This window comes from Talpa occidentalis, unplaced genomic scaffold, assembly GCF_014898055.3.
Source record: "Talpa occidentalis isolate TD23 unplaced genomic scaffold, MPIMG_talOcc4v2.1 talOcc4.6, whole genome shotgun sequence".
NCBI classification, from domain to species: Eukaryota; Metazoa; Chordata; class Mammalia; order Eulipotyphla; family Talpidae; genus Talpa; species Talpa occidentalis.
Genome location: NW_023604972.1, coordinates 23,283,825 through 23,428,003, shown reverse-complemented (window position 1 = coordinate 23,428,003; position 144,179 = coordinate 23,283,825). Strand labels below are relative to the sequence as shown.

Genomic DNA, 144,179 nt, shown 5'->3' with positions numbered 1-144,179 from the left:
GTACCCAGGCTTTTGATTTGTGGTGTTCAGAAAAAGGCATTCTTGTAAACCATAGAAAACTGATAAAAGCAGTCTGCAGTGGCCTCCTACTGTCCCTGCAGGACCTCCTTCCCACTCATCTGTGGGTTCTCTATGATTTTTGAACAATGAACCTTGGTGAGAGTGTTTATTACTAACTTTTTCACTTCTAGGCTTCTGGGTTGCCAGAGATACCATAATTTTCTCCTCCACAGTGGGGAATAATAGTTTAAGGTCCCCTTTATGTCCAGTTATAATTTCCCTTCTCTTTGAGAGGACCTGCTGGGGCCTTCAGTCAGGGCATCCTTCTCAGCCCACAGGGAGGTGCAAATGTCTGAGGCTGAACCAATCAGAGTAGTGAGGGACCCAAGGGATGGAAGTGTGATTCATAGTCTTTCCTCAGATTTACACATAGATACATGAAAAAGGAGGTCTCTTATTTGTTGGTATTGCTAAACTAGGGTGATACTAGTACAGATCTGTTTGTATTAGTCTTTGACTGCATGAAAAAAACTCATCTTTAGTAATAGAGCATTATATCAACAGCCAGAGAGAAACTGAACTGTGAGACAGTCTGAGAAAATTCTGATGGTTCCAAATCATGTGACCTTATTCCTATTACTATTCCCAGTAATCCCATAGTTACCTCAGGTTTCTTCTCGGCTCTGTGAACCAATGAGTTCCTTATTTGCTGAAGCTGGTTTGAATTAAGCTTTTCTCACAGCATTCTCATAATACATGGTCAGTTGCCAAAGCTAATCTATAACATAAATATTTATTAATGCCCGATGCTCATAGATTCACACTAATTAAGATGTCCTCATCTGGTTTAACATGTGCATTTTTGTAAGGGTCATCTAGAACTTAATGCTCTGATGCAAAGGAGTCTTTTCAGTGGAGGGAACAAGTCAAGGCATTCGAGAGAGAGAGAGAGAGAGAGAGAGAGAGAGAGAGAGAGAGAGAGAGAGAGAGAGGAAGAGAAAGAGGGAAGGAAGGAGGAGAGGAAAACTGACTGGGGCATCTGGACTTGCTGTAGCCTTTCAAGTCATTTGTGGTTATGAAGCAGAATCCTGCAGCCTCTGCTGCCTGTAGATCCCCTTTGTGGTAGTTGGAGCTATGACTGTCAAGAGTTTATTTTAGTGACAGAACCTAGACTTCTCACTTCGGGTCCTCCCGCCCTTCACTCCACTGCAACAAGGCATGGTTAGGCTCCTTTCTAGGAAATTCACCACTAAATAACAATTGCCACCAATACCGCCACACTTCAGGGAAGGACAGTTTGCAACTAATTACTTCCCATGAAAATACCCAAACATAATTTTGTTCATTATTAAAATTTTCCAATAATAGATTTATCTTCCCCATTAAGTAATACATTATTCTCCTACAAAACACACAGCGAACTAGAATTACTAGGCACTGCTTATATTAAATTGTTGCTTAATAAATTAAAACTCCTATGGTTATGAATAAACTAGGTCATCTGCACATTTGGTAAATTAGTCGTTTCTTGTAGTTATTCTCTCCTGGTCAGAGCAGAATAGAGGGGGAGAGGAAAAATGACTATTATTATTATTTTATTGTTTTCAAGCAAAGTACTGTTCTCTGCACTATAGTTTGTAATAAACCACTCAGTCTAATACAGTAGAATCAATATTGCTGAGTATCAATCAATAAGGATGAATTTTAGACTATAGTCTGTAAACTTTTAAAGTCACATTAGAAGCTGTAGCTACTTAAGACATGATGAACAACCAATTAGTATTTGAAAACTCTTGATGCAACAAGTATCGTCCAAAATATTTATCAATAACTGACTCAAAAAAATTTCACTGTTTCAACTTTTAGGCAGGTTGAGAAGTTTTTCATTCTGATTTTAGAATAGATCATGTTCTTCTCTGTTATCTTTTCTGTTTGAGATGATTAATAGATTTTCCATAGTCATATCCAGCAGATGCTATTAGAGAATCAGCTGCAAGGACTCCTCAAGTTACAAACTGCTTACTTACAGAATAGTATAATGCAAACAGATTGCTGTACTCTTGAGTGTGGTTTTGGTTTTGTTTTGAATCTGCCTACTCAAAGGTCACTAGGGACAGCAACCAAGCCTCACTAAGACGATTGCCCCACCTTCTGGCAACACCACAGAGTTGTTTGAACTCAGCTGCCTCGTTTCTTTTGAAGATTGAACACGTTGAGTCTCTCTCTCCTCCCTATCTCCCCTCTTGCCTGTTTTTAAAAAATTATTATTGGGCCTCCCCAGTGGCGCAGCGGGTTGAGCGCCGTGCTGTGAAGCTGTCTGCAGCCTCGGCAGCGCGGGTTCGATTCCCGGCAGCCCAGGGAGGTTGCCACACCGTACGAGGCAGACCTCTCCTGCCTCGCCGGCTGCTGAGGTCCCTCTGCCTGTTCTGCTTCCTGCTCTGTCTCTGGTGAATTCTCTCACCCTCCCGCGTCTCTGACTGTACCCCAGTTCTTGTATAAACAAATAAATCTTAAAAAAAATTGTTATTTCTATTGAGCTAATTTTCCGCCTCCTGAATATGTAGATATTCTCTTTCTCCTGATTTTATTTATTTTTTAAAAAAAATGTTTATTGATTTACCATTGGTTTACAATACTGTCTCAGCAGCACAACTTCAACACCTTGATAATGAAGCAGTACAAAAACAGTGCTCCAATGTGCCACAAGTGGGTGGCTATCTCACCCCAGATAATGTTCAGGAGATCCACACAAGTGCCTCTCATGGAAGATGAGGTGGCACCCACAGCAGCAGCCTGAAGTATGAGCCAGACACTGGACCAGACAGCACCAAGAGGTGATGCTGCAAAACCAGAGGCTGTGGTCATCTTTTTGAGGCTCTGGGCCCAGCCCACGATGCTCATTGCAGCCATTGTCAGAGGCAGGGCTGGAGACAGGTGCAGCAGCAGTCTCTGTGAAGGCCTAGGCGGGGTGTCTAAGTCCATGAAGTCCATGAAATTCACTAAGGTCTGGTGAATCCATGAGGTCGACTGCTCTACGTGTCTCTCTCTTTAGAGGCTGGCAGCAGAATCCTTCTTTAAAAGTTGTCTGATAAATGCTTTGTCTTAGAAGGGCAGAAGAATTCTCTTCTTCAATTTGGTCCAACAAATCTCTTGGGAAGCTGGCTGCACACTGACTCAAGCTGGTGGTTACTCTGCCTAATATCCCCACAAGTCCCCCTCCCTATAAACTTGATTGGGCCATTTAGCACCAGTCAGCTCATTTTCCATTTTTCAATCCGAATAATTAATTCATGAAGTGAGCTTGCATTAAGCTCGCACCTGATTGGTCCATTTTTGAATCCCAGTGTCAACTATAAAAGGGTTGAAAAGCCAGCCCTGCCAGGTCAAGGAAGGCTTATGAGCCTGTTGGCTCTAGAGAGCTATTGCTGGAGCTGACCTTGCAGGGGCTAGGAGAGTGGGGATCATCCAATGGGAATGGACTGAAGCTGCCTTGCCTCAGCCCCAACAAAGCTGCCTTGCCCCATGGCACTAAGTGGTTGTGGGAATCTAGCAACAATATGTGTCTGTATCACACCATACCTACTACCACCACACCCATCATAGTCCTAGTGTTATTTGTCACTATCAAATTGACCCCCTCTATCCATTCCTCCCAATGTCTTTCCCCCCGCCCTGTAACCAACAAATTCTTCTCAGAGTAGCCATTTCTAGTAACCAATCACAAACTCTGCCCAAGGAATGTACTTCCTTATTCACGCTTTATAAACTGATGTGTAACAGTTGAGAGTTGAGAGTTGAGGGTCTTAACCACTTTTTGATTTTGCTTGAAGTTTCCCTTTTTATAGCTTGTTTCTTGCTCATAAAATATGCATATAAAGACTGAATTTTATTTTTAACACTGCTTTACATTAAATATCATCTCACTCAGGGGGTCTAGAAACAATTGAGACTGCAAGCAACTAAAGGTAGCCATAATACGTTTTTTTTCCATAAATGGCAAAAGATTAACACATTCCTTTTTATTTTATTTTCTTTAGACCTCAATGGAAATCAAGCAAACAAAATGTTAAAGAAAAATGACAGTCTTGACTAAGTTTATTCTCTTGGGACTGACAGCTGGAGATGAGTTGTCCCTTGTCCTTTCGGTCATATTTCTAGTTATCTACCTTATCACAGTAATAGGCAATGTAAGCATGATTTCGTTAATGAGAAGTGACTCAAGGAAACAAAAGAAAACAAAACGAAAGGAAAATAGCAAACAAAGAAGTGATTCAAGCAGCTTCCTGGTTGGTGAACACACAGAGATATGGGGAGAAAGACAAACCAGAACCAGGCATGGAAGCTCCATGCTCTTCCCCCATGCCTTGCCCTAAGTGTCTCTTGCCATCTGGCTGTTAGTGAGTTAGATCCTTTTATGATTAAGTGTTAATTTCAAAAGTCTAAAATAAAGTGGCTAAAAACTCCAGTGCACCTCTTCCTCAATCACCTCCCCTTTGTAGATCTTGTTATTCTACCAATGTCACTACTCAAATGCTGGTTCATTTCTTATCCAAGAAAAAAAATGATTTTCTTCATTGGTTACTTTTTTATAATTCCACTTTTTCATGTCCTGGTAATCACAAATTATTATGTACTTACAGTGATGTCTAACAACCACTACTCAGCCATCTGTAAGCTCTGGTTATATGGTAGCAAAATGTCCAGCTGTGTCTGTCTCTTTCTGGTTGCTACAACCACCTTTGCAATACACCTTTGTAAAGGGTCTGATGGTCTATCATGATTGTTTCATCTGTACTTTAGACCCAATGAGATCAACCACTGTTAATATATGGCCCTGCCTCTCTTAGTTCTCTCTTGCTCAGACACCTATGTCAAGAAGCTGCCATGTTTGTGGAACCACCCTGTTTTGAGTCTTGACTGTTAAACAGAGGATTAAACAAAAGTACTGGAATTGTAGACTTGATCTCAACTTTTTTTGAGGTGTGTAATGAAGGAAGTCATTACAGTATTAGTGGCAGGAATTCTTAGTTGCAACTATGAAGAATTTTCCTTGTGAGAAGTTTCTCTGCATTGCATGCTCCTATTACTTGGGCATTATCATCTTTCTAACCGGGATTGATTTTTGCCATCAGGAAAACTGGACTATAATTTGAATGCATCGTTTACTCTCCACATTAATGTTTTTAAAATAATTGATTCTTTTCCGTCATTAGGGGAAATGGTGCCTAGAAAACAACATGATGTTTACCCAGCACCCTAAAATACTTCCTTGGGCTGATTTTTTCCAGACCTCTTTCCTTTTCATTTGCTGAAGATTGAACTTCTTTCTCCTTAGTGAAGGGAGTGGTCTTACTCTTAATTGATACTGATTGGTCATTTCTTTTTGTTGGAAGTCAAATATTCTTTCTTGCTCATTATGATCCCACTTTTTATTTGTTTTTATATTCTTGGTTAATTAAGGCATGTGGTGAACTGGTTTGAGCAGAAGATTTTTTGGATAGTGAGGTGCAATATTCCCAGGACCACCCTCTCACAATCCCATTAAATGGGGTTCCCTCTTTCTTTTCTTACCTCTACTTAACTCATTCCTTTGACTAAAACTGACCCTGAAAGCTGGAAAAACTGCTTTTCATTGGCCACTTTCTCCAATAATTAGTGAATTTTTAATAATACCACAATCTTGCAAGGCCAAGCAGTCAGTGATTGTTAAAGGGAAATAATCATCTTGTAATTCAGACTGGTAGGAAACAGTCATTTCTAATTACTTGTCATAAGAGGAGACAATGCAATTAAAGATTCTGGCATAGACTAGAGACTCCACACAGTCACTCTCTCCATTGATTCATATTTTTGACTGCCTGAAAAGGCAAAGTCAGCCAGATTGACCATACACTCATCCAAAGTGGCTTTTACACAATGGGAAATATTTTATAGTTGTTTCGGGTTTTTGGTGGTTGTGGAGAACATGTTATTAAAAGCCAAGGTCCTCAGGTCTAGAGGAGTTATCAAGGATCGTTTCTGAATGAGATCTAGGCACACATAAACACACAGTAGAGTTGCTTCAGCATCTCAATAAAAGTCCTTTTTGACTTTTATGGTGAGCTGCTCATGATACAAGGATAACTTTGTTGCTCTATCCAAAAGGCAGATTTTAGTCCTCACCCCACTTGACCTTGATAGCAAAGACAATGTTAGGTGTTCACTAAATTCTATTTTATTTTCCTATTCCTGGAAATATAGGAGGACTGCGTTTTTTGGATTCCCCCAGTTAGTTTGAAACCTACATCTGGCCAAGACCTCTATGGGAAAGTGGTGGGTGTTACTTCTGTGCTGAAACACAGAAGAACATGTGTGAGCCCTCCATGCTCTTGCCCTATTATCATTGTTGAGACTGTAGGGGAATAATATTTGACACCTCAAAATATGTTTCAGGATTATTTCATGAGAGGGTTTCTGGAAGCTGGGTGTGCCATCTCCATTTGTCAGAGTGTCTATCTCCACGAAATAACCAATGGGAAGTCCAGATCTCTATAACTTTCATCAATGCACAAGGCAGCAACTTAAATATGAACAGTCATACCTGGGTTTACTGTCTCTTCCCTAGTAACTCCCCATAACTGACCTCCTTGCTGCCCCCAGCATCCTTTGTCTTTAGCTGATGTTATTTAGGGAGGTGATTCAGCTATTTCAGCGAGTTACTCAGTCTTACTGGGTTTCTTCCATGGAAACTGGAAGTATACATGTTCTTATTAAATGTCTTTTTGGCTTTTTCTGTCATCAATCTGTCTGATGTTAATTGGATTATTTGCCAGCCTAGAGGGGAAGTGTGAATCTTTCTCTCTCCCCAACTGGGTCTTTAAGAGGACAGAGACAAAAGATAGAACCAGCCGGGGGCCCTCGGTTCTCTGCTCAGGGTGTGTTCCCTTAGACTGCTGTAGCAGAGTGTGAAGGAGAACAAAACTTGTAGTATAAATCCATTGTGATTTTGGGGATTATTATGTCATTGCAGCCTCACCTTGCTTATTCTAACTTAAGATTTCTTTGGAGACATTTGACTAACTTTCCTTGGAATATGTGATTTAAAGCACACTCAATTCTCCTACTCTCTTGACTTTATCTTAGGCTTCTTTTACGTTTCTGCTTCCATTTCCAGTCTTTAAATTTTGAAGTTTCTTTGTTTTCTACCCTGAGCTCACCTTTCATTCTATTCCGTCTTCTTGTATCTATTATCAGATGAGGACTCTCAAATCCATATCTCCTGAATTATGGATCCCTATACCTGCCTATATACCTGCTGACATCTCATGTGCATTCAAACTTACTCTATTCAAATTTCAACCTAAAATTTCTCTTTCCCTCAAACCTGCTCCTCCTCCAGTTTATTTTACTCCTCAGTAAAATGTTTCAATATATTGTAGCTATTCTCCAAAGATGGCCCCCACATACCATACCTCCCCATATTCATACTCTTATTTAGAACCTCCTGCATTGACTCTGCCTGGCATTGGCCGCTTTTGCACTTTGGAGAGCCTTGAATTCCTGCCTGAGGTGTCCACCTTCCCTTGTGCAGAGTTCCTATGGAGAGAGTGAGGTTCTGAGTCTACATGAAAAGAGATGAGAAGCCTAATTCTCTCAATGTCCCAGCTGAGCCAGGCACCCAGCCATCTTCAACAAAACCCCAGACATGTGTTTGAAGTCATCACAGATGCTCCAGCTCCAGCTACCATTGACTACAAACACATGAGAAACATAAGATCAGCAGAAGAACTATCTAGTTGAACACCATCAACAGAGAATCATAAGAAATAATAAAACAATTGTTTAGCTATTAAATTTTGAGTGGTATTTTGAGTGGTTATACAGCAATCTAGTAAATAGAAACACTGTATTTCCAGAAACCTGGAAATCATCTTTTAATTTCTCTCCCTTATCATATACATCTAGTGCCCAACCTCTTTGAGTCTATATCTTAAATATTTCTTGCAGTAACCTTTTTCTAGATGCCACTGTTCAGTTCAAATTATCATGAGTCCACTCTTTTGTATTGGATCCCTCCTGTAGCAAGAGGAATCATTTAAAATGTAAGTATAGTGATGACCATTGCCAGCTGCCTCTAAGGTACCCATAGATTTCTATTGTTTTTAGGATTAAGTTCACTCTTAATAATGCTTACAAATCTATGCAAACCTTGGCCCCTATTTGTATTCCAGTCTTATGTGATTCTACATTGCTAATATCCTGAATTATTTCAATTTCTCTAGGGTGTTATGTTGTTTCTTGACACCTTGCTCTTTCTACCTAAAATACTTTCCCCTGTGATCATTCCCCCCCGCCTTTTTTTCCCCACCTATTTTCAAATTCCTACTCATAGTCCAGGTCTCAGCTTGAATATAATTTCCTCCTGGAAGTCTTCTCTGATCCTCCAAGCCTGGATGAGTTGCCCCATATTATTCATTAATTTCATCAAATTTTTATTGAGCATCTACTATGACTTAAACACTGCGCCACCATTCCTTGAGAAGAGCACATATCATGATGTTGTTCTGTAACTGTCTAGTTATTCCTACCAACCTACAAGCTCTGCCATAAAAAGTACCAATTTTACTTGGTTCCACTTTGCACCCTCAGTGTTGAGCACACAGTAGATTCTCAATTCCCTGACTATTGGGACTATGTCTGAACTTAATATTTTCTGAATTTTTTTTAAAAAAGATTTATTTATTTATCCAAGAACTGGGTACAGTCAGAAGTGTGGGAGGGTGACAGAATTCACCAGAGCCAGAGCGGAGAGCAGAACAGGCAGAAGGACCAAAGTACACTGCTGAGGGGAGCAGCGGGTGCAGCAGGAGAGGTCTGCGTGCCATGTGGGACCCTCGCCGGCAGCCGGGGATCGAATCGGCGCTGCAGAGGCTGCGGGCAGCTTTGCAGCCCAGTGCTCAACTGCTGAGCCACCAGGGGAGGCCCTGAAATTTTTTTTGCATTGAGAATATTATTTTACAAGTAGCAACATAATCATAGAATAAGTCTATAATCATGCATTTGAGAAAGATCCAAAGAAAATGTGATTTACTTGATCTCTGATGAGATACCCAAACATCAGCCACAAGTGAGATTTATTTTTTCTTTTCCATGAGATATCAGTGATAGCTCAGATCCTTAAGAATAGGGAAGTACTTTGGCTTTCATTTATACTGACCTACTTAACTTTCTCTCCATCCTAAACATAATGAATTAGCTTGCTACTAAAGAGAAATGTATCTAATGTCTGTATTTGAACTTGGGGTAGTCATGATTCTATTGGGTCACTTGAATAAAAGAGCTTGAGTTTGTTTATTAGTTTTCTAGGGCTACCATGACAAAGTACTACAAATTGGGTGGCTTAATTAACAGAAATTTATCGTCTTATATTTTGGGCACTTTGAGATCAAGATGCCAACAGTATTGGTTTCTTTTCTTGTTGAATGTAAAAGAGAATTTGTTCCATGTCTTATCCCTAGGAGAGAAGCTAGGGGTGGTTTGCCTGTAATCTTTGGCATTCTTTGACTTGTAGAAGCTTCACCTCAATTTCTGCCTTTGCCTTCACAAGCTGTTCTCCTTGTAGACATGTGTCTGAGTTCAAATTTTCATTTTTTTATGAGGACAGAAGTCATATTGGATTAGGGGCCCAATTTACTTCAATATGACATCATCTTAACTAATTACATCTGCAATGACTATTTCCAAATAAGATCATATTCTTAGGAACTGGGAATTAGGGCCTTAAATATGAATTTTTTGGGGGAGAGGAAAACAATTTAACTTGTAATAGTATCAAAGTAGAGGGAATACCACAGGGCAAATGGACTGCAAAACTCGTGACTGGTATGTTTCCAGGGATGAGTTCTGGAGCGAGATAGAAATGAGGGATTTGCCTAAAGTTCGAAACTGATTCTGCAGATGACTGGGAACAAGTTTCTTTTAGAGCAAACCTAAGCCTTGGTTTTATGTCTGTCTATCCACCTGGAAACTTTGTGGCTGCCATGCCTCAAGTCCAGACCACATGGTTTGGATTCTTCTAACGGAGAACTGTTTCTGACACCTCCGGTTTATAGGAGATAGATTGGTGTCATTTGGTATGTTGGTTTTTGGTGCCTGCATGATGAACCAACTTATATTTTATTTTTACTTATTGGGCAGGTCTATTGCATTTACAAATCTAAAAAGTAAAATAGTCATTATGCCAAAATGTAAAAAAAGACTCAAAACCCCCAATAGCCAAATTCAACAACCTTCTGAGTTACAGAGCTCAACCCCCACATTCTCAAAATGCACAAAACTTGGGAAGCAAGTGAATAATTGTGTGACAGAATTTGCTGAAATTACCTATTTTTCTTGATCGTTCCATTCATCATTTTATAGAGAAATATGAACTACCTGCATTCAACATTGGAGACGTATTCTTCCTATAAATAGATGCAGAAATACATCTTTTAAAATATTCTCAGGAAGTTTTAAATGTTTTTGTGGATGCTTTGGAAATATTGAGATATATTCTTCCTGGTTGATGAAACATTACTCAGCTATGAGTTCTTCCTAAAACCAGATGGCTTATGCTTCAGCCTAGACCAGACTGGAGAAAATGGCAATTCCAGGCACCAGTCTAGAATTGGAGACATCCACATCATGCTTTATGTAAGAGAATTAGCAGAAACTCATCTCAGTGTGTCTTCAAAAGAGGAAACTAAGCAGACAGTCTTGTTAATTTAGCATATAGACTTGGAATACAGTACAACATCCATCATCTCATCAAAATTCAATTAAAACATGGGTTACTGGCCAGAGAAAAGGAGCCAATTTTCTCTCTCCCCCTCTCTCTCTCTCTCTCTTTTTTTTTTGGAAGCGTTCTTGGACCATCACTAAACCCTTAATGGTTCTTTCATTATGGGAGCCAATTTGAGTGGATAGTTTGAATGTTTGAATGACCCCTTATATATTAAGAATTAGACATTGTGCACTTATATAATTGCTATTAATTTAAAGCATGCTGGCGCTAGCAATGTAGGTAGGTAGGTATGAAGGTTATTTTAATGTCTTCTTTTTAAGGACTTTTGATCTAATTTTAAAACTCTGCATCCTACAGGATCTTTTCTTGTGTGGCAGAGAATGTATAGCAGCGATTATCCACTTAGCCCAGATCTATTCCACGATTGAAAAAAATGTTATTTGCTAACACATATCAGACTTCACACAGGGAAAAGGTAAGCCCACAGGTCTAGTAATAAGATTTGCAGTGTTAAATGCAATTGGGTCTCAAATTTTAAGCAGTTAAATGTCTTAATTTGTTCTTTTCTTTCTACCTTAATATAATGAGGATAAACTTTGACACACAGCAGTTCTGCAAAGAGAAGATTTCTCCTTGTTCATTGTTTCTCAAACCAATCTTCTCTCCTAAAATTTGATTTCCGAAGTGCCTCACAGTCCTTAAGCCAGGTGGCTGCATGAGCCCACTTGGAACATTCATAATCATCTGAAATGAAAGCACACGCTAGAAGCCAGACACACTTAAGACAATCAAATGCTGTTAGTCACCAAGTAGAAATAACTCTTTTAACCTCTTGCTAACTCTGCCCTTTAGCCCACTGACTCCAGCATTAGGTTGCTGAAGGGAAACACTGAGACTCTGAAATAAGTTGTATGAATCTCTCTGGGTTAAGTACTTATGTGTCCTTTTATCCACTGCAATTCATTCTCCTGGTGCTTTGTACCAAATATAAGGATATTGTCAATTGCAGGTTTTCCTTGTGGTTTCAAGAAAGGAAATTATCGTGTGCTTTTCAAAGGACACGGGAGAATCCTGTCTATCGAAGTCTTTCAGCCCAGCCTTAAATATTTGAATAGTAAATAATATAGTCTTTTTCCCATATCAGTTGGTACTTCATCTCAGGACAGCTTTGTTGAGGAAGTGATACGGATTGTAGAAAATCAAAGAAATACAGTGAAGGTTTGTGGGAGGACACTATGAATTTGGTGTTGACAGTTCGCTTTTTGTTTCTCCGCTTTTGTTATCTTAACAGATTTGTGCTGGGACTCGTGTGTTTCCCATTACTTGATTAGCCTGAGGAGTAACTGGGCTTTATTGTTGATGTAGTTTCCTTGTGATCAGGAGAATGAGACAATGAATTCAACTTCCGGGAGCTGTTATGGGGTGGTTGTAATCGTGCTTACTGAAAAAGAGCTATCAAATATCCTCCTTTTTGTTTTTGTTTCCCCTTAAATGGTAAAGTCAGGAGATTGGCACAGAGAAAGGATAAATAAGAACAAAGGTAAACCAATGACATTAAAGGCAGTGTAGGTGTTACTAGGGAAAAACTATGTAACTTGTTAAATATTGACTTTAAAACAAGTACAGCAACACTTTTAAAAATTGTATTATTTTTTGTGTAGATAATGTTGGCTCACAACACTGTATATGGCTCAGAGATATAGGTTCACACCTTTCCGATGCATGTGACCAACCACATACACCCCCAAGGCACCCATAATCCTCCCCTATTACTCATTGGGGCTGCTCCCTCTTGTTGCCTTGGCTCTTACCTCAAAGAAGCCTTGACTTTCTACCTTCATAGTTTCAGATGTAATTATTCCAGCTGGTTTTATTTCTGTCATTTTTGTGGTTGGACATCAAGAATTAAAACATGGCCTAAGAATTAAAAAAAAGTCTGCTTATTACTATGCATTGGAGCAAAGAAAGTTTGTTCAATAAATGGTGCTGGGAAAACTGGGTTGCTACATGCAAAAGAATGAAGCTTGACCACTACCTCACACCATACACAAAAATCAACTCAAAATGGATTAAAGAACTAGACATAAGACCTGAAACCATAAAATACATAGAAGGAAATATAGGTGAAACACTACATGATTTGCATATCAAAGACATCTTTACAGACACATCACCCAAAGCAGTGATAGTGAAGGCAAAGATCAACAGCTGGGACTACATCAAATTAAAGAGCTTCTGCACAGCAAAAGAGACAATAACAAAAACAAAGAGAAACCCCACCAACTGGGACAACATTTTTGCACCCAACACTAATGATAAAGGACTGATCACAAAAATCTGCAAAGAGCTGATGAGACTCAACAACAACAAAGAAAATACTCAGTCAAAAAATGGGCAGAAGGGCTAAAAAGAAACTTCTCTGAAGAGGAAATGCAAATGGCCAACAGACATATGAAAAAATGTTCAACATCACTTGTCATCAGGGAAATGCAAATCAAAACTACCATGAGATACCATCTCACACCAGTGAGAATGGCACATATTAAAAAAACTAGCAACAACAAATGTTGGCGAGGTTGTGGAGAAAAAGGAACTCTCCTGCACTGTTGGTGGGAATGCAAACTGGTCCAACCACTATGGAGAGCTGTGTGGAGATTTCTGGACCTACTGAACATAGAGCTTCCATATGATCCTGCAATTCCACTCCTAGGTATTTACCCAAAGGACACAGAAACATCAATTCCAAAGAACACCTGCACCCCTATGTTTATAGCAGCACTATTTACAATAGCTAAGCTATGGAAACAACCCAAATGCCCAAAAATAGATGACTGGATCAAGAAGATGTGGTACATATATACCATGGAATATTACTCAGCATTCAAAAAAGATAAACACATGCAATTTGCAGCAACCTGGATGGCGCTGGAAGGGATCATGCTCAGCGAAATAAGCCAAAAAGAAAAAGAAAAATACCGGATGGTCTCACTCATAGCAGGAATCTAGAAAACTTAAATAAGGGATCAGGAAAATGAATAACTATAAGAAAGTGAAAATCAAAATCAACAAAAAACTATGAACCAGAGACACTTTTTGGGGGGTGGGGGACGGGAGGGGAGGGATTGGGGTCAGAATGGGGCATGTGCAGTTGTATGGGGGAATATAAAAATAAAATTTATTATTAAAAAAAAAGTCTGCTTATTATCAAAGTATTTGTGTGATTTCCCATATGTGTGAATTTTTCAATTCATGAATCCTAAGTGTTCTGCAGAACCTAAGTGCCACAGGATGTTGATAAGAGTCTAGAATAGTTTCTTGGTGAAATCTGTTTAGAAAAGTGTGGGTTTAACAAATTTAAATGAACTGTTGCTGAGTTGCTCAGGTCTTCGGTATGCATTCTATATCTCCAAGAAAAAGAATGCATTGTACTTTCTATACATGCTTGATCAAATCATATTCTTGAAGAGCATGTCATACAAAACATCTGAGAAAAACACTTTGGAAAGTGCTCATTCATGTCAAATTACCATGTTTTCTGAGAACCTATTCTCTTTTGAAACAGAGCTACAGGGGACAGCTATCCAAGGATAGCACTAGTGGAGGACGGGCCGCTTTCTGCAGACTCTTCACCCATATACACAATTGCAAGACCCCCTCAGGCTCAGGGAAAAACAATAATGGGGTTTATTTAACAAACAGGAAACAAGGACTTCTCAAGGCCACAGGTAGTCCAAAAATCCTAAACCACAGGCTACCCGTCCAAGATGGTGCTGTCCCATCAGTGAGGGCATGGAGTTGGTGGCCAGAATCAAACTCACCGCAGCTGGAGGTGCTCACAGGCGGGGTTGCTGAGATAATACTGCAGTGACCCACAGCCATGGTCTGAAGGTTGGGATGGACACCCGATCAGACAGCAGTGAAAGCAGCAGCACCAGGAGGTGATGCTGGATAATTAATAGCTCTCAGGGGTGACCTGGACACAAATTGTTTGTCACCTGTCAATAGCACTGGACAGTGGTGCTGGTTACCTGGTCACTAACGTTACAACTCCTTGTAAGTTGTTGGCCCACACCAACAACAAACAGTTCTTTACAATTTACGGGTGATGCCAGAGGCAGGCCCTGGGCCTCTGGGAATCTCTTTGACTTCTCTGTGAAGCTTTTCAGCTTTTCTTCTTCCTTTGGAGGTTGGCTACTGGATGCGTCTTAGAGCATCCAGCTCAAGTGCTGAGTCTAAGTGAGTCCAGTGAGTCCAAGCAAACAAACATAACAGAGCAAGTCCAGACCATCTCAAGTGAATCCAAGAGAATCTGGTCTCAGCAAATCTCAGAGAGTGCAGGGTGCAGTGCTCCAAGCTGGCATCCGCACTACCACCACCTCCTCTTCTTATAGGATCCCCCCATTAACAAATCTGATTGGACCAGTTTCAATCCTATGGCTGATTGAACAATTTACCAATCAGCTCATAGCTTGCACCTGATCTGTCCATTCCACCATTCAGGCACTCAGATCCGAGGGCCTCTCTACTGCCTGCAGCTAGAGGAGCCACAGCACTGGAGCTGGCCCCATTGGGCCCCAGGGCCTGCATGCCCTGGAGTGGCGAGGTAGGGGAACTACTGCCATCTGTCATCACCACTGGCTCTGCCAGCAGCCTGAGCCTCAGTGGGGCCACTGGTGGCAGGTAGTAAAATGCCCACCACCCACTGCCGCTTGTATTGCAAGCCAGCAGTGCTCATGGGCTACGCACCTGAGCCCCAAGGTGGGGGGTCTCTGATTCCTCTTTGTCAGCTTCTGTTATTTGATGTTCCTAGAGTTCAATTCCATGGCAAAATTGAGTAAAGTTTTGCCTTTTTTTTTTTTTTTACCTCAAGGAACAGGAAAATAGAGGCCCCAAACCTATTTTCTCAAGGACAGCAGATCTGATTCAAAATCAAAAGGCTGATTCATCTTATTGTTGAGGATATTTGCTTTAAACTTGAACTGGATCCTTCTTCCCATCTTAAAGCACCCCCTGCTGTGTAAATGTGAGGCCCTATTATACTTGAAAAGTACTAACACTGGATTTAGAAAAATGATATAAGTTTTACTGAAGTATTTTTTGCAACATCATTTTAAAGCTTGGGCGAATGCTTCAAGTGTGACGACAAATAAAGAGGAGACTACGCGATATCAGCTGCAAGTTCATATTAAGATCTCAGACTGTCCCACAGAAAAAGAACTTTTATTATCCACGATCAGGGGGCTGCAGCTGAACAACTCACCGGTCACGTCTGGAGCAGCGTGGCTGCCAAGAGCAGGCCCTGTGAGGACTGAATACCCAAATGAATTCTCTTTATTCAAGCCTAGACTACATAGAATTTTGGTAATAGAATAAATCCTAATAAACGGTCTTATCTGGTGTGTATATAGAAGAGGACTTCTTTCTATATGTGGTAATGTTCTTATTTTTTCATATTATAAAAGCAATAGATTTTCAGTGTGGCAAAACACACAAAGGCATGCAGACAGACTAAAAACCATCAGAAATCCCATTAATCAGTAATAACTGGACCTCCCTGGTGGCTTAGCGGTTAAGTCTCAGGGCTATCACGCTATCACCACCACTGTCTCTGGTGAATCCTCTCGTCCCCTCACCTCCGGCCTACATCCCAGTTCATCTGTACATAAATAAATAAATCTTTAAAAATATCAGAAATAGGGCCTCCCCGGTGGTGCAGCGGTTGAGCGCTGGGTTGCGAAGCTGCCCTCAGCCCCTGCAGCGCCGGTTCGATCCCCAGCTGCTCCCCGGCCATGGGAGGAGGGTCCCACATGGCTCGCAGACCTCTCCTGCCGCCTGCTGCTCCCCTCAGCAGTGTACTTTGGTCCTTCTGCCTGCTCTGCTCCCCGCTCTGGCTCTGGTGAATTCTCTCGCCCTCCCGCGCTTCTGACTGTACCCAGTGCTTGTATAAATAAATAAATAAATCTTTAAAAAAAAATCAGAAATAACTTATCCATATTTTGTTTTGTTTATTTCAATATTTAATTTCTTTTTGAGTTGGGGTATATTTTGTGGGATGTGTTGAGGCCTTATAGCATTTGTGGTCAAATGCTGTTAGTTAGGATTTATGCTAGGGGCAGATTCTCTTCTCAGAAGAGCTATGCTGGTGAACTGTCCAGTCACGCAGAGAAGTGAAGCAAGGTTTTTTCATACTGTAGCCTGAATATTGGTACCTACTATTACAGCTTGCACTCCACTACTCCTGATTCTAACACATGGAAATCCCAATGCTAATAGAAACATTTTCTATATATGTCCCATTTTAAATATATTATCCAAATTAAGCCTCACAACAACTCCATGTTGTTTTTATCCCACGTGGCAGAGAGAAAACCAAGGCACAGAGAAGATAAGTAACTTGCCCAATGCCATAAGTAGTAAGAGGTGGAACTGGGATTTGAACCTGGACAGTCCAACTCAGAGTGTTTCTTTAGATAGAGAAGTTAACGGAGATTTTTAATAAGATAAAGGTTGTTTTCATTGTGGGCTCATTGTTGCCGGAAGAAATCATTGTGATGTTAGCTGACTTGATTCTGATTTCTCTAGCATGTTCAGACACTAGGGCGCTCTCCAAGGGACAGGGGGAAAGGTGGGGATTGAGGGGGTTAGAGGAGGAGAAAATAATGGAGTCAGGGAGAGGGAGAAAGAAAAGGGGGAGCTGATTCTAGTTGAGAGGAGTGTTTCTCAAGCAGTGTTTGAGCTAGGGGGCTGGTGTGAGCAATGGATTTTAAGAGCAATGATAAATGAATTTGAGATTTTCTCTCTCCTCCCCCACCCTATTTTCCTTTTTTTTTTTAATCTTTTTAAATTTTTTTAATCTTTTATTTTTTTTTAACTTTTTTATTTTTATTTTTTTTTTTTTAAGGTTTATTTACACAAGCACTGGGTACAGTCAGAAGCGCAGGAGGGTGAGAAAATTCACCAGAGCCAGAGCAGGGAGCAGAGCAGGCAGAGTGATGAAATACACTGCTGAGGGGAGCAGCAGGTGGCAGGAGAGGTCTGCGCGCCATGTGGGACCCTCACGGGAAGTCGGGGATGGAACCGGCGCTGTAGAGGCTGTGGGCAGCCCCACAGCCCAACGCTCAACCACTGTGCCACCAGGGGAGGCCCTATTTTCCTTTCTTGATGTATGATTTAGCTGAACTGTCCTCAAACCATGTTTAAGTTTATTAAACCACAAGAGTCCTTTGTTAGCTGATTGCTGAAGAACAAAGGATTGATGAGTTTCTTCCAGGTCTGGAAGGAATGATGACATAGGTAAAAGTGACAAAAAAAGAAACCTGGGGCAACAGTTGGGTACGAAAGGTGGAAAACAAAAACCAGAACATTCTGGAGATCATCAGAAATAGCTGCAAAGGGAAACAGACTTCCTATAGTGCTGTAGGATGGGCATAGATTTATATTTGCGTTTTATGGGGAAACTCAATTCTGTAAGACTTGAAAACTAGGGACACTCGGGTTATATATATAACACAAAACATGTGATATATAATTTATTCACATATATACACTCTATTTTACTTATAAAACTTAACTCATATTATATATTCTGGCATTTTATGGAATATTTTATTGTGGCTATTTTAATAACAAAATATTTTTGAAAATTCAGTTTTTAATGACAGAATGCCATTATAAGGATGAAGCATAATTTTTAGAACTATTTCTGAGTTGTTATCTAGGATGTTCTCTGATTTTTTGTATATGTAAATAACAATGGGAGACAGGCTGTCCTTTGTCATCATTTATTGTATATCATAACAATAGAGTAAGACACGAAAAAAAATGAGGACATAATCAAAAGAGACAATAATCATCTTTTTTGTAGATCATGACTGACTACAAAGAAAATCCAAGAGAAATGATAATATATTAGAACTAATAAGAAATCTAGTAAAGTTGCTTGGTGCAAGATTAATATAAAAACAAGTCAGTGGTATTTTTTACACTAGCAATACCAATTAGAAATTTATAATCTATATATTCATGTTTGATCAAAATCCCAAGATGCGTTTTAGGTATTATCCTCAAGTCCTAAAGAATAAAGGTCCATAAACAGCCTAGACAATTTTGGGGAAGAGGGAAAGCTTACCTTCCCTGTTATCAAGACTTACTATAAACATATTGTAATTAAAACAAATATTGATATATAGGGATAGATGACTAGACGAATGATAGGTAATAACTGGTCAGAAATAGACTCAGACATATACAAAATATCTCTTATAGAAGTGACATTACAAATCAGCAAGGGGAGAATGAATTATTTAATAAATGGTTCTGAGAAAGTAGACTAATCAGAAGATAGGTGTCTACTTCATGTGAAAAATCTAATTGTGAAATTCAAAACTTAAAAAAAATAATTAAGAGAGTAGGTAGCCGAATGCCAGTATGAAATTAAAGTAGGGAAGAATTTCTTAATGAGACATAAAAAGCATAAAATATAAACAAATATTTACTATGTTAAAATTAAAATTTGACTACTGAAAGACACCTTAATGTTAAAAAGATCAGCCATAAGTTGAGAGAAAATTTGCAATGCATGTGATTGATAAAATATTAGGGTTTGGAATATTTACAAAAATCCGTAAAAAGCAATAAAAAGAAAAGCAATTCAATAGCAAAATAGTCAAATTCAAGGAAGACAGCCAATTCACAGAAGTGATGCTAGGATGTCCAAAAAAGACAAGAAATAGGCCCAAGTTTTGGATACAATGTAGAGAAATAGAACCTTTCATACATTGTTGTCAGATTATTTGAAACCATCACTTTAGAAAGTAGTTTGGCAATATCTAGTAGGGATGGAGATTTATGACAAAGCAGAATATATAAATAAATGATAAAAAATTAAAAGATAATAAAGTTGATACTTTCCAACTGCCTTCCTTGACAGCATCTCCCTACTCCAACCCCTAATTGTGAATTCATTTGTATTATTCCTTTGTTTTGCTTGACTCTTTGTATTACATAGCCACAGAAATTACAATGCTTAGTTTTCTACTATTGTATTTGGACTTGATATAAATGATATCTTGCTGTGTGTGTACTCTTCAGTGTCCTGCTAATTTAATCTAGTGTTATTGTTTCTGAAATTTATCCAAATGTATGTGTGCACTCTGTAGTTCACTCATTTTTCACTGTTAAAATGGGATACCATAATTTATGTCTAAGTAGCACTGTGAAGGACACAGTTGTTTGAGTCTCCTGGAGTGCATGTGTGAGAGTTTCTGGGGCATCTTTAGAGTTCAGCAAAGGGTATTTATGTTTCAGAAGTGAAGTTACTGTGTCAAGGGATAGGAGCTTCATCAGCATTGCAATAAATTGCAGAATTGTTTACCAACATATATTGTTATAACAGTGTATGTTTCCATTGCTCCACATCCTTCCTAACACATGTTGTCAAAGCTGTAAATATTTATCATGCTGGCAGGTATAAAATGGCATCTTAGAATAACTTTAATTTGCATTTTCTTCCTAATAAAGTTGGATATATACCTTTTTTTAGTTATTTAACTTTTCATGGAATAGCTATTCATATCTTTTATCCATTTTTCTATTGTCCTATTTGCAATTTTGATACTTTGATACTTTGGAGTTCTTTATGTAGTTCTGCTACTAATTCTTTGTTGATTACACGTATAACAAATACCTCCTACTGGCTTGTGACTTTTGAAAAAAACATTTTTCCCCTTTGTTCAGTGGTTATTTGTTTTTAAATGTTTTATTGACGTGACATTGTATTATAACACTGTATAGGTTTTAGGTGTGCATTATTATAATTCAAATCTGTATATGCCACATTAAGTTCACTTAAAGTCCAGTTCTACCCTTCAAACAATTGATCTTTTTTATCCCATTGCCACCACCTTACTCCTTCCTTCTGGTGCTCCCTAAAAACTTATTTTAGTTTTATTTAATTCATTCTTTTGAGAGACTTCTTTTTTGTGATGACGTTTCAAATTCCTAATGTAATTGAATGACTTTCTATGTTTCCAAGTTGGAGGGGCCTATTGGTATTTAAACTTGCATTTCTTTGATCACTACTAGTAAGTTTGAACATTTTTTCATGTTTATTAGCTATTTATATTTTTTGCCAATTTTTTTTACCCTTTGCCTATTTTCTATTGATTTTTAAAGTAGTTCATATGTAATCTTTTTTATATTTGTTGGGAATATTTCCTCCACTTTTTAATTACTTTAAACTTTTGCTTAAAATTCCCTCTTGTATTTAAAAATATTTTAACTGTCATTCTTTCTTTTCCTGTTTTGCTTTGTTAGTTTTTTCCCTCAAGTTGTTTTTCACTTTAATTCATCTGGGATTGACTGTATTGTGAGGAGGTGTATTAGCCAACTGCTCTTCCTTTACTGATTTGTGACACCGTTATTATACATGAACAATTAAGTTCATTTTTATGTTTCTCTGGATCTATTTCTGGACCATCTACTTTTGTAATTAATTACAATTAATTTATCAATTCTTGCTCAAGTTATGTACATTGTTTATTGTTATCTCTATAGTAAATTTTGCTACTTAATAAATTCCTTGATTATTTCTTCTATTCAAACCTTCCTGGTTCATCTTAGAATAGGCATTCTCCATTTGTCTAGCCAACTATCCCATTTGTTTCCCAAGTGTTATTATATAAAACCACACTGATTTTCAAAGCCTTAAAACACATGAATTAATGGTGTTAGAAATAATAATGTTAGAAATCATGATAAGTATCATCACAACTTTTCCTGGGTTTAGAAGTGTTGATGATTCTGGATCATAGCATTGTAATGACTGCTCATTCATAGAAAGTTGCTGTGTAGTGCTTGTAAAAACAGTGGACCGGGGCTTCCTACAGTTATACTGTGTTCATTTTCAGCCAAGGTGTTTTCTAAACCCACAGAGCCTGTTGGAATAACTCTCAATCTCCTTGATGAACAATAAGGGAAATGAGGACAAAGTCATTATTCCTGCTGAAAAAATCAAATACTGATAATGTAGCCATGAGTCTGTTTGCGGTGAAGTAACACTGTGCTATATGAATCAGTGTGGTGTGTCCTCAGTGTCCTCTGGTGCTTCCTTTGTTCAGGCTTTGGATGTTGAGTTAAAGAAAGTGGAGGTCCAGTTGTGAAATAAAAGTTGAGTTGGACAAATGTGTAATCTACCAGGCGAGGCTGTTCTTTCTGGAGATGAGACTTGGGCAGGAGGGAGGGAAGATTTGGAGTGGGTATATGTTGAGACCTCTGTGGGGCTCTAGCCATATGTTGAGACCTCTGTGGTGGGTATGGAGAGGTTTCTCAGCCTTCACCCCAGCAAATACCAACTGTCCAAGTCTCCATGACTAGGGACAGCTCTTGTTCCTCAGAGAGAGAAAAGCCAAGGAGCAAACAATGGAATACTAAGTTCATTTGAGTGTTTTACTTATAAGTCTAAGTTTAGTATAGAGTGTTGTAGTCTCTGAGTGCAGATCAATCTGCCAAAGTCCCTATGATCAGGCGTCTTCCTCGTTGGTCTCCTATCAGGGCCCAGATGTAAGAGTCAAGCACAGTTGAAAAGGAACTTAATTTGATCATCTACAACTGGGGACAGTTGGCAAAATAATACTGTAAAGTCTTATTATTAGTCAGAAGTCACTAATCCCTTTTATACCTGTATTTCTTAGCAATACAAAGGGGAGGCATACATCTATCTTCTCATGTCATAAATGCTACTCGATAAATAAAATGCTCCAAAAGTATACTTGATAAAATGATGCTAAATTTAGAAAAATTTTACATTATATATCTGTGGACTTTCTTTTCCTTTTGAGTCACTCAAAAGCAAGAACAAAACAATTCAGGGAAGGAATGGCTTGGGGAAACACTGACAGGTGCCATCAAAATGGCAATCTTTGATGACCATAAACAGGTGATGCTACCCCAAAATGCTATAAATATGAGCAATACCATCTGCTGATTAATGGCTCAGGGCACTCTGGAAAGCAAATATTTTGCATGGCCATATCTTAATATATTTAGCAAATGAAAAGACTTACAGCAAAGTAAGTTAATAGAAGCTGATAGTAGAGCAAAGAAAGATATATCAGGTTGCAAACTGGTAGTCAAAGAAGAAAATTGCATCTCCAGATGTGTTTTGTGTAGCCTCACAATTTTGGCTTGGCACTGCATTGGAAAATATTTTGAATTCTTGAAATTCAAATATCTGGAGATTTCATATGAAAACACTTGGTTGGAGACAAATAACTGACTACTTCTTTAATCACAACTGTTCTTTTTTCATTTTCCATAGTCCACACTGCTCTCTATTATCCTCTTCTGGCTCTCATTTATAATGCTTGACTTGTGTCTCCAGTCATAGGACTTTGTAATCCCTGATTTAGATAATAATGCCAAAGGACAGGGAAGGATCTTTTGTGTCTAGGCTAAGACCAGGAAGAAAGTCTTGTGTTGTAGAAAGTTAATAGAATGAAAGCTAGCTCAACATATCTGAGATAAAATGTAGTCCTCTTAATGAAGATACTCTTTATAGACTACATGCTAGAATAACAATCTTTGTTTTGAAATGCTTTCTAGTTGAATGGACTTTCATTTAAATAACAATGGATATATGAAATTACTCTGATAGTTACTACCACTGTTGAGAAAGGAAAAGAATCCACTTTTCCATGAAAACAGGAACAGCAACTAACTGTTACTAAACTTTACAAGAAGCAGAATACAGCTTGGGATTGCAATTAGAAAATTGCATTTCAAAGTGATGGAAACTTTCAAGGAATTTGCTTGCTATATACCACCACTGACAAATTAGGAAAACAATGCAAAGCAAGATACCTAGATTGACATATAGACATATGAATTTTAGAATATTAACAGTATCAATAGGATGCCACCATTTCTCAGTATATTCCCTGGTTCAACAATCAAGAAAAAGGCCCTCTGTGGAACAATGTGTATGTATACAGAGAGAGAGCACTGAGGCAACACTGGGGCAAGTAGCAGGACACATGGACTTTAAGGGCTTGGTTTGCTTTTCCATTAGCCAGACCTGGAAGTTGGCCAGCTTCTGGTTGTTTCAAATGATTTCCATTGGCATTTATTTGCATGGTCTCTCTTAATTTACTGTGTCTCATGTCAAAGAGTTTAAATCCTTCCATAGAGGGTAATTCCTCTGTAAATCCCACAACCAGCTGGAAAGTTTGATTTGTGTTAAATATTTGACCTCAAAAAGGAGTCACTATGCATATGCAAATTTGCACCACTGCTGTCATTTGGCTACCTAACCCTGGACAAAAAATGCAAGGAAGAAAACCAACTCCCACTCCTCCAGAAAAAAATCAATGGAATACAAAGTTGATTTGAGTATTTTATTTATAAATGTACATTTACTATAAAAGCTGTTGCATTTTAGACAACTTTTTATTTTTATTTTTTAATTTTTTTTTTACTATTTATCAGAGGCATTTTAGAATAAATATTTAAAATGAAGGTTAGTGTAACTGATGTAGAACATTGGCCCACCCAGAACAGTAACAGCTTTTGGACGACTCACATATGAGGTGGATCATTTCAGCTCGTTAAGTCTTACACTGTGTATAGATAACTATAATATGTATTGCATTAATAACTACATAGAAAGAATGAAATGTCATGAAAGTTTACTAGTGAAAACAAAGAGTTATCTGTTTTTTTCTTAAGAGAAGGGACTAGCTTTTGGAGGATGAGAAAAAAAATCAGATATACTTCCTCAGGAACAATAAATCACTCACTTGCCTCATCTGTTTTTTAAACAAACACATTTACATTGTAGCTCAACAGAGCAGAACATTTTTTTTCCCTGGGATCTCAAAGATTATTTGAAAAGAAATAGATCATACTCATTATGCTGCATTGGAAAAAACAAAATCTAGTCTGCCTGAGCTGCCATGTAACAGACTCCAAATGAAATATAAATCAAATATAAATAGAAACAGTTGGCAATTAGAATTTAGAAAACGTTGGAGATTATTCTGTGCTGGTGACTATTGTTCATTATGGGAAAGCACATTTTGCAGTTGGAGAATGGGGCTTTATCTTTCTTGACTTGATTCTAGCTTCAATACATGTACAATGAGTCTCACTAAGAAATATGTATAAATGGGTTTGTGAAACCAGAAGAGAATGTGCAATATTCATATAATCCTTACATAACGGATGGAGTTCCACATGTAAAAAGGATTCTATAAAAATCGGTTATGAATGATCATATTGTACATGTTTTGTGCATTATTTGTGGTAAAGTACTCTGCTAATATCATGCAAAGTGTAAACATCCACATTATCAAAATATTTAATAAAACATGCAGGTGGTTAATCAAAATATTGGACTTAATCTGTACATTTTCAAAACTTTTTTCTTTTTCTTTTAATTTTTTTTCTATTTTTTCTTTTTCTTTTTTTAATTTTTTTTTCCTGTAAAACAGCAAACATCTCCATGAGAAGTTTTGGGAACTTGGAAGTGACTTCATCTCTCTTCGATGTACTGCATCCATAATTCATCACTATGTGCAACAGCTTTGCATTTTCTAAGGCACAATTTTTAATGAAATGATGTATAAATTTCAGTCTAACATCAGCTCATCCAAATGACAAAATGGTCAAATACCTCCAGTGGCTGAGGAAATTTCTGCACTGACATGGAACCTGCATGCAGAGAACCGTCTAGCATGTAAATAAATAATTGCTAGCCATACTCAATAAGTCACAGAAAAAAAAATTATTGCTTACATAACAGAAAAACATCTACTTGATCTCCTTTTATGACTACATTAACCTAGTAGGAGTATATCCATAATCTACATTCACAAAATGTCATCTTCACTTATTTGCCATTGTTTTAAGGCAGAATAAATAGTCCCCTTTGCCCAGTCTTAAAGAAAACAGCCTGGAGATCTAACATGTGAGCTTGTTAGTAACGTGATTCCTCTCTTGGCCAGCTGACACTCATCACACAGGTAAAAAGCATACCAGTTCTCCACGGAGTTCCTCTTTAAACTTTGCCACGAGCAAGGTCCAGAATTCTTGAAAGTAAAGGGTTGATGATGGAGGACCAGGGAGGAGAGCATATGTCCATGGGAGAGGATGGGTTGAACGTGAGCTGTAAGTTCTTGCTGACCCCACATCAGTGGCTTATCACATCATATGTCATTTGGATTCTATTAGGATGGACTTAATGCTTTTCCTTAGATGTGCTTCAGGCCCTCAAGGAGAACCTGCAGGCAAGGGTGAGCAGCCGTCACACCAACGATGGGCTTATCTCCAGGAGAGCTTCCACAGGCTTCCTATTAATGTCTTACTGAATCTACTGCCTGAAGAGAAGCAAGCAACCGAGACCTCGTGGTGATCATGGACCCACCACTCTTTTGAAGATTAAACTTCCTCACAGATTTTGGTAATAACTTTGGAAATGATGATTGACATAATTCCCTCTGATTTCTTCCTACCCTTAAGCAATGTCCCAGAGTGTAAGCCTGGCTGATATTGCCAAGGTTCTCTTTATTTGACGGACTGGCCTCTATTAATGACATAAATTCCAAGGTACACCAAATCTAATACTAATGGTGCAATAATTTATTGGTATGACTTCTACCTCAAAAGGTAAGTAACACAAATGTTTCAGGATTACAGTATCTATTATCTTTGCATTAAAAACAAGTTATAGCTCAGCGCTATATGACGTGATTTTAGTTTCTGAAATGCATTCACTGTATGCTCCTGTCTGACAAGACCGCATGTCTTAAATTGGCATATTTTGCACTTTCTGCAGCTCAATTCTGTAAACATAAAGTGTTTCTTTTCTAGAAATACTAAAACAAAAACAGGTTTATTGCATCTTTTATCTCATTAATTCCCAAAGAAGAGAATAACAAATTTTAATCCATAAGCCTGTTTCACCTCACTAAGAACCTTTTTTGAATTAGTCAGGATCATTACAATTCAGTATCTTTTGTATATACTGTGCAAATGCAAAAAAAAAACAAAAACAAAAACAAACAAAAAAACCAACCAAAAACCCCAAGCAGGTAAAACACAAACACTGTGCTACAAAATGACAAATACCAACTTTTAGAATAGCCTTTCAGAAATTAGATGAATGCTGAGAAGTCCCCTGAACTTGGGATTTTGTTAAAGGAACACCAGGGACATTCTCAAGAAAGAAATGGTGAGTGATTTGGAAGCTTGAAAATATCACAATGTTGTGGGTTGGCCAGCACCTGTGACAAAGAAAAGAAATATTTAGTTGAAGTAGGCAATGCCCCTTGCTTCAGATGTTAAACATTTCCCAAATTAGCAGTGACCTCTGCCCGTGTCTTTTCCTTCTAGGAGGTCAAAACTGTTTCTTAAAGTGCTACTTAGAATGTGGTCAGAGATGAGCAGGATTGACATCACCAGGGCCAGTTAGCAATGCAGACCTTAACCAGGGGTCCCAGTGATTCATATGCCCTGTAAAGTTTGGTCATCCTAAAGCAAATGACCTCCATCAGGCTTTCTACCTTGTCTTCTGGGGCTAAAAAGGAAGAAAAAAACCTCTCTTCTTCCAATTTCTTTAGGTTTTGGTTTCTTTAAGAAAATATTACAACAGGAGAAATTTGACATATGGTCCAGAAATAGGGTCACTAGATTTAGCAGATGAAAGTGCAGAACACTCAGTAATATTTGAATTTCAGATAAAAAGTTGTTTAAGATATATCGCATGTGATAGTTGGACTATACTCTTACTAAATCATGAGCATGCAAAATCTGGGACATATACATACTAAAAAAAATCAGTGATTTGAAATTCTAATTTAAGAGGAAAAAAATTAATCAGGTATCTTGTATTTTATCTGGTACCCCATCTAGGAGGGATGGTTTGGGTTCCACAATTCCTGCTGAAATCTTTAGAGTTGCTCCTTCGTTTTGGATACTTGAGTTGTGAGGAGGCAATTACAACGGTGGAAAAGACCCTGGGGATTTTGTGTTAAATGCCTTTCACCAGAGTGAGTGATAGAACAGACACAAAGACACAGTCATCCAACACCCAAGCACAAATGGCACAAGTTAAACATGTGATGGCTTGATTTGTGACAAGTAATTTGTTTTGTACTTCCATTCCCATTTACATATGAACTTAAAAACTGTTTACATTGCTTTTAGGAATTGCATTTTAATATGCTGTTATGCTATTTTTCCCCTCCTGGAGAAAAATTTCATTTAAATGTGACTAGTTACTTGAAGAAAATAGGATTATATATTCAGGTTTTATTATTCCACACAATGAAATTATTTTGTTTCACTTAGAATGCCTGTGATGTAAACCAGCCCTCACATCTATCCATCTCCCCTCTTCTCAACTCAAAGCAAAATCAAATAAAATATAAAGGAAGAAAAATTATTTTTATCCATTTCTTTCCATTCTGATTCTTATTACATCTGGAGTATACCTAACCAATTCAAGTGTATTTATCCCTCTTGAGCTAATGATTACCCCCTCTACCTGTACACTACTCCTAAGGTATATATTTTTTTCTTATGACATCAAGAAAGAAGTGAGCAATATTCTTAGTGAACTGGTCATTTACCCTGTCATGTCTCGCCTTAATTAGAGTTTAGCCTAAAATGACATTAATATTTATCTGGAAAAATAAAGATGGAGAAGAGTTAGGAAACTTTGGAAAAAACAATTAAGAGACAGTGGGCATTATTACTCAATATGAAACCATATTGTGAAGCTTTAATAATAAAACCAATATTGTAGAATACATTAATAAAACATAATAAAATTTCCAGAAATGGGCCCAAATATAAATGGGGACTTAATTTATGAGAAAGCTGGCATTTCGAATTAGTGGGGAAAAGAAGGATTATTCATTGATAGTCACATAATTCACTAATTGGGAACAAATAAAGTTGGATACCTATCTCATTTTTTATGCCAAAATACATCCCTGATGATCACATAATTACATGTGAAAAAGAAAACAAAAAACAATTCTAGGAGAAATCTCAGCTAAACTTACTTATGCCCTTGGAATCATGAAAGTTTTTTTAAGTAGGACACAAAACCAAGAATCCAAAAAGGAAAAAACAAAGCATTTTAATTACCTAAAATAGAAATCTTTCCTATGAAAAAATCCACAAAGTGGAAAACCAATGATAACTGCAATAAGCAGCAAGTATAAAACAAAGGGAACATTTCATTGATTTACAGAACTCATACAAATTAAAAGCTAACAGAACAGTGGACCCAGGATAGAGAAGCACACTGAAATATAAATATAAATGGTGAATAACTATATGAAGAGATGTTAAACTCATTTATAATTAAGACATACAGATCAAAGCAATCCTTCTCTCACCCCATTCCCTGTCCGCACCTCCCCTCCCCTTGCCTGCACCTACTAGAGTGGACACTTTTAAAGTTTGATGATATCCAGAGCTGCCATCGGCATGGAGAGAGATAGAGGCTCTCTCATACACTTTGCAGAGAGACTGCACTGTTCTAGAAGATAATTAAGCAAGTAGTCTGAAAATTTAAAGAACACATGCCTTTTAACTCAACCATGCCACTGTTCAGAGGCTACTCTGGAAATGCTTATAAATGTTCATCAAGAGACACATATATGAGGATGTTCTTTTGCGCATTTGAAAAATAATATTAAAAAACTGTAAACAACCCAAGTGTCCATTCATAGAGAATTCGTTTTAAATGAATTAGTATAAAATGCATTTGCAAGTGGCTGTTTAAAAACCATTAAGAAATGAGGAGAAAGTATATGTTACATGGGAAAATTGCTAAGATAGAGCATTAGAGATATAACAGCTACAAAAATAAGTACAGAACACCACATCTATGTGATTACCTTTGTGAAATAAAAACCAACATAGAGGCAGGTAGGTGCAGCACACACATATTCATCACTTGTGTGTGTGTTCATAGATAAATATGCATTCTGCCCCTCTCCCTAAGAAATTATTAGAGAGTGATTATAATGCTTAACTTTCCAGATTATCATTTGGTATCTTTCTGCTCAATCCTATTTTTCTAAACATATCATTTATAACTTTTATTTATTCTTTTGAATATTTGTAGAGATTAGTCAGAAAATAAGCCTCTTTGCTTCCTCCTTAATATTTTAGTATTCTAAAAATAATCCTTGTAAAATAAATAATAACCCACGTAAAATATAGCATTAAATATAGGAAATAAAGAAAAAAATCCCTATTTTTAAGTCTCCCTCCAGATCACTTTGTTATTTTTAAAAAAGATTTTATTTATTTTTGCATAGAAGAACTGGGGTTCAGGCCAGAGGTGCATGGGGGTGGTGGTGAGAGGATTCACCAGAGACAGAGTGGGGAGCAGAACAGGCGGGTCTACTGAAATACACTGCTGAGGTGAGCAGTGGGAGAGACAGGAGTGGTCTGCTCTGCCAGATGTGGGTTAGTCCCTGGCAGGGGATAGAACTCAGGTCCTTGTGGTGGGCCTTGGTGGTGGTAGTGGTGAGACTTAACCCCTAGGCTTTCAGGGAGGCTCCCACTTTGTTATTTTTTATCTTATGAGACTGTTACACTAACTATTATTCTTGCCTTTAGATTTGGAATTAAAATCAGTTAACACCCTATATATTTGTACACATAAGAGAAAAATTCCTGATCTGGATCTGAAAATCTAATTTATAAAAACAAGTGACAATGAATCACCCAACCTCCCAAATTAAAATAAAAATTTGGATGAAAATTACCCAGAGGTGGATTCAGGTTTGTTTTCTGTTGGCATCCTTTAAGCACTTTAAATTAGGATAGAAACCCAGATGTAAGCACTTTTCAAATCTGACTCAACAGTCCCTCAACTTAACAGTGCCCTCTTCTGGCTCCAAGATTCTTATTCAACTAATTCATTGAGACTGAGAAATAAGTATAATTTATAGATGATAGAAAAAAGCACTTTGAAACCTGGGGGGGAATGGGTTTAGTTTTCCTTCCTGGTGTAAAAATTGAAAGAAATGAATAAAGATCCAGTTTAAATACATATGCTTACTATATATTATGTATTTGTGTATGCACACATATATATTTATGGTATACCTGGTATATTATTTATACCATACTTTATATATAATACATAGTAGGAAATCAATACCAATATTATATATACACACAAGTATAAAATTCTTGGTATAAACACTCCAGTTTGAAGGCAGCAATTCTAAATTGGAATTGTTTTGACCCAAGTTAAATGCTTATCATAGATCAAAATCACCTGGGTTTGATGCAACCTTTATCCTGTCATTTTACTAAAATACTCTTATACTTATTTAAATTTATTAAATCTATAGCCATAAAACAATTTAATTTCAATTTTTGCTGTTAGTCTTTAGTCTTGCAGAATTAGAGATCCATGTTTAAAAAACTGTTAGAACATTACTTCACTTTCTTTGAGAAATAACAAAATATTCTTGAATCCCAAACCATATCAGTAAAGTCCCTTTAAAAAAAGTTATGCCTGATGAATTTGTATAGAAAGGTCTCCTGCTGTGTAGGTTTTACACCAGTAGGACAACACTTGTGTATGGAAAGTCAGGAAGCATCCCAGGCTACCCAAGCAATGGCTAGTTTCAGATTTTAACAGCAGTTGGGCAACAGCACCCTCTGGTGCCCTCAAAACTAACATGACTAATGCAGGAGACCCACAAAGGATGGGAAGGCAGGGTGCTCCTGGGAACTTCAAGGTCATGAGGTATTCTGGAAGGGGGCAGGGATTCACACAGGAGGGTAACCCATCACTTAATGGGAACAAAACCACGAAACCCCTACATTCGTAGGGAGTGTAGATACTGAGGAGTCAGTGGGTACTGAGTTTGATAATAGTGGAGAACCAATCTTCACACGTCAACCAACTCCCAATGGTGCTGGTCTTCTAAAGAGATGTCTCAACAACGCATAGTTTTTTCACAGACCTTGTATCTTCTTTCTATCTCATCAAAATATTGTGAGTTTAGACAATGTTTCTGACCTGATCTGCAGTGTTTACCTGCTGATGTATTAAAGTACTTCTGGATATAAAGAATTTGACCACACTTTAGCGGCAACTTCCAAAAAGGAAAGAAGTGGTAAATAAGGGGTAACTTCATTATTATTCCTTTTACTTAAATGTAAATACATTTTTTCCTTGCTTTTGGAGTGTCACCTAATATGGAGATACAACTGAATTTCTAAATTAGATATGATGATCAGGCATATCATTGGATTCATTCGTTCATTCATTCATTTCCCCTAGTACTTACTTCTGGATCGCATGTAGCAATCATTACAGTTTAGAAGACCGTTTCGAATCCTAACATCTGTCCCACTCACTGCATCTCCCAGCTGTCCTTTACAAATTCCACACTATAAGGTAAAGAGAACAGAAGTCATAAGATGCATAAGGGATTCTTTCTTTATAGTGCTTAGATACTGTTCATTGGAATAGTACAATAATCATTTCAACAACCTCCAAATTTGTTGAGCATCTATTATGTGTTAGATGTGGCACCAAGAATTGATTTACAGCAACAATATATGTTCAGCATTTTATCCTAATTTCTTGCATTTTACAGAAGATACTGGATTAGAGAGGTTAACTGACCTGTCCAAGGTTGTGAAGCTGGTAAGTGGAGTCATGATGATAATCCAAACCTACACTGCTAATCTCCCTAACACATTGTTTCTCAAACTGGAGGCGCAATTGTGTTAATGGCATTAGAGAAACACATGGCCAGCACATTTCCAATTGAAATTTGTTTGTGAATAATCTTTATATGCTCTCCAGGAATGTTGGATAATTTACCAGATCAGAATTACCAAGAAATAGCTATTCCATTTTCTATATTCATGTTAAAAGCACTGATACCCAGGGAGGGAGGGAGGAGCACGAACTGAGGTGATGCTATATGGGTGCAATGGTGAAGGGGGCTCTATGGGGACTGCGCCTGAGGGGGTGGGGGGAAGCAAGTATTGTTTAAAAATGAACAATGATGTAAAAAATAAAAAAAATAATTAAAAAACAAAGTAGAAACAAAAAAAAAAGAAAGAAAAAAGAAAAGAAAGGCACTGATACCCAGAGTAACACATTCAGTGGGAATGGGGACCCTTTAGCCACGTCAGCCTATGCAGAGACTGGGATATGCTGTACTGGTTGTATCAGAGAAGGTGGTGTTCACAAAGGAATAAAAGGAAAATGTGGGCATAATTGAACTTATAAATTTTATATAAATCAGGTATACCTGATGAGCTCATCTACCAATTGTCAGGTGATCTGGAACTAGAATCTAGGTCTCCTCATTTTCAGTTTATCCATTAATTCACTTATCAAAAAATGTTTATTGACACTTTATCTGCTAGGTACAGAGGAAGAACTAGTGGTGAGCCAGACAGATATGGTCCTGCTATGATGGAGTTGATATTTTCTTAGAGGAGATAACAATTCAATAATGAGTGCTAGGAATCACGAGAGATTCCTTAAGGATGGATAAGGACCTATAACAAAGGCAGGTGAGAGTCTAGGAGAGCAGGAAGCTTCTCAGAGGGAATGATATTCAAGCTGGGATTACAGACATATTCATTCAGTGACCTATATTCTGCAACTAGTTATTGCCACTTAATTGACAGAAAATCTTCCTTGAGGTCAAAGACTAAAAACCTTAACATTAAATCATAGGAGACTGAGAAACATCGAAGAGGTTACATGTCAAATAAATTCACATAGTCCTAAAAGTTCAGCTTCTGCTAGAGTAGGTGCTCTTTAGCAACAAAAATTGTTTTGTAAAGACACATCACACAAATCTGTTTTTCCTTCCAACTTGACACCCCAGAGGGATGTGTGATAGGGGAGTTTTATCCTGAAGGATGAGCTCCACATACACTTCTGTATAACCTGGGGGTTGGGGGAGAGTCCTCAAAGGCAAGACTATCAGGGATTCCAGAAGGTATTTCTCATCAGAGAACGATGTCAAAAGATATCAGGACATTGTACTTAGAGACAAGAGCGGTGAATACATACTCTAAAGCACTGGATGTGAAAATAGAGATTGAGGGTCTCAATGATCATGGCTGCTCCTTTTCCCAAAGGAAGCCCACAGGACGAGCACAGCTTCTTGCCACTTATGGACCTGGGTTAAAAAAAAAAAAACACGTGTCATAGTAAAATATTCTGTTTAGAATCATAGGTCAAACATAAATTTGTAGTTTCATGCAATAAATAAATAAAAACATGAATATTAAAGTGCTTAAATTATGAATGAAATGACAATTACTGAACTGAAAATGGGCAGGAAATAAGGCATCAGCTATAAACTGCAAACACCTGCTAGACTAAGTACACTGGGCCTTCATTTGGTGTTGAACTGTGTGTGTGTAATTATTGGAAGTTTGCGTCATTCAACAGTGATCAAATGCCTTCAGTGATTCAGTGTATTTATCATATGTTTTCATAGGTCCTAAAAGATAATCAAGTTTGGCTTCAATAAAGTTTCAATGCTACTTAAAATTTTCTATAATTGGTTCTTTGACCCATTAAGGCATTTATTTATTTATTTTGTTTTAAAATAGAGAGGCAATTGAGATACAGTCCAACAGGTACCAGGCAGATATGGGACCTAATCCTGCTCTGTATCCAGGTTCTGTGACCTGATGTAAGAACTCACTTTGGGTTTCCTTTCCCCTTTTAAAATAAGAGGATTAGGATAGATGATTCCTGCTGCCTCTTCCAGTGCAAACACTGTGATGTGTAATCTGGGTATTGAGCATTGTTTCTCAGTTATAACCTCCTGAAAGGCATTGAACAGAGGGGTACTGCACCTCTGTACCTCTGCAGCCCCTAGGACAGTGCCCATCGATGGACTGGAACTCCACCCAGCACCTGACACCAGGTGAGAGCACAGTATGGCTGTGCTCTAAGGCAACTTTCCCACAACTAAGATGGGATCATAATGATGTCTGGGAAATTGTTGGCATTACACAAGAAATTTTAAAATATGCAATATCCTTTGGAAATTACCAGGGTACAGAGGGACGAAAGAAACAGAAAAGAAGACAAGAGAAAGGAAGGCAGAGTGCCCTAAGTGAACTCTATTTATTAGGATTTCCCTCTTATCCAGTAGTTAAATGAAAATTTTAAATCGAAGAAAACCTCTGAGTACTCAGTAATTTGTCTCTCCAGTGAATGGAAACACAGGCAGCTTTTAAGAATATCATGGGCCCCAATTAATGTCCAGAAGCAATCATTAGAGAGCCTGAGTGGACTAAAAGAGAAGGATGAAGTTTCTTTTCTCAGCCCCCGCCTGGCTCTCTGCAAGAGCCATCAGCGGATCTTGCCTAGAAGGACCGAGCCGGCTTGGAGGCAAAGGCGCCGACTTAGGAGCCCAGCAAATGTCTGGTGGATTTTATTATTAGATTGCAGGTCCTACACAATGTAATTAAAGCCCTATGGCCACAGCTGCGCCAGTGTCACACACTTGGCTTTTTCTGTTGTGGGTTGATGAAACTGCAGGCGAATAGGGAGTGTGTTTTCTCCTCCTGCCTGTGTGTGTGAGTAGGAAGCGATGTGGATGGATGAATTCCTCAAAATCGTCTGGCAAGCACTGATTTGGCTGAAATTATGCTCAGAGCAGCCTCAGAAAGGCTTGCTGACCTCTTGTACCTGTTTGGCGACTGGCCAGGAGGGGTGGGGGAACAAGGGGACAAGTGCCCAGCCTGGTAGTTCTCTCGAGGGCTTTTCCTGTAATGTGGTAAAGGAACCAAATATTATGACGAGTAAAGAGAAGTCCAGTCAACAAAAACATTTAAATAGGAAACAAAAACTTTCCTGACAATCAAATACAAAAAAAAAACCCCGAAGTGTGTGGGTCTCCCCAGTGGCGCAGTGGGTTAAGTGCAGCGCTGTGAAGCTGTCTGCAGCTTCTGCAGTGCAGGTTCGATTCCCAACCGGCCAGGAAGATACCCACATGGCGTGGCAGACCTCTCCTGTCTCGCCCACTGCTCCCCTCAGCAGTGTCTTCAGTCAGTCTGCCTGTTCTGCTCCCTGTTCTGGCTCTGGTGAAATCTCTCACCCTCCCGTGCCTCTGACCTGTACCCCAGTTCTTGTATAAATAAATCTTTAAAAATAAATTAAAACAAACAAACAAAAAAACCAAAAAAACAAAGTGTGTCCTAGTGGCAATTTCAATTTTTAAAGGACCAAAGATAGTAATTCAGTCTAACAAGGACTGTGCATGCAATGGTTACCTAATATCAAAACCAGACCAGCACTGTTGGACAGAAAAAACAGAATATATTTCTTATCTTTATTTTTTGCCGGGTTCTGTGCTTGATTATGACTGCAGGGTCAGTTAGATACAAAAATTATGGACTGGGTGGGAGAGGAGAGGTAAACAGGGATACGAGAACCCAGATATAAAGGGCAGAACTTAAAGGATGTATTTCTCAGTGAGGTGGTTCCTGGCCCCACAAGTAAGCTCATTATGGATGCACACCATGAGGGGTGATGTTCAAAACAGTCACCCCATTGTCATGGAATCTGCAAAGCAGAAGGGTCCAGATAGCAAGTACCCAGTGGTTTCTACTGCTGGGCTTAAGCGTCAGTTCAAGACTCTTGCTTAAAAAAAGCCTAGAACACAGGAAAGAATGAAGAAAAGAAAGATGCCAGCATAGAAGTGAACAGAGATGCGTCCATCTGTCTTCTATCCGCTTTCAGAACAACACCCTGCCCACCCAAATATCCTCTGTAGGCAGAGCTAGCTGGTCTTCTCCAAAATATCACACTTGCATGTAATACCCAAGTATCACTGCTTTTAAAACAAAGGTTGAAAATCACTGCAATAGTCAATGATAATGATTAATTACGTCTATATAATTTTATCTTTGCGTGTCACCTAGTCATACAGAAATGAAATTCGGTAGATGTAAGAGAAAAGAGGAAAATGGTTCAACACTGCATTGAGAAAAATGCAGCAAGAAAAATATAAGGTAAAAAGATAAACTTATGAAACAAATTGATATTTTTATCATCATCCTCAATACCACCTGGAAGTATATAGGATTTATTATTTGTCAGTCACTGAAACCCTATCAAAGGGGGACTATTCTAATTCTCATTTTACACACAAGGAAACAGAGGCAGAGGAAGATTAAATAACATGTTCAAAGACCTACCAAACAAGTGACAGGTTGTCTGTCTCCAGGTACAATGATTGGTTAAAGTAAAATGAGTATTTTTAAAAATGATTACAGGTATCACTTGGCCAGCAACCATAAGTTCTTTGTCCTTACTATGCTCCTACTTCTCTTTTCTTGCAGAAATTCTTTATTCCTGGCCTGTTTATCTTTTTCAGACAAATCCATAGGAAACCAATAGGGAGTAGCTGAGACCAAGAAGGAAGTAGAAGGAAGGTAGGGGTCAGGCCACAGCCTCACTACCATAGTAACTAGCACACCCACAGGTGCTATGACAGATCTGGTCAAAATCAAATTTGAAAGTAAAAGGGTGTTAATGCAGTTCCTGGAAACTTTGCTTATTTCTCTGAAATCCTGCTGATGCAAACCATTTAGAAGTCCCCCTTCCTCAGTACTCCCCATATAAGTTCCCGTTTCTCTCCAATTTGGGGAGAAGGCCTTTAGAGTTTGAGCCCCTGTTTCCATTCCTTGGCCAGTGTATAAAGCCCTCTGAGGCTTGAACGCTGATTCAAGCATGGGTGCTGGGCCCATTCAGGTTAAAAAAACCTCAACTGACAAGTAACACAAAGAACCATTGGCTCATATATGATTTTATCATGGGGCTCTGAGTTCCATGATAGTCCTCTGCCACACAGCTGTCAGTTATTTTGGGTAAGTTATTTAACTTCCTTGAGCCTCAATTTCTTCATGTATAAAATTGGAACAATAACCCTATAAAGTTACTGGGGAGTTCAACGACTTAATGTCTGAAAAGAACAGGAGAGATATATAAACCCTTCAAAACAATGCCTATTATAATGAAGTTTCAAATATGACAGGAACCATTAATATAGTTAAACAAATACAATTGTTACAAGGTTAGAAAATAACCTGGGGTACCACTTCATTTTTAAAAAATTTTTATTTATTTATTTTAAAGATTTATTTATTTATTTATACAAGCACCGGGTACAGTCAGAAGTGCGGGAGGGTGAGAGAATCCATCAGAGCCAGAGCGGGGAACAGAACAGGCAGACTGACGAAATACACTGCTGAGGGGAGCAGTGGGCATGGTAGAAGAGGTCTGCGTGCCATGTGGGGTGGCCGGGGATCGAACCGGCGCTGCAGAGGCTGCAGGCAGCTTCACAGCCCAGTGCTCAACCGCTGTGCCACCAGGGAAGCCCAGGGTGGGTACCCACTTCATGGAGAGCACAATAATGAAAGAAAAGTATTTTTTTACTTGCAAGAACATTTGTCAATAGGCTCTGAGACCATTCAACTCACTTAGATAAATTTCTAATACAACAGGTCTGTAAATTCTTTCCAATGTTTAGATTTGTGGGCTAAAAATATTATTTTGTTTCTTTCAAATGGACATAGAGTAAATATTTACTTGCCAGGAAGATTATTCCTAACTTTCACAAATATTTGTGATTAAATGGAGAAAAAGCACAAAAAAAGTCACTGACATGTTGCCAGCTCACATTTTTCCATTTCCTTCCCTTTTTCATCAATACATTTTTCAAAAAGGAATTCCATATCTATCTAAGTTGGTTACTCACTTCCGCCTTTCACTCGGAGACTCAATCTGATGGTTAATGCTTTTATCCAACAGGAGGGTTTTTGGTTTCGCATCTTCTAAAGTGCGCGTTGGTGGGTTTGCTATCTGCTGATTCCAGGATGGATCTGAGGTAAAGAACATAACTTAGTGCTCAGTAGTCATCTTAGTAGTTAGCAAGTTGTCTTTCCTTATTTTTTTTAAGATTTAATTTTATTTATTTATGCATACAAGAACTGGGGTGTAGGCCACTGAGGGGAGAAGCAGGCGAGACAGGTGAGGTCTGCCATGACATGTGGATCAGCTCCTGGGCCAGAGCTCCAACTCACATGGCTGCTGCTAGCTTGACAGCACTGAGACTTTAACCCCTGCACCACCAGGGAGGCCCAAGTCGCCTTTCTTTGACAAGCCAATGCCTGCTGAGGCCTCACAGGGGTATCACAGAGACTCTGGGCACATGGTGGCGGGAGTTTGTTCATTATACAATTTAGCATAAGCCATTAATTGACAGAAACCCAGGTTCCTCACTGCAGTGTTTAGCATAAGGCAAAAGAGAAATCTGCAGCCAGCAGGGGTCATACCTCTGGAGGGAAGGGTGGGAGAGGCATCTTCTAATAATTTAAAAATCGGGGTTGATGTTCTCCTTCTTACCCTGAGCTAGCTGTGGGGGGTTCATTGCACAGTGTGAGGCCCCAGCATCCAGCTGATGTTCCTGATGGAGTCCTTTTGATATAGGGTTCTCAGAATGAGTCAAGGCCCCTAGAGTTAGGCTGTTAAAACAAACAAATATATATATCAGATCTGACATAAAAGTACCTGAACTGAACTATGTTGATTCTGTCCCTGAGGGCAGGGAAGCACCAAGTACAATCTATAAAAAGAAATGGGAGTAACTCAATTTTTTAGTTATTCTTTCTATTTTAAAGTAGATTTAAAATACTATAAAATATTACACATTGACATTGTCCATTAATTTAACAAAACCATCATTTATGATGTCCTTTCCACCTCCCTGTCCATAAAACTCTTCATTTTAATAATTTCAATGCATGCCAGAGCTATCTGGACTCTCCCAGATTTTCAGAAGACAGGATTTACTGCAGAAATCATTTTGGTCACAGTGGACTATGGTGGAGAAGTACAGGTGTCTTGGTGGGTGTGGTGTGGTGGCATACATTGAAGAGGTGTGAGCCAATACTCATCATCAGTGTGGTAACCCAAAGTTACCACAACTTAACAAAAAGGAAATCATTAGGCCACATGTGGTATTTGCAGCCTACGGTCATTCACTTTCAGTAGCTTCTGGTTACAAAGATATGAGAGATGCAGGAGATAAAAACAAAATTTCTTTCAACAACTGGAATTATGTGGAGAACCAGCAAAAATTCACATAAAATACCTATCAACATCATTTAATTATTCCTGATTAGTGTGGTTTTCATTTCCCTTTAAATAATATAAGCAGGAAACAGAGGTCCTGCTCCAAGGGCTCTTTGGACTCTGCATGGGGACCCTCAGAGCCTATGGCCTACCACACACTGAGGCTCTAGCCCAAGAACACAGGAGAATTCTCAGAGCCCAAGTCCCCAGAAGAGCTCAGTTCCTGTCAATCTTGAAAAATGGCCAGTCTTTGAAAATATTATGTAGCCTTTCACATCTTTACGTCTTTCTGAGGCCTGTGTGTGTGTGTGTGTGTGTGTGTGTGTGTGTGTGTGTGTATGCAAGCACATTCACACATACTTGCCAACATCTACCTGGTATCACAGAGGCCTGAGACAAACTTCTGTCTCATAATGAACTTGCAGTGGCAGAGCACTGCTGCCACCAGGGCTTTGCCGGGTCCTTTCTAGGTTAGCTGTGGGTTGGTATCAATAAGGTCACTAAAGCAAATGGCAACAACTGCATTCTGAGCTGGTTCTAAATGATCTAGGTGTTCAGGGTGCCCTATTTAGACCTTCTGTAGAACATACTGTAGGCCAAGGTTTGGGTGGTTACCTGCAATCAATTCACATGTTGATTACCTTTTATATTAGCATCCAGAGTAAACATGGCTCCCCACAGTGCAGACAATGCTTATGGCAAAGTTCAAGTCTACAATGGGTGGGATTCCAGGGCTTCACTTTAACCTCTCTCCCTCCAGCTACATTAACCACTGCAGGTAAGTGATATTTAAGTTTGGGGCTCTGAATTGAGTGTGCTCCTTTGATGATATTTTGTCCCCTTATTTAAAAAAGGCTTTGCTTATTTAAAAATCAGGCTATTTATATTCAATGGCACAAGGACACTGGCTTCAGAGCTATTAGAATGTGTTCAAGCAATAAGTAATGTATTACGGGAATGATCATTTCAAAGCTGAATATGATTTGCATTAGCAATAGGTATCCTTCCTGGGAGTGAAGGGGCAGAGCCCGGCTTTGCTCATTTAGACCAACAGACTGACTTGGCTCATACCCATCTTTTTCCTCCAGTGGATCACTCTCCCTAGTCTTCAGAAATGCATCATTGTTGTCTCCCTGGAATGGTTTCTTCTGTCTTGTCTCTTGTCCTTCCTCTCGACAGTTTTCCAAGTCCATCTTATTCTAATGGAGAAGAAAGGGTAATCTTGAATATATTTTTAAACACCCTGGATAACCTGTATCTCTGGCCAATAGGTACATGAAATATGGTTTCAATCACACTGTCTACAATTTAAGAAAAGTTCTCCAAGTGAACTGAATAGTAACTGTTTTCCATTGATTTAAAAGAAACATGTAATATGGGTCTCTCTCAAAAGGTATCATGAAAAAGGACTGGTTAGAAAATCAATCTTTTAAAAATAAAACAGTCACAAGATCACTCATTTCAGGACAAATCACTTTTTCATGTGGATTTTACAACTGTAGATTATGAACTATTCAGGTTTGTAAGACTCATCCATTGCCTCGATGACTTTAGGGGATATGGCGGTCGATCAGCCTTTCTGGGCACTCTCCACTCCTTGAAAACACATTAAATTCCTTTGTAATAGTAGGTTGGAGGCAACTTTCATGGAAGGTGACCAAAGGCTGCTGCAAAGGAATGTATGATAGAGTGGAGAAGAATAACTGTTGAATGAGTGAATGATGAGTAGTAAAAAGGCCATTCCAGCACATGGTTTCACTAATAAGGATCTTGCCAGTCAGTATAGAGAGATGTAGCTTGCCAGCCTGTGGGTGCAGGTCTGGCCCAAGTAATGACTTAACTGCTCCTCTGAATGTGGCTCTAGGTTTTCTCCACAACAGGGACAGTGCCACGGGGCACAGTGGCCACACAATAACAGACATGGTTCTAGGGAAACTGTCAGTCCTGGATTTATGGTGCTAGAAGACTTGGCCATGTGGCTTTGTACTTCTACTTAGGTTTATTTATTTTACAAATTGTGTTTAATCTCTGATCTCACCACTGCCCCACTGGCTTCAGTCATAGAGGAGGATGTAGACAGCTGGTCTGCAGAACTTGAAGAAATAGTGAATGGAACTACGGTGTCTTCAATTATCTTTCGCTCCTAAGGAGAAGGGCAGGAATGAATGAAAGGAAAATAAAGTGAAAAATCACATTTTCTCAAGAGAAAAATTTCATCAAGTACCTTTAGAAAAAAGCATCAGAAAATATGCAAACAACAAGGACATTAAAAAAGTCTTATTTTCTAAAAGTATGTTAATCAGATTATACATTCTATGGGCAACAATTTAGAAATTAGCACTTAATTTAGAAAAACAAAATCTTTGCAAATTCATCAGTTAGTGAAATTTTAGAAGCCTAATCAGAAATGCTATGAGGCATCTGATTAGGCACAAAAATTATTGTGAATGACAAAATCCACAATAATAGTCAGATTTCAGATAATATACATAAAATGTAGTTTCTTTCAAATTCTCTAATGTGGTCTAGCTTGTTCATCCAAAAAAAAAAACCTGAGGCAAATAAAATTCTCCTTTCCAAATCTCTTTAGTACCATAAAGTGAATGCAAGGGTAAGGATTCATTTAGCCTGATAGCAAAATAATCCTTATAAAATTAACTGTGACCAAACATGCTTTCCACATGCAGACATACAAAAATAAATACTTTCATGTTTCCACTTTAAGATCAATCAAGAATCCAACTTTGACTAGAGAACAGATACAACTATACTGTCTCCATCCACACCGTGGGAGTCACGGAACTTGAGGGAACTGCGGTCTTTTAGAGCCCATAGGAATTGGCTATTTTGAAGAGTATGATATGGCTCTTCTGTAGGTAAAAGAATCAGACACAGCCATACATGTACATACATGTACCCCAGACACAAAAGGTGTTGCTAGACAGGAATTAGGACTACAAGGTTAAATTCCTTCTTGGAGATTTCTTACCTCCTCATAGTATCTTCGTTCTTCCTCTTCCACTTCCTTTTGGGCCTTTTCCCATTCTTCTTTCAGTTTGTCCTGCTCCTTCTGGTATCTCTCCTGTTGCGGGATTTCCACAGATATTTCTGAATTGACCACTGCATACATTATTGGGGTATTTCCCCCCTCTAAACTACCATGTACATATGTTGCTATATGAATCTAATTGATTTATGCAACAAAAGGGATACTATTTTGTGGTATTCAAACAAAATAGTATCAAATGATGAACAGTATTTTCTGCTGTTCATGTTCTGTTGTAGTCTTCAGATAAATGAATAGACATTTGCTTATGGGAAGATAAACAATAAAAGAAATATTTAAAGGTTCTAAAATGTTTGTTGACTTGTGTTTTGTTCTAGGAGGGTGGCTAAGCCAATTGTTTGCTTTCACTGGGTCCTTCTGAAATGAGTTTTATCATTCTGCTAATAAATATGTTGCTGCTAGGAGAGAGTTTAGTAAAGATTAAAAACCTGGTAGACAATATAGGAAGATAGACAATATAGATAAGATAGACAAGATAGACAATATAGGAAGGTCCAAAGTGGATAAGATGATAATTAGCTCAATAAATACTTTTTGCTTATAGTCATTCTACCAAAATGGAATCTTCCCAGCTTTAAGTAACTTTTGAATTAAGAGTAGCTTTTAAACAGCCCATTAGAAGGTTTCAATATCAGAACTGTCATTCTTGTTTTGAGAAAAAATAAAATACTACTCACTACTTCTGGGGAAAAATATAAAATACTCTGAATAAGGATGGCTTAAAAAGTGTGAAGGAGTCCCTGACAGCTGACTAGCAGAGATGAATAAATGGAGATTAACATTAATGCTTAAATGAGAACTGACAGCCCTGGATGCCTTGGGAACAGCATCCCTCACAACAGAGACAAAGGAATCATTGAAGCGCACTGCACACCGTCACATATTTTAGGCTGATTATTGTCAGGCCTCTTGCTGAGATAAAAACAAGTCTGTACTCGCATCTTCACTGGGAAGGTGCTGAGATTTTCCAGGGAATACCTATTATGTCATTATTTTAGAGCAAAGGGCTTTATTGGACTTATCTGGAGCCTGATGTTCTTAATGCGCCAGCAAAATCATTGTAGGTCAACTCCTTGCAGGTTTTTAACTCTGGATTAAAAATTGTTATTAAAACTAGTCACATAAAGTTTTAAAGAGGGACTTTCAGGGATTTTCAGAGTAGGGGAAATAGACCCTAAGACTCCACAAAAGCTAAAAGTAAGCAAAGCTTCGTAGGCTTATTGGTTCTAGAACTCACATCAAATGCCCCTGTCTGCAAGAGAATGAACAGATGATTTAGGGAATAAAAATGTACATTTTCTGCACCACATACACCACACACAGACACAATATTACACACACAGCACACACCCATACCCATACACAGACACAGTATTATACACACAGCACATACCCACACACAGACACAATATTACACACACAGCACACACCCACACCCACATCTGATATTGAAACCAGACATAATACATCACACCGCACACATAGACGCACACCCACACACAAACAAATGAACACACACATAATACACACAGATATAATACAACATACACAACAATACAACACAGATTCATGCAAAAACACATCACCCATACCTGCACAATATACAGAACATAAATGCCACACATAAACAGCACACATAACATGTACCGACACATGCAACACAGAGATATACACATTGACACACATAGCACACAGACACAGACTGAACTGACTTAGGGTCCTTCACTTCGGAGAACCTGATTCCACTGCTTGAGCTAAAATTGCATCCAGCATTAACATAAGTTAAGAAAGCATTCTAAAAGAAACAACAAACCAGCACAAACAAGTCCTACCTGGAGCAAACGTTCTTGCTCCTGTTGCCATTTTTCCTGCCTCCTGCGCTCCTCTTCCGGGTCCCATGCCCAGAACTTAAACTGCTTGGGGAAAAACACACATACACACAAAAATCATGATGAGAATTGAGCCATGTTCTCAAGGATGTGCCCTGAACCATGTCCCCAGGGCAGGGGACACAATTAGCTCATGGCCAGGCACCCGGAGGACAGGCAGAAGCAGAAGCCTTCACAAATCAGAGGCCCTCTGTTGGCAGAAATCATTTTATAATCTTAGTCTCTCTTTGGTTTACTTCCAAGATGCTGGTGTGATTCTATGAACCTTTATAGAGCTAATAAAAACATGAAGTAATTAGCCACTGGCATGGGAAGGCTTTTGCTTCATTTCTCTTGGAAGTGATTTCTTAAGTGCTTTTGTGCTCCTGACTGTAAGAGATTCATTTTGCATATTGATCCTGGGTCTATGTAAATGGCACTGATTATTTCAGCATAACTGCATTTTCTAAGTAGTGTTTGCTGCACTAGAGACTATCTTATACTGCTGTAGCTTTTCCATGCCAGCTTCCCCTAAAGCAGGTTACTTAACTCACCAGTGCTCACCAGTATCACCTGTGATCCAGACAAGGGGGAGCCCCTGTTTTGGGGTCCACAGAGTAAACACTCAAACCTAAAGCCTTTGTCTTTTGAAAAGGAATTTTGTGAGTCTGGGAACAAAGTGAGAGAATGGAGAGAATGGGAGAAAGATGCATGAACCAAAGCAGGTATCCAAGTCATAGAATATGAAATTGAGAGGATGGGTGGTGGGGGGCGGGGGGAGAGAAATCTTTAACAGGAAGTTAAAGAAAGGTGGGCACCTCAAGCAAGGAAATGTACTTTCTATATGTCACTCCTGGGTTTGCCCTGCACATGTACATCTTTGGGGTTCCCTTCCTCTCCACACCTGCCCAGGGAATACAGAACAATTGGACATTGTTGTTCCCATATAAATTAAATTGGAAATCAATAGGTTATATGTGGCCCTCTTTAGATCTGTGCCCTGAATGGCAGCTTTAGGATTCTTCTGCAGGTTCCCGTCCCTTCGGTGTTCTCAGTCTCCCAGGGAGCTCTGCATGGCCCATACTGGCTCAACATTGAGTCCCACAATGGCCCCATGTTCTGGAATGTGGCTGGAGCTGTTAAGGGTCACTCCTGGGTTTGTACTGACAAATGATGGTTTCCTTCTCCATTCTGCATGGGCATGTAAGAATTCTCAGAGTAAGACAATTTACCTATAGATAAAAACTGGTACCAGTTATGGTGGGCCCCTGGGTTAGCCACTGGGAAGGATCTATATACCAGGCACTGTGCTAGAGGTGTCTATAACGATTAAAGCTCTCAACAGTCTAAAAGGAAGGTATTATTATCTCATTGTACAATCCAGGAAGATAAAGCTCAGAGAAGTTATGTCATACCTTCGGGTCAAATGGTTAATAAATTTGGAATCAAAGGTGCAACAGTGATTATGAGGCTATATCCATGGGATGGAAAAAAATGCTACAGTTTATCATGTCACAGAGAAAGTCTCCAAATCCGATGGGACCTTTGGAGAGTGAACTGGAAACAGTTTAGAGGGTTTAATATAATTCGGCAGCAAGGAGTTTCAAAGCATCGTGTGTCCTGACATTTTAATTAGTAAATACTTAGAAGATGTCATTGAAATAAAATTTGAAAATAAATGAACAGTTCATACTTTTCAAGGTACTGATGGGTGGGAAAAGGTGCAACTCTAGGTTGGGTGTCACAGAGAGGTTCCAGGCTGCACTTTGCCTGCCAACAGAACACTGTCTGTTGAATATTATCCTCATTAAAAATAAAAATGTTTTGACTGCCTACAGAAATTGCATATTTTAATAATAATTTCTATTGTCACACTGATTTTAGTTGATTCTTTTAGAGTAGATGGCATTTGTTTCTGTGCATAATAACGACCCTGCTCTATGATAACCATGGCTTTCTTCATAACTCACCTGAGAGTAGTAGAGGTAGCTCCTAATTATTCTTTTACAATCAGTGGTAATGGAGCACATATTTGGTTGACCCTTAAATACAATACCTTATAGATTAAAATAATACTAAATGCATGAGCTATTCCTTAAAATAAGTTACTTACAGGTGTAGTTGCAGGTGACTTTTCATTGCTTGGAGATTCCACTGTATAGAAAGAAGATAAAAAAGATCATAGTGTGAGTCACTTCTGATTGTCTTCTTCTTTGATCCTCAGTTGGATGTGGTTCCTATGTCAACTTCAAATCAATTTTTATTAGAAGCCAAGAGCCTTAAAAAATAATAATAAAGCAGACCCCTCAAGCAGTTGGCACCCATCACCAAAAGAAATTATGACCACTGTAATAAGATCAATCCCATCAGTTAGCACCAGGTACTAGACTATAAGCAGTGAAACTACTCCGATGAGTGCTTGTTTTTAATGCACCTTGCACACAGCCTAGATTGACCAGTTCCCTCACTGTTTAACAGGGAGAAGGACCATATAGAGAGAGGCCGATGCCATCCAGGAAATACAGAGAATGACACAGTTAACAAAAGAACTGTTACCAGTTCCTGGTAAATTCTTCTAATCTTTGCTTTATTCTTAAAAAAAGAAGAATGAAAAAAGAGGCAAATTTTTTTAAAAAATTTTCAAAATCACAGTAAAATTCTGTAAATTCCCCCCTTCCCTGATTTTAGTGTAACTGGTACTGCTATTAAAGAACTAGCTCTTTGCTAACTGTGTGCCAAAGACAAGCATTTCTCCCCCACCCCCGAAATCAGAAATGAAGAAAAATACCAGATATCATTGGTTGCCCCTAACATGGAGTTTTGAACGAAAGAAACACAGCTACCCAGGATGCGTTTTTACCTGACTGGGAGAAAAACTGGGAACGTCGCCAAGAGTTCTGAACTCTAAGCGGAACACTGGCAGTGCCAGGCGACTCTAGATCAGATGGCAGAACAGAACAAACAGAAAACCATGAACACAGGGGGTGAGCACTGAACCCTGCTCCCAAGAATTAAAGGAGCATTGACATTCGTCAATGTAAGAATCAAGAGCGAGAGAAGCTGAAGTACCAAAGGTCTCAATAAAACATACAAAACCTGAAGGACATGGATGAAGTCAACTGAAACAGGACAGAGGCTGCTGTTGTTTGCTGCTGGTGTTTCACAGGCTCATACTTAATGGTGATATTGTGAAAATGTTAAAGGTCAAAAGGACAGGATGATACCCTATGCAAGATCAAATTTACAGCTGACATTGCTTTGCCTTAACACCGGGAAAGCATACACAGAGATGAGCCCATCTAGTATTTTATATACTTTATAAAGGCTTTGTAGGGAAGTCTGTGCAGAAATTATATATGGCTGCAACCAAAGTACATGTCTATGTCTGTTACATGGGGCATCGCGCAGAGACTCACAGTATTTGTTTGCATTCTTAAGCTCCGGGCTGTATCATCTCATCATTCTCAATGCACATTTTAAAAATGTGCACATATTTTCCTGGGACATCAATTTGAGATTTCTTTTTGTTGTAGGGAGACAGTTGGGGAAAAGAAATGTATCACCTTTAAAAGTATTTCATGAATGTTTTCGAAGTATTTAATGACTATTTATGGATGTGTACGCTCCCGGGAAATCTGTGGGATATCATGAAGGCTCACCAGCTGATCTTCAGTGGCTTGTGGGATCAGTTGATAAGCAGATGACTATAGAAATGGGGGTGAAACCACTTTCTTGGGGAAGAGAGTAATCAGGATGGCTCCAGGATTTGTGATCCTCTCTCAATAGCTACTTTGGATTTGATGTGTGATCTCACTCTGAATCCCTTAAGAGTACACTGACTTTTTATATCTGGACAAAGCAGCTGTACTTTCCACCTTGTCTCCTAATTAAAGTTAAATGATGTCTTTTAAGGCTATATTTATAAAAGGGCTTTTTGCTTCGTGAAATATGGCAACTATATATACTCCGAACAAGTATTGTTGCTATTTCCATATCTACTGGAGAGTATTAAACACATACAAGTTAGAAGTTTTCGGAGTGTAGTTCCCAGATCTGCAGCATCAGCATCAGCTTTGGGAATGTGTCAGAAATCACATACACTGGCTCTGTCCAGACCTCCTTAATCAGACACAGCTGGGGTGGGACCAGGGCTTTTGTTTATCTGGTTCTGCTGGGGACATTCGCATGTATCCAGGTTTGAAACTACTACTTATTGCTCTATTTCCACAATATAAGCATTTAGAAAAGCATTGGAGAATAGTTTATTTCTGACTGGCATCTTGTCTGTACGTCTATGCTAACTATTAGATTATACTATTAGTGGCTATAGTTGGCAAGATATTGAGCTAAATGCCCTTTTTTAGTCTCACTTAATTTTGTTTATCTCTTCAACATTTCTATGAGGTTGTGTCTATTAATATTTCCAGTTTACAGGTGATGATTAGGGACTAGGGAGAACTTGGTGGTAGAGGTCACAAAGCTAAGAACTAATCAAACAAGAATTTGAGCCCAAAGACCTCATCTCCAGAGCCTGCAACTGTGATCATAGCTTCCATGAGCCAGGTGAGAGGATAGACAGATGTTCTCCAAATGTAGTTCTAGCTTGAAGAATAAGTTCTGAAATGTCACAGTGCTACAGAATTTTGTATTCAGTCATTTAATTTGGATAAAGCACAAACAAGATTCCCTTAGATTCAACAGCATATATTATTAAACTGAAATGCCTTATAACAGGTAATGGAAAGTATAAATACATGACAACCAAACTTATTAATAAGACTTAGAATATCTAGTTCCTCTCTGCTACTGATCTACACAATTACAAAGTGACAGAAATAGGGCAGAAGTTAAATTTGTCTCAATATGGCCAATTGTTGGCCTACTTTTGAGACTTTATTTTTGTCAGTTCCCTTTAGGAAAGCAGGGCTGACGACTTAAAGCAAATGCCTTGAAAATAGCATTGAGCCTATTTCCACATTAAAAATTAGTGATCATTAGTATATATTCCAATTAATTCTCTCCAAGTACTTCCTATGATACAGATAGGGTCCAACTTATGTCCCAGATATCAGTAAAGGCTAATGAAGCCAACTCAGTTTCTGGCAATAGTGGCCCCAAAGAGCTGTCCATTGGTGAAAAGAAAATTAAAAATAAATCCCCAGTCATAATGGACCTGTACCATCTCTCTTTGCCCAGAGTGATAAATCAAATCTATAAAGTATATTAGGGAAAGTACCTTAAAAAAGTAAACCAAGAAACCTTACAGTTATTGTTTCCTGACCCCTGTTTTCACACCTAGAGAGAATTCACACCAGTAAAGTCCAGTTTGCAGAACGGTTCCCAGGGGTCATGGACATTTCAGGACCCACTCCCTAGTGTTCACAAACATAAGGATCCCTTCTGGTGTTGTGGGCACCTGGGTTTTCCATCAGGATAAAAGGATTCATTTGGGCTCTTGAACAGTAAAAGGGTGAATTCACAAACCTGTGCATGACCTAAAAGTACCTCAGGAGTTCATAGACCCTAAATTCCTATTATTTTCAGAGGGTACCCTTCCCCACTTGATATCAAACACATTAAAATATACCCTCAGCATACATACAACATACGTTATTGCTGTAAAGAATTTTTTGAAAGATTGAAGTTTTGGTTTGTGAGAAACATGTCAATCTCTGTGAGTGATTTCTTGATAATTATCATGCATACCCTGAAATATTATGGAGTGAGAAAATCTGACTTTTTCCCCAAATCATTGTCAAAATAAATGAGTATTTTACAAAACCATATTTAGCAATAAGTGAAAACGACATACACTAAAATTATAATATTTTAATTATTTTCTTATTTTCTAATATTTTTTACAGGATTTTGGCGCCATTAAATTTTTTTTTTACTGTATCAAATACTGTGTAGGTCTTATTGCATCTAAGGGTATATGGCTGAAAAGTGGTCTTGGCAGCTAGGGTTCCTGGCTTGGTCAAACAGAAAATGCAGACCAGATTTCTATTTTGAAATTGTTAATTCAGCTCTCACAGACTCTGGCCACGCGCTGGCTAAAGAGATGTCAGCATAAAGGAAGTAATCTTCCTTTAAAATAAAGAATATTTCCTATGTACAGGCCCAACAGAACATGCAGAATTAAAAAAAAAAACATTTCCTTCTTTTTACCTTGAGAATTGAGATTTGGCAAATGTAATTGGTTGTTTTCAGGCATTTTGTCCAGAAACGGAAATGTCAGGGTTGCTTCTGGTTCTGGGGATTTTGGCTTTGCCACCTGGATCATAAGCAAAGGACATAAAAATTACAAATATTGTTAGTTAATAATGCTCAGGTGAAATAAAATTTCACTTACAAACGGAAAGCTCTGCCCCTCCATCAAACCCCTTTCATGCTTTTCTATATTAATAGTGGTTAATTTTTCAGAAAAATCTATTGGATAAAAATTTGATAATCACTTTCTCTAAACTCTGAAGATAGTATTCTATCTTTAGAATTACACAGAACTCTCTTATTTTCTTATTGATCAATCACAATTCTCTTGTTGGTATTATGCCATACTGAATTTGCACATCTGGAAATGAGAATGTTCCACATAAGACTAAAAAAATCTTACCACATGAGTTTTACTATTAAAGTAACACTGCTTTCTAGCCTATGTTATTCTCGAGATAACACACAGCCTCCTACAAACTTATGCAAAGCATATTAAAGACAATACACTTTGCCTGGTGACAAGCATTATTACAGGAAGACACTATCAAACAGGGCCATGGCAATGATGTCCTTGGGGATTTTGGAGGCATGTTAGACTCTTTGTCCTCATGGTAAATAGTTCAGGCTTTACAAATCCTTATGCATACTTTTTAAATACAGATTTTTCTTGTTATTGCTATTTAATTTTATTTTGTTTTTCTCCAATCAGAATGGCCTTAGGTGGAAGAAACCTCCTTCCAAGTTGTTGCTTCTACTCAACTGGTATCTGAAAGACGAGATTATCAAAAACTAATGTCTAAATCGAGACTCAGAAGATTCTGGGCAAAGTTCTGAATGAGGAGCATGGTAGTATCCCTTCCTGTGCTCATGGGACTTTCTCTGATTCACTCTGGTTAGTGGCTGTGATGCCAACAGATTAATTTGATAGTCAACAGGGCAAGTGAGGCTGGAGAACTTTGTTTTCCTCATAAGTGGGTCTATGATTTGGTTATCAGGATACCTTACTGTCTAGAATTTCCTCTTCATAGAATTTTATTTTTCTTAACATGAACAATATATGCAACCTTAATGCAATCCTGAAGGACATGTGATGAATTCCTCATTCTGCATCACAGAATGCCACCAGAGTTCAAATGAGCTTCACTATTCAACACACAGCAAAAGCTAAGGTCTAGACTTTACCAAAGTTTGACAACACTCAAATCTTAACCTCATGCCATGTCCCCCATAGTGATGGAAAACTATGTCTCAGATAATTCCCAGTAGAAAATTAGATGTTGATTGTTAGCAGATATGCTCAAAATGATCAGATGAAAAAGCTCAGCCTGTGTCACAGGTGCTTTGTTTTTTAAAAGGTGACACTCTCAAGTGAAGTGAGAAAAATGAAGTTATTGCAGTCATGGTGATCCTTTTTCTCCCTTTCCCTAAAAGCCAACTGCCCAGTAGGGAAAGAAGTAAGGGGAGTAATTCGCATGGTGTAAATGAGAGAAGTATTGTGTTCAGAGATCATTATTTTAGTCACTAAACTAGTAGCAGAGATTCTTAGCTTGGATTCCACACAACACATTTTTTTAAATTGAGATAACTTTGGCTTACAATACTGTACATGATTCAATGGCATAGGTTCATACTTCTTCAGATATATGTCTCTACATCATGCCTACCACAAGAGGCACCCATAGTTCTCCAAAGAACAGAATTTAGTGGGTATATGTATATACCTCACACCACAAACACACACACACTTTTTCTATAGTGGAGCAGTTGTGACACTGATCCTCTGAATATGGGTCACACAGATGAAGCAACACAGAAGAGGTATGCAGGTCAGTATTTTTTAATTAATTATGGCATTCATTTTGTTTGATTAACAAAATTTTTTTCTAGCTATAATGTAGACTTTTCCTTTCAGTTTAGAGTTAAATGGGGCAAAAGTTAATTTGGAGAAACATAAATAAATAAAGGTTGCAACTATAATGTGGATAAAGCAAAACTTGCAGTGGCATCTCCCCAACTGTTCCCCTATGGGTTAATCCCTCTTTTCCCACCTGTACACCATTCTTTGTATCTGTTTTTTTTAATTGAGGTAATACTGGTTTACAACCTTATATATCAATTAGAGGCATAGGGTTTTTTTTTTTTTAGCCATGCAATGCATTTTGAAATGCTTCATTTTCCTGTAAAAGCTGAAAAAGATACCCTAGCTATCTTCTTTATGAATCTATTTTTAATTAATTTATATTTTACATCATTGCTCATTTTTAAACAATGATTGCTTTTCTTTTTTTTTTAAGGTTTATAGTTCTTGAGATAATGTTACCACACATACATACCACACACCCACCACCTCCAGAACATTTTTTAATTCTATGTATAGAAACAGGGAGTAGCAGGGTTTGAAATCCCCAAAAGGCATCGAGGCAACAGGTACTTTTGTGGCTCTGAAGGTGAGGGACTAGCCTGTGTCCAGTACAGTGCCTGGCACATAGCAGATGCATAGTTATATCAGCTGAATAAATAATGAATAAACTGGAACTAAAAATAGTAAATTGTTCAGTTTAAAGTCATACCCAAATTTAGGGTTAATTTTTAAAGTTGGAATATCCTTCCATATAGTATGCCATATACTAAATGCATATAGCATATTCACACATAGTATGAGTGGTTCCTATTTCGGTGGCCCATAGCATTGCCTGGGGAGCTTTTAAAGTAAAGATGCCTGGGTTCTGCCCCCAGAGATTCTAGTTTATTTGACCTAACTGTGCTTGATATTTTTTTAAATTCTAAAGGGTTACAAGATGGCCATGTGTGAATCAGGAAAGCAGGTTCTCACCAGACATGGAAATCTGCCAGCACTGTGATTTTGGACTTTACAGAACACAAAATTGTGAGAAAGAAATTTCTGTAGTTTATAAGATACCCAGTCTACTATGTATTTTTTATGTATTCAACTTTTTTTTTTTATTTATTTATTTGTTTGTTTTGTTTTTACACATGCACTGGGTACAGTCAGAAGCGTGGGAGGGTGAGAGAATTCACCAGAGCCAGAGCAGGGAGCAGAACAGGCAGAAGGACCGAAGTACACTGCTGAGGGGAGCAGCGGGCGGCAGGAGAGGTCTGCGCGCCATGCGGGACCCTCCTCCGGTGGCCGGGGAGCAGCCGGGGATCGAACCGCGCCGTAGAGGCCGCGGGCAGGTTCGCAACCCAGCGCTCAACCGCTGCGCCACCGGGGAGGCCCTCAACTTTTTTTTTTTAACAAAGTTCATGTCATGGATTTATATTTAGAAAAAATACAGATTAAAGGTAGAAAAAAAGATGAATAGAGAAATAAATTAGGAGAGAAAATTATGGCCAAGGACCACACTAACAGATAGCTGCACTTTGAAGCCACAACTTTTGGATTCAACTCTCTAGTCCACTATGCATTTCACCTTTTGTGACAGCACCAACTCCACCTTTCCACTTAATTCATTTTCTGGTTTCTTCTGGTCTTTTTCTTCTGGCACATCATTCTTCAGTTGGGGGCTGGAAGAAAACTCCACAAAGGCCACAGTTGGACTGGATCGAGTAACAATTGTTGTAAAATGTTGTGGCTCTGAAATGGAGTTACATGCAGAAACAGAAAGAAGACAAAGAAAACAATACAAAGGATCATTTATGCAGCAATGCCATGAGGTACACTGAAACCATGCCTATCCTGGGCAATGAGAAACTGGGTTTTGATGTGATGATATAAGGGAGTAAGAGTATAGTATAAAAGAGCCTAAGATGCTATGCTCTTCATGATAATATAAAGAAAAAAAATCAAGGGCCTCCCCGGTGGCCCAGCGGTTGAGTGCTTGGTTGTGAAGCTGCCCGCAGCCTCTGCAGCGCCAGTTCAATCCCCAGTCTCCGGGCGAGGGTCCCACATGGCGCGCAGACCTCTCCTGGCACCCGCTGCTCCCCTCAGCAGTGTACTTCGGTCCTTCTGCCTGCTCTGCTCCCCACTCTGGCTCTGGTGAATTCTCTCACCCTCCTGCGCTTCTGACTGTACCCAGTGCTTGTATAAATAGATATTAAAAAAAGAAAAAGAAAAAAAAATCAAGCAACACAAAACACATCAACAAATCCACTATGAAAACCTGAGGAGTCACAGTTTACATTTGAATGACATTATATGAAACAAAAAGCTGACATGAAATATTTAACGACAATGGGAAGTGGGTTGGATGATACATGTACACATACACAAACATATGTCTATGTATATAGATATAAAACATACACATACCTATGTGCATTTGTATATATAAATACACATATATATAATAGAAGAATTTTCTTTTTTTTTAAAGATTTATTTATTTATTTATTTATACAAGCACTGGGTACAGTCAGAAGAGCGGGAGGGTGAGAGAATTCACCAGAGCCAGAGTGGGGAGCAGAGCAGGCAGAAGGACCAAGGCACACTGCTGAGGGGAGCAGCGGGTGGCAGGAGAGGTCTGTGCGCCATGTGGGATCCTCCTCCGGTGGCCTGGGAGCAGCCAGGGATCGAACCGGTGCTGCAGAGGCTGCGGGCAGCTTCGCAACCCAGCGCTCAACCACTGTGCCACCAGGGAGGCCCCTGGAAGAATTTTCTTATCCATAAAGAGGAATTAAATACACTCCAGATTGGGGGGGGGAACCACCACCTGAGGGGTGGATATAAAAACCTGGAGTGCAATTTGGTTTGAAAAATTGTATGCTAAAATTTTTAGTAATGACATTTATTTTATAATGCCATTTATAAATAATTTGGTATAGAAGAGGATTATAGGTTCTTATGTTTCTCAAAAGAAAAAAATGTGTTTAAAATATTAAGAAACATTAATCTAGGAAACAGACCTTATCTGTGGTGCAGTTTATTCTTTCAAACTATTCATGAGTTTAACATTTCAGTGTCTGTTTTTATGATAATTTTTTTATCTGCCTTATTTATTGCTGTTACTTTGTGTTAAAAATGACCCTCAGTTTTTAGCATCATTCTGGGGGAAATATAATCTTCTTTATGATGATGGGAATACACATTCAACAAAACAAGGTAGCAAAAAAGCAGAGGCTCCTGAATTCGTAGGGAATAAAGCATATGGTCAGAATTTCCCCCATGAAGCCTCTAGGTGGCAGCACAACCACTGGTTACAGACTAATTTACCATTTTGTGGCTCAGTAAATTCTTGATTTTCATTTCCATTATATCTTAAGAATTTTCATGATTTACCTTAAGAGTAGCTTGTTGTGAAACAAACCTGATGAGAAAAATTCTGTATTCCTTTTACCTGATTTTTCACCACCATTCCCATCTTCTTGACTTTTTGGTTCAGTTTTCTCAGTGGTTGCCTGAAAAAGATATTTACTCTCATGAATAAATGATCTCTTTGAAGGTTCTAAAAGAGGAAATGATTTTTTTCTTTTTTTTTTTTTGAATTGCAATTTGTAGACTAACAAGGTGAGTTGTCCATATGAATTTTTTTTTTTTGGCTTTTTATGACAAATATTCCATATCTGTCAATATATGAATTTATTCTTTTCTCTTCTTAGGCAGCTTTTTGGTGAAAGGCTCAGTTTGTTGGAAGGAGCCATTCAGTGAAGAACAGGTACGGAAGCAGCACCACCTTATGAGGGTATCCATGCACCTACTACCTCCCCCTCTTAGATGCACAGCGCACATTTCTCTTCCTCTGACCACTGATTTTTCAAAGTCAGTTACCACCCACTTTCTCAAAAATGCATTTCTCCCCAGTGATGTTCTCTTCCTTTCTGGGATATCAACGATTCTCTAATACTTGAGTCATGATTCATTCATATCCTCTCCCCCCTAGTTCTTTTTTCCTTTTTATCAAACTATGGGTTATTCCTACAAACTTCAACTGAGTCCTATTTTTCTCCACCTGTGCTGGATTACCCTCGAATATATTGAGTATATATATTCCCATGGGCTCACTATTACCTGCTCTATCCATTTATGACTTAAACTTTCATCTCCACCCTGAGACTCCAGCAAAGCTTCCATTTGGCTCATCACTGTCATGGTAATTGGTTCACATTCAATGTGCTAAATGTTACCTCCAACAAGTCCCTCCTCCAAGCTGGACAATTGTGCTTATGGCTTAGTTTTCTCTGCCACACAGATTAAAATTAGATTCATACTCCATGAATGTCCATCATTTGGCATATCCTGCTAAGTCTCTACACAAAAGTTTTCACACCCACCTCTTTTCTTTTTTAAAAAAGACTTATTTAATTTATGCATAAAAGAACTGGGTTGTAGACCAGAGTGTGGGAGGTGAAAGGATTCACCAGAGACAGAGTAGGGAGCAGAACAGGTAGATCTACTGAAATACACTGCTGAGGGGAGCAGTGGGTCAAGACAGGAGAGGTCTGATGCACCATGTGGGTAGCTCCCTGGCTGGGGATCGAACTCGTGCAGCAGTGACTGGTGATAGCTGGATAGCACTGTATCTTTAACCCCTGCGCCACCAGGAAGGCCCTAATCCACTGTTTAATTTACCATGACATTCAGCTCTCTGTGGTACCTCGTTTATCACTTTTATGCATGTATTCTTCCCCCTCAGTAGTGCCTCTATTGCATCAGTTTTATATTTGATGGAATTTATAATAAAAGAATTTGGAATAACTTAAATGTGCAATAATTTGAGGAATGGTTGAATAAATTACTGTATGTCCACAAAAGAAGTATCATGTGGTTATAAAAAAGCTATTGAACAACATTTAATCACAGCTGAAAACCCTTATTATCTAAGTTAAAAATATAAACTGTATTCATAGTATGATACCTACCTATATAAGATTATATATATATAACTATATGAACACATAAATATACCCATTAATACATGTATAAGAATGTATGTAAAAAGTATAGTAAGGAGATACACTAACATGCTAATAATCGTGATAAACTTCAATGTGCTTAAATTTTGGATGAATTTTTCTTCTTCTTAAATACATTTTCTGTATTCCAAATGTTTACAATGACTATGTATTGCTTCTGTGATCAGGAAAAAAATCACTAAATCGTCAGAGAGATATTAATGACAGCATTTTTTTTGTTTTATAATGTGAATATATAAAATACCATCAGAAATACTGATTTTTAGGTTTCCCCCAAATGGATTAGATCATAGAAAACTGAGGTTGGCAGCAAATTTGCAGTTAGATATTTTATGAATGATGTTCTTGAGGTCACTGATGCTTTCAATTACTTATAAATAAAATAAATAACTACAAAAATCAGGCCAAAGCCTTCCCAGCCCCAAATGAACAAAGAAATGCACATATTTTACTAAGTCTCAGATGCTACCAATTTTAAGTTGCATTATTTCAGGTACTACTAGGAAAGAGAAGACAGTATCTGTTAAATGTGACACATTGTTGGCTATGAGACATATCCTGATTTGGACATGCTTAAACGTGGATTGTGTGCCACTTGGAATCAATGATATAATTCATGACGTTCTTTAGACATAACTTATAAGGCAGAAGAGACAAAGCTTTCAAGCACTATTTTCTGAAGGATTATTTTAGTAGCATGCCACATTCCAGTAATATTTTACTTATACGTGACTAAAAGAGAACTTCACGTTTGAGAATTCTCACATTTCTGGCTGCCTTTCTATGTAGCTGAACACTCCAATACTGAGCTCCCAGATGACCCAGTTTATCTCTCCTTCACATGATGCTGTAAAGGTTACAGACTGTGGTTACTGTAGCCACAATCAATATTTATTGCATTTACCACCTGTCAGCACCTTTGGAAAATTTGACATGGATTATCTTGCTTAATCCTCAGGTTATAAAGTACTTACCAGTATGGTTCCTTTATACAGGTGAGGAAACTGGGCCCAGGGGGCTAGTGACTTACCCAGGGTGACATTGCTGGACTGAGGGGGTGGTAACTGCCTTGTGCTGGTACCCTCAATGCTCCAGTAGCTGAGCCTGGAGTCACACCCACCACCCTAGGTATTTAAAGGTATTGACTGATAAGAGGCAACCTAGAACCTGAGAGTTCCAAGTTTATTGTTGGAATTTTTCAGATAGCCTTTCCATCCCTTTCCTTCTCAGGCCTTCTACCTCGTCCTTTCCTTTCTTCTTCACATCCAGTTATTCTGCAAAAGATTAGAACTCTCGGGGCCTCCCTGGTGGTGCCAGGGGTTAAGCGTCAGCACTATGAAGCTATCTGCAGCCACTGCAGCATGAGTTCTAAACTCAGCCAGGGAGGTGACCCACATGGCTCAGCAGACCTCTCCTGTCTCGCCTGCTGCTCCCCTTAGCAGTGTATTGAGTACATCTGCCTGTTCTGCTCCCCACTCTGTCTCTGGTGAATCCTCTCGCCCCCTGCATCTCTGGCCTGCACCCCAGCTCTTGTATGCATAAATAAATAAGTCTTTAAAAAAAAGAAGACACATTAATAGAACTATAACAAGAGGTAAAATTAATAATTAAAAAAAACTGTAGGAAAAAAAGATTAGAACTCTCTGGAATCTCTCACTTCCTAGGTGACTCGAGAGCAGCCAGTCTCCAGCCATTCATGCCTCTGGGGCTTTCACCCCACCCAGGTTCTGAGGGGCAGGGGCCCAGCACAGTGTCTGGCATAGAGCAGATGTACAAACCACATTAGGTAAGCAAATGTTACATGCATTATTTATGGAATTTGTACTCTCTAGCTTCGTTTAAATGCATACTAGTCATCAAAATCAGGCTGCTGCTAGCAAAATATTCAGGATAAATGATGAGAAAAAGCAAGTTACAACACAATTTGAATAACATGAGCCCATTTTGAAATATTTTATATGCACTGAGAAAACAGGAGAAGGATACACATTAAGAAATCAGTATTAATTTCTGAGTGGATAGATTCATAGGCCGCTTATATTTTGTTTATAGTTTCTATATTCCACAACACATGGAGAAGATATATAATCAAGGGAAATTGTGTAGATTCTCTTTCCAAAGCCAGTTTAATTAGCTTGTGTCTGGATGTCCCAACCTGAAAGTTTGCTACTTTTGTACTTACATCATTATTTCAAAGGAAATGAGTTCAAATTTGGTGGTTTTAAACAGCCCTGATAGACGCAGGTTTTGCTAGAAATTGTGTTTCCTGAACCATGCTTTCTTTGGATGGCTAAAAAGAGCAAAGGCATTCTCCAGTTGGAGACACTGTCTCAAAAAGAAAAGAAGTAAATAAAAAAACAGATTCTGGATGTGAATGAATGAGAACCCAGAGAGGTTACAGGGGCCTAAGCCAGAAGTTGGTTCCCCCTTGGCTCAGAATATCATCCAAACTGGCTTTGGTGCCAGGCTTAGCCTGAGGTCACTGGAGAGAGGTGGCACTTTCCTGGCTTGAAAGGAATATGGTCTGACCACAAAATCTACCTGGCATCTGGCTGCTCATTTTAACCAGAATCTTGTTGATGGACTTGGCCCAGAGGTTGACACTGGAGAAAGAATTGGAAGTAAGAAGCTGGAGGGCAGTAACTATCATGAGACTTAGGTCTTGAGTGGCCCTGTTGTAGGAGCTGGACTGACCATTAAACTTCTAGGCAGGAGTGATGTCCAAGATCCTTTCCTGAGCTACTATTCTGACTGATTTACTAGCTCTAGTTTGGAACTACTTATCTGGACCTAAGCTTGGAAAATCAGTCTACTGATGGCACTATGAGGAGGTTCTACACACGCCATATATGTATTTCCCCTTTCACTTTCATACCGCCAAATATCTATTTTCATTGGATGAAAAAGGATCTATGCAGAAAAGCAAGCTCTCTATTCCTTAAACTTTTTTTTTTTTTTGCATTAAACTTTTCAAAGCACCAAAGTGAGGTGCTGATTCATATGGGCTGAGTTTGATCTTTCAATTTCCTTAACATATATATTCGTGAAGTTTTCACCTAAATATCTTTAATGACTTTTAGAGAGCATTAAATTTAACACTCTTACAACTATTTCCAGTGGAGAAAAACAGTCTCTGAAGAAATGTCTGTTGACATTTGACATCTGAAAGGAATTTGCAGTTGGTCTCAGTTGTAAGGAAAACAGCACCTACTCAAATGCCTTCACCCTGCGCTCACTGCAAACTGAAATGTTTCAAGAAAGATCCAATTGTGTTTTCCTGGATCAGAAAACATTAGTCAAGTACTGAGTTTTCAAAAGGAAGGGCTAGAGTTTATCAAGGTGGGGAAAAAAAAACCTACCTTGACACTTAGTTTAAGAAAAGCAGATGAAGTGGTTTAGAGACCAGGTAGGTGAGTTTGGCCTCTTGTCTATGAGGGAATGGCCACCACCTTCGGGGGAAGGGGTTGGTGGGTAGGAAGAGAGTGGGTGATGTCATTGGGATGAGATGGCAAGAGGGAGCTGATTAACAGTCGTGGAATGGAGTGACGGAGAGGTGGGTAGGTGGGAGTCTAGGTGGCAGAAGGAAGCCAACACTGGGAAAGAGTAAACAATAGGAGCAAAATGAGCTCCAGGAAGAATCACATGAGCATCTGCAAGAGCAGTTGCCTCGTGGCAAAAGCTGCTCATAGTTGGAAGTTTCTTAGAGAATTACAAAGGCAACCATTGAGAAGCCGAGCTGGACAATGACAAGGAATTGATCTCATTTGTATGAAATTCACATCTATTCAAGATGATAATTTTGATAACCTTATTTTCACCCAGATAACTTTACACCTATCACCCTTTTGGTTTTTTGAAAAAGATGTAGTAACGTTCTCCCTTTTTTTGGTGTAATCTTAAAAATAGGGGCACCTCTGTCTATGAGTCACCTAGCTATCATGCTAAGTACTTTATATCCCATAAATTCTCACAATAAGCACTGGGTGGTCTACTATTATTATCCATATTTTAAGTATAAATTGAAGCTCTGATAGTTTAACTTTCTCAGGTGAGGTTTCATTTTTGACCTAGTGCATGGAGTTCTTTAGGTATTTTAGGTAAGGGTTATTTTTGTTCCACTGAGGAAAGAAGAGATTCAAATATAAATAAAAGTGCCAGTGGTTCAAGAAAACACTGGGCTAGCTTTGACATGACATAAAACATGTTTTTGTAGGTCACGAAACAGGATAAATTAGTTCTCAGATTAGAAGACCTTCCAAATTCTTTTCTAATTCTGGGTCCCAGGAGTCTGTATTGTGCTAATACATAATTTTTTTTTTTAAAAGAGAAGTCAATGTTTTCAAATGTGAAAAAAAAGTGTGAGGTTTCCTTTGAGAAATGCCTTGGGTTTAACTGGGAGGAATCAGAGGACACTGGATTCCTTTGCTTTGAATGTTCAGCACCAAGTATCTTTATCAGGTGCTGCTGTTCCCCGGGGGGGCGGGGGGGTCCTCCTGTGCATTCCCCACCGCTGGGCAAGCCTTTGCATCTGTTATTCCCAACATGTGGACTGGCCTTTCCAATGCTAACACACATTAAGGTCAAGTTTCAAAATTCACTTTCCACACAAAGCCTTCCTAAAGCCAACTGATAATGATCTTACCTGTTCTCTACAATCTTCTATCCCACTGGCCTTCTGACCCCATAATCTAGCACTTAAATATTATATTTAAGTACTTGCCTACTTGCTTTATGAAAATCGCTTTCCTGGCAAGTTTGTGATTTTCTTCTTCTATTTCAAAATTGGGGTATGAAGTAAATTCCTTTTTTTTTTTTTAAAGATTTATTTATTTATACAAGCACTGGGTACAGTCAAAAGCATGGGAGGGTGAGAGAATTCACAGAGCCAGAGTGGAGAGCAGAACAGGCGGAAGGACCGAAGTACACTGCTGAGGGGAGCAGTGGGTACAGCAGGAGAGGTCTGTGAGCCATGTGGGACCCTCACCGCAGCCAGGGATCGAACCAGTGCTGCAGAGGCTACGGGCAGCTTCGCAGCCCAGCGCTCAACCGCTGCGCCACCAGGGAAGGCCCTGAAGTAAATTCTTAATTCATTTTTATTTTGTTAACAAGCAACCATTGGTAAGGTGATAACTATCACAATCTGACCACCTTACATATGATTCCTCTGAGGATGATGTGCAGTTTGCTGACACAGCAAGAGTATTTAAAAGTAATAACTTAAACTAGGATCTATTTTTTAAGTGAGAGAGCCATGGTTCCAGGAGTTTAAGATGAGAAGGATAAGGTAGAGAGAAACTACAGAGATAAGGAAACATCACACAAAAGAGGTTGCACTGACTCAAGTGCTTACACTCCAGTCTCCCTCCTGCCCTCACTGGAGTTGCAAGACCACCGTTCTCTGCTGCGTGCCTCACAGGCTGACTTTATGTGCCTGCCTACTGCTTGCTGTGGCCTTTGAACAGTTCCAGCTTGGCCTGAAGGAACTGTGACATTTTAGTGGTGGGTGAGGCTACTCCTCTATAGAAGTGTATCTGTTGGGAATGCAGTTTTTGGAAGAAAGACACTATTTACAAAGACGAACACTATTCCTTTGACAGCCCCACAGAATGGGGCAAATAAATTAGAAACAACGAATCCAGTCCAAGTGGGTATTAGGCCCTGGGATGCCCTGAAGCACAGCCTTGTTTGCAGCTGGTCACCATCTTTTGCCACAACCAATTAATTTCACCTTTTCAGTAGAAACATACAAGCTCTCAGGTAGTCAAGACAAGCTTTTCTTAGACTGAGCAGCAAGTAAAATGAAGAGTAGTTTACTGGAGAAGAGAATCTTTAACAATGACTCAGGATAATACATTCTGAAAGGAAAACTTCTGGTATCTTAAATTATAACAGAGTATGAAAAATGTTCTAGTAATGAGCCAAATTTTTATGTAGTAAAGCTGTTTGCCTTATAGTCTAACAGGTAATTGTAGGGGGTTAATGACCCAGAAAATAAGGTAGTAGCAGCCACCAAAGCCAGTTCAAGGGCCGAAGTACTTGAGACAGGGCAAACCACTCGGCTTTGCTGAGCTAGAAATTACTCTATAATTACTCTTTGCTGAGCTAGAAATTAGGCAGTTTTTCCAAGGAAGAGGGATGCAGAGGAAGAGACTTCCAGACTTTTCCATGAGTTTGGACTTGTGTCCTGAGACTACCAGTGATCAGGCTGGTTTTTGGAGGCAGAGAAGGTCCACAAGGTCACCTTTTGTTTGGGACTTTCTTTGAGGTACTGTATAAACTTCAGAAATAGCTTGATTTCTTTCAGATCATCTAATTTTGCTTCTCTTAAAGCGAGATACTTTGGGGGATGCGTAATCAGTGAAATCTTTTGATTCTATCTCCTCTTTGCCTTTAGGGAGTAACTGCTATTAAGCTGGAAACTGCCAGATAAAAAAGGAAAATAGGCTTTTTCCCCTTCTCATTGAAAATCAGAACTCATTGAGAGTGAGTAGTATATTTTAAAGAGAGATTTTACTGCTCTGAAAACAAGAAAACCTGCTTTTCCTCTGTCTTTGGAGTTCTGAACTTAATGCTACAGATCTCCACGTAGAATGGGTAAAGCTTTTTATTCCCCAAAGGGTTAAAAACTTAGAACAAGAGAGATTTAACAATTAGTTGAGGAAGCTCAGACCTCATGCCATCTGATCTGATCATTTAGTCCCTTGGCTTCTATCAGGAATAGAATGTATTCAGCCAATGGCAGAGGTTCTCCCAAAATTAAATAGCAAAGTTGTCAGAGAGCATACTGGGTGAGAGGCAGAGAACAAACAGTGCCTGAGAGCAGAGCCTTCAGGATTTCTTCTTCTAGTTGATCTCCTTGGCCTGTGTAAGTCCTAAATATGTTTATATGCCAAGGGCCATGGGGCAGGCATGGCACCTACAGTGTCACTTCTCCAAGGTGCAGTTAGCAGGGGCTATGATTGTCAGCATGTGCAAAGAGCCTTTGGCCCACAGAACAAACTGGGACATGGAAAGGTATTTACAAGGGGAGCTGAGAAAATGCTTGTTAACTGTTGCAAAAGAGAAGTAAGAACAGAAAAACAATTCCACTACTGTAATGTCTAATTAATTTGGGGGGTTTCTGATTTAAATTTAAGAGCATAAGCTAATGTTGCCTCTGCCTATAAAGTTCCCAAACTGCCTGTAGACCTCAGTATTTCATCTCATGATGATTTGTAAGAGCACTTCAGACATGGTAACATTTAAGCAAATGAAAAGTGAAAATAAATTTCAGGTTGAGAGACTCAGCACATGCCAGGATTACAAAACTTGGCTCCCGGAGCCCAGCAAATGCGTTACCATGGTGAGGAAATTATTTTTGGTTGATTCCAATCTGGGTCTCTTTCTTAGGGCTCGAGCATGAGGAGGAAGAATGACATCCTCTCAATTCCTCTGAGAAAACACATTTCACTCTTTAAAAGATAAATCCCAGAGATAAGAAAAGTAATGTCCAATCTCTTAGCGGGCTGGGTCCTCTAACTCTATCTTAGAGCTGGAAGACAAGGTTCCCTCTGGACTAAAATTTTCTAGGTGACAGGGGGAAAATCCTGACAGTTTTTCCATCCTGCAACTATCATTCCAACCCAAATTTTATAAATTAAGTAGAGGCAGAAATGAACCTCTGATGAGGACAAATGAGGTTGAACAGAGTTAAACATGTACTCTGAAAGCTGAGCTGCATCTGGGGTAATAAAAGTTAGGGTTTGATGAATTAACCCAGCATGAGCCTTTCTGGGGAGGGACCTAAGAAAAGGTAATCTTCTCGATTCTGTCTTATACTCCAAAGCATCAAGTATAGGTTGTCTTGAGTTCTTTTCTCCTGCTGTTCTTGAATTATGCTATACTTTTTCATCTTTGCCATTTAACAGTGCTTCCAATTAATCTGAATTTAAGGGTTTAAGTTAATAAAAAATAGTTTTTTTCAATTTAAAAAAAATGAACATGAAAGATACCCTTAAATACAGACTGTCAAGGATGGAAGCCAGGTTCTGATGTCATCAAACATCTTAAAATTGTATTAACAAGTCTGAAGCGTTCCTCAACAAACAAAAAAGGGGTATTTTAAAGACTTACATATTTTTCTATAGCACTGGACATAATGTAAAGACAAGAAAACCTCTTCCTTATTCATAAATTGCATTACCCCCGTGTTCATAGCAGCAACGCCTATAATTTCCAAGTCACGGAACCACATAGGTGCCCAACGACAAATGACTGGATAAAGAAAGCACGGACTATGTACCCAATGGAATACCACTCAGCTTTTTAAAAAAATGAAATAGTGCCTTTTGGGACAAAACAGATGTGCTAAGGTGATTATGCTAAGTGAAATAAATCAGTGAATGAAAGACCCTATCAGATGGTTTCATCTACCTGTGGACTATAAATAACCCCAAATCATAAACTGGCAAAGCACAGCAAAAACAATTCTTAGACGTAGTCAAAAACATACTGGTTGCACAGGGAACTGGTTAGAGGGAACACTGGGGAGGGAGGAGGAGGTAGGGGAAAAATTAGGGGCCAGACACTGGCAGGGAGGTGTGAAGGAGGGTGAAAAAAACTTCCATTACTATACCACTGTTAGGGTTCATTGTGCTTTACGTGCCCTCTCCTCACCCTGCCAAATTCATATGTTTAAGTCCTAATTCCCAGTACCTTGGAATGTGACCTTATTTGGAAATGGAATTGCTGCAGATGTAACTGCAGATGTAAGATGAAGACATACTGGAGTAGAGTGGCCATCAATCCACCGTGATACTGGTGTGCTTATAAAAGGGGGATATGTGGACACAGGCAAGCATGCAGGGAGAACATCCTCTGAAGATGAAGACAGAGATCAGGGTGAAGCATCTAGAAGCCAACAAATGCCAAAGATTGCCAGCAACCACCAGGAACCAGCAAAGAACCAGGGAATAGATGACTCCTCTCAGTCAACAGAAGGAACCAACCCTGCCATCACGTTGACCCTGGATTTCTAGCCCGCAGGACTGTGAGACCTCTTTTTGTTGTTTAAGCAGCCCAGTGTGTGTGGTACTTTGTTACACAGCCTGAGCAAACTAATACAACCTCACGGTAAGAAACAATCACTAACAAGGACTACTTATTTTTTTTAAATAGATTTTTTTTCACAGTAGAATTATCCCAAAGAGAAAAAGAAGTTTGGTTCTTACTGTCAGTTCTTGGGGAAGAGAATTTGGCTTCTTTATGTTAATCTCAATGCTATTGTTATCTTGTTTCAGCTCCACTGGGGACCCATGCACTCTGGCCACACCTTCAAACATCTGGGATTTGGTTAATGAGGGGGCAGTTGCCACCGTGGGGCACTCCTTGTCCTCATCGCCATGAATCATTTCCCCATTCATGCTGTCTACCTATAAAAATCAGAATGGACAAAAATCATGCTATTTTCCAAGGAAAGATTCTAATAAGACAACACATGCAGAATCAATTTAAAACATCATTTAATAATAATAGTTCAACAAGGAATAAAGTTCCTCATAGGCGTTGAAGTGTGCAAGAAATCAGGGTTCCTATAACTGCCATCTTTAGATTACATTTCAAGTTCACCTCACTCTGTGCGTTTTTATTGTGAAGTAGAGTAAATCAAGGAATCTTAAGTATAAATACACATCACATATTTGGGTTCCAGTAATTTTTCATTTAAGTTCTCATTGCTATATGATGAAATTTTTATTGTCTGGTTACATATAAATTAGGTGGCACCTCCTTATATCAGGGATGTTTCACAGGTTCTCCTGGAGTGGCAGAGGGGGATTTGAAGCTGTGCTATGTTACAACAAATCTTTACTAGTAGCTAATTTCACAGTCTCATTTTTTTTTTAAAGAAAAAAGGCTATACATGTTAAAATACTCTGCATTATATCTACAGAAGATGGTGAGAGGAAGAAGTAAAAAGATTGGTTAGTTGGCTTATTGAAAGACATCTAGAACTCTCTTAATGTTTGAGGTGACATATAAAATGGTTAGGAGAGCAAGCTGTGAGATGGGCTAAGGTTGAATCCCAGGCCACCTACTTCCTAGCCATGTAACTCTCTGCCTCAGTTTCCTCATCTGCAAAATGTATGATCCTAGCAGCTCCCTGATAGTGCTATTAAAGTACTTTCGTGGATGAGTATACATATAGTATACATATACATAGAACAGTACCTAATACACTTTAAGTAAGCATATATTAACTCTTACTATTAGCCAGCCTTCTAAAATCTTTCAGAAGAAATAATGAAACACCAAATATTAGTTATAGTTTATTTTCCTTATGCCAGTGTCTTATAATACTCTTTTGTCTATGTTCCATAAAAAGCAGATCTAAATCATAACTGAGTACATTCATTGGCTTCTTGGAAGTCATGATGTATTTCTTCTGTTTATTAAGCAAAAATGCATCATGATTTTTCTGACAACCCAATACATAAATATAACTGAAATAGGAATTTTCCAAAACAGTATCTACCTTTATGGTATGTGATGCACCTTGTTGAGATTAAAAATAAATTATTAAAAAAGATTGTATTCTGTTCTATTTCATCATTTAAAAATGCTGATTTCAAATCGTTAAAGTGAATTAAAGTGATTGTATAATCTAGCAACAAGTCACAATTCTCAGTCTGAAAAACAATGCCTTCTACTATTTCACTGGTCTTCCTTTAAACTGCTCCTCAAAGAACAGCATTCTGTCAACGCTGTTTCACCGAACTCTGATGAGAAAAAAAAATCAATCCTAGTCAACTTTGAACAAAATGATGTTATTTGAGGACTTGCTTTCATTGCTTCTCCTACAGTTGCAGTTTCCAAGACCCCATGACTTTAGTGAGGACTTACTGTACTAAAGTCTGTGGCACTGGGAAAGTGACTGAGCCTGTGTGACCAGGAGCAAAACTCACCTCTAAACAAACTCTATTAACCTCGTCAGTACATCCTTCCATAAATGTCTTCCCAAGGCCCGTATGTGGTCTTGCCACCATAGTAAAGAACAGTCATCTATCCTAATTTTTTGTTTGAATGATCACATTCATTATTTATATAGAGGAGGGGAGAAGTGGATAGCTTGTTATCTCATCAGGTGCCTTGGATACCACATTAAATAAATGTATTTCCAAACCCTGTTTTCAATCACCGCAACATCAAAACTTCCTTCATGAACTATCACAGTTCATCTTCATGGGCTGTAAGAGTGATAGCTGCTGCAGGTCGGAGGTGGCTGCTGAGCATGTATGAGCACGGCCTGTTTGTGTGCGCGTGAGTCTGCATGGTGAGTAGCTCACCTTTGCGGGAAAAAAAATCATGCATTTATTCAATAAACACTTGCTATATGTCTGGGTATCTACAGCAGGCCATCTGGGAACAACAAAGACACAGCTCTGTCCTTCAAGGGACAAACACCTCAATTCAGCTCAGATGAAACAGACACTACGTTTGTTCTGTGGTAAGGCACAGATTTTTAAGATACTTGCAGAGTTACTTAAGCAAAAGTCAGAAAGTGTGCTTTGGTTCCTGCTGAAATTCAACAGGGAGAAACCCAGCATCCCACTGCACATTTAGTTCAATAAAGCAAACTTCCTTTACAGCCACGTGTCGATGACTCCTAGAGATGAATTCCACCTCTGTCTTCTATTACAAACCCATGTGGTGTGCAGGGACAATAGGAAATGATTTTTCCTTTATAGTCAAATGCCTAAGACAAAAGATGAGTGCTTTCTCATGATGTGAAGGAAAACAGTGGAATTTGAGAAAGTGAAAAGATGTGTTTGGTTGTTAGAGTCTCTGTGGTTCTGGACACTATTTTATGCTGTTTGACTGGTTTTAAAAAAAAACCTATTTTCTCTCCACTTAAAAATATTTAAATCTGTTTCATCTGAGGATCAAGTATAGCCCACATTCCTATGTGTTTTTTGCATTATCTTTTTTTCAACTGTAGCATCTTTTTGGGTTATGATGTCAATTTCTTCTTAAGGGGAGGTTCATGCATATACAGTTGTCCATTGAACAACATGGGTTTGAACTGCCAGGGTCCACTCATATGTCAATTTTCTGTAATAGACAATGTAAACTACCGGTATCTGTGAAAACAGTATAGTCATATAACTTTATTTTCTCTTACAACTTTTTAAATAACATTTTCTTTTGTCTAACTTGCTTTCTTGTAAGCCAACAGTATATAATACATGCAAAATATGTCTTAATTGACTATGTGATTGGTAAGGCTCCTGACCAACAGTGGACTAGTAGTAGTTAGGTTTTTGGAGGGCGTCAAAAGTTGTACAAAGATTTTTGACTGCATGAGGGGTTGGTGTCCCTTGCCCCCCCAAGTTGTTCAAGAGTCAATTATATTTTTATTTAATCAAAGATAAAGTTTTATTTTAAGTCATTTGTATTACTTCTAGATCACTGGATATACCTGGGTATTACTAAGTTAGGGATTGCTTTCCACTACTCTAGAGAGACCATGCCAATATACCAAACTAGAAAGCAGGCTGTGCTCATGGAGATGATTCAATATCAGTCTCCTAGGAGTCCATCGGTACCAACACAGAAATTGAGGAAAACATCTATTTCTTAACTATTTGCAAACCAAATCTCCTGAGACAGATATTTCACAATTATAAATATTAACACGTTTTGCTTTTGCTTGTTAAAAATAATTGCATTTTCTTCAGGCAAGGTACTTCTTTCTACCTGGAAAGAAGAATTCTACCTGGAATTCAGTTTTGGTTCTACTCTGAAGGAATTCATCTTACCTTAAAGGTCTTCAGAACCTCTTGAGAGTTTTTAGGCTGAGAGTAAGGCTTGGGTGTCAGCACAGGCACTGCTTTGGGAGTGACAGTTTTGCTTGGAGACCCACTGCCTGCTGACACGCTGGGATCCAGAATGCTGGTGCGAGCGATGGTGGTCTCCACAGTGGCAGTGAATTTGGGTGGAGGCAGTGACTGTTGCCGCAAGTATTTCATGGGGTTGGGGTCATTCAGGAAGGAGGGTAAGTTTGGCTCTGTGGAATGGCTTCTTTCCAGAATTTTTGGCATCTCCAAGCGTTCAAGAACAGCCTCGCTGATAGTGAATCTCTCAATGTACTGTTGAAGGATCCCCTCTGCCTCCTCCTGGGACCGCGCATTCTTGTATGCCTCATGCAACTCCCTCTCTCTTCTCTCTCTAAAGGATGGGCATGGGGAGGGGTGATTAAAAAAAAAGTCAACAGTCACAAAAATTGCAAAGAAGACCTTGGTAGGAACCAAGGTAGAGCCGAAGGAATAACACAACGGGTATATAAGATTGATGTCAGCCTTTCTGATAACCAACAAATTTTAGGACAAACACATCTAGATAATGTACATTAAAAAATAACAACAGAAAGAACCCACTTCTCTTGAACAATTTCTCTGTAGGTTTTAATGCTTTTTCTTCGTTCACGTGTCCCATCCTCTCCAGCCAGTAACTTCTCCATTTTTTTTCTTTCTTCCTCTTTCTTGATTAAATCCTGAGAAGCACTTCTTCTGCGGCTCTTCCAACGAGCCAGATCCTGTGGGGGTGGGAAATTGGTATAAATAGAATAGACTTTTTTCAGACTTTCACATAATTCCGATTCTATTCATCAGAGTTTAGGGAGTACTAAACTGGGGGCCAGGCACTATGTTAGGGCATTCACATACAGCCCAATGGAAGTCTAGTTGAAACAGGAATGCCACAAAGGCAGGGAACATTCAGCTAGATCCACATTATTCATCCCAGGGCAGCACATTTATTTAAACATGGCAATGTGAAATAGACACTCATACTCCATGTAAGTTTCCAATTCTTCAAGTATTGTTTCACAGGGCACTAATGAAATAAAAAACTGCACTTCTTCCTATTTATCACCTAGGTATTGTGAATGGAATTGCTTAATAGAATTGTGGGGATTAGCCACAGACCTACATCATTTCTTAGGAAGAAGAAAGAAAAAAAATGGACTTTTGGATCTTACAGAAAAGATCACTATATGTATTAATCCATCTGACCCTTACAACAATCCCACCATAAAATCTGCAGGCTATTATGACATAATGACGAAGAATTAGGTTTCTACAATCAGATGAGTGGGATTGCAGCTGTGGGAAATAATCCCAGTTTGATCTCATCCATGCTTTGGAATCTCAGACATGTTTCTTCATTTCTCTGTGCCTCTGTTTCCTCATCTCCAAAGTAGGGGTGATAGTTACATCTTGTCTTATCACCGGTTGTGAGGTTTAAGTGAGCGAGTGCATTTAAGGTACAGACACACAGTGTGTGCTCTTGGTGCTGAAGGCACAATTTCTACTACATTATATTGACTTTCAGACATTCATATTTTTCAGAAATGGTAGAGTCAGGCTCACAATAGCTAATTCAGAGAGCTCTGTGCAATCCACTTTCCCTCCCTCATCCCTTTCTTCAAGCCCTTCCCCTGCCATGGCTCTTTGTCCTCAAGCACACAATCTCCTCTCCCTCACCAGGTCCCGAGTCTTCCTGCCCTGGCTTTTATCCTGCTCTCTCACTGGGTGTGTGGCCTTGGGCAAGTCACTTAGCTATGAGGGGCTTGTCTATGGAATGGATATCAGGAATAGTTGCTAGCTCGCCGAATTATGAAGTGGAATAAATGAATTATTATATGCAAAGCACTTAGAACAGATCCCAGCACTGGTATATGCTTTCAATAATGGACACCATCATCATCATCATCATCATCAAATTAAAATACATAACCTCAAAAGTCATGCATCTTCAATTCTACCCCCCACCCCAGCTGCCTACCTCCAGTTCCACTTTTCTTTGTGGCCAAGCTTCTAGCAAAGACACTTGCCAGTGACGGCTGTGTCATTCATTTTTTACTTCAACGTTGCTATTTACCTTCCTTTAATTCCCACATTTACAGTGTCACTGATTAAAACCCTCTAGGGACTCCCCTCCCAGTGTGGCTTGGCTTTCAAGTCCAAGCCTACCCACCCGGCCTCATTTTCTGCTCCAGAGGGGCTCTCACCCCTCCTGCAGAGCCACCTCCCCACTGCCCGCGCGGCCCTGGGCGGCACTCACATCCTGCCATTTGTCGTCCTCTTCCCGCAGCTGGCTATTTATCAGCTGCAGCTGCTCCTGGCGAGCCCTGCTGTGCGGCTGCACCACGGCCTCCTCTTCACACCGCATGTCAAACATGCTCGTGCTCCTGGGGATGGAGAGAGCAGAGGAAAAATGGACGGAGATCAGGAGCAGCGCCCGGCACGTCTCTGCATGCTGGGCGTTGGGCCGCGTGGGGGCGCTACAGCACTTGGAAAGCCGAAGACAGCAGCGATTGGCAGTCGGTCCTGACCTCCGCCGCATGCCAGCACCCCGACCCCCACCCCCTTCTCCTTTTGCCCCCAAAGCCAAAATGAGACCATTTGTGTCTTCACTGGTGGCTGCATCAGGTCAGTATAATTTTATGTGCAGGTGCCAAACTGTGTTTAAAGAGAACTTGAAAAGGAATGTGAAGAGAGGGTCTCTTCTTTGGAAAGGTATTGAAAAATAAAATGCAGAGAATTAAAAGGTAGAATGTGGGGGGAATTTATGGGGAAGGAGGGTGGCATTCTATGAATTTTTTTAAAAGTCAAGGCTTTTTTGTGTAAAGAGCTGGGTTAGATGCTTCCTACATTAACCGAGCTTCTTTATTTTCCAAAAATTCATATGGCCTCGTGTCAAATGCATCCACTTTTCCATACTGTATTTTCTAAATTCTGGATGCATCTGCTAACTACGTACTAGTGTATGCATCAGACACTACTAATGATGTGTATGTTTGATGTGGTTATTTGTTTCCTGCAATACAACCTGTAAATTGATAATGCAGTTGATGGCATCTTGAAATCAGGAAAATAAGGTATTTTATTTGAAGATTAAGGAATAAAATCTATAAATCAGTCTATAATTTATGTCCTAATAGCCTCACAATTGTTTTACTTTATTTTTGTCAGGATACCTCTAAATTTACTCTTTTAAAAGACAAAGGATTGGGAAAGCCATTTTAAAAAACCCTGGGGCTGTATAAATAACTTACATATTTATAGGTATTTATTAAATGTTGCACAAGACCACAGAGCCATTTTGGTAATGCTTACATGCTTCTATCTGGTGCTCCATGAGCACTGACATGAGGAGTCACTGCATGGAGCTGCCGGCACATCAGGCCAGAGTGCTGACTATGGCATCTGTGCCTTCCCCAGTGGTGAGCTGTGGTCCTCAAAAGGGAGGATGACCTGTGATTTTTCACCTGTTTATACTCTTATGAATGTTGTTGAAGAAAGGTTTAGCAATGTGTAGAGTTAGGTAGGAAAGTCTAACTTCATCAAAATTGGATCAAAAGTGGATCAAAATTCACTTAGACTTTCTAGAAAGAGACTGAAATTTATTTCATCGCTCTTTTTAGAGTCAGGAAAACAAAATTTTGCCTTTAAATGTATCAGTTCAGGCAGCTTCTTTTTCAATTTAGTTTTTGCTAAGATCTGACGAGATACAAATTTTACTCAGCTGGGATTCTTTTGTAATCTACTAAGCAGTGGGCCGATGGTGGGAGAGAAAGAAAGCCATTTTCCTAGAATATGCCATCTGTAATTTCTGAAGGGCAGAATTTTGGCTTAGGCCACAATGGGTGGTCGCACTTCTTGGGTCCCAGGAAGAAAATGGCAGCCTGCTGAGGATGTGATATTTGGTTATCTCACTAGATGGCCATAAAGGAGATGGGAGAAGGCCTTCACAATTACCTTTTTCTGTCTTAGCTCCTGTCTCTATTCCCACCATGAAGGTTTAACATTCTCAACACAATGCTGGCCAAAAGCTGGTTAGTGAAGTAAAAAGGTGAACTCTTCTTTACTCTCTCATATACCATGAGCTAGTATTTAAAACCAGAGTGGTTTAAGAAATATACTAGCGGGCCTCCCCTGGTGGCGCAGCGGTTGAGCACTGGGCTGCGAGGCTGCCTGCAACCTCTGCAGCGCCGGTTCGTTCCCCAGCCACCGGCAAGGATCCCACCAAAAAAAAAAAAAAAATATATATATATATACACACACACACACACACACACACACACACACACACACACACACACACACACACACACACATATATACATATATATACTAGCAACTTGGCCAAAGAAGAAAAGCGGTAACAGAACTATGAGTCTCCAAAATGAAGTGTGTGCCTAGGGCTGGGGTGGGGAGGCCCAGGCAAGTCCAGGTTCCCTCATGTTGAAGTGATCTGCACTAAACCTGTGCTTCTCAGCACAGTAAGTTCCTGTACTTAGGCTGCAGAGCCCAGGGGCCTCTCTTGGTGATGGGTCGGCATTTTTGAAGGCCAAGAGTAAATGATTTCAAGGGGAGCCTGGAATGGTTTCTGGCCCACATCTAACATAAGGGAATTAAGAATAAAATGGCCTATGTCTGTGACACTACACAGATTCTGCTGGTGGGGAGAGTGTCGGGAGAAGAGGCGTGTGGAAGGGAAGAAAAGGGCAAGAAGGTGAAACTAAATCTATGGAAACATTCTTGGCTTGCCGGGAGGCGGAAATTTCTCTGCCTGTGTGGTAGGTCTGGCCCTGACCTGCATTTTCCTTAAAGGGCACATCTTTTTTTGATTGGGTTGTATTTTAAGAACGTGTCAATTATGGGTAAATAGAGCCCAGGCCAATAATCGTCCTTAAAGATTTTGAAAAACTAAATGCATTACAAATTTCTATTTAAAAAATAAACTCCAGATAAAAGCTTTTTATTTTGTTGCTTACATGGTTTCATGTAAATTGTGTCTATTCCAAGCAGGAAATTTGGTACTTTGAATATTTCTAGATATGACCTCTGAAAGGAAGTTCCTTTTATCCTGCTTAGCCCATGAGGCTGATTTTGGTAAATTTAGAGAATGAAAGAAGTCCCATCCCTTTAAAAAGTCATTAACTTTTTAAAGGTGAAGTTTCATGTTTGGATACAGGAAAAATTAATAAGCTCTGTAGTGTTGCTTTATTTTCATTTACCTTCCAGGGTTTTCAGAGATGGATCTTAGGCAAATTGCACAGTGCTTTGCATTGATGAAGAATCAATCTGTTCTATCAAAATGTTTTTGTTATCCCATAGTATTTTTTTTTATATAATCCTCCTTTCCGTGAATGTTAAGTATTGCCACTGTGGATTTTAGGAGTAATAACCAGGGCTCAAATTTATAGACTGAACCCTGTGGCAGTCAATCAAGCTCAGGTGGAATTTGGCTTTGAGACCTGAATGTTCTGCATGTCAGGCCACAGTGGAAACGGATATTCACAGCGCCGAAATCAGACTGCCTACAACTATGAGTAGAAACCAAGCCGACAGCTTCAACACAAACATGGAAAAAGTACAATTCGACTCCAGTAAATGTTTGGCCTGATCTCACTGCTGTTGGTGGAAATGACATTTGTGTGCTCTACACAGTTCTTCAGACCACTCCCTCTGTGACTTGATGCCATGGCTCAGCCAGGAAGACGGGCAGGAAGACGGCCCTTCACTCCCCTGGCAGCCCAGACGCCACAGGGTCACCACAGGCCTTTCCTGGCGGAATGATCAGGCTCAGCAGACCTGATGGTGGAATCATCTTGTTTCTTATAACACAACTGACTCAAATCCAAGCAAGGTAGCATTGTGCAAAGAAAGCTGCTGCCTTGGATATCAGTTACAAGATGCCCTGCATATGGAAAATCCATTTTTGAAAGGGAGTTAATGTGGTCACAAACGGGAGAGCGTAGTCTTTTCAAATGTGGACATGACTTGGGGAACAGCGAATGAAGCTTTGAGAGGCGGGGAAGCCAGGTAACTGGGAGATAAAGCCCAAGTCACGTTGGCTATCTTGACCCCTGGCTATGCGTTAGCACTTGAACTCAACCTTAGGGTTGGTCTCCAGCTTCCCATGGTTTATGTTACTCCAACCTGTAAGGAACTTGGGCTTTTGAATCTGTAATTAGTGGTTTAGGTTTATTTTTTTAGTTAAAAAAAATGTGGTCAGGAGACTGACTGCTTCATTGTTAACTTTAAACCCTAACATATCAAGAATTAAATGCAAAGCACAGAACACCCTTTTGATAATTCGTGGTTCAGAAGGGGTATCCAAGCCATAACAGAACAACTTTAACATGCTCAGTGTATGAAAAGCAAATGTTAAGTTTTAAGCAGCAGCTGCATATTAGAATCATGCTTAAGTTTGCCTTTTTATTCATCTCTCCTGCAAAATATGTTGTGCATTCCAACTTCAAGTGCTTTTCTGCACAAGTCAGTTAGCTATTCAGTTCACTGTTGCATCAGTTGCATTTCAATTAGTGGTAAGTACGGAAGCATGCAGTTTAGGCTAGTAATGAATGTATTCCTATGAATACAAGACAACTTACTCTGCGTCATCAGACACAGGAGTTCTCGGACCGTATCTACAAGACCAAATACATAGTTAGAAGACTGGCAAGACAGAAGGGTAACACTGTAACTGAGCTGGAAATAAAAACTACCAGTGAAATGTGTGCTTGCCAAACCTTTTTTTGCCGATGGTCCTGGAAAAGAAGTGTCATTATACAATTAGCAAATGTTCATCAACTGCTGAAAATGGAGAGAAAAGTCTTGACCATTCCAAAGAATGCAACATTTGTAATAAACCCAGAGGAGAAATGAAAATAGTCCCCATGCTACCCACAAAGAAAGAATCCGCTCAATATAAACACAGAAAGGCTTAGGTGCAACCCACAATGTACAGAGAAGGTAGCTTAAAACCAAACCTGTATGATGGGCATTCCAAACAGTTAAACTGTTGATGCATTTCTGCTGAGCAGTAATGGGCTGTAATAGACACCCAGCAAAGAAGCACACGCTCACTGACCCTTTCCCTGATGTGTTAACGCACTTGCACAAATGACATCAAAGAGTGTTTCTGCACTTTCCTGAAAGCAAACCAGAACTCCAACCAGAACCCCAATCAGTGCCTTCCGCATGCATTTGACAAAAACCACAATTCCTAGAAAACTGGCAGCCTTAATCAAAACCAGACTTGCATGATATTCCATAATTTCAAAACCCAAGGTCTTGCTTCTATTTCCACAATCTTTTATGTTCTGATTATTCAGATCTGTAAGTTGTACCCTCTGTGATATACGCACTGTAAGTGTGTTACTGATACAGCAAAGAAAAAGATCAAATTAGAAAACTGTCAGCAAATTACAAGGGCATATTTTAAGCAGATTTTAAAAAAGCCATTTCCACAAACGACTGTCTCCTTAGCAAAGGGGGATTTTAATAGAAGTTTCTTACCTACACCCTGGAAGGCTGCTCATTTCTGCACTCTTACAGTAGACAAAGAATTATTTGAGTAAAGAAAAAATGTCTTGCTTTCAGTTTCTAATGAACTGAATGTTGGGGTTGTCAGCAAAAATTACCTGGTCCCATGTTTAGTTTCATAGCAGTTTCTAGGGGAAAGAGTAATTTCTAAAGAACTCTTCCTGTTATTTTAGAGAAATCACCCAGAATGCATGGTACACACAACACATATGCCCTTCTCTCTTAGGCATTTATCATTCGAGAACAGTCGGCATTTATTAATAATTATTTTCATTCACAGTGAAGGTAACTACAGAATGTGAAACCCAAAGCTGCTGATTTCAGTAGTCAAAAGCAAGACCAGGAAAGGGTTTGTGGATGGTTCTCTGTTTCTCTGGGGGATAATTTCAGAAGGTCCCAAGGTTTAACCTAATAGACCCAATTTTTCCAAAAATACCACTACATTGAAGCAGATGACCAGTGGATTCATTCATATCAAGAGACAGTGGGTAAGGATTATTGATTCTGAGCTCTGGACACGTGTGTATCCATTAGTGAACACACCTATTGAAATAAATGCCTAGATACAGCGTTTTCTAAAAATCTGTGGAAGAGAGCAGAGAAATCAGTCCTGATGAATAATTATTCCAGAGAAAGTTAATAGTAGGTAAGTGATTTTGTGTCTCCTTTTGAATACTTTTAATGAAATAAGACATATATACAGAATTATACATATATGCCACACATACATTTTACTAAATTATCACAAATCAAACACACTCACAGCTTAGTGTTGTATTTTGACTATATGAATGGGCCTATATAGTACACATGTACTATTTTGAATTTGACTTCTTTGGTACATTTATTAAATGAAGTTCAGCTATGCTGTTGCATCTAGAATACATTTGAATTTAAACTGCTTCTATACAACACACTTAAAAGCATTTCAAAGACATCTCTGCTAACAAATCTAAGTTTATCGTGGTTTAGGTTTATCCAATGTAGGTATGTCATGAAAGCAGTTATTTTCTTTTTGGGCTCCCTGAGTAATGACTAGACTCAGCCTGAAATAAGTATTTATTGAATACTTATTGGATGCTCTGGAAATAGAAAAAGTGCAGCCTATAAAGATGGCCTTCATTTACCCCTTTATACACTTATGGATTTTAAATTCCTCTCTTTAAGGAATTTCCTCTCAAACTAATTTATTAGCTTTCAGAGGGCACCAGTTTAAGCAGAACTGTCATTGTTATTAAGGAGAAGATAACTAGATCTTGGGTTTCAAATGGCTTTCCAGTTGTCCTATACTTGCTTTTTGGTAGCCCACAGATTTGGGTCGAGCCCCATATCGGGGCATCTGGAAAGTGAGGGATACTGGAGGGCCAGGCAGATGAGTCCATTGTACTCTGTTATTACCCAGCTCTAAGCAGCCAGTATCCAGGCACGCTCTACTAACTTAACTTGTCTCTACACCAGGCTTCCCATTTGCGAAATAGAGCAAACACTGGTTCAAGCACCCTGTGAATTATCAGGCGAGGGTGAACTAGCGGGAGAGGAGGTACTTTGCAAGGCTTCCAAATACTCTAGAGCTACAAACATTACCCCTGTCCCCCAAAATTAGTGTTACAATAAGGCTCTATGGGAGAATATACAAGACAGGTTAAATCCAGGTGGTAAAGATGGCTACAATAGCATTTTTATAATTTAGAGGTTACTTAAGATTCTCTCAGCTCCCCTGTACCCTCTGTCCCACTAGCATCAAGGTCTTTCTGAAGCAGAACTCTATCTACCACTTCCTTTTTTTTATAGTGGAGTTTAGAATTATGCAAACCACTCCTCCCGCCTTTGCCCTACACTGAAGTGGCAGATCACACTTGTAACAAAAATACATCATGCTCATTAAACAGCAACAGAAGCTTCAACATACAGGAACGTAAACCAGACCATAAACTCCAGGATTATTATTTCTCTACTTGCATTTTAAATCAAGTCAGGACATAGAAAAGAATTCCTACCACTAGAAAGCACTACCAAAAGCACTTGCGATGCTAGATTAAATTGCAAATTATATAAGTAGCATATATCTTCTTTGGATCTGAAAACCCTCCTGAAATCAGAGTGAAATCAAGTGGGTCAGAGAGAAGTTCAACACCTTTACCTGTAGGCTCCTATGTGAGCTAAATAAGAGTTTCCTATTAAGTCGTTTAAAAAACAAGTTTCAGAAAGAATGTCTAACAGGAAAAGTCGTACCTGAACTATTCTCTCCATACCTGCTTTCATGCAAAAAAGAAAAAAAGAAGTCTTGGCAGACGGGGCAGTTTTAACCATTCCATTCTGGTAGCAACAGCAGTTAAGTGGCAATGATGTACCATAATGCATTAATGGCATATGCAAAGCGTGTGTCAAAGCGCAGACTGGAGAAACAAAGTCACAATGGCACAGGATAATCTTCTTTCATCGTGGGCTCTGAGCAGATTCCTCCGTAGCCTGTTGCTTTGCAATGGAACCAGAAGGAGCTGGTTTGGGTTGGCTCCATCGTGTCAAAGAGACATCTGATTTCTCCTGGCCAGCATGTCATCTTTTTGTGAATGATAAAACTTTCTTTGGCCTTTGGGTTCACCAACACTCCAAGCAGGAGCTACTGTCTTCTCTGAGCTCTCTTCTGTCCCCAAAGCTTCCCACTCAGAAGCAAGAGGACATGAACAAGGGCAACATTCAGTCCAGCCAGTCAAAAGCCACTTATTGTTTAGGATATTTTCAGTAGCATCACTCATAGTGTTAAGAAGAAGCCAATGTCCATGGAGGCAGCAGCACACAGAGCAACTGAGTATTAGCACTGTGGACCTCCGCCATGCAAAGGGTACTTACACTGGATGGGGTTCTCTTGCTGGTTTTCATGATCCCTGAGAATGAAATTGGGCCAGCACCCAACCACATGCAAAAGGCTCAAATCTACCGAGACGGGATGCTGGCAGTAGAATTCTGAGCCTGGGCTGGACACACTACTTTAAGTGACTTCATGCCACATCAAGTGCACAATGTGGCTCTAAGCTGTTTTGGGGGAACACAACAGCCACACAAGGCGGAGGCAGCACACCCTGGAAGCAGGCAAGGTGCTCACAGTTGCTGGCTGCTCTCCTCGGTTCCTTCAGCCTTTGGCCACATCTCAGAATCTCTTTGAGCAGTTCCTTCTTTCTCTTTTTCGCTGTTCTGTGGCAGCTGTTCACATGTAACTAAAGCCAGAGAGGACAGCTTTACTGTTAGGAAAGAATTCACACCAGAGGTCTTGACCCCAACGGTCATCCTTCACCTCCTGCGGAGAGAGGAAATGTGCTCCTCACCTTCCTCTGTCCTCCTCGGGCTTTCGCCCAAGCTGCAGACATGCTCTTCCTGGGACTCCAGCACAGGAGCCAGCCGCGAGACCCTTTTGCAATATGCATCTACGCCAGAATTCACTATTCTGTTCATAATCACATAGCATCCATCACAAGAGAGAAGAGGAAAAAGAGTTACAAAAGGAGACAATGACAGTCGTTGATACTGAAGATTAAGAGAGTGTGGCTGCCCTCATTCCAGAAGCTGGTTAGTAAGGATGACAAACTCAGATGGAGAATGGACTGGCAGGGGCCTGAGAAAACTCAGAGGAAGCTGGCTCCGCCACCATGGGGTAGAGCGATAGCTTTCTTTGTTGTCAAAAATTCCAGAATGTATTTCTTACTCTTACCTCCTCTACTTCAGGTCCACATCAACCTCATCAACCTCTAAACTCTAACTGTGTTTCTGATGTACTGAGCTGATTTATATTCACAATCTGCTCTCTCTGTGGTGTCACCCCTAGTCTTAATCCAAAGAAACCTCTCCTAGGACATCTCTGTTTCCTTTGGATTGCAAAGACAAAGCATGGAGGAGAATGTCTTGAACATTTCTCCTTCGCAGAGAGCTTTACTCTCTCCCATCCTGCAGCTGGAATAGAGGTCTCTGGGAGAATGAATGTCCTAGATCAGCTTCACAGGAGACAGACCAACCCATAAAACTGAATCCCCAAAATAGGATTTGAGAATTCAAAGTTGGAAGCCCTCCAGTGAGGGTGAGGAGTGGTGACAGCCTTACAAGGCCTTCCCCATGAGATCTCTTCACAAATTTGGACAGCGATTCACCCAAGGATTCCTTAAATCACAGGGACCCTCAAGAGTTTTTTCTTAAGATTTATTGTATCACTTTAAAAAGCAAGGGAGGGAAAGATCTCTCCTTTGTGTGTGTGTGTCTCCTCAGATACCCAAAATTTAAACTGATACAAGTAATTAATTTTTCCTCCTTCCGTGTGATAAGAAAAGGAGCAGTTATTGATAAACCGGACTTTTGTCAAGATATCTTTAAAAGGAATGCTAGGGGTATCATTAAAACATTCCATCTAGTTCATTCAATATTTCCAACTAATAAAATAGTGCTTAATGCAGCTGGGGGTGTGGTGGCAAAGAGTCATTTGCCAAGATAGTTGGCATTCCCAGGCAATGATTCTGGTGACAACAAAATCAAGATGGGCACCAGCCATTTAACTTCACGCACACATGTGCTTCCCGCAGGGTGACCCACTAGCGTTACTTCTCTGATGAGCAGCAAAAGAGCCTGTTAAAACTATGTCCTCCCTGGAGGTTTCTTTAATGTGCTTAGCAAACTCTTTAAAAGCAGCAGTGACTCCCAAGCAGCTCTCTTTGCACATGAGCACTGAAAAATACCTGCAGTAGTTTTGTGGATTAAGCATCTGATCTTCCTTTACATTGGACTTGGCCACCAAGGCTGAGGACACAGAGCAAGTTTGAATCTTGTCACATCTGACGACTTCTACATCCTTCCTAGGACCCGCCTTGCCAATGCTGAGTCGCTTCCATTTCTGCTGATCTATCTCTGTCACTGGTCCAAAGTGCACAAACTTTTGCTTAGGGCTGGAAGCTTTCTTATAGGCCCTGGCTTTGCGGCTGGCAAAGTCATCACGGAGGGCAGTTTCTGCTGTGATTTTTGATGAAGGCTCAGGGGCACAGATGTGGTCAACATCTCCATCCCTAGTCAGAACCAGAAATAAGTTCCAAAGGTTTCTAAGGCAAATGCAAATCGATTAAGAGATGAGTTTTTTTTTTAAATACTAGGTGTATGAAAAAATACTTCCATGCTTAGAGCAGAATAGCTTTTCCATTAATCAATCAAATGAAAAAATGATTATTGCCTTGCCTAGGTGAACAGTGCTTTAAGCTTCAATGACTTTCAAAATATCACTTCCAAAATCATAAATAATAGCATAAGAAAATCCTAGATACGATGAAATAATTAAAATAATTTTAAAACCAAGTTTAAATTCTTTTTAGGAAAGCCTATCGTAATAACCATTCATAAATCTGTTGAATTAAAGAGGATGTGTCCATCCATGTGGCTTATAACTTTTAATACCGGTAAGTTTCAGCATGCAGAAGACTATGTTTTGAGAGACACTGTTTCACATCTTGAAAATAAAAAATAGTAGAAGATAAAGTATCTTGTTCCTTCAAGTTAAATACTGCCAGGGGGAAGCTTGACACACCTCGCCTTTTCCGACACTTTCAGTCTCTCCCATGTCTCCAAGTCAGCTTCTGTTATATTGGAGCCTGTGACAAAGCGGGGAGGCTCACGATGAGGGGTGGGGCTGCCCTGGATTCTCCGCTGTGCCAGGTCATCCTTGTAAAGATCTGGCACCTTTCTGAGACCCTCTGCTGCAGGATCACTCTCTTGAGCCCGTGTAGTGCAGGTCACCGTGGACTTCACCTCTTTTGTTTGACACTGGTTTCTGTCCATTTGATCCAGGTGCCACATCATTGGAAAAATCAGGTTCAACGAAGGGGAGCAGATAAACAGAAAGTCAAGCGTGGACATTCAGAGACCGAGGGATAGAATGAAATAATGGAAGAATAAAAACAATAGTCATTTGGAGCCTTGATTACTTTCACCTATGCTACCCTTTTGACACTGTAATGGGCGGTAGAGGTGGGTATTTCCACCAGATGAAAGTCTCTAGTTTAGGAACAGTTTAGGAAGAGAAGTCAGGGTTGGCTGGAGGACTATTAAGAATGGAATGAGATTTCAGCTTGACAGTTATGATGCCCGATTCCCACACTGTTCAAGTTACTGTAATGAATTCAAGTTTTCTGATTAAATCCCTGAATTCTTCTGGAATGTCTTTTACTACACCAAGCAAAATGTTAGTAATGAATTCTGCATGATCCAAGTTCTAGGATTAGTTTGTAGATAACTGGAATGTTGTTCACATATTAAACATCGCAACCACAAACCCACGTATGCCAGAAAGTCAATTCTGAACAGAAAGTTTCAATGTTCAAATTCAGTCTCTGCTTCCTAATAGTGTTAGTTATGTAAATTTGAACAAACAAGAGAGGATATCCTATTTACCTGGATCTACAGTGTCAATACCCATTTGTTCGTGTTAATGACTGTTCATTTTTATTGATGCAAAAACTGATATTTTCTATCATTCTCCTAAGAAGTGGACATTAGCTAGCTAATATTGACAATAAAGTAATTTAAACCATCTGCGCTTTGGCTATCCCATTAAAAGTCAATATCTAACAAACTAGGCTTTTTGAGATTAAATAAAATCTCAAAAAATACATAAATAGGACTTTCCCCTTAAAATATATGATCCAAGCTAGAAAACCAAGAGTCAGTCTTTGTCAGCTGGATAACATGGCATATTTGTAGAGCCTAGGCAACTAGGAAGACTACAGAATTTTATCTTTGCTTATAGTTTGGAGAAGGGGTTTAAGGAAGGACACAGCAAAGAGCCACCAGCAGTCTTTTATCCATTCTTTGATGCACCTAGAGATGTCATGGGTTGGCCCAGACTCATAACTATGTTCCCAAACACAAGGTGACAATAGATAAATGCAATTGGAAATAATAGGAGTTAAAATTGCATGGTGGAGTAAGGAAAAAAAGGGAGTGATAAAGTTACTCATTTCCCTAACTCACGTTGCTGATCCACATCAATTTGCCTTGATGCTAGTCAGTTATCCAGAAGTGTTTGTTTCACTTAAAACAATCGATCCCTCACACTAAGCTCTCCAAGAATAGTTGGTTACAAAACATATTAATAAGAACTGCAAAGACCAAGAATCGCCTGATGCTATAATGTGCCCTACAAACCAAAACACACCACCATGCCTGGTGTTCTAGGCTGTAATACCTATCCTATGCCTGGAGATCTTTGATATGTTTTATATCTAATACTTCCTAAAAAACAACCAAACAAATGAAAACAAAACAAAAACTACACTATCTACTTCACTGAGCTCAATTGTGCCCAGTAAGAACCATTTAATTGTTATGTATATAGAGAATATATACATATATATGTATGTATGTATAATACATATGTATATAGAGAATATATATATATATATTATATATTCTCTTAGCTCACCAGAAGTATAAACCTTCTCAGTAATGGGCAAAAATATGGCAATTAAACTAATGAAGATGGAAATGCAGATTTTCGTATAAGGAAAAAATACAAGAATGATCATTTCTGCAAGCTGAAATTTAGCAAACTGAGACCTTACATACAATCATATATTCCCTAGGATAGAAATCACTGGCCATGCTCCATTTCACTATAATTTTCTTTTTCCAGATTAAGAGGATGGAAGAAACATTGGGAGAAGGAAATTCATTCAAAAACAAATAAAAGAACAAATAAAATCGAACAAATAAAAGTCTATTCTATTCTTGAAAACAAATTTGGTTTTGATGAGAAGCACCCATCATTAAATGTCTAGGTATTCTTGCTGCTAAGAGGGAAGAAGAGCAGGCTTCCTTCCCCTACTCTGCCATGTAAAGGGAGAAGAGGTACAGATAAGAATAACTGGGCCTCCCGGTGGTGCAGCGGTTGAGTGCTGGATTGCAAGGCTGCCCGCAGCCTCTGCAGTGGGGTTCGATCCCCGGCCGCTGGGCGAGGGTCCCACATGGAGCGCAGACCTCTGCTGCCACCCGCTGCTCCCCTCAGCAGTGTACCTCGGTCCTTCTGCCTATTCTGCTCCCTGCTGTGGTGAATCCTCTCACCCTCCCACTCTTCTGACTGTACCCAGTGCTTGTATAAATAAATAAATAAATCTTAAACAAAAGAATAATTATGTTTTCTGCCTCGATAAATGGACTGAAGTATCCTTGAGAGGGGAACATTACCTGACAGGCAATGGCACAAGACTGTAGTGCCAATCTATGAAACCAGCACCTATATGTGGTGCTGTGTCCAGAGATAGCACATCTGCAAACTCTAACTCAATATTTATTTAGTAAGTTTAGTCCGATTTTGGACCTGGCCATTCTACTCTTCACTTTCTGCACTTAGGGACGATAAGGTATTTGGTGTTTTACTTCAAAATAAATCACCATTATCAATTACATGTAATTGGGGCACACAAGGGAGGAATGAGAGGCTATGATACAAGTAATCTTTGCTTAACTACATTCTCTCCCTCTCACTTTGGTACAAACAGACACACCTTTTATATTCTAAATGTTTCTTTTCTGAGATTCCCTTTGAAAAGTATTTGCTGCCATCTGATTTCTCAGCATCCTTTTTCCGGTAAGGCCCGTAGAGGAGCTGATTCAATGGCACCACTGGCTTGCTCTGGTTCATCCTTGCTCTCCGAGCAGCAAAGTCATCTTTCTCAAGATCAGGCAGTCGACAGGCAGCTTCATCTTCTGACTCTGAATCTCTGCCATGTTGATGGGTCAGGAAAGGGTTTTCTTTGCGAAGGATAATATCACAAAAAGCTTCTTTCTCATCACTTAACTGCTTTTGACTGATAGAGCAAAATTGAATGGAACTTCACATGTATTCAGACCAAAACATATTTCAAATCCCACCTCCAGGCACACAACCATGTCGTTAGTGTGATCTTCCTGCTATCGTTAGTTTCAGATGCCATGTGTTGACTATTTTAATCCAGAATCACAGCATTGTTAGGGTGAGTTTTAAAACCTTGAATTTAGCCAGCTACTAACAATACTAAAAATTCATTTAATTTATAGATCCCCATCAGCAACAGAAAGCCAGGATCCTAAATGGCTCTGAACATGACCATCCAAACTCTTTTCATGATATTGGGAAAAGTTGGAAGCTTTTCATTGTTACATTATTTTTCTTTAGGTCACTAGTTATATACCGCATAGTGACTAAATTTCTGTTTGACTGACAGGGCAAGAATTTGAGCCACCAAAAAAGGCTCTAGAGGAAACCTAATAAATGCAGCTATGTGAGAGTATATCTAGAATATGCACCAGTTTGCAAAGTGTAAGGAAGGCCTTTCTGCAGAACTGAGCTAACCTGAAACATCTGGAAGAGTTTACAACTATTCACCGGATAGACCCAAGGCATAAAAGCTTACCTTGCCCTGCCTCCTCCTATCAGCAACATTTTCTCCAACTGATTCTCCCAACATTCTTTCTCACAGACTAGATGTCAAGTAAGTGGTGGTAAGACATTTGGCCAAAATTACTCAACCATGAGTACTTTGGCTATTTCCATTTTGAAAGAGATCTTGAAGGCACCAAACTTTAAATTCCTTGAGGAATGCAGTTTGATGGTGGAATATCATGATAATTTTCACTTCGTTTACTTTTTGTTTTTTGTTGGGGATAGGTGGGATAGGAATACAGTTGATTGAGCCTATCTAGTAATTCAACAAACACCTCTCTTGCTCAGAAGATCAGCTATGTTACTAAGTAATAAAATGTTAAATTTTATTGTGATCAAAATATATTTGATCACATATTATCTTTCACATTTCATAAAAATAAATAAAATATATTGACTTTTTAAAAAGTTCACCTACTTTGTATTTGATTTCTGAGAGAGGATTCACAGTGAATTCTCCATCTTCAAAGGACAATTCATCTTAGAAATGAAGACAGGACTAAAAGGAGTATGAAATGCAAAGTACTCTGGTTGACCAGATGGCCCACTCTCTGTTGCTCTGCCCTGTAATGCTGCAGAAGGGGCCATCAATTTGTGAGACTGGAGCATTCTGTCATTCTGCCTGACTTTTGGAACATCAAATCATTATTAGTCATGCCCAGAACAGGCCTTCTCACTACTAGCCACTGTTCTCAACAAAATTTTTAAACATAGAATTTTGGAGGTGGTTGGTGGTTCTTTACTTCCTGGATAAATTTCTTAAAATATGAAGCCTGCTCTGAGTTGCACACTTGACTTTGGCTCCTGCTTGGTCACTCTTGGACTGTACTCACTCTCCTCCCAGTCTCTTTACCCAACATATCTGGCAAATATCAACTAGTGTTGGTTAACTGTGGCCATAAAGAACTATCAGTGAGTAGTGACACTGAATGAATGTCTTCCAAAGACATTATTTAAATGTTTTGCCATAATGTTTTGTCATAATGTTTAAATTATTTGTCATTGATGATGACAAAGAAGGTGGTTAATGGTTGAATGCATGCTTTGTGCTATAATTACTTCTAGTGTTCTAGTGTAATTCATTTAACCCTATCACTAACCCTGATTTTAGTGTTATTATCATCCCTATTTTATAGAGTGAAAACTGAGATTAAGAAATTCATCCAGGGTCAAGGTGCCAGTACTTAAATTAAAATTTTAACCCAGGCAGTCTGCATCCAGAGATCTTGTTCTTAACAAGGGTACTATTCATTAAACAAAGTACCAGGCCAGCAACAGTTTTGAAAGCAGAATCATACAAACAAAACAATGATTATTATTATTACGGAAAGAGGAAAAAGATGTATTTGGGGGACTAAATAAAAGAATCCTGTGAATTGTGCTTAGAATGGATCGGTGATTTTGCATCACTGGTTATACCAATGTTCAGCAGGATTGATGGCAGCAGAATGCTAACTAATCATACTACATATGCTTGAACAGTACTTTACAGCTTACAAAGTCCTTTCAAACTGACATTTCAGTTGATCTGACTCCAGTTCCAGTATGGGAGCACACCCTTCGCCTCAACCTCTTGAGTGTAAAAGGCTTATTGACCAGGGGTTCTGGATTTCAATCTCAGGCAGATTCTCTGGAGTAAAATACAAGCATTTATGCAAATGGCCATGCCAATTTGCAATGCCAATTTGAGTAGAGAGAATCTGGTGCCTAATGCACCATGTGAGTGCAGCAGCCAGGCTACAAACTCCCTGGAGTGTTTCTTTTTAGGCTAAACGCCCAGTGTGGCAGGGTTTGTTTCAAGTGATTTCAATTTAGATATAGGAAGTTAAAAAAAGGGGGTGAAGAAAGCTTTCCTTCTCATTGGCCACTTAAAGACTTTCCCTGCACACTTGGGAAAAAAAGAAAAAAAAAAAAAACAAGGCCGAAATGACTGGTTTTCCACATAGCTTGAACCCTGTAAATTCAGAGCTTCAAGGCAGACTCAGAGACAGAGAAAAAAATAACACAAGTCCGTGGCTGGCACTATTGGTCTTGTAATAACAAATAATAAGTACAAGGTAACTATGAAGGATTGTATTCACAGGGGTATAGCTAAGCTGATACTTAAATAACTTTATATGTGCTTATGCTTTTCTGTTGAAAGATCTTAAGGACTTAAGATCTTAAGCCTATTGTGAAGTTTCTGTAATTTCAATAATTACCATTCTGAGTGGCTAGTACACCAGGCACACTAACTTTCTACAGATTTGTACGATAGGAATTCTGATGCCCACTTTGCAGAGGAGAACACTGAGGTTTTCTAGATCCAGTCATGTGAATTTAGTCAAATACATTTAAGGGGTTGACCCAGGGAGTCTAGTTAATATTCACACAGAGGTTTGGTGCTTTTCATTCTTCCAAGTCATTTATAGATGAGTTATTTTGGGAAGAAGGGACCATTCTATGGGCATAGGTCACTGCTTTTCTCAGAAGGAAATCCATCCAACAGGAAGTGAGAAATGCAAAGCCCCACCTCCACCCTGGCAACCCTGTCCAGCCTCATCTTAACCAGGTAAGGCTAGCATTGTAGAAGAGATATGGGCTCAAGGCAGGTGAGTGGGAAGAAAAAACTCGTGTCTCCAAGTTTCTAAGGCTCATGTATTTCAAAGGGAATGAGATAATGATTTAAACTAAGGGCAGAGTTGGTATTTTCTTTCACTCTCTTTCACTTGGCAACACTCAAGCAACTAGCTCAGACTGGCAGGCAGTCTGTTCTATTGAAAGAAAGTGGGTTCTCCAGAAAAGCCTGTTAGGCCTCCTGGGAATGCCACGGGCAACACCAGAAACCTCTGTTCACCCAGGGTGCCAGGAGGGCAGCTACAAACATAGTCACAAAGGCTCATGCAAGTTGTATGTATGCTGGTCCTTTCTTTCAAAGGGTCTGCTCCACAACCATCAATGACACAGCATCTGCTAAGGAGGGATACTCAAGATACGTGTTTGGCACTCAGCTGCATCTGCTCTTCCTCTAAAGATTTCTAAAATATCTATTGTTCCTTGGAGGGTTTTTTCCTTCTGTAATTAATTACTATGTGGTTGAGAAGATCCATAGACTAGCAGAAAATAGTGAGTGCTGAAACATATGAAAACAATTAGAAAAGAAGTACAATCACGTGAAACCTATAATTCAGTTCAAAAAAAAGTTTACTTCTCCAATGGGAAACACCAAGTAAAAGAACGCAAATCTCCATGGCATTTTAATTCAGGGGAAGTGAATCTCAGTTCTTATTTTATCCTCTTAAAAACCAGAAATCTTGGCTTCTTTGGCAGCGTCTCATATTTTGGGGGTAATTAAGCTAACTTAATCATAAAATACAACAGAAGAAAAAGTAGTCTTATATACTTTTTTACTTTAATGGAAACTCTAGTAAATATTAAACTCCACCCATTTACTAAGAAGTCCTACTTTCTGTCCCTTGATGCTAAGATAATGTCCTAGTGTAACATTGGACAGGAAGCTTGGGACTTCTAGACTTCTATATTCATGTGAAAGTGGAATAATGTGCACCTCTGCTCCCTTTTTATGTACTGTATTAAAAATAATATGAGGTGGCATTTGAGAAAACTTGGGGAAGAACAATAACAACAAAAGCAGTCTATCAAAGAAAAGCCTTGTTCTTCATCTGCAAGCCCCTTCCCGGGACCATACCACTATGCACACTCATCTCTACAGACTTCCAGCTACAAAATGGGCCACAGGAGGTATCAGGCACCTCTTGTTGGGTTTGAAGATGTGGGGGCCAGAACTGGCTGTCAAAGCCAGGAGACTGAAAAAGCTAAAATCTTTTAGCAGACATCAGCATATTTAAATGTTTTCACTTTCAATTTTCCCGATACCAAGAATTCTTTTCTTCCTCATGCATTTCAATCCAGATAAGCTATTTTCTGCCACATTAATAGCAGGATCCAAATGTAGATCGACTTACAGTGACTCTCAACGGGGTTGTGGACTGTAAAAAGTTAAGTGACAAAGACAGACATGGCGGGTTAGTGGCATGGTATGCATAAAACCTTTATGTGAGCTAGCAGCTGAAAAATCTGTCTAACAAATGAATTCTGGGTGTTGGGAGCAGCTGTGTAATGTTGCTGTCAGAAATCTTCTTTGGGAGAAGGTATAATTGTCCTGAAACCAACTTGAAATACTAAACCAGAAGATCTAAAATCCTTGCTCTCTTGGATACACTAAAGGTGATCTGGAGGTTCCTGAAAAAATTAAAATAGAGCTCCATATGATCTGGAAATCCCACTTCTGGGTATTTATCCAAGATAATTGGAGTCAGGATCCCAAAGAGATATTAGAACTTTCACAAAAGCCAAGATAGGAAGCGACCTAAGTGACCATTGACAGATGAGTGAAGAAAGAAATTGTAGCAGGTACATAAAATGTGGCATATTATTCAGCCTTAAAAAAAGAAGGAAGTGTTGCAGTATGTGGCAACACGGATGAACCACGATGACATTGTGCTAAGTGAAATAAAACAGGAGAAAAAATACAAATGATTCTGCTTGCATGAGTACCTAAAAGAACCAAATGTATAGAATAAAAGAATAGTATGGTGGTTGCCATGGACTTCAAAAGGGGAAAATGGGGTTAATAATCAATTCCCTATTAAGTTTCAATGAAGCAGGATGAAGAAATTCTAGAGACCCAGTTTTTAACACTGAATCTGTATTTTTTATGCGTGCATCTATCTATATATATATAACAACATGCCACACATAACGTATATATTATATATCACATATAACACATATATGGATATATATAACAATATATATCCCATATAACATATATATGGATATATATATATATAACATATATATGGATATATAAAAATACCGTATTATACAATTAAAATCTGTTTGGAACATAGCTTGCATGATAAATGTTCTTACCACAATAAAATTTTTTTAAAAAGAAAAAAATGGCAAAGATTGTGAGGCAATTTACAGACATAATATGATATTTAACCATATTACTAATCAAAAAATCAATTTTTAAAATGATATGCTTTTAACCAAGCAGATTGACATATTTTGAAAATAATAAAACAGGAAAAAATAAAGATGGGGTTGTTGGTGAATTTTTCCTTAAAGACTTCACAGATGTGATAAAAATGATGGTATGTATGTCAAGGATATCAAAATTAATTTTTTTTGTAAATTCATACTCATCTCCTTCACTTACTACCTACTCCTACTGAATGCTAGGCTTGAAGACAGAGCAGGAAAAGACTGAAAAGTGGTAGATAGTAAGGGAATATTACTTATTTTAGTATTCTCAGCATCTAGCCTGGTCTCTGATATAAGATGTTCAAGTGATGTTGACAAGGTCTCTGAACCAAAATTTAAGACTACCTGCATTTGTTTTTGTTCTCAAGAGTCTGTGACATAACGCTTCATTATTTCAGAAAACCAGAAAGCTGCTTGTAACATAAGCACGATTTTATAATAGAGTTCTCTGGAAACACATACATGTTTAGGCTAGACACACTTATCTGTGGGATACCACAGACAGGAAGAAGTATATCCTTGGTTTTTTATAAAAAACTTATAAAAAGCTACTCTAGGACTAAATCTATATGTCAATGCTGAAACTGCCAGTTAGGACTAGCCCATAGAAGTAACCACATGTGGAGTTATATAGAGCAATGGAAAATGTTCTGGTAAACGTGTGGGAGGCAGATGTATGGCTGTAGCCAAAACATTTGAATCTGCTCCTCTGGTCAGAGGTAATCAGCTTGGCGACCAGCAACTCTCTAACTATCAGTGAGCCTCAGTTTACTCCTTTTCAAAGTGGGTATGACAGTTGCCTTTTCAGATTAAATGGAATAGCAAATGGCTAAGCTATTTCAATTGTCAAATTGTAATGAATTTCAATTTGTCAAATCAATTTTGGTCTCACTCTTATTTGTAGCATCTTTGTGGTTATTATGTGACAAAACTGTAGAACTATGGTTTTCTGTGACTATAATTTGAAGCCATGGGGACTATGTTCTAGTGCCTTTGTTACAATTAAAGAAAGTTATGCCATTGTTTGTTTTTGACTCGATAGGCTTTAGAAGACAAATCAAATAAACCCATTCTTGCTACTTCCTTGAGACAAAGATAGTAGGTGGTTTTTGTAAGACAGCCTCTTTTTTCTACAGAATGCTCCCCATTTCAAAGGAACTATTTCCTAATGATGTGTAAAGTAAGATAAGAGCCATTTAGGAGTAGTGTGAAAGTTAACAAGCCACAAACAATTGAAAAATAAAATGTTATTTCTCAGTAAATCCTGCAGCCCACAAATCACTAACCACAAAAACCTGACAAGGTCTAATCAAGCAGCAAAAAGCTCACTCTTTTCCTCTATTTAAATAACCAAGTACTTAGCAGGGACATGCCCTATGGCACAGACTAGTGGCTATTTCTATTTGCATGGAGTAGGGATTGATGGTGCAATGGGAAAAGCAGAAAGTGAGAAAACAAGATGGAAACTCCAACATGCCAGACAAATTCCAAACTCCCAGACATGCACAAAGCCAGCCAGCCAGTTGTCAGCCTGCAGTGCTAACCTGGCAAAGCGTTGTGCAGCTGGCATGACCTTGATTCCAGCTTGCTCTAGCCTTCTGAGCTTTTGGATTTCAGCAGCATCTTTTTCTTCAGATTTGGGAGCTGATGCCACCACAGCCTGCTCCGGAGGGGACTGCTCCTTACCACTGCCAGTGAGTAATTCTAACCCACCATCAGAAGGCTTCCCACCAGGATCCATTTGGCCGACCGTGTCCTCTTCCCAAGGAGACCCCACGTCACTTCCCTCTTCCTCTATTGTTTCAGGATAGCTAGTGAGTTGGACGATATGATTTACCAAACTAACAAACTGGGCTGGGGAGTTGATCGCATGTTACCTCCCAGTCATTCTGATATTATTTTCCACTTAAAAAAAAGTCACAGCATGTAATACATGACACTTGAAATGTGAAGAAAATGAAATGCAGCCATTTGCCAATTAACACAATACACCATATCTCGATATTGATTAAGAGCTATGGCAAAATTAATATTGAAAGGCAAAAAACCTTTTTTTGCGGAAAGTAAAATTACATTTTTTAAATAATTAAAACTTTTAACAAATTGTTTATTCAATGGAAAATAATATATAATAAAGATGGACAATTAGAAATGACCAGACAGCCTCAGGGTAGTTTTGCTAAAAGGATTAGACGAGACTGTAGGTTTCTTTTATTGGACCACAAGATTCTTCAAGGCAAGGACCTTATTATTATCTTATTATTGGGTTCCTAGTGTTTAAAAGGCAGACCCAAATGTGTAGTAGGTGCTCAAATACATGCAGAATGAGTGAGTGAATGAATACAAAGACATAATCAGATTAGGGGACATACTATTTGTTTCTCAGAGATGAGAAATTCAATTTGTCTTCCATTTATTATGTGTACTTCTATGTGGAATTGTGAAGCATGTTCCATGGATTCCTTAGATGCTGGAACGCCTATCTAGTTTGCCCCTGGATCAAAGTCTGTCTATGTAGGGGCTAACATTATCCGCACCTGATCTTACAGGGGCAGGAGTTGGGCAGTCTCCACAGAAGGACACAGATGACAGCTTTGTCCTCAATGTCCTGTCAATTGAACTGGTTTGAATCACCTGCTTCTTAATTCTATTTTACTAACCCACTGAAGAGTGTCAAGTCCATGCCCACATGGGTAGACATTTTAAATTTAATTAAATGATTGTTCTTATAACAGATGATGAAGTCAATGTGTTGTTTTTCTGAATTATTAATTTATAATACAATTTTGCTGTAATGCTTCATTTTCACAGATATAACCAACACAAATAATGGTAATGGAAAATTCAGCAGGAGCTATTTCTTGAACTATGATTCTGTACAACTGTTTAGAGTCAAAAATAAATTGGAGGAATTCAAGTGGGTAAAATTGTTGATTGTGTACTATGTGCCAGGCACTATTCTAGATTCACTCAGAAGCTTATTATTCTGTCATGACAATCTTTCTCCAACGATAGGACCTGCCCAACTCGATTTGGAATCTCACTTCAAAGTCCTAAAATGGTTCTTGGAGCACATTTGTGTCCTGGAGCTTTGGTTCCTGGACCACTGATGGTCCCGTCGGGTGGGAGCAGGGTAGCTCCGGGCTTACCTGAAGGGCCTGTCCCCACCCAGGGGGGACGTGGCAGTACTCCAGCTCTTCCGATATTCCTCTCGCTCCACTTTCTTCTTTCTCAGAGGAGCAGGGACGTAAGCCGTCTGATTACTCTTGTTCGGGAGGTACTGGTTAAAAGGCACTGCTGATTTCGGCTCACCATGGGAAGTCCGCCTCGCAGACATGTCATCCTTCTTCACATCTGGCAGCTTCCGGTGTGGCAAGTCCGATTCAGAGTCACTTCCTCTCCCTGGAGATGAAAACATGGGTGCTGAAAGTGTGTGCTGGGCTAGCAGAGAAGCTCCCCATGGCAAGTCCACAGTACTAGGGATGTGGTTAAATCTGTGGGTTCCAGGGATTCCTTCCTTGTATTATTCACTTAACAAATCTGAAGTACCAGTCTAAATTAGTTTGCTCTGGGAAAAACTCTCTACTCCAATCAAGAAAAAAAAATCAAATTAGAAAAATAGAGGCAAATCTAACTGTATCTGAGAATTACAATTAGTAACACATTTGCAACAGAAGTGTATGTCTACTCTGCCGTGATTCTGGAACTCTCTAAAGAAAAAAAAAACACAAAGTAAGCAACGGAATTTTTACTGAGCACCTGTTATTGCATGTCTAATACTGTTAGATATTCTGAAAATCAAGAATTATGAAGACTTTTGTCTTTGTGGTACCTTCAACTAACCCACAAAACACCTGGAGAATATTAGTTATAATCAAGATGCACAGAAAGTATAAGAACAATAGGAATTCAAAAAAGTGGCTGGTTTGGATTATAACACAGGGCTTGCCTTCCAGGAAGTGGTTTGAGTTATAATAAATGCATATTCCTCTACATGGGAGCCTTCCTGGTACCCATAGCTGGAGACAATTTTTTTCTTCCTGTAACCTATGGCCCAAAGATCCATTCTTTTCTTCTGGAGCATTAACCTTCATACCTTATATACTGAGAACAAGGAATTTATAACATTCACATGTTACAGACAATGCAGAGGAATTCAATGCTACCCACATCAGTCTTGTGTTGGTGTAAGGGCAGGAATGGGCACGGGGCAGGTTTTCTATGATCCCAGCAGACGGGGTAAGGGAGGAGAAGAGTCCTGGAGCCCTCCGTGGCTTTTGCAGGCTTTTATTGGGATATTTACCAGGTACACAGCAGGCAGGGGGTGCCAGGGGGCTGGTCTGCCAACCTCCCAGCCCCCAACAAGTCTTCACTCTTTCTGGGCTGGGCGCTTCAGCCTTCTCTCACATTCTCGCTGCTTCTCTGCTTGGTTCTGCTTCTGCTGCTTCTTCTCTGCTTCTCCGCTTCTGCTGGCGTCCCCACGCTGCCGCCCTTAAAAGCCCAGTCTTAGCCCAGGTGAATCCCATCTACCTATGCCCACACCCTACTCCAGGTGCCCGCCATCAGGCAAGCATTTGGGACCTCAGGGTTCCGTCATCTATCCTAATTGTGGGAGGGCAGAAAAGCCTGATACTTTTACCTTGCCCTACAGTTGGGCAATCACCCCACTAATTATATTGTACCCTGGTGTTCCAAGTCTCATCTCACTAAATTTCTAAGATCCTTTAGGAGGAAGCTGTCATTAAAATAAACACTATCTTAGGTAGTCACCATTTTAATGCTGGTTAAAATTTCTTTTTTTTTTTTGTGGGACCCTCGCCAGTGGCCGGGGATCAAACTGGCGCTGCAGAGGCTGCGGACAGCCTCACAACCCAGTGCTCAACCGCCGCGCCACCAGGGGAAGCCCTGGTTAAAATTTCTTAATCAAGGAAAGTGTTTTTAAGTTATCCAACCCCAGTGAGGGTAGAAATTTTGCCTCTTTACACTTGTGAGAAGAGCTTTAAATTAAGAGTCAAGAGACGAGGCAGCCTAGCAGAGTGAGTAGTGTGCAGGGTTAAGTCAGATCCACTTCATCTTGATCTCTGCCACTGTAGGGTAAGTGAAAAGTTATCAGGATTTCCCACCCTCCCGCCATTAGCATTAATGATAGATTCCTGTGGTCCTACATGCATGCCTGATGGCGGGCACCTGGAGTAGGATGTGGGCATGCATTAGTGGGTGCACCTGGGCCGGGAGACTGGCCTTATAAGGGTGATGTCATGGGGACACCAGCAGAACAAGAAGAGAAAACAGCAGTAGTAGAAGAAACTGCAACGGCAGCAGAAGCAGCATCAGAGAAGAGCCTGGGAGAGAATGGTAGAGCACCCAGAAAGAGTGAAGATTCGCTGGGGGCTGGGAGGCCTGTCAGTCTCCTGGCCCCTACCCCGGTTCCCCTGCCTGCCATGTACCTGGATGCTGCACTACAAATGGTGCGAAAAGCTCAATGAAAGCCTGAAAAGCCACCGAGGGCTCCAGCACTCTCCTTTACCCATCTGCCCGGATCATGGAGATCCTGCTCTGTGCCTTGCTGGCACTATAGCCACTTACTACCTCTGAGACTTTGCAGTTGTTACCTCCCCATTAAGTCTGACTTACTCAGTGTGTAAAATAGGGATGATAATAATACCACCTAGTTCATAAGGTTGTCAGGAAGATCAGATGTATATCAAAGTATTGTTATCTTACTTGGTGCAGAGTGAGTGCCTAATTCACGCTGACTACACTGGATGGCATGGGGTAGCTCTGGGTCTACCATAGAGAGCTGTGGGCTCTGAGGCTTGTCTCAAACATGCTCATCTGTCCTTTTCTGTAAAAACAGGACTGAAGTGATTTTTCCTGGAAATTAACTGATTTAAATGACTTTTGAAAGACTGTAAAAGTTAAAAGCATTGATCATACACAAGCTGACCATTGTTGCAGATGAAATATTCAGCTAATGAATTATTCATGTCACTGGCTTTTAGTCTTTCTTCTGAAATTTTGACCATTTCATTACTTGTCAGTTCTTTGCTTCATAACTTAGCTCCTTCCCCATCCTCTCTCTTAGCAAGGATATCTGTCGGTGCCACGTGAAACAGTTAGCACTCCGTGTGAACTGCTTTATAAACATGAATTCTACTTTACCTTGCCCAAACTTTGCTTTTTGATTTGATATTTCCACCATTTTATAAAGGTAGAAACAGCTCAGAGAGACAGAAAGAGCCCCTTCTGCACCGCTGGCTAGTAATAGCTAGTAATTCTGTTCTCCAAACTCACAGCCTAGAGTTCCTTCCTCTATGTCATATTTCTCTTGGAAAATTGTCCTCTGCTTAAAGCATCCTGATAAGGGGAAGCACTCACTCGTTGAATGAATGAAAGAAAAAAAAAAGGATCCTTTAATCAACTATGAAGGCTTAGACTTAGACTTGTTTCAATTCTAAAATCCTATTATCTATGAACCTTACGTGTGTACAGTATCTAAAAATATATTATCCATAACAGACTGAGGAAAAGTCTCAAAATATATTGTTTAAAACATCAACAGACTACCCTCTCCTGTTCCCCCTCCCATTACTCTGAGTTGCTGAGAATCTTCAACAGACATTTTAAGTTTGCAAATATCCCAAGGCAGACTGGCTCAGTAGAGAGAGTTCAGCATTCTGCATTTGGAGACCAGGATCTAATTTTAATGCCATCATCTACTAGCTATGTAGCTCCAGAAAACATAAACCTTCTGTATCTCAGGGATCTCATCAGAAACATGGATATGATAACACAGTTCTTGTAGGTTGGCATGAGTATTAAATGAGAAAGCACTCAGGAAGTGGCGGGTTTGGCATTCTCTCTGCGAAGTTGGCACTCTTTTATCTAACTTAGGGACTTCAAAGGATTTTGACTTCATGTCTTCCTGAAATTATGGAAATACACTAGGGTGGCTTCTCTATTTATGTCCAGTTAGGAAAATACAACAGAGCACGAGATTCTGCTTTTCCATGGGGCTACAATTCTTTCCCAGCAACTAGGGATCTTATTTTTTTTTAATCTGTCTTTGCCATACATACCTCCAAACCACCTCTAGTACATTAATTTTTCTCACTCCTTTTTTTCTCCCTTAACTCATCTTCTATACAAATGATGAGCATTCCGTTAATAAAATGCATCATTCATATAAATATGTTCTTAATTTTAAAATACCTAAATAGAAGATTTTGTATTTCCTCCTCTATGAACCCCACCACGTGGTCTCAGAAGAACGCTGGGGAAGATGAGGGAGGAAGTGGGCATCTATCTAGCAAGTCAGATTGACTCTAACAACTCTGGGGACCCACAGCATCCCACCCAGGCAGCTCTCATGTCCAAGCATATGTGTGGCTCTTGACTGTCCCTCTAGATGGGTCTGTGAGTTTTAATAAACTTCTCCATATTGACCCAAGATGGAGCTGGAGAATTTCATGGTGAGACTTTTCCTATTGATTATAGGATTAGGAAGTATACTTTAAGTATATTTTAAGACTTTTAAAAAGTTCTAGCTTTGAAAGGGTTTATGAGGAGGAGCAATCTTCTTGGTTAGCATCATTTAAAAAACTGTACCATAGTTTCTAATGAAATCCAACATCTATTTGGATGAATTTATGCTACATTTCTTATGTAGATAAAAATTTGTTTTTCTTTAAAAACCTCATTAGGTCTTGATTAGTTTACAAAAACATAAGCCTGAAGGTATCGGGCTGATTGGTGGGATCTGTGCATAAGATGCTCTTTCCTAGATGCTGTTTTGTGAAGCTCAATTTCATGTTATTCTTTAGATGGAAAAACATTTATAAAAGACTCCAGCTTATCAATCTTAATTACTGCAAACTAAATTTGTGCCTCAGCACATATTAGTACAATATTAGTAATCACCATCTTAAATCCCTTCAAGATGTAGCTCATTATAAACTCTGAACCCCTGGAAACTGGTGACAAAATAAAGGACTGATATTTCCAGCTATAAAAAGCCATGATGGGGCCTCCCCGGTGGCGCAGCGGTTGAGCGCTGGGTTGCGAAGCTGCCCGCGGCCTCTGCGGCGCCGGTTCGATCCCCAGCTGCTCCCCGGCCACCGGAGGAGGGTCCCACATGGCGCGCAGACCTCTCCTGCCGCCCGCTGCTCCCCTCAGCAGTGTACTTCGGTCCTTCTGCCTGCTCTGCTCCCCGCTCTGGCTCTGGTGAATTCTCTCACCCTCCCGCGCTTCTGACTGTACCCAGTGCATGTATAAACAAAAACAAACAAATAAATAAAGAAAGAAAGAAAACATGCCTCTATATAAAAAAAAAAAAAAAAGCCATGATGAAAGAAATAATTTTTTAAAAAAACAATCAAAACAATATGGATGAAAGAGTCTGGTGAAGATACCTTTTATAAAAGTAAATGTATCTTTTGGTTATGTTAAATCTCAAGTAGATAATGCACTGGCATTTTAACTTCTAATACTGTGGGTGGTACTTAAGATGTCATAAAATTTTAGAAGTGTTTCTCAATTAGCTCACAATGCACCGTGGAATTCCTTAGGAGTCACAGACTACATGGCCTCCAGGCTAATTTATTTGTTGGTAAGTTTAAGTACTAAACAAAAGTCATTCTAGAATTTTAAAATATCTATTAGTCAAAGACAAAGAAGTGTGGATAGGTTAAGCATAAGGATAGAAGTTACAGACTCACCGTTTTCAGGTTAACATTGTTACACCAATTACTGACAGTGAATTTTGTCACTTGCAATATTAGGATAATTACTTAACTTCCCTAAGGTTTATCTGTAAAATGTGATCAAGAAGGTGTGTCCTCATCTGTGTGGGAAGACTAGGTGAGGTTTTCTCAAGGATCTGTGCTAATGTCTAGATGAGATACTAAGTATTGAGTATTAATTAGTTCTGGACATCAAATATACATAGAATTGTATAGGTGGAAGAGCTCTTTTAAAAGATCATTTTCATCTCAGCAAGCAGGTCATCTGTTCCATGCTTATGATACCTGACCGAAGACTATAGAAATATTATCCATCGAATAATACATTCAACAAAAATGGAAATAAACAAAAAGCTCCACACCAGCCATAGTGTCTTTTAGAAAGTTTATACGTGCAGAGCCAAACCATCTTCCCTTAAAAAGAACAAAGGTTCAATATAAGTAAGGTTAACAGCTTCTGGATATATGTATTACATCTATCTTAGGCTGCCTGACTACACACTGTTTAAAGAAACAATCATTCCTTACAGGTGATCTAAAATCCACAGGATTTATACTGAACCCAGTCTCCAAACAGTCTGGACATGCAGTATCCACTGATGGCCCCCTGCATGACACACGTGAATGTCAGGTGCCCTAAGCACGAAACAGATGGCCACAAACATGCTAATTAGTACATAGGACATAGAGCGCTTCCGGTTTGCTGGAAGTTGATCCATTTTCACTTCCACAGTGTGATACTCAAACATTTCCCATCCTCCTACTCAGTGCAGTTTATGAACTAATATAAACCTTTGACACACTTTATGAGCTAATGGTCTGCACAGTGTCTTGATTTACTGAGACTAAGGAGGAATGATGTAACACATTTTCCAGTAGAGAGATATTCATGGGGCTAACATTCAAACAAACTGCTGGCGAAGCCAATCAAAATGCTTAAGGCCATGAAAAAACAACATTAAAAACATTTTTCTTCTACCATTTAGAGCTACCAGGTTTCAGCAAGGTGGATGGGGAGCCTGTCTTCCTAGAGCCAACCCCTCTGCCAGTGACAAGGAAAACCTTGTTAATGCTTAATTCTAAGACAGGCAGTTTGTTAAGGCTTCAACCTACCATCGCTGCTCCCTCGGAGGACTACATCTGGAGAAGGTGTCTGCCGGGAACGGGAGCCAAAGGAATCCAAGCTGTCGAAGGAATCATCTCTGCCGTGTCGTGGAGGAGAGAGGGAGTCGCTGCGCTCTGAGTCCCAGCAGTCGATGTAGCCACTGTCGCGAATACTCCGTTTAGGACTGTCAATATCATCAGTCTCCTGTGCAAAAAGAAATCGAAAGGATTTCAGACATTACAGCAGCAGAGGCAGAAACTCCATCCACTCTCAGGAAATCCCGACTCCAGCAGTCTCCAAAAAGTTCTGCATCCTACCCCCAGGATGGAAATGTTATGGTAACCAGTTACTGGCTCAATTATCATCTACAAGTTAACATTTCATGCTTCTACCCTCCCTGTGCAACTTTCCCAATCAGGAAATCACGCACATTAAAAAAAAATTCCTCCAGTAATTCATTCTCTGCAAAATTTGGGAATGAAAAATAACAGATAGTAAAGTTTGGATTCTCAAGAATACAGTGAGAGATGAAAACAAAAATGAAAAGCTAAACCTTCACCTTGACCAGCCTTTCAGAATCCATAACGGCATGTCTGTCCTGGGACAGAATCCCTCACAGTCTGTGATTGCTCCTGTGGATGCGAGCTCACAAATGCACGCAGCTGAATCAGCTCCGTAAAACCCAGGAGCAGCGTGCTTCCATCTCCTACTACCTTGAAGGGAAATTCCTGCTCTGAAAGGGAGCTGTCTTTCTGAGGCAAAAAGTCTAAAAAAAAGAAGTAATGAAAAATATGCAAAATGCTTTTCCTGATGCCTCAGAAGAATCCAGGCACGGCTCACTCTCAGCCAGCTCTTGGCGCTGGGGGAGCTGAAAGCACTTGTGGCTGACCCACATGTTCGGAGCAGTGAGAACAATGGCTCTCTTTGACAGCCTGTGATTATAAATTCTTTCCAGCACAAGCAGCACATACTAAAACACTGAAACTCCAGCAGAAGAAAGGTCAGTCAAAGCCATCCTCACCCTCACGTTATAATAAAAGCCTTGTTCCCGCCAGTGTCTTAGCATTAATGACAATAGTCCAGCCTGATGAAAACAAAAATAACCCCAGTCACTCAAAGATAAACCTCAATTTAATCTCCCCCCAGACGGTCGCTGAAAATCAGGGCTCAGGAGGACACTGGCTGAGAGGCATGTTCTCTGGGGAGACTGGAATGTCACACTGTGGATTTCCTGGGGTGCTCAGCAGGGTCCCCTCCATGTTTCCAATAGAAAGGAAAAATAAATAAATACCCTTCATGTTAACAATTTTAGAAACTGTCTAAACTGACTAATATGCCCTCTGGAGACAATGCCTTTGTAGGAAGAGCCTTTGCGGGCTGCTTTTATCAATTATATCCAGATTCTCTGACACACTTCCCTGTGGGAGGCAATTTGGGGGATGGAGTGGCTGTATTTCAAAAGGCACACACAGGTTTTGCATCTGGAGAATGGAGAGGGAGACAGTAGAAAGGCAAGGTTGAGAGGAGTGCTCTGCAATCTATACCCCCGACCTCCAGGGCCTGACTAAGCACCCCTGAAGAAGACATGTCAAATGGCCTGGTGAGAATAGCCCTCAGGACTCTCCAGAGGGTGGCAGACATTCCAGTTATGAAAATTAGGGTAGTTTATTTGTAGGTCAAGAGTTAACCAGGACTCAAACAAAAGCCAGGCCTGAAGTTGGAAAAGGAAGAACTTATGACTAACTAAAAATTGCTCTAAATTGGATATGGTTTTATATTTTTAATTTCTTTGGAAATGCAAGTAATTATCTAGGATTTTTCTCCACTGAGATTAGGGTAAAAGGCCCAAAAGTGAAACTACTTTTATTGAACATTTACTATAATGCCTGATACTTTTTGTATGAGATATTATTTAAACTCACGACTTTCTAAGGATGTGGTTAGCACTGCTCCTATTTCACAGAAAAGTGAACAATCAGAGAGGTTATGTAACATGATTGGGGTCACACAGCAAGCACAAAGGCGTGACTGTCTCCAAATCCCAAATTGTGAAACCTGACAACTTTGGTGCAGTTATGGTAGCCACCATCAGCATCATTTCTTCCAACTACTAGACACTCACTGTGTCATGAGTGATACTAATCTGGATAATGTCCCTTTGCTAAATGCTATTTATAATGAAATCATCAAAAATAAAAATTGCAAAAGAGGGGCAGTTTAGGGTAGGTTAAGAACATGGTGTAGGAAGCCCAACTGACTGGGTTTATTAGATCCTGACTCTACTCCTTGTCATCTATGGGAACTTAGGCAAACTCTCAATTTTCTCATCTGTAAAATGGAGCTAGAGGTAGTATCTACCTGACAGGATTGCTGGGAAGATTAAGCATATTAAAATATAGAAAGCATTCAAAGAACTGCTTGAAGCATAAATACTTACAAGTGTTAACTACAGTTATAATTACTACTGTATATTCATTTTTGTATGTAAAGAATATATAAACCATACAAAATATATAAATGCAGTTAAGGACAAAATCTTATATGCACACTGATACTCTTCTATCCATTTATATGCCATAACTAGATACCTTGGGCCTAATTTCCCATCAGGGAGGACAGATACTCAGGAAAGTGGGCTACTGGTCATATCTAGAAATGACACAATTTTATGAACTGTTGGTGCAGCATTGCAAAAGCCCCAGAAACGCCCCCTCCCCTCAAAGACCCAACTGTCTTCCCCACCCTTACCTTACAAACCACAGGCTAACAGAAAGGAAGAAAGAGAAAGTCAACATGTTTCTTGGATCGTGCGTTGCTTTCTTAGAGCTAGTTACGGGAAAGACAAACAGAGTGGCTGTTCAGTTCACCACTGTGTAGAAGCCAAGAATAAAACTTCCCATCAAGCAAGAACTGGAAGTTGAACGGATAGCCAGCTTGAAAGTGAAAACCATGCCACCCATGGTCATCCTTGGCTAAGCTGGTCACTTGTCTTGGAACCTCATGGTGAAGCAAGAGGCTGGTTCTTTAGCCAGAAATAAAGATTTGGACATCAGCTGAATGAATGATTTCATTGGATTTCCTCAAGTCATGTCAAGTTAAGCTTTTGGGGAAAGCAGAAGATATAAACCGACACAAAGGCTAGCACAGTTTCTGGGGGCCTGGTTATGTTGTCTGTGCTTGCATCTAGAAGCAGGAGTATTCTGTCTTCCACCGAGAACTCTCAGGCAGGGCGATAAGACTCAAGTCTGTCCATTGTGCTAATTGCTAGTTGTTCCAGTACGAGTGTGCTAATGCATGGAGTGAGAACTACTAGCTCCTGTTACATTTTGGGATTATTTAACTCATCTGTTCTCTTCTTATCCCCCTTTGTCAGAGATAATGAGAACCAGCTAGGGTTGGTGGATGACTTATGGTATCTGAGAAACTCCAGATGCCTCTGTTTTACCACTCAACATTTTCTGCTTCTTTGTGATTTATATGGTGACTAAATCCTATTCTGCGGTGTTTTAGGGTTCTACTCTTTTAGCCTAATCACCCATCTCCATTTGCTATACTCTGGTTAGGGAAGTTAATCATCTCACAGATACTTACTGAGCATCTGCTAACCGCTGGGCACCAACATAGCAGTGGGTCAGAGAATTTTGTAAAATCAGTAAATCCCCAGTCCTCAGTGGCTTTATGCTCCAGTAGAGAAGACAAAAAATAAGCAGGAAAGCTTATGCATAAATACAAAGGGGAATGCATATCATGAACAAATGAGGCGGGTCAAGGGGTGAGAAGATGATGGAAGTGGCTGTTTTAGCCACAGGCCTTGCATTTGTTTGCTTGTCATGCTCCATCTTTTTCATTCCTTTGTTCAGGTAACACCCTTTAACTCCCATGGTACGCTCTGCCTCTGCCTACTGTCACAATGGCTGGCTCAGGAATAGACCAGCGCTGGATCAGAGTGCGGCCTCAGGATTTTACTGCTGGGCCCAGGAGAAAGCATTCTTTTCCTTTTCAGAGCAAAGAGCTACAAGCAGGTAATCCTGGGGATAGTGTTAGCCATGTTTCCTGCTCTGAGGGAATTCTTGCCTGTAGGAGGGGAGAGTGAATTCAGGAGAGCAAGAAGAGATGAGAGAAAAATATGAAGAGGAAGAACCTAGACTATTGATTTTCTGGGTCCAGTCCCTGAGATTTTTACTCCCCATGTTTTTTTCCTTCAATCTCAGTATTCTCCTAGTAATTCCCTTTTGTTCCGCTTAAGTGTCCCCTTCTTTGGGAAACTTTCCTAACATATCTAGGCTCAGCAAAAGGCCATGGTCACTTGCTTTTCTTGTTTATAGCAATAGCAACCTATTGTGAATACCTACTATGTATTGGACACGCAAGCTAAGGGCTCTACACTGTTATTCTTATTATATAACTTAACAAATTGCATTTAAAGTTGAAAATCTTTATGCATGTTTCCCCCCAGAAAAATGAATATCTAAAAATTCTGAATAGTCTTCCTTGTGAAAGAAAAAAAAATTCATTTCAAATTCATTTCAGCCTATATGTATGGGAAAGAGATTATATTGTTTCTCTCAATATTTGTTCTCCATTTCTTCTCCAGTAAAAAAAAAAAATACCACTTTTAGCTGAAATAAAGTCCACCTTTCCCAAGTCTTTCCGTGCAGCGAGGTATGGATGTGGGACCAAGTTCAGGTCAATAGAATGTAAGCAAAGAGTTGTTATATGACCTTCCTGAAGTGTGTTTATTTTTATTTATTTATTTTATTTATGTATTTTTAAAGATTTATTTATTTATGCTTACAAGAACTGGGGTATAGGACAAGGGGTAAAAGGATTCACCAGAGACACAGTGGGGAGCAGAACAGATAGACTGACTGACATACACTGCTGAGAGGAGCAGAGCAGGCGAGACAGGAGAGGTCTGCTGCACCATGTGGGTTAGCTCCTTGGCCAGGGATCAAACTCATGCTGCAGTGGCTGGTGCTAGCTGAATAGTGCTGAGCCCTCAACCCCTATGCCACCAGGGAGGCCCCTGAAGTGTGTTTTAAAGGGAGGGCATAAGTATTTCTTTCCCATCATCTTTCCTTGTTCCTGATTCTAATGTAGACATGATGGTTAAAGCTTGTACAGCTATATTGGACAAGGAGGTGAGAGGGCAGGCCATGGATAGTGGACAAAAAGATAGAAGGAGCATGGGATGCTGGTAATCAAAGAACACCCACCAGCCTGGACTGCTCACATCCAGATCTCATTTATATGAATAGGATTCAATCTTATTTAAGGCACTGTTACAGTTTATTGTATTTTCTATCTGAACCTAAACCCAACTGGTAAAATGAAATAATACATATTAAAGATAAGCTAATGTTTTCAGGTGTTGGACAGATCTGTGAAGTTCAGGTCAATTACTCTCTTTTTTTATATAGTGACAAGGCAATGCCACAGCTGGCCATTTTAGTTAAGCCATATTCTCTCCAGTGATACAAATGACTCCCTTGTGACCTGTGATATTGAGTACATTAAAAAAAAATTTACAGCTATTCATAACCACAGATCTTTTTAAGGCAGTTGAGTTTAAATAGCATGGGAAAATAGGAGAATTGAGTAACTAAAAGCTGTGCAGACACAGAGGAACTGGACCAGTGGTAAGAATTATCAATAATGAGAATAAATCAGATTCCAAGAGAACCTTCCAGCAGAGGAACTATAAGACAGACCTTTTAAACAGTCTTTAGAAAGATACCCATCTATAATTATTCAAATTCCAAGTAATAGAAAAACAAGAAATATTTGTATTTTACAAATCCCAACTAGAAGTTCCTTTATGCTTTTCTCTACAGAGAGAGTTAAAGGAAAAATAAAAGACGAAGAAATAATGTGCTGTATTAGAGTGGGTATGTTAATTTTATTTTAAAAGTAATTTTGCTTAAAGGACTTTCTTTGCTTTACAGCCAATATGAAAGCTTTGCTATTTATAAATACATGAGCCAGACTAGCTAGCCAAATGTAAAGAAATATGAGGACTATCAGCATTAATTTAAGGAAAGAAGAATAGATGATTTAAAGGTTGGAGAAAATTCTTCTTTTAGTATTAAAAGAAAAATTGTAAAGCACTAAATGTCTCTCAGTCAGGTCTCATTAATATATTCATTTGCATAGTTGAGAAATTCGGAAGAGCCAGGCCTCAATTATTTCTAGTGATTAAAATGAGCCTTACTACTTCACTAAGGTTGGTTGGGTAGGGCATCTCCTGGGTTGTATGGCATCTCTGTGCTTTAGATAAGGGAATGTAGATTGCTCAATCTTATAAAAGCAATGCATAGGCAGGAATACAGAGAACACCTTACTGTTGCTTTGACAAATTCCCCCATTAGGTCAGTCTGCCCCATAAGCAAATAAATAAACAAAGCTTCGAATATTGTAAAAAACATTTTCCAAATTTCCAGATCACTCAAGTACAATGACCATAAAACGCACATTTTAGAAAAGAATGCTTCTCATTTTTCAGAGCCTGTCCAGGGTGGATGCCCAGGCAAGAACTTGGCTGATGTTACCTCACCCACACCAAGAAGGCTCTGATAGGGAAGGAAAATGACCTTTCAGACAAAAGTGCAAAGCAAGTCTTCATTTATGTATAATACTGTATTGTTGAAGTCAGGCATTATTCTCCCAAGAAAACAAGCACTGAGCAGTTTGGCATAGAAAGCTCATTACCAACAGATTGAATTCGCTCTTTTGGAATGAAAGTTGGATATGGATCAGATCTCCCATTCTCCAAAAGGCATATAAGTTCAGTTAGGCATGGGATACATGAGGTGAAGACATTGGCAAGACAAGTGGTTGTTTCCCGTTTCCTTGAGTGCATGACATCTTTGGGTAATTCTTACAAAATTGTGATTTTTTTTTTAAGGAAGCCACATTATCTCATGTAAGTCTCAGGTATTCACTGTTGAGAATCAACATGTAAACATACTACATTAAGTTCCCCACTAAAAGTTCCCTGGTGGCGCAAGGGGTTAAGTCTCAGCCCTATGAAGATATTGGCAGCCACTGCAGCATGAGTTCAATCCCCGGCCAGGGAGCTAACTCACATGGCGTAGCAGACTTCTCCTGTCGCCCCGCTGCTCCCCTCAGCAGTGTATTTCAGTAGATCTGTCTGTTCTGCTCCCCACTCTGTCTCTGGTGAATCCTCTCACCCCCCAGCCACACCTCTGGCCTACATCCTAGCTCTTGTATGCATAAATAAATAAAATAAATCTTTAAAAGTCCAGTTCTATTCTTTACCATTCCATTGTCCCTTTTCCCACGGTTTATCTCCTTCTGCCCACTTGTTATGATCTTAAAAACAAGCAAGTTGCTTTTTCATCACTTCTCTAAACATCAATGTGACAAAAAGCAAAGCCAAGTTACCTTTCTCATCTGAGCCAGCAAGCCTTCGAACTCCTTCAGGTTCAGCGTTGTTCCACTGTAGGATGCACAGCTATTTGCTGCTTTTCCCAGCCAGTAAATGGTAACTAAGACCTGTGAAGCAAAACCATGCCCAGAACAGAATTTTCCTTCAAGAATTACTTTCAAATGAGAAATCAATAATGTTCTACTAACAGAAAAACAGGAAAGAAAGAATATGCAACATTGATTTACCAAAACCACCACCCATGAGTTATCCATTAAATATAAAATCATTTTAATTAGAACCCAATGCTCTATCAGTCAGCACAAACATGATTCAGTAGTTAAAATAAGATGCTGGTTTTGGAAAAAGTTCAATTGTGAGATATTGATCTATAAGAAAGAAGAAAAAATATATTTTCCAAAATTATTTTCATGCAATGAAGGTTTGAAAGTTGGGAAGCAAAAATTTTCTAAAACCTTGGAATCTTTACTCAATGAGCAATGAAATAGATTGTCAATTCCTTTTGAAAGAGGGGCTCCAGGCTTATAATTCCCAATTCTGGGCACAGAGCTTCTGTGAAGAGCAATACCAAATTCCCAAAAATGCCATAAAGGTTAATTAGCAGTTCCTAGCACCAGATCAACACAATATATTGATTTCAAATCAGCAGCAAGCAATGTAATGAAGAATACCATCTGAAGATACCATGCTGTGAGGTACAGTTAGATTTCTATTAATCTGAGGCAGGAAATTAATAGCCTAGAAAAGGTTGCTACCAATTAAACAACCTTGGAAGTTTAAGAATGTCTATGAATATTCAATGGTCTGAAGCTACAGTCCTAAATTAATTTGGCTCTCTTTTTACAAAGCATCTGTCCATAAAAGCAAATGTTATTAATGTTGATGCTCCCATAAATCTAGCAGGGACTGGCTGCAGACAAGCTCCTTAAAACTGAGTTATGGAGACCAGAAGCCTATAGAAAAGCTAAGACTTTTATTTTACTTTCATATTTGGTCTTATTGTTTCAATCAGATTGGGAAGTACTTATTGCATCTCCCTTTGCTTACTAGGCCAGAAAATGCTTTGGACAAGGTGATAGGATTCCAGATGGCAACAGGCCCAAAATATGGTTATGAGTATCTGTGTTATGATGTGATTTAATTTTCTACCTCTGTGGGAAAATGTTACTTGAGGAATCCTTCAAAATTTCCAGAAAGTCTTTTTTCAACTGATGGCTTACAAATACATTCCAGAGAACAGACAATTCCAAATGTTAGGACATTAACTAGGACCATTTAATGATGAATGTATGCCAAGAATGAGGCTGTCTTGAAAGTGTAATAGGAGAAGGGAAGACAGAACAGTGCTGTGTTTTAAATGAGAGATTTTCAGATTTCTCAAAATTGTATGATGAAAATGTGTGTATTCTTGGTTTTATAGTGGAAGAAAAAGAAGATAAGCATGAGAATGCCAGCCATATTAATAACATCCTGGATTTTAAATAATCAGGTTGCAGGTCACAGTCAATGTTCAAATTTAATAAATGTTCAACAGCCATTTATTAAAATCCTCAATTTAAATTTAAAAAAGGCCTTAAAAAACTTGTCCTCTGAAAATAGCCACTAATTTCAAAAAGTTGATTTGGGTAAGTACTAATAAACACTAGAAAGATTAAGAGGAAAACAAAAGACAAAGAGGGTAGCCCACAACAGTTAACATTTCATGTTATGCTGATTTGCCCCTAAAATTATTTGCCCCACTGCTTAATTTGATTCTCCCATCTGTGCCTACAATTGTAAAGGAGCTAATGTGAGGGCTGAGAAACATCATCTTGTGTTTAAAATACCGAACCACAGAGTACAAGTTTTCATTTGTTTATTTCTGGGCTGAACACGTATCTAATTAAAGAGACCCTCCCAAGCTACCACTTTTATTTCTTCACAGTCATTAATTATTCTATCAGAGGCATATATATATTTGTTTTCTAAGAACGACTCTTTCCAGTAAGACATATGAGAGACATTGAATTTAGGAGTTAAATTTTACATGTGAATCATGAAAGTCAGAAGGAATAAGTTTGGAAAATGAAGTTAAAGCACTTACATTTCTCAGCTTCCGAGTGTAATCAAGGCTCCTAGAAAGGAAAAGAAAGTTTATTAGGAGAGCAGTTTCTTCACATGATCTTCCCTTAAGCTCCTCTAACATATACTTGAAGTTAGTGAAGACAATGAAAGCAGAAGACTATTGTGTTTTTAAGAATTATGATTTGTGGGCCTCCCCGGTGGTGCAGCAGTTGAGCGCTGGGTTGCAAAGCTGCCTGCAGCCTCTGCAGCACCAGTTCGATCCCCGGCCGCTGGGTGAGGGTCCCACATGGCGCGCAGACCTCTCCTGCTGCCCACTGCCCGCTGCTCCCCTCGGCAGTGTACTTCATCAGTCTGCCTGCTCTGCTCCCCGCTCTGGCTCTGGTGAATTCTCTTACCCTCTCGCGCTTCTGACTGTACCCAGTGCTTGTATAAATAAATAAACAAATCTTTAAAAAAACAAACAAACTATGATTTGTGATTTTAGGTACTAAGTGACATTATTTAGCAAGCAAGATATAGAAGGACAAGGTGGGATTAGAGCTCTACAGTACACCATGAGAAGAAGAAAGCCTTGTAACATCTGGAAAATGAAGAATTCCATTTAAAACTGGGACTGTTTATATTTGTATCCTCAAAGCTATAACTGTTAAAGCAAAACTTGCCTTGATTACAGACCACTGTCAAATTGAAATCTGACTGCTCTTCCAAAATCTCTTCTTCACAGAAGCACTTTTATCAAAGGCCTGAAACCTTACTTAATTAAATAGACCTGAAAAATATATGTGCAAGAGGCAATACTATCCAAATATTTGTTCTTTTCTGCTGTGGACATAATTTAGTGTTGGGGATTAACCATAAACAGGAAAATATGCATGTTATGTTCAAATGTACACATGTACATTATATATATATATATAGCTCTTTTTATAAATTATCTCCCCATAAATGTTTATTCTCAAACTATAAACAAAAAAAGCTACTTGGTAGTACTTTCTAAACATTCATATTGTGAAAAATAAAAATTTCTCCCAAATTATCCCTAAGTTTCTTTAACATGTCAACAAATAAATACTAGGAAAAAGAAACACTGTGTTTTTATTTCCTATAGTAACTTTAGTTGGGGGCAGAAGGAGAGGAGAGGAGTAGAGAAAGAATATGTCTACTGCATAAACCAGTCAAGAATTCCTTTTGGTATTAGACCCCAATTATTTCACAGCTGTACATTCTGATCTAAAGTACCTATTAATGAATAGATGCAGAATTTTAAGTCAATTAAGATTTCAGGGAACAGAAAACAATGTAATAAATATATACTAAGGAGATAAACCCACTGACATCAACAGGCACTTGAATGGACAGAAGCCTATGTCTAGTTTGGATTTGATTAAGAAAACGTTTTCGTGTTTCCCACTTTTAATATAAAAAATGATGTGATTATCTGCTTCAATATTTGCTAAGGTTTATATATGTATACATACATATGTATATTTTACATCAACAAAAACCCCAAATGAAAACAAAAACAAATCTACAAAAGACTTAAAATTTTAATGAAAAATAAGAACAGGAAACACGAAAACTTCTCCTGCATTGACTTCTATTGTTTATTGATTAAAACTGTGATGCAGTTCTAAAAGTCAAATTTGGCACACAGTAGGAGCTCACAACATATTTGCTGAATGACTTCACATAACAATCAGTAATGTGGAAATGCTTCCATATATTTCAGAGACATACTCAGGTGCCATCCAAAGCCTTTCCTCACTTTCATCCAGTTGTTCGGTGTTCCTGGAATCACACTTGCTGCACACCCTCTGGGTTATGCTTTCATTTCCCAACAAAGTTATGTGGCTCCCATTACAGGTAGAGTTCACAAATTATACATGCTGTAATTATTTCCAGGTTTTTCTTCCCTTTGCTCCCTTCTAGTCTACTCAAGTTACTTCTCCAAAAAAAAAAAAAGTAAGAAAAATTACCTACAGTACTATAGTAAAGCCTAAACTAAAAATGACTTTATAAAAGATAATTTCAAAAAAGCACCAAAATTTCCTCTGTGGGATCTACCCCTATATCTTAGTACTTCTGCTATTAATTGGTGTCAGTGGGGTGTTCTCCAACTCTGTTAATGTTCTGCCTAACACTCAGAGGGTAAAGTAGAGAAATACAGCATTTCTACTTTAACTGGCCATAGCCATAAAATCTACAGATGTTATAAATGTCCCCTACCCAGTGCTAAATTAAACCAGTAGCATCTATAAGGACACTGTGAAACAGCTCATTCCATACTCCATTCCTCCTTAAAATTAGAAGTGGTTTTAGAAAGCAGGAGCCTTAAATGAATTTATGTAATTTTAATATAAGTTTTTTGTTTTTCTAGGTATTCATACAGTGAAGTAATATTTCCAAGTACTTCATTCTACAATGCTGTGGACACTCCCTCACCACACTTGTCCTGGCTCATGGCAAGTCTACCACATCTGCTCCTTTTTCTTTTTATACATCAGGTTTGTTTCTCTTCCCCAGTCTTTCCACCTGCTCTTCCTGAATGCCTGCAGATCTCTAAATGGTTGCTTTTTGCTTCCCACCCATGTCTCAGCCCTCAGCTGAGAGGCTGCCAGTTTAGGGACATGAGGTTTTTGTTGAGATATACTTGATACATAAAACAACCTGTGTCTCTCCCAAAGATGAGTGGATCAAGATGTGGTATATATACTCAGTGATCAGAAAATAAAATCAGAAAATATAACTCAGTGATCAGAAAATATAAACTCGTGCCATTTGCAGCAACATGGAGCTGGAAGGGATTATGCTAAGTGAAATAAGCCAACAAAAGACTGTGGCAGAGGACTATGGGTGCTTTGGTGGTAGGAGAGCTACAGTGACCACAATTATGGGGAGAAATCCAACATCATCAAAATATTAACAAAGATGTAAAACAATGGTACTTCATTAATTAAAAAAGATGTGTTGAATGAATGAACAATGATAGCATCATGGGGGAAGGTGATAGAGAAGTAATGCCAAAGAAAATAATAATGCTCGATAAAGGACAAAAGGGAAGAAAATGAGAAGAAATGCAAAAGGGAGAGGCTGGGAAGACAATATAAAGAAGAGCAGGGAAGCACAGGGGAGAAGAAATAGAGAAAAGAAGCAGAAAGATAAAGAGAAGGGACCGAGAAAAGAAGAGGAAAGCAGAAGGTGGTACAGGGATTTAGAAGTGATTGTGTCTGATAGGTGTCATTTTCCCTTTAATGTACTTTTTCTGCCTTTGACTTAAAGTCTCCTTAGAAGTTGGCTGAACTTTTGCTAGAATTATATGTGAGAGAACATTCTGCCTAACTCTGTTTTGTAGATGAACACAGTTGGAGACCTACTGAAGCTAGGACTGCCTGGGATTGTAGAGCTAGGGAGTGGCAGATCTATGGGTAGACCCCCCAACTTCCTCAGGCCCCAATTTTGGCATAGAGAAACCATGAAGGTGATAGGAGATACGAATTTCTAAAGCAAATCAACCTGAGACTCTCCCTGGCTTAGTAACTTATTGAGTTGAAGTCACTTTAAAAAAAAAGAATACAGCTGTCAACACTGTCAAGTGAACTTTCCTTCACCCTCCAAGTCATGTGTGTTAGTAATTATTACCCAGAATGTGCGACAGTCCCTATTGTTCCTGGTCACTTGCCACCCAGGTGGAACTGTGAATGTGAGATGAGACAAGAACTGAATTTCTTTCATTTTTTAAATAATGATATATCATTATTTTATACCCTTGTTTGTTTTTACACAATATAAGATTTCTCCCTTCAGGTGTGGTCACCACAGTGAAATAATTTCCTAAAATAAACAATGATTTATAGAGGCTAGTTTTAGGTATACTAATTAATGGAGCCTGTGATGACTTGAACGAGATCTTCAGTGGTTTCCATGTTCAAACATCAACATTTTTTTCTTTTATTTTTGCCCTTATTTGCATGAGAAATAAAGAATGACCCATTGACAATAAAGAACTGATTTTAGGTCATCAATCATGGTTGACTCTCCCTCATTCCCAGTCATGAAACATAAAATCCAATATGAACTCCTAAGTTGATTTTTTTCAGTAGTTTCCATTTTTCCCAATTATTTTTCCTCATCATTAAAAAAAAATCAGTATCACCGAATGGTGATTTTTGTCTGAATTTTGTCTTCTCCCTCTTTTCTGTCCTTTCAAGATAAAATGACCCAAATATGATCAAAAGAAGTATAGCCTGTTCACAGACTCCCTCCACCTAGTTCAGCTTATTACTAAGGCATATTCATGCCAAATACTGTTTGACTACAGTAGAAAATGTTTTAAATGAAGTTTGTAGATCTAAAGGACTTCCAAACTACAGGAAAATTATCTCTATTCCCATAAAGACCTTTCTTCTCATCACCCTGGTCACAAACTCTTTCTTTAGGGAAAAGCACACTGCCTTCCTTTTACATGATGCTTTTTCCCAAGAATTCTTTAGCCCCAAACATGGCTCACAGCTGACAATAGCCAAATGACTAATGGTCCACCTTCAAAGAGCCTGATTACTGAAAACAGTTACAAATGTAAATGAAGAAGAGATTTCACTATAATCTATTGCCCTTCCTGCATAATAAACAGAGTTCAGATCTGTTTACCTAGTTTGCAGTCTTCCAAGAACCTATTCAAATGCCCAATTGGAGCCAATAAGAGCTTTTTTCTAAGACACACACACACACACACACACACACTGTGTACAAATTCCTCTCTTGTCTCTCCCTCTTGAATTTCACTTAACAGTTTTCTATGTCTCTTTAAAATTCTAACTCGATAGGCATGGTTTTTGCATTGCAAAAATTTTCATTCTATCAGAATGAAAGCTGTACATGGAAGGAAGACCAACATGTTTTGCTTCAAAAGCTTGATTTTTGCCTTCACATTTTAATTGTATTAGGCACTCCTACAACATCATCAAAAAACTGCAACTCAAACCATAAATGGGTTTCCCTTAAACATAAATCATGGATTACTTACTTGACTGTTACTCTGTTGGACGTATCCTGTAGGTCACTGGGGTCAAAAAGTTGAGATTCTTTAAGGCCGAGCTCTTTACAACCTCTCAAGAATAAGATGATATTGTCCTGGAAGGAGGAAAAGAAATCCAAGTCTACATTACTTTATGTTATCTTTATGAACAAGTACCTCCTCCTTAATAGTCCAAATTACTGGAAGGATGTTAGTGATTAAGGCAATGAGAGCCAGGTCTAAATAGCATATTGGATAGATGGTAAAATCATACTTTGTTAGGACATGCTGGATATGCAGATACCTCAAACTCCTAAACCCTCCATCACGCCAAATTCTTTTTTCCCGCTGTACCTCGACAAATATATATAAAAGCTCAAGTAAAATATCATAGAGCAAATCTTAGCATCTTTTGGGGGAATAGTTCTCAATGGGTTTCCCCTATTGCTTCAAAGTTTTATACATGTCATTTTGTCTAGAATGTGGTTCAAAATTGATACTAAAAAACAGGTTTTACTATTTAAGTTTCATCTTCATTAAGTTTATCTTTTTCATTGATTTTCTAAAATACATCTTCTGTCAGTGAGTTTTGGTTGATAATACCTTTGTGTGTACTCTAATTTGAATTAAATGAGGAAAATATCTGGACTTAATTGGGAAGGGAAAAGAAAACCTTCTGAAAATAATGTAAAAGATCATCCTCAAAGTGAAAACATTCTCTAGCAGGTACAAATTCACTTTGCAGTGGCAGAGTAACAGGCACAACTAACTGACACTGAAGGAGGAGGCTCTGGTCTTCATCAGTCAGGACTTACTAGCCACATGGCTTGGGAAGGGATTGTAAATTGTAGGCCATCCTTTTGAAACTCCAGGGTATTAGCAGCTGGTTCACCAGTTACAAGTCTCTAATTGTTCTCTTCCTAAGACTTCTGAAATGCTAATTAGCCCTATCAGCTAGCGAAAACTATAGAAGAATAATAAAGGCTGGTTCCAGGATCCAGATTAATGTGAATCTATCTGAGCACTCTAAGCAAGATGCTACAAAAATCTGGTTACTAAATCCTATATTCACTCAAGTACAATTCTACAAAGTGAACAGACAAGATAGCATTTCCCTATTACTCAGTGTGTAGGCAGGATTTCAAGATGACACTTAAGCATACCCACCCTGTTGTACACACCTTGTAGAATCCCCTGCACCAAAGGGAGTCTTTCGCATGCAAGAAGAATATGAATGTGATGGGCTATCATTCTATGATTATGTTACTAACCAGTCGTTCTTAGTGAATTAAAAATAAAAAAGATTGGGTTTGTTCTAATCGGAGGAGTCCTGGAAGAAGCTAGACAGGATCCCTCCAATGCCTTGATTTCAGTCCTATGAGATCCTAAGCAAAGTACCCAGTCATGCCATGTCCATACTCCTGATCTACAGAAACTAACATAATAAATAAATGGGTGTTGATTTAAGACACTAAGTTTATAGTAACTTTTTATGCAGCAATAAAAAAGTAATATACCCTAGCTTGAAACAAGAGCAACAGCAATAAAATGCTAGCCTTTATTACAGCCCTTGTGATACGCCAAGCATTCTTTGAAGAGCTTTACATGTATTAACTCATTTATCCCTGTATAAGCTTAGGAGGCTGGTACTACATTCTCATTTCACAGGTGAGCATTAAGGAACAGACCAATCAAACACTTCATCCAAGTTCACACAGCCAGCCAGTGATGGAGGCAGAAGACGACATGGCATCTCTAAGGAGCTCAAGTGTCAAATCTGAGGCCCACACTAAAGGGAGTTGGTGATCAGAGGTGGCTTGACGGCCACGGCAGGCAGGCTATGCAAGGCATAGATGGGCTATAATCCGAAAAATGAATGCCCAGCTCTGCAGCACAAGCAAATTGTTGTAGGTCTGAGGAGGTAGACAATGTGAAGGACAAGACAGAAGACAAGAAGACAATGTGGAGACTCTACAATCTCACTTTCCCCCTATATTGGGTGGCTCATTCCAGAGTATCTTCTTTCCCAACAACCTGGATACTTTCAGCAGGCAAGATGTGTCATCATCTATGTGACCTGTGCCATCACATACCAGACCGCTTGGGGACTGACAACTAGCTGGCCAAAGCTTGATGTCATCCACATCCCGCCAGACTCTTCTTCAAGAGCTTTGCATGTGTTTAAGTTACAAAATTTCTCTTTGGAATTTTCCCTTCCATGTCCAGGGTCTTACCATCTTCTGCTGTGTTTTTCATTGGTTAACTTTGAGCAAGGGAAGAAAAAAGTGGGTGAAAATATATCGAGTTGTTTTAAAAGGATTGAGATTTTCTACTTGCACAATGATTATCCAATTTTACATATATCTTTCCTTTAAAACATGATTTTTGTCTCAATTTTTCTAATTCAATTATTCTAATTTGATTGCTTTAGATTCATTTCCAATCACCTTTTCAGTTAATTTTGGTATCACAAAAACAGATCTACTTAGCACCAAATGTAGCTATGCCAACCACACTGGTCTTGCCAGTTTCAGATCTACCCCAGTCTCACAAAACTTGTCTTTACTTAGTGTCCAGGCATCAGAATTGGGCCACACCACTGCCCAGAGACAGCAAAGTCCAAAGCTCCTTCTCCTTGGAACTTTGCTTTTCTTTCTGTCAGTGGAAGAAGCAGTTCCCATGAGAGAAGCATCTATGGGTGTTTGGTATGTTGCAACATAATGCTTGGTTAGAAAAAAAAAGGAGGTGGGGGTGGAATTAAAGCCAGTACTTAATTTATTACTATTATAAGTACATATTGATATCAAGGTTGCTACAATAAAGTTATGCTGGGAAAATATTTTGCCAATATGAGAATCAACTTACAACTAAATATTTTTTTTAAATATTTGCTTTTTAAAACTTTACCAGTCTTAAATCAAGAAAGTAGGTTAAAGATCACTGAAGGCTTTAGATACCAGAAGAACATTTTGGTGAATTAAACAGGGTGTTTTAGCAAACAGTTGCAGCTTAGGTGCACGACATTTATGACACGCCTGGTGTTTTCTAAGTGTGTACATACATATCGTTCTTGTATTCTAAAAAAACCACAGGCAGTAAGCACTGTGATTGTCTCTATTTTACAGAAAGGTAGCTGAGGCACAGAGAGTGTAGTTCTGTCTTCAGCACAATTACAAGTTCATCTCCCAAAGGCTCCACATGGCAGAAGGCAAAGAACTTTCACAAGATAGAAAAAAATCGAAATCTGAAAGGGCCAATTCCTTACTGTGGCTCTCCAAGGGTTAGGTGATTTATTCTGCCTTCCTGATATTTCAATTTTAATTATTGCTTTTTTTTCCTTTTTCTTTTTCTGCACGATTCCCTCCTTCCTTCCTCTCCTCTGTCCTTCCATCTCTCTCTCTCTCTCTCTTTCTCACTCCCTCCCCACACACTTCCTCTTTGGTTACTGGGCTTGAGATTTTCAAAGGGAATATTGGTTCCAGCCCTTGAACATTCCTGAAGACACCATGTTCAAGAAAGAGTGCACCCCTCACTTGCAAGTCCACATTTCAGAAACAGTAAACAAACCCCGTTGGTGTTTAAGAAAGCGACCCCAAACAGTGACAGCAGCTCATCCAGATCAGTCCTAGTCCTCTCTAAGGCCAGTGACCATCTTTTGGGTAGACGCCTGATTCCTGAGTACTTCTTGCCCAGAAGAAAACAAAAGATGGGTATTTCTCTCTCTGGGAACCATGTAGGATCACAAGAAAGAACTGGACCTGGGGCCACCATGTTGTTCCATAAAAGGTGTGCGACTGTGGCCCCTGAGACTCCAGAAAGACGAGGGGGTGCCCTTCCCAGGCATTTCCGCTGCGCACGCCCACCCTCGAGCCCAGGCTATATTCAGTGCACGGACAGCAAACAGAAAAGTCTGTTGCCAGCCAGGCAGAACAATTTGAGCTGAGAGATTTAAATAACTTCCAGCTCCTTGCTGCAACCTAATGGTGCTGGAGGGGAGCCAGACCCCAGGCAGGAGAAAAGCCAGAAGGAAGACACCCCCAGCCAAGAGCTAAAAGGGGCAGCGTCCGGAGCAAGCGAGAGGGACTGGTGCCTTTAATTACATAAAACGCATCCGGCAAATTCCCATCTGCTGGCTTTTCACATTGAGCTTTTATAATTCCTAGCAAAACGCACATCTTCGTGTCTTAGCTTCAGAAGCCAGGCAGCGCCTTGCCATGCAGGGAGGGTACGTGGGAGACACTGATTTATGACAATGACCGTTATATTTAGCTCTTACTAATGTGGCGTTACAAACCCATTAAGAGTCAGTAATGCTTTGAAAGATGTTTTTAAAGAACTGTTTTAAAAAGTCAGCATCATGAAAGAAGAAAAAAACGAAGAGTAAGGAGACATGACCAAATGCAATGTATGACTTCTGATTACATCCCAGACTGGAAAAGGAAGAATAACTAAGGTTGTAAGTTTTAATATGAACTGTATCTTGGAAAGTATTGAATGAATGTTAATTTTCTTAGGCATGATAATGATATGTGGTAACATGAGAGCATGCCATCATTTTTAAAGCACAGTATGAATTATTCAGGGATGTTTTTAAATGTTTCATAAAAATATTGTGTGTGCGTGTGTGTGTGTGTGTGTGTGAGAGAGAGAGAGAGAGAGAGAGAGAGAGAGAGAGAGAGAGAGAGAGAGAATAAACAAAGGATTCACAAACTTTTTCTGTAAAGGGGCCAGATAGTAAATGCGGCTTCATCGTGGGCCTAAGGTTGTCTCTATAAAAATGACTGAACAAGAACAAAGAAGGGAGGGAGCACAGGGTCTGCGCTGGTGGACCTTGGGGTCCACTCTGAAGGAGGGACCCTAAACATCTATGATGGAAGCAATAATGTAAACCAATGTTAACTCAAAAATATTTTAAAAAATGACTCAACTCTGCCATCTCAGCAGACAATGTATAAATCGATGGCAGCATCTGCGTTCCTGTAACCTAAAGGTGGGCATTGGCCTGGGTTTGGGCCTCAGGTTATAGTCCACTGGCCTGGTTTGAGGTGAATGGCAGGTACTCACTGTGCAATCTTTTAAATTTTCTGTATATTTGAAAATTTTCCAAAAATTGTTTGGAGAAAAGGTTTCTAAAATTGCAAAACTATATTCAACTACATAGGGTTATGATTACACTGGCACAACCAAGTTCATAAAATTCAAGGAAAAATAATGGTCACCTCAGAGACAACTATTGCAGTCACTGAGGTACGCTCAAGCGCTACTGATGGAAAGTTACCGTTTCTGGCCAAGTGGAAAGTACTGTAACATGAGTCTCAATTCACCACAGATGTACAACATAAAGTTCCTAAAAGAGTCCATTTTGTGCTAGGCTAATATAAATATGTGGCTTTATACTGCTCTTTTTGTAACTACCATGCCTTAGCTCCTCCTTCTTCCTTGTCCAGTGGTTTCCCATTTCATTAATTTGTGGGCCTGCTCTCTGTAGGTAAACATTCCCCAGGGGCCCAAGTTGAGGCCTGAGGTTTCCACCCTTCAGGGTTCTCTTCTCTGAAGAAGTCCTTAAACTTTGCTACCTTCTCTTCTTGCTCCAAAGTCAAGGTGAAGGAACAATCCAGGACACTTTCTACCCTAGAGTAGAGCAATTTTTCTGGCTTAGCATAGCATAACTTGAGCTATTTACAAGAAATTAAGTACTACATTCTAGTTACTTACAACAATTTTTTTAAAATCAAGCTTCCTTATCCTCAAGGAGATGACATGCTAGTAGAAGATATAGTAAGGAATTCTATCAACAGTTTTTATCTTTAGGGTTAATTTTCATGATCTATCAATTATCTGGATTTTTCAATATACACGTAAGCAGAGGTCTGACTTCGAATTAGACAAAGGAAATAAAAGAACAAATATAGCTGACCCTTGAACAACTTGGGGGGGTCAGGGATGCTTATACCTCCCCTCTAAGGAGGCCTACTTATAGTTGGTCCTCCATTTCCTCAGTTTCTGCACACTTGGATTTGAGCAGGATTCAACCAACCCACACCCATTGTTGGCTGAATCTATGAATGTGGATCCTGCAGAGAGAAAAAACTCTAGGTCTAAGTGGACCCAAGCAGCTCCAACCCATATTGTTCAAGGGTCAACTGTTCATCAAGGAATGCAGCTCAACAATCTTGGAATCAGACTGACTCCATTTAGAATCCCAGCCTCCTTCATTTACTAGCTGTGTGACCTTGGAAGCATTTCTGACTCTTGAATTTCTAATCAAGAGGAGGATTCTATAACCTCATAAGGATGTCAGAATTGTGGAAGATCTCTCTCTCTCTCTATATATATATATATATATAAAAGTCAGTAGAAGGCACCTTCTTGGCATTCATCACATAGGATTATAATGACATTCTTATCACTTAGGTCAAGAGGATAGTGGAAGGTAAGTACAGTCTGTCCATCCATAAAAATATTTATAGCCCTTGCCAGTTACATGGCAGATGGTAAAAAAGGGGTGGAGGGGAGGCAGTTGCTGAAATTATTATTTAGTTTGTTATTATCAGTCAACTTGGCATTTTCATTTAGGCAGCCTCAAACTTATACGCAAATTGTGTACCCAAAGTTCATTTGGAAGATCGCTGCTTGTAAATCATCCTTTATAATTACCTTACCCAAACCACCCTTGCATGATGACTTCCAGTTTAGGCCAGAAAAGCCTACTTAATCCAAACCGTACCTGAAGGGGAATACTAATTACATTATGGAAGCTAACTGCAAAGCAGAGAGCCTTGCAGTAGGAAGACATTTGCAGAAATGCAAGGAACACGTCCCCCCTGGCTGCAGTCAGCTGGAGGAATCCAGAGATCATAGGAGTTTCCCTACCCCAAGCCAGTGCCAGGGACTGGGAGGGAAAAGGGCGGCTGAGTCATTCCTGCTAGTGCTGCCCCTGAGGCACCAGACTGCCATTACAGCCTTCTGACACTGTCTTCGGAAAGCTAGCAAGGACGGCTTGCTTGCTACCTTCCCTTTCTCAAGTGGTTTCTTCCAGTGGGAAAGAGAGTGTCTCTCTTTTCTTTTCTTTTTCTTTTTTTTTTTAAAGATTTATTTATACAAGAACCGGGGTACAGGCCAGATGTGCGGGAGGGTGAGAGGATTCACCATAGACAGAACGGGGAGCAGAACAGGCAGACTGAAGAAATACACTGCTGAGGGGAGCAGTGGGCAAGATAGAAGAGGTCTGCTCGCCATGTGGGACCCTCCCCTGCTGGCCTGGATCAAACCGAAGCTTCAGAAGCTGTGGGCAGCTTCACAGTGTGGCGCTTAACCGCCTGCGCCACCAGGGGAGGCCCTGTCTCGCTTTCTTGATCTGGCTTTCTGGCTCTGAGGAAGGCACTGCACACTGAGTGGTTTCTAAGGAAACCCAGACTGCTAGTGAGAAGCCCCCTCCTCTGCTCAGCTCCCTGGCCTTATTTTCTTTAGGGTGAGTGGGGAAAGGCCAACATGATGATAGATTTGGAGTTCCTAGAAAATGAAGGTTATGCTCATTTGGTTTCAGATGAACCTAGATATACTGCTAGGTATTTAAAGCATCTATATAACATTCAGTTTCTAGAAATAAAGTGGGGATAACAAAAAGTAAGCTGGGGTTATATCTAGTGAATTTATTATTTTAATATACTTTCTATGACAAATATTTGCTTCAAGTATCTTAATGAGGATTAGGCTAACTCAAAAACATTTTCAAGTATATCAAGTATATTCTCAGGTATACACCCAGATCCTTTTGTAAAACAGTAACAATGGTTATTTTTCTTTCTACCTAGAAGGTTTTTTTTCCCCTTTAAACATGGTTTTTATTAGGTTTTCTCATTTGAAACAAACAAACTCTCTTTAACAGAATTGCATTTATGAAATTCAGAAGGTGAGGAATACATTACCAAAGTTTTTCCAGGAACTAACCCCACAATTAATAGAATTTGGGGATTTCCTGTACCTGCTGCGTATTCACGGTTGCTCCTTCAGCCTGCAGGGTTTCAGCCAACCTCTGGTAATTGGCTGATGCCCAGCAACAATCGGCACTCTGCAGACTTTGAATGTGTTTGTGTTTGCTGGAAGCACTTAATGAGGATACCGGACCTTCCACAGAGAGGCGAGAGTGACTTTTTCTGCCCCAGGGAGTTCTGGGGAGGTTGACCCTAAAGGTGGCAGCTTGAAAGAGCAGGAAAAATTTTATGGATGTGAAATGAACAGAAATATAATGGACCACAGAGAAAGAATGAAAGGTTGGGGAAGGGAAGAAAGGAGAGGGAAGCTTGAAGATTTGGACTTTTCTATAGGCAGTGGAGGATCTAGGCCAGTTGATGAGGATGGAGAGGCCTGCGATCACATCTTTCTTTTAGGAGAATATGTCTGGAGGATGTGGGAGAGATCCACTGGGTGCAGGAAAAGGTCCATTTAAAAGTTACAAAAACTCATGGAAAGACTTGTAAAGCCTGGACCAACACAAAATCAGTAAGAGGAGAAGAGGAGAGGATGTGAGCATCCCTCAGGACTTGGTAGACAAGTGGATTTGGAAGTTGAAGACAAGAACAAGGAGGAGGTTTAGGGTGAGGCTGAGGTTTTTAGCCATTGAGATCTTCTGAAGAATATAGGAAATGGAGATAAGAAGCTAAATCTGGAACATTCTCTATAGAGAGGCCACAGCTCATTGGGAGCTTATAATAGGGTCTGGAGCTCAGAAGTGACCACCTGGTGGAGCATGTAGATTTGGAAGTAACTGGGATGTGGTCCCAGCAAGAATAGGAGAGAGTATGGTAGTGCCAGGAGAGATTACAGGATAAGGGGACATAAAACAGGGTTATTCAGAATGTGAGGATGTGAGGAGGGGGAAAATCCCGAGCCTGAAGAGAAGCAAATGAGAGCAGAAGAGGCAAGATGGCCAGGGGAGCCAAATGAGGGTACCCTTCAGGAAGCTCTGTGTGTCCAATGCCAACTGCTGCAGCATCACACCCAGGATCCCGCTCTCCCACTCACAGGACAAATAACCTTGGAGACTACCTTGGTTTTCTATTCTAAAAGCTCAAGTCCTTAACAACAGCCTACAAGGCCCAACAGGATCTCCTGCCTACGACCTCTCCTATCCCATTTCTATCTTACTTACTCTTCTGGCAGCCACTCGCAACTCCTGGCTGGTCCCCAACCATGCCAGGCAGGTACCTGCCAGGGCCTCTACACTGCTCTTAATCTTACCTGGGTGTTACCTAAAACAATCTCTGGTATACAAAAAATAACCACTCGATAAATATGCATGGAATTAATGAATGAATGAATGACCAAATGGGGAAGCTCATAATATCATAGGCTAATGTGTGGAGTTAGGTAAGAAAATATCTATAAGTATTTGGAATAAACAGTGGTTGGTACAAGAAATGTTTTCCATTATGATACTTTTTTCTATTAGGATGAAAACTATTAAGTCATCAATAAATGGATTTTCTGATTAGGTGGACATTATTGACTTTGGGGGGGATTTCAATGGAATGACAGGATAAAAATCACATTTTAGGAAGTTAAGAAGTCAATAAAGAATAACAATAATGGAGAAAATACAAAGTGACAATTTGGGGAAGTTGAACAGAGAAAAGATTGTAAGATACGGCATGGTGGGTCCAAGGAAGGTCGATCATTTCTTTCAGGAAATTTGCAGGCAAAGAGAAATATGGCACCCTGCTTATCCTAGAACTCTCTTACCTCTCCCAAACCATGGGTATTATGGCCTTCCTGAGCAATATTCATTCATTTGAGATTTGAACCATCAGTTGTTCACCATAATGACCTTCTACCCTGCTCATTTTTCTGTCACAATCATGGAAGACTCTGGCACCATGCTTGGCACTTATATAGTAAACATTCTAGGTAACTCTAAATTCTACATGGACAAGCTGTTTAACAACCTGGCTTTTACAGATCTTTGACTTCCTCCATTATAATAGTCCATTTCAGGATCATAATTATTCCCCACAGTTGCCCCCATGGAATTCCGAACTCTGACATGCTACTCTTTGGCCTTTGACCTTCTCCTTTACCTCCTTACAAATTTTTCATTCCTACCCTTTCATCTCCAGACTCTGTCTTTTTCTCTCAGTCCACCCTCCTCTCCACTTATTTCTTAATTCCTTCATGATCTGGTATAGACCAGTGTGACGATTCAACTATTCCACTGATTGCATCTTCAAGACCCCCACACCTTTGTCTTTCTGTCAAGGAGCAAGCTGGTATAGTGAGCCTTGGAAATGAGCCTTGGCAGCTAACCCAACCATCTCATCTTGACTTGAGGAGGGGTCAGGTATGGCCACTTCTCATGATCCCACGTGGAGAGACATCAGTTAGGAAAACAGCCCTGACCTTCAATCTTCCTCCACTAGACTGGCTGGGAGAAGGAGCGGAGCGTGTTCAGCTCAGCCAGGTTTGGATTTCCTTCCCATGGAAGAGTGGGACACTAGCATCCTGTCTGTCCCTGCCATGTGGTGGGGGCCTCTCTCTGTGGGGAGACCTGTGGTTGTCCAGCTTTGCCAGGAATGAGTGGATACGTTTTTTAAATTCAGGAGTGAGGATTAGCAAACCCCAACTGCACTCTAAATTCATACATATGTTTCATGGGAAGTAAAGCTGATATTTTTTATCTCTATCTAACTCCTGTGTTTATGTTTCAGTTTGCGAGAGGAAGACAGGAGTATTATTCACTGACCAACCTAAATCCCTAAAGCTCTGCTCCTGGTGCTATTGGAAATAAGTGTGCTTGTTGCTGGGTGTGACGTACTACACGTTTATCAGTTCCCGCCTCAGCAGGTCTCTTGGGTCCCCTTGGAAAGATTCCCTTGGCAACTCTTCTGGGTGTCTCTGGCCAGCCCCTGGTCCATTCTTTGCAATGGCTTTTACAAGCCTCCTCAGTTCCTTCACACTCTCTGACATGCCCTCACTTTTTTCTCCATCGTTACATAGATGTCAGTAGCCCCTAAAGTTAAATCCCTTCACTTGACCTAGTCCAACCTCTGTAACCTTCCAAACTCTTTATGCAATCAGTTTCAACAAAATGGAGGGAATTTGAGAGAATTAGGTGCAGCAAAATCAGGAAGATTAAAGCAAACATTGGGGATTTATATAACAGACAGATTGACAACATAACACACTTTCAAACATGGATGGAGCTGGACGGGATTAACATGGGTGGAGCTGGAGGGGGTTATACTAAGGGAAAGAAGTTAGAAGGAGAAAGACAAATACTGGATGGTGTCACTTATGTGTGGCATGTAGAGAAACTATACAGAGGCTCAGATAAAGTCAAACACAAAACTGACCATTGAAAGTTGACTGCACAACTGAGGCACACAGAGGGCGAGGAGGAGGGATGAGAACCAAGTGGGGAGGGCGTACCATGGACTGTGGGCGCACTGCAGGAACAGTAGAGGAAGGCAGGACGCTGTACTTTCAAAATACAAACACTGATGTAAGCCAGCATTATCTCAATACAAAATTAGAATAAAATAACGTTTCTCTATTAGCAACTTAAAAATAACTCAACACTTTCAAAAGCCGATAGACATCAATAAATATTCCGAGGACTCTGAGGTTAAGAGCAGGGAAAGGTAAAGGCCCAAGGGGATCTAAGGGATGGTGGTAGAGAAAAAAATAAACACATACAGACAAAAGAACAAACTGTAAAAAACAAACACTTTAAAAAAAATAAAAATTGGGTATTTCAAGCAGGTAAAACAATCTATTAACCTTTCTTCAGCAATGGGCACAATACAGAATGTGTGCCAGAGTAAAGATCAAACAGTCAGCAGTTCTGCTGTATTCACTTTAATTTGAAAATTATTCAAAGATATTTCGTGCGTACTTACTGCACGAAAGGCAACGTGCTAAGCGCTTTGTGCAGGAAGGGGTCATGGTAAGGGCTGGGACTCTTGTTTGCAAGTGAGAAAATTCCAGGTGAAATAGGCATTTATTGGACCACAAAGCCAGGACATCCCAGTCATGGGAGTGTGGGGTGCAGGGTGCAGGTGAAGAAGCAGCTGAGCCTGTGAAACAACTGGAAACTGGGCCTTGTGCATTTGGAAGCTGGAATTGCTTTATCTCTTGTCTGCTCCCCCTGCATGTTGGCTTATATGCCTTCACTGCACACAGATTTCCTCCACAGATCCCCTAGTTCCTAAGTTCATACACAAAGGTTGTGGCTCCCTTTTTTACTTGCAGTTTGGGGGGAAAAAATCCCAGGAAAAGGACAAGACCCTTATTGGCCTGCTAGGATTAGGTTCCTCCCTGCATGACTAATGAGATAGGGTAAAGCAGACTATGAATCCTTTCACCCAGTGATGAGGGAGGAGCAAGGGCAGAAGAGTTTCCAAAAGAAGGAGAGCACAATTCCCCAGGAAGGGGGCCCAGGGCAGACAAAACCAGCAACACTGGCTGTATTCACAAAAGTGGACTAGATGTGGATTTTTCTCTCCACATTCTGGAATAGAATACAGAATTACTACTATCACTTTTAGCATTCTCAATATAACTGGTCAAATTGAATTTCCCTTAAAAGATGTTCTTTTGAAAGCATCTATGCCCTGAGCTGTAATGCTGCCTCAATTTCCCAGAGTAAACAGGCTTGGGGCCAAAGGGGACCAACCACAGAATGAAGTAAGCATAAGTTACTTAACTATCTCTGTGGGAAAAGCTTTGCCCAGCACTATCTTGCCCACTGTAGCAGTTGGAAACTAGTCTTCCCTCAGGACCTGAGGGGAATAGAGTGCCCAACCCCAAACACTGTTGGCTCTGGCACATTGATTTTCTCTGTCTTTCTGGATTCACGACTCCTGACAGTCTACATAGCAGTTGCTTCTCCTCTCAAGAACTTGACATTCAAGGCCACTTATGGGCTATCTCAGAGAACTGGAATTCCAGCCTGGCAGAAAGACTCTATAGATTGCAAGGCCTCTAGCCCTCTAAAAAAAATTACCAAACTACTACTAAACTAACACAGACTAATTCTAAACCTCAATATAAGCATTATTATGCTACCTTTCCTGATTTCTAGCATAATTCATTAATTGAATTTTGGGAATTGAATGAGAAATAACATAAATATGTGAGAATACAGCTGTTCAACCCATCTATCAGAATATACTGTCAACCCATTTACCAACAGTACTCTCACATGGACTTCAGCATTTCTCAGAGCAAGGGTAGTCAAGTTGGGGACCATGGTCTATCATGGCTCAGTTACTGGCCCAAGATGAGACAAATGCAGAAGTGCAATAACATGGTATTGTTAATAACTGTAATAACTTGGTATTCACATCACCTCCAAATATGTCATTAATGGACATATCTAATTTAACAGGCTATACACCTCATTTTGGATATTGTCCAACCTGCACATGTGTGAACTGGGTATTTAGTGGCAGTAGGACCACTTAACAGTGGAAATTAAACAGACAACATCAAAACACAAATCAAAATCACAATGAGCTACATTTTACACCCAGTAGAATGGCTATTAAAAAACACACACACAGAAAATATTAAGTATTCAAGTGTTGGTGAGGATGTTGAAAAACTGGGTACACTTTTACATTGCTGGTGGGACTGTAAAATGGCACAGCTTCTGTGGGACTAGTTTGGCAGTTCCTTAAAAAGTTAAACACAGAATTATAATATGATACAGCATTCTACTTCTGGGTATATAATCAGAAGAACTGAAAGCCAGGACTCCAATAGCTACTTGTAGCCCAGTGTTACATTCACAGTAATCAAAAGGTGGAAAAATACCAAACTCTCTGTCCATCAGCAATGGATAAGCAAGATGGATAAGCAACAGATGAACAGATCTTACAGATGAATGTAATATTTATATATATTGTACTATTATCTGGCTTTAAAAAGGAAGGAAATTCTGACACAGGCTACCTTGAAGACATAAGTGAAATAAACTAGTGGATAAATACTAGAATAAATAGTATTTTTTTTTAGATGATTTCACTTATAGGAGGTACCTAGAATAGGAAAATCCATAGAGACAGAAAGTAGAATGAATGTTAAGAGAGATTGGGGAGAATGGCAAGTGACTGTTTAAAGGGTACAGAGTTTCAGTTTGGGATGATGAAAAAGCTCTAAAAATGGACAGTGGTGATGACTGCAACAATATTGTTAGTGTACTTACTGCCAGTGAATCGTGTACCCAAAACAGTTAAAATGGTAAATTTTAAGTTAGGTACATTTTACCACAATAATAAAATTTTCAAAACCCAACAACAACATTTGCTTTTTATCACAATAGTTTGAGAATCCTGGTCCTAGTGTACATGTCCTAGGGGGTTCTGGATCAAATAAAACGTGGGAGCTACTGCACAAAATCCCCCTACAGGGAGTTCATAATGCTTAGACTAAAAGTTTCGAGGAATTTCTAACTTATTGGACTCTAGAACACTTCTTTCATCAGAAACCTTTTATATTTCAAAAAACCCAGTTCAAGAACTGCTGAGCCAGATGAACTACTGAAACATAGTTTATACTTCCACGTCATCCACAACTAAGAGTAAAACAGCCATCACACTTATGTTGTGGCTCATGGTTTAAAACTGTCAGACTTTGGTTAGAACTTCCAATCAGGCCCTTCTCTGGCTCTGCCAACCTGAGGCTTGGGAGGCTAACTAAGCAGAAGTCAACCTGCCAGGGTCTGCTTCATCTCTGCATCCTTCAAGCTTCAACTAAGCATGCATTTCACACGTGTTTTTATAGGGCCTTGAGTTAAGATGACGATTTACTAGGTAGGGCTGACCCCAGGAACAAAGCACTTCACAGTCTGGGGCAGACATGTGGAGGACATTAGAAAAAGAAACAGGCTCTTAGAGGGCAAATGAGTGTGCAAAGCAGGAGCCACGTTGATAGATCCAAATACCATTACCCCTATCATATTTAGAGGTCACCACCTCTCCACCGAGAAGGATAAGACCCAGAAAGAAAGGAAATACCACAAAGTAAAAAACCAAAATCAACCTTTGCACTTGTTGACACAGACTATGACCTGAAGTCATTTTAGCACTTAAAATTTTTGACTGCAGGAAAGTTCACTTAAAATGTTCCCCTGACATTAAAATGCATATGAAAAGAAAGAAGAAAGCAGGCAGAGTTGGAATTCACAGCAAAAGGAAAAATAAAAAAAGAAATCTGGGAAAAATATTATCACCACTCCTTTGATTCTTTCAAGTTTATCAGGTTCTTAACCTAAGTTGAGCCTCCTTTTACTATTCCAATTTTTTTCTGTGTAATTCAAAAAAGGTGTAATTCAATTCTGTGTAATTCGAAAAAGGTGCAGAGAAACAACTGTCTTCCACTAACTCTAGATTCTTGACTTTGTAATCATGCACAAGCGGAAACCACATTTCTTCTTCAAGGGACACTTTTTTAAAAAGTGTATTCAAAATCATAAATTTTCCATGGATACTGGCTTCCCCCTTTCCAAGTTAGTGTTTGGCCTAATTTATTCAATAAATCTAATGGGCAAGTTATCTCTTGCAAATAGTACCTAGCACATTCTTGGCATCTGAAAAGAGTTAACACATTGCATATGCTGTTCATGTTCACAAACAAGACATCTCTTCACCAGAAAAGGGAGTGGTGAGCATCGGAATGTTGCCGGCTACCAATGTGAATTCATAGGACGGACCCCAAAGTGCTTGGGGGTTTCAAGTGTCTACCACAGGGCCCTAGGCAAAGGGTGAAAAGTAATGTGACCCTAGGAGGTGTTTGGGGCTTTTCAGTTTCAACCACATTTATTTCTAGCAACCTACTCCAAGCATTCCTACTTTAAGCACATGGGGAGTAATATGATGTTTAAAATAAGTTCCGTTGAATTATTGTTTAATGGGCACAGAATTTCAGTTTGGGAATGGTGACAAAGTTCTGAAGATACAATAATATCTGAACAAAATTTAACTGATTGCTACTGACTTGTACACCTATAATGGTTAAAATGGCAAATGTTATGTTATATAATTTTACCACAATAAAAAATAAATTCGGTGACTTTCCAAGATTGCACAGCTTACGTGACAAAGCTGAGAGATATGCTAGCCTGAATCAAAGTCCATAGCCTTTTTCTGTATCTCCTAAAAATAAGGTTAATAATGGTGATCATTATAAATATCATCATCAGAATCATTACCCTCATTGGCTTACTGACACTGTGTCATATAACTACTCTGAGAAATCTATGCATTTATCCTCACACAACTCTGAGGCAGGTGCATTTTCTAATCCCTATCTTGCAGATGAGAAAGTGACCCTTCCTCATGGGCACGCAGCTAATAAGGGGTCAAATTCAGAATCAAATCTAGGAAATCTGACCTCAGAGTCCTTCTCTTCACTACTGTGCTGCATTGCACCTGGCGTGTACAACATGTAAAGACATAAACTTCATTAGTCTCAAGATGATGCACAAACCCAAAATGTTAAGTTATAAATAATGTTTAGATGTGTTAATAAATGTTACTGCACACCTAGTTTCTGCGTAGGATACTGGAAAGATGACTTAAGTACCACCTTCCAGAAGGTCTCCCGTGCCCCTTGGGGCCACGTTCCCCCGGCACTGCCTGGACCACGCTGGGGGCAACATGTACACTCAGCTTTGTATTATGGTTTGTCTACAATTCACTTCCCATGAAGCCATGAGTTCTCACGCATGAATTGTATTCAGGCATGCACCCCCTCTTTCAGGATTCACACGATGGCAAGCATACCATGGCTTCAGTTCATTTGTCTTCATTCACTCTGAATAATTTAAATTATTGTTATTATTCAGTCTGTAAAGGTTAGCTGCATAACCATCTGGTTATGGAGTCCTTTTCAATGGTAATTCTTTAACTGCTTTTCTAGTTTATTCTATAGTAATTGGTAACTTCAGCTTTTTTCCTGCTCCTGGGGTTCATTTTGAACATTTATATTTTGCTAAGCAATCATCCTTTTTTTTGATTTTCAAATCCCTTATCCTAGGTTTGTTTATAGAAAGTTCATAGTGGTTTTAATTTATCTTGCATCTATTTATAATTTCTTTTCTTTTTTCTTTGTTTTGTATTCTTTTGCTATCTTGTTTTTTCCTTAGCTGGGCTTGCAATAGTTTTATCTATTTTATTGGTATTTCCAAAGATCAACTTTTGGATTTATTTATTCATTCTTATACCCTTTTAATTTCAGCTTTTAACTTTATTAATTGTCTTCCTACTAATTTTTTGGTTTACTTTGTTCCTCTTTATTGCCTAAGCTGAGTAATTGGTTGCCCTATTTTTCTTTATTCTTTAATAAAAAATAAAACATTTCCTTGGAAACAACTTTCACTGTGCTTAGAAATTTAGATAATGAAATATTTCTTTTTCAAGTTCTTTCATCATAATTTCAACTTCCTCTCTGGTTTCCTTTTTGATCTTAGGGCTATCAATGAATGTGGTTCATAATTTACAAGTAGAAAAGTTTTTATAAATTGCCTTTTTGCTTTTTCTTTCTATTCTCATTACATCATAATCAGAGTATGCCCTGTTAAATCGGCCCCACCCCCTGCCTCCCTTCTAGCTTTTGAAGACCTTCTTTATTGTTAAATACATTATTCAGGGGAAGGAGGATGGTGTTAAATATTCTGTGGACACTTACCTGCCTATATTTTAATCAACTGACTATGATCTTTAAAAAAAATTATAATTTATGTACTTAAAAATTGCTCAATAGGATACCTAGTGAGATATGGTGAGAAAAAGCATGAGATCTGGTATTTTAATAGTCTTGTCTTCCTGGGTCTCAGATACCTATCCATACATCTGTCTAATCTGTCTACCTATCTATCTATCTATCTATCTATCTATCTATCTATCTATCTATCTATCTATCTATCTAATCTGTCTTACAATGTTACTAGTGAAAAAAGTACATGAGCCTTTTCCCTCCAATACAGTGTCTTCCTGCAAGTCCCAGTTAGTTATGGAAATACTGCCCTTAAGACATAGCTCTTTGCAGCCTGGTAGGCAACAGAAAAGCCTTTAACTAGAGACTGCATCTTGTCAGGCACCTTGGACCACACAGTGTGGGCAAAAGTCAAACTACAAGTACATTACACAAGCCCCAGTATGTCACACATGCACCCGAGGATCCTAGACTAAGTGTCTTTTGAAGCAGCTAAGTGCTTTAATTCCCTTAAAACACTGTGTGAGCGAGAGGGAGGAGTAGTGAGGAGAGGAAGAACTTAAAGCAATTTTGCTGTTCAACTCAGCACTAAACAGAATATTTTTGAATCAAAAGATTGATTGAGAAGACATCAAAAGAGCTTGATTTGTTTGATGTTTGGACCTATATACATGATGCAGATAACTGCTGGATTAACGATGACCGTCTGTATGCCAGATGGACTGTGTGATTGTTGAGAGTCATCTCTCTCAGCACTACTGGAAAAGCAGATTAAGGTAAGACCATCTTAATGCAAATAACTCCTCCACCCCAGGGGGATGGCACAATATTCTATTGTTTGCTAAAATAATTCAGCAAATTACAGTGAATGTATAAGGTCTCTCCTGTCCGCATCAATAACTCCATGGAAGAATTGGAATGGGTAAACTCATTCATTACACCTGGTCAATTTCTGTGTTGGGCTGACTCTTTAAGGACAAGCAATAGGATGTTATGAATTGGGCTGATGGTGAGAGGTAGGATGCTGTGTATGACCCATCAGCTGGCTTGTAGATTTACATAACCGTTTTGGATTTGATGTTCCTAAAAGCAGCTTTTAATCTGAGTATCATGGAAGATACTCAGCAAAATGGAAGGAAAAATAATAAGCACAATCCTATTTTCCCAAAGCATTATTTTAAGGCTTTTTGTCTTGCTAGTGAATTGTTTATTTTTTTGGGTGGGCTTTTACTCATAAGAAATCCAAATTGTCAATCAATATATGGGGGGCATTGAATCTATTCAAAAAAATTTAATGCAAATTAAGATAACAACATAAACACAGTTTTATCTGTCAGATTGGTCAAAATGATTATCAGTGATAAGCACCAGGGCTGGGGGAGGTATGAAGCTGGCAGGCTCAAATTAAGCTGGCAAGAGTATGAATCAGTTCTCTGCTGGCTTTCAGGAGAGTAATTTAGAAGTAAGTGCAAAAAGCCTTAGGATTTGGCATTGCCTCTCACAGCCATTCACATGTTAGGAATCTGTTCTGAAGACAGAAATACTGACCCTTCACAAAGATTTTTTTGTAAAAGAATGTCCAATGAAACACTGTTTAAAACGAAAAGATGGAAACAACAAAAATATTCAACAGGAAATTGCTTAAATAGAATTGTGGTACACTTGTATTTGAATCTCTTGTGGTATATATGCCTGTCGGTATATACTAATGTCAAGCATTAAAATAATTTGAAGGGCCTCCCCTGGTGGCGCAGTGGTTAAGTGCTGGGCTGCGATGCTGCCCGCAGCCTCTGCAGCGCAGGTTCAATCCACGGCCGCCGGCAAGGGTCCCCACATGGCGCGACAGACCTCTCCTATCTCGCCTGCTGCTCCCCTCAGCAGTGTGTTTCGTTGGTCTGCCTGTTCTGTTCCCCACTCTGGCTCTGGTGAATTCTCTCACGCTCTGGCGCTTCTGACTGTACCCAGTGCTTGTATAAACAAACAAACAAATAAATAAATAAATCTTTAAAAATAATAAAATTATTTGAAGAATCTAGATCTTTTAATCCTGAAATTAAAATTATACAGAGTTTAAAAGATGACTACAAAACATCACTTGCCCTTGAGCTACTAAGAATAAGCACTGTCACCACTAGTAAATATAGTTTAAAATTGATTTTTCTATGTAGATACATATTGTTTTCCATCCTGCCTGGTTTACTCACATGTTAAAAACTACACACAGGGTATACTGTGATGTTTGCCTCCTACTTCTGTCCTCCTGTCACTTAGATTCTGACCCCCAAGGCAACTCAAATTTCTAGTTCCTTGTAACTTTTTCCAGAAGTATTTTGTATGTTTATAGATCTGTGAACATATATCCTACATCCTCTCTTTCTTTAACCCAAAATATGCACACCTTGCCTTTTAAATTATGATTAATCAATAAGAACACCATCATTCCATGGTATGAGTATAGAGAATTAGGGTGCACACATAGTTTTCCAGAAAGACACTAATTATAGGATAAAATAGGCACAAACCAGGACTATTTCAGATAAACCTGGACAAACAAACCTGAAAAGACCCCTTTTGGTACAACTTAGGTTATTTCTAATCATTTGTTAGCGCAAAAGTGTTATAACGAAAAATTTCACATATGAGTCATTTCATGTAAGTGGGAGTGCACCGTAGGATAAAATATTTAGAAGTAAAATTGCTTAGTCAAAGGATATCGGCACTGTTTTTATTTGATATTTCCAGGTTGCTCTCCCAAAAGGTTGGAATTCTTTTTTTTTTTTTTTTTTTTCTGAAATGGGCAAATACCGCTTTTGTAATAAGGTAAAACAGTAAGTTACTTTTCAAATGGAAAATACTTTGAAAAATGTAGATTGAGCAAGTTTAAAGCATTCTTAATCAGAAACACATAGAAACACAAGACTGGAAATAATTAAAGTTAGGCTCATTCAGATTATATAGACGTTTCAAAAACAAACATAAACCCATAAGAAATGCTGCAAATAAATAGATTATGCTGCCAGAGGATGAACTAAAAAGCTCTTTGTAAATAGAATGCTTATTAACGTCACTGTACATCACCCACCCTCCTTTGATTTTATATCTGACACATTCTTCCTTTTTTTATTCATCAAGGCTGTTAGTTTTCATTTGAACTCAGTAAGTGACAACAAATGGCTGACAGAAGCCTGTCTTTTTTCTTCTCAGAGAACAAACAGCTCCATAGAGGCAGTTCTACTACTTAGGACACTATTGTACCGACAATATCCGTTACAGCTGCCAGACCTGGAAATCTCTGGGGAGGGTCAGTAGGCTGGGAGAGTCTGCTAAAATCAGGCCTCTGAACGCTGCAAGAGGCAAATAGCCACTACCTCCAAGACGGATGCATCTCTGCTTTGGGTATATGAGCTGTGGGAGGAAAGCCACAGAGTCTTTCACTTATAAAATGAAATCCACGCTTGCCAAAATATGTTTTAATAATCTCATATATTCAGGCCTTAACCTTAAACATCTTCCTATTCCTCACAAGCCATTCCCAATATGAGCTATATATTTATCACATAAAATTGTATGCCAAGAAGTTACAAGACCAAGTACAGAGTGTTCTCAAATGTATAAAGGAGGATTTCTATGAGTACTTTAGTAAGAATCTCATATTCACATGATGAAACAGCATTTGAAAATTATTTTCAAAAGACTACATGCCAAAATGAATATAATATTTAAGTTTTGAACTTGTAATGAGTATGTGAAACCATCACACAATGCTGGCACATAATAAATACTTCTTGAATGATTGAATTGAGGATAAGACAGACATTCACCTATTAAACCATAAAGGCGATTCTACTTAGGATGCTATTGGAGTAATGTCCTTAGGACCTGGTGACAGCATACAGAGCAAACAGGCAAAACTGCACATCTCAGCTGCAAGGCCTTTACAAATCGGAGATGTTAAAGAAATACTATTTTGGGCCTCCCTGGTGGCGCAGTGGTTGAGCGCTGGGTTGCAAAGCTGCCCGCAGCCTCTGCAGCACCGGTTCAATCCCCGGCTGCTCCCCGGCCACCAGAGGAGGGTCCCACATGGTGCGCAGACCTCTCCTGCCGCCCGCTGCTCCCCTCAGCAGTGTACCTGGGTCCTTCTGCCTGCTCTGCTCCCCGCTCTGGCTCTGGTGAATTCTCTCACCCTCCTGCGCTTCTGACTATACCCAGTGCTTGTATGTATCAATCAATAAAAATCTTAAAAAAAAAAAAAAAAAAGAAATACTATTTTGTCAGTGCCTTCGCACTTAAACCAGCAACAATAGCTACAAGCCATGGGATAACTACATTCACCGATGGACATTTAGGCTGTTTCCAATCTTTTGTTGCCTCAAAATATGCTTAGATTTATTGACAATAGAGGGGATGAGCTTGATTTCATACCAAGGGGAGTGCATCTGTAGAATTAAAAAAATGAAATTGTCCTAATATTTCAAAGACATTATTCCTTTCTCTCTCACAACAGTCCTACAAAGTGGACTCAGGTGAGGAAATAAAATGAATTGATTTTAATGGAGCCCAAACCTCATTGCCAATGGTCAGTTTCTCAGTGATGGGTCTGGATCCTATAAAATGAAGACAAACCCTAATGGATAGCAGTGAAATCTAGAATGTTCCTTCCACACACTCTGTACACATTTTGCTTTTTAAAAATTTAACTCAATGACCCTTGTCAGACTCCATCTGATTCTGTACTGAAGCTCTGCCGAGCATAAAGCTAGTTTACTGAGCTCCCTGGCAGTTCCTTTACCAAGGGTTTACTTTATTAAAAAAAGATCTGTTTGTTTAATTTGGCATAAATTCCTCACAGATGGCATAAAGAGAGATTTATCTTCTTAATTATACCATAGATGGGAGCTTATAGCCAAGCTCCAGAATTCAAAAAAATTCAAGTAGTTCTAAGAATGAATGACCAAATAGACAATAGCTTTTATATTTCAGGCATCCCGTCTTGGGCACTCGCAGGATTTTATACATGCAGAGCGTGTATGATAACCTTTTTAAGAGGAATTTGAAACATCTCAAGCACATTAAACATGTGGGTTTTCTTTGATCTAGCAATTTTACTATGGAATTTATTCTAAAAATGATCAAGAACAGAAGATTTATGTACATGAGTGTTCATGAGTTTATTTGTAATAACTTTAAAAATGGAAATAACCCAAGTGTCCAACAAAAGGCATACACTTAAGTAATTTAGGTCTGTCCATATGGGGAAAAATACATACAACCATCAAAACGGTGTTTTCAAAGAATACTTAGCAACAAAGGGAAATCCTCAAGATCAAGGGCAAAGGAAAATGAAGAATAGAAAACGGATGTACGGTATGACCTGAGCCTCATCGTCTGTGTTAATATACATGAATAAAGAAAAAAAACCAGAAGACGGTGACACAGGATGCTAATAGTCTGAGTAGACTATTATGCATAACTTTATTTTCACCTTCCTATATTTTTTGATTTTCATGTTTATATAATAGTATATTTATTACATATAGTATAGGTAAGTCCAGAAAAAGATGACAAATAGTACTTTTTAAAAGATTCTTTAAATTGACTGCTGATGCTGTTGATATTCTCAACTATGGGCCTTCTCTAGTTACAGACATGCCAGTTAGACATATGTTATTTCTCTCTTGATCTCTGAAGTCTGACCAATTCACCAGTTTATTGGGATCACCAGTAATGTAGAAAAGAGGGAAAATGAGAGTGTAACTCAAAGTCATCATTTTTAGGAGATAAGCTGATTGCCACACATTTGTTTGGAGAAGATATGAAACACTGGCGAAAGTTACTTGGAGACCTCCATTATCTATGTAGTCTCTGATGCAGAAATTGTTCCATTACTGTAGACAAATCTTGGTCTGAGGGAAGAAGAACTTCTAAGCTAAGAATTTCCATGATGTCACTAAATGGCAACACCCTTGTGAAGTCTGTCTCTTACTACGTCAATGCCCTTGTCTACCAATTTTCTCACTTCTGATGCTCGTAACTGGAAAATCCTTAACCAACCAAGTATTCACTGAGTCGTCCCTTCCTCTAGCCAATGTCCTATCGAGCTCTCAACACACTGAAATCAAAACACAAAATTCGTGGGGCACTATTCTGGTTATACATTTACAGAAACTAATTCCAGTTCAGTAAAGTCTCACCTCATGATACTAATTTTTTTCTCTTCCTTACTTACAAAAGACTCTGTTTTATGTTATTTAAATATGCTACTTAAAGCCTTGCCTTCTTTTGTGAGAATGTCTTATCTCATGGTCCTTTTTTATTTACTTTCTTGCCAAATTCTATTACTCAAAATCCACTTTTACTTTTCTTCAGGAATTAAGATGTCTTGTATTTTCTTTCCTTAAGCAAAAAACTTGTAAAAGATGCAATCTGGGACATAGAGATGTGGTATAGGACCAAATCCAATGGCAATCTACTTAAATCCAAGTGTACCACTAACTGTCAAGTACCTGTTTCTCTGCAATTCTGAACCCCAACACTGTATGTATTGGTATACGATTTATAACCATTTGGTAAGGCATTTATAAGATTTAAGCTTACAGCTGAATTCAGTTCAGCAGCTGAAGTTTTTCTTCCTCTCATAGTCAGAGCTCATACTCCATTTGTTCCTACCTCTATTAATAAACCATCCAATAAATATTTCTGAGGACTGTTCCTTTCATCTTTCATTCATGCTTACGTAGACATCATTATTGGTGAAAATATTCCTGTCTCAGTTCTATATCATTTACTACAAAGGAAGTATAAAGAAGTTCAAACTCCTATAAATACTTACAGGGATTGAATTTTTGAAGTGATAGGACTTTTCAACATTCTTGACATCAAACCACATAACTGTACCATCTACTTTACCTTCCTGTAACTAAGCTCCTTGTCAATAACTGAAGTGAGATCTTGGAAAAATTTAGTACCATATCTATGGTCAAACACATCCAGCTCTTTCCCGCCCTCAAAATGCTCCAGTACTTGGACATCATAACAAACTTCTAATTCCTTGATCACTCAGTGGAACAGGCTGAATCCATTAAAAATTCATGGCTTCTAAAGTCAGCTGAGCCCTCTCTGAGACCACAGTACTTTTCCACTCCCCACAGCAACTAATCCAAACTCCTACTCTCTCTTCATGCTTTCCTTGCAACACCCCAACTACTTATGTACACATATCCTTCCCTGCTACTGTGCAGAGAAAGTTGAGGTCCTCAAGAATGACAGTCAGCACTCCATTCCTCATGTATACATCCTGTGTTCCCCTCCTATATCCAGGACTGAGGACAGACGTTGTCTCTCTTTTTTTGTCAAGGTCATCTCTTCCTGTCTTCTAAGACTTCATTTTACCCTCTTTCCTCTCCCTTTATCTGTTTCTCACTACCCTTCTCCTTGTTCTATAGACAAGATAAAAACATTCCTATCCCACAGAAAAAGTCCTCCGGGGACTGTGTGTTTCCCTCAGGTAAACACCCATTCTCTGCCCTTCCTTCTCAGCTCTCCTGCCCATAAGTGTTGTGCCCAGTCACAGCCTTTATTTCCCTTCTCCTATTTGATACACTTGATGCCTTGACTTCAAGAGTTCTTAAAGTCCATTATTGTCCCCTGATTGCTAATCCAAGGGGATGTTTCAGTTCTTATAGCAGACTAATTCTCTGCCTGCATTTGACAATACATTACTTGTTCTTCCTTGGGACAGCCTCCTTTCTGCCGATGCTGTAATGCTCCACTTTCAATATTTCTCTCCCCCTTTCCTCAATATTCTCCCTGAATTCCTCTTTCTCCCCTATTTCTCAAACGCTTCTCCAATCATACCCTATGGCTGATTACTCTTCTCAGTCCAATCTTTGTAGGTGATGCTATTCATTCTTGTGGTTTTAACTCTGGCTTAAACACGGATGATTCTTGAATGTCCAGAACAACTTACAGGATATCTGTATGTGACAGAATGCCCAGAGAATGGCTATTTTTAGGGACAGTGTTGAACAACGGTTCTTCTTTTCATAGGTGCTTGATCCAAAACTATGATTTACACTGTCTCCAAAATGAAGGCCTCGCCTAAGTGTAAGAATGCAAACAAAAATATAGATTTAAATCTGCTCCACTGCAACACTAATGCAAACCATATCACCTAAGAAAAAGAGGACTGAATGGAACAAAACCAAGGCTTAAATTTCAGATTCAATGGCTCCTGTCAAAACCATAGAATTTCTACAGCAATTAAGTAAAGGTGAAGCCACATGTTGTGAGATCATTTACTTAAACCCTTTGAGAGACAAAGCTTTTTTAGAGTTATAAACTGAATGTCTCAAGTAAGAGTTTGGCTTTAGAGCTACAGTGTAAAGCATCCGAACAGTTAGGGAGCAGCTTTCTGACCTACTTTGGCATAGGTTTTGTAGACACAGCAATTCCAGGGGAAGCCCGCATTGTGAGTCCTCCCTAGGGTGGCCAGGTAAGTCTAGTTTAGTCAGGGCTGAAGCAGACTTACCATTTTCTAGTCTTCAAGCTGCTACAGCACAGCTAATGTTTTCTGAGGGTGTACTGTCAAGGCTACTGCTACGTATTACTTACATATACCTTGACCTTCACACTTAACTTCCCACACTAGGACCTGTATCTTGCCATATTCTGAAAACATGTGATTGGTCAAAGCCATGAGATCTTCAGCTGTGCTCTCAGTCATGATGCTGTAAAGATTGTCTTTCAGTCTTTGTTCTTCACTGAACGGAAATTCAGTCACAATAGCTAGAGAAATGCTAAACAGATTAAACAGTGTAGTGACTTTTAGGCATAAACCTTGTCTTGATGAAAATGTCGAACAACTGTTCTCATTAATATATTCTTTTTCAACAGCAACTTTCTTTAAATTGAGGGAATGTAGGTTTACAACACTGTATATGATTTAGGGGCTGGGGTGACATCTCAGATGCATGTCACCACACCACCCCCAGCACCAAAGCATCCGCAGTCCTTTACCCTAAACCACTGGGTCCCCACCACACTGTCTTCCCACCCACAATTCCCTCCCCATTCAGTAGCCTCAAATCTGCAGTCATATTTCTAGCGTTTGTTTTGGTTTAGTTTTGTCAGTTCCTTTGTTTTGTTTCTCTATGCTCCACATGAGTGAAATCATCTGGTATTTCTCTTTCTCCTTGTGATTTATTTCACTTAGCATAAAGCCCTCCAGCTCCATACATGTCATCACACAGCCAGAATTGGGAATCTGCTTGTAGTAGCTTTTTGGGGTCCTTATATGCCATTACTTCTGAGACTGTCCTCT

At 39.3% G+C, this 144,179-nt stretch overlaps 1 protein-coding gene and 1 long non-coding RNA gene across 7 annotated transcripts; one reads left to right on the top strand and one right to left on the bottom strand.

The window, feature by feature from the left end:
- Window positions 1-24,139: 24,139 nt before the first annotated feature.
- On the bottom strand, window positions 24,140-103,520 carry LIMCH1 (LIM and calponin homology domains 1). 6 transcript variants are annotated; one of them, XM_037530275.2, is made up of 22 exons: window positions 103,222-103,520; window positions 102,671-102,866; window positions 95,966-96,218; window positions 77,386-77,421; window positions 73,047-73,173; window positions 71,360-71,517; window positions 70,742-71,150; window positions 67,157-67,357; window positions 56,372-56,432; window positions 54,509-54,672; window positions 51,033-51,138; window positions 46,978-47,018; window positions 44,829-44,912; window positions 42,919-43,011; window positions 41,968-42,072; window positions 41,001-41,128; window positions 39,201-39,319; window positions 38,554-38,677; window positions 35,472-35,558; window positions 33,843-33,951; window positions 32,089-32,191; window positions 24,140-27,039 (listed from the first exon to the last, which is right to left on the bottom strand). In XM_037530275.2, the coding sequence occupies exons 1-22, from the start codon at window positions 103,243-103,245 to the stop codon at window positions 27,014-27,016; spliced, it is 2,754 nt and encodes a 917-aa protein (XP_037386172.1). In that variant the 5' UTR covers window positions 103,246-103,520; the 3' UTR covers window positions 24,140-27,013. The 6 variants fall into 6 exon arrangements, with proteins under 6 accessions (XP_037386172.1, XP_037386174.1, XP_037386173.1 ...); XM_037530277.2 differs by having other exon boundaries at window positions 35,481-35,558; XM_037530276.2 differs by having other exon boundaries at window positions 44,829-44,909.
- LOC119261057 (uncharacterized) lies at window positions 101,378-114,879 on the top strand. The gene is made up of 3 exons (XR_005128896.2): window positions 101,378-101,424; window positions 106,523-106,684; window positions 114,512-114,879. It is a non-coding gene; the product is annotated as an uncharacterized LOC119261057 (long non-coding RNA).
- The last annotated feature ends 29,300 nt before the right edge of the window (window positions 114,880-144,179 follow it).

Bases quoted from the DNA above. Each gene is read 5' to 3' on its own strand.
- LIMCH1 (XM_037530275.2), bottom strand. From the start codon at position 103,245: ATGGATTCTGAAAGGCTGGTCAAG. The intron at 51,139-54,508 runs GTGAAATGCATA...CTTATGATCCAG, and splicing joins AGTTGGTGCTGTCACAAAAG to GTGGCAAAGCCAAAATCCCC. The intron at 42,073-42,918 runs GTAAGAAATCTC...CCTTCTCCTTAG, and splicing joins AACGAAGATACTATGAGGAG to GAGCGAAAGATAATTGAAGA.